This window comes from Cornus florida, unplaced genomic scaffold (assembly GCF_030987335.1).
Source record: "Cornus florida cultivar Cherokee Brave unplaced genomic scaffold, ASM3098733v1 CherokeeBrave_3.0.0_Hap2_Chr08, whole genome shotgun sequence".
NCBI classification, from domain to species: Eukaryota; Viridiplantae; Streptophyta; class Magnoliopsida; order Cornales; family Cornaceae; genus Cornus; species Cornus florida.
The window spans coordinates 45,186,246-45,330,424 of record NW_026775578.1 but is presented as its reverse complement, the minus strand read 5'-3'; the positions used below and the strand labels follow the sequence as shown (position 1 = coordinate 45,330,424).

Genomic DNA, 144,179 nt, shown 5'->3' with positions numbered 1-144,179 from the left:
AAGAGGTGTACTAGAACAGATGGGGAGAAATGGAGATGCTCAAGAGATGTGGCTCCACATCAGCAGTACTGTGAGCATCATATGTCCCTATGCGGTCGACATTCAGAAAAGCCTGTGGAAGTTCATGCCCCTTTCACCACCAATAACAATGTCACCACCACCACCACCACCAACAACAACAACAACAAGAAGGCCCGCATTGATCACCACCCTTTTCTTGCCACAACTCCGGTGCCTTTTTCTAAGCAGCACCCCTCTTTTGATACCAACATTTCTTCACCTCAACTTCTTGGACCCACCATACAACCAAACGAGACCCCTGTTTTAGCACTTGATAGCAATACTGAAGAACGTGTCTCTGATTCCTCTTACAAGAAACATAGCAGCAGGTGGGCCACTTGTTTTTTTCTTTTACTTCTACCAATAGAGTTCTGTTTGATTGATTTACTGATTTGGGTAGTTTTGTTTGCTCGATTACTGATTCGGGTATTTTTGTTTGCTTGATTTACTGATTTGTATTCGGATATTGAAGGGATACATCTGAGCAACAATGGCAGCATTTCATGTCGATCAATACACCATTGACAAGGGTAGCCTTGATTGATAACATTTTCCAGCAACTCTATAGGAATGAGCCTCTGAATTTGGCGTCTTATAAATCTCATCACCAAAATATTGATAGCCCTTTGTTTCTCAACCCTGAACCTGTGGCCTCAGAGGAGGCGGCCCAAATGGAGGCCCTAAAACGCATCATTGATGATTGGTCATATGATGACGCTAGCATTTACAACAACGGCAACAAAAACATGCTCTCTGTTAGCTCAAACAGTGATATCTTACTTTCTTCTCTCACTGTGTCAATGGCTATGGCTGCTGGCAACGCCCTCGATGAGAGGATGGTCTTAGGCCTTGAAGATTCAGATGACAACCACGGAATTGGATGTAGTGACATATCCCATGTCTTAAGCTGGCTTAGTCCTGTTTCTTATGCATCACTAGCAGAAGTCTTGCGACACAATGGGCACACTGGAGAGAACAATGCTATCATTTTCTGATAGCAGTGGTTACAACAGCTCAACTCTTGCAGCTTCAACGGCAACGCCAAAATATTATGCCTTTTCATAGGCCGTACCAGAGCAATTTGGCAAAAACTTCTCAAGGTTTTGAAGTTGATTTTGGTTGAAGTTTTGGTTGGTTCATTTTTGTCCCCTTCATATGATGTTTGTTGCTTGCTTATTCCTTATGTGGATCGATCCAAACTAATATACATGATTCTATAAGATATATACATTTCTCTTGAAAATGAAACACACTATTAATTAGCATTTTGTAACCGCTTATGTTCTTTGTGCCCCTAATGCCTGGGGTGGCTAATGTCTTGCAAATGACCCTCTCTTGCCCCGGAAAGAGGGCATTCATTATTCAGTGTGTCCCTGTTATAGTTGACAGTCTGACTAATTCAATTGTTTTATGTGAGCGATGGATGATATCATTACAATGGTTGACCTCACAACTTGATTCCCTCCTCTCACATAAATGGTGTATCACAGCTCTTCTATGATATATGTATAGATTTCTAGTACAAAGTGAAATATAGCGGGAATTAGAGATAACTTAAAGACCTCATTAGTTTGTCATGATCTCTGAAATTGATTTGCACCAACATGATTTGAGCAGGCGGTTTCTTTTGTGTCTTGTGTACCGGGGAGGAGGGCCCTTTTAGCTGGTGTAGAAAGTGACGGATTGATGCATGGTTGAGGAACTACATGAATCATACAACACTTGTTAGGTTATGTGCATGTATATAGATTATTCTTGAATACATCTCTATCAGCTGATGGAGTTTTGCTTGCTTGTTACTACTCCCGTAAAATTGAAACTTTAGTTGCATTGTGTTTTTTGCTGTAGCCTTAAGATTTTTAATTAATTAATTTATTTCTTTTTTGTTGGGAGCAGTGAAACACATTTCAAATTATAATTCAAAATGTGTATCTCGAACGGAGAAAGGTATTAATGCGCTGTTCGTTTTGAAAATATTTTTTTTGGAATTTTTTTTTTTTTCAGGTAAAATATTCTTTTATTTTTACTTTAATAGTGTTTGGCAAAGGTCAATCCATTGGGCGAGGCATGTAAAATAACTTGTCGAAAATTAATGAATAATATATTTTTGTTAAATTTTAATATTTTTTTCTTTAGTAAAATATTTACGACAATCAAACACCAAAAAATAAAAAAATATTTTTTAAAAAATATTTTACGTCTAAACAAATAGAACCTAAAATTTAAAATGTTTAACTCGAATGGAGAAAGGTCACGGTTTCTCCGGTCGGCTTTACATTGGCACCATTATACCGCGAAGGGGTATCAAAATTTCCCGAATCGGACTTGAAAAAATGAGTACGGACTAAAAATGGGTTGCGGTGGCCAGTAGGGCATGGGCCTCACAAGAGAATCTTTTCCCTATTATATTCATTATTCCTCCACAAACTTCCCTCCTTTGCCTATATATATATATATACCATTACATCCTTATTATTCAAATTGTCCTCAGCCAAAGCAATACCTTTTATACACCATTTGTGGTCTTCGAATGTCTTACCTCTTTAAAAACTTTTTCTTCACTCTGCTTTATAACGAAACATGTAATGAGATTCTTTTAGAAAATTTTGAATAAATGTAAATGGTCGTGGCAGTACACGTGACCATAACAATAGTAGGAAGTCTTTGGCAACCGTGCAAAACGAAATAATAATAAAAAAGTAAAGTACACTCACACTCCATGAGGTTTGACATAAACATACACAGATGAAAGTTATCTATTTTTTAGACAAAGATATCCCTTCAAGTTTGAAAAATGGACAAAGAGACCCCTTAAAATGGTGAATTGACTTTATTACCCTTTGATATAAAATTGATATTTTAATTACTTTAAATGCCCTTGGATTAAACCCAAACCCAAACCCAAGCCCAAACCTTTATTCTTTTCTCTTTGTATATATATATATACACACACACGCACACATACACTACATAATCGCTTCCGTCGCGGCCAAAACCCGCCTAATCCCAGCCCATCACCAATTGCTGCCGTCACCATCACCCGTACAATCCCAATCATCAATTGCCGCCGCCACCCACACAATCATCCCCTCTCAAACCCACCACCAATCCACGGCCTCTCCCTTAAACCCAATTTTTTTTTTTCTTTTTTCTTCCTCCAATTCTCCTCTCTCTCATCTGTCCTTTCTTCGTTCTCTCTCTTTCAATAAATTGCTATCAGAAAAGTTTTTTTTTCAAACTGACTAATCCATGTAGTTATATCTATTCAATGGATCGAGTATAGAAGCCATTTAACTAATAAATATCACTATTAAGAAAAATTGAGATTTGATCATGCAGAGTAAAATAAACCAGCATAAAACAATAAATTATTTTATTGAAATTCAAAAAAAAAAAAAAAACACTATAAGCATATGAATATCATTTCTAAATTGACAAAACAATAGAATGCTTAAATTTTTATACCATATTTTCATTTATAAGTACAGAAATACAGAGAACAATTTTGTAGTACATAATTCTATCAAACAGGCAAATTTAAAAAAGAACTCTAGGTAAGATTGTAAGAGTAAAGCATGGGTATTTAAAAAATGGACATAATTATATCAAACTGGTAAAAAATTAAAAAGATTGAGAATGGGGTTTCAATTATACCAAGATATCAAGTTTTCCAAACTGGTTCTTGGCAAATTCAGCAAGGGAATGAATACTAGAAGGGTCTACCACATCAAGCTGATGAAAAACCACATGATCAAAGAGATCAAACCCTTTGAAATTCTCAAGAGCTTCAAGACCCTTCTTCTCGTCTCTTGCTGTGAGCACCACCAATATTCCATTAGAAGCCAACTGTCTACATATCTCCAGTCCAATCCCTTTATTCGCCCCACTAACAACTGCATACCAACAAAATAGTGAAAAAAAAAAAACAAAGAAAGAAAGAAAGAAAGAGTTCCAGAAACTGGAGAGAGAGTATAATGGCCTAATGGTGGAAAAAGAAGAGAGAGAAAGAAGGATTGAATCGATGACAAGGGAGATATGTCTGTGTATATTTATATATATATGTTAGCAGATATAGAGAGAGAGGGGCGTAGATTGTGTGATGGGAAGAGAGAGAAGAGAAAAAATTGAATAAAGGGCTCTTGTATCATTTTGCATGGTCTGATATTTTGTAATATATCTGAATTTAATATGGAGGGGTAATTTTATCTTTTCATATGACTTAAGGCTTTGTTTGGATGAAATTTTAGAAGAGGGGATGTCATTGTTCAAAAAATGAATAACTTTGATCTGTCTGTCCTTTTGCCAAACTTCAGGGGGTGTCAGTGTACTTTATCCTAAAAAAAAGTAAGAATATCCATAACTGCGGCCCTATAATTTTATCCCATACCTATAATCATAATCTTTCCAATAATATCTTAAGGGTATAAATGGACACTTTACTCATATACCTATAATTTAGAATCTTAACCTTTTGTTTTGTTTCAATAATATCTTCCAAAATATATATATGAGTAAAAAATTAAATTTACAATTTTCTAGTTTGACCATTGCAATGGATTAACTACAATTAAATTTACAATTATCTGGTTTGACCATTGCAATGGGATTAACTAAATTTGTAGGGGGTTTATTTATAAATTAATAAGCACGGGTTGGAGTATTAAAACAAAAAAATCGAATAAAAGGACGAAATTGAGAGGATTAAAACAAAAAAATAAAAAAGAATAAAAGGCGAAAATTGAGAGGATTAAAACAAAAAAATCAAACAAAAGGAGGAAATTGAGAGGAGAAGAAAGCCAAGAATCAACTTTAGATCGATTTGAATAGACGATGTAACGACCCGAAATTAGGGGCAATCACAAAACATGATTCAGAAAAAACCATTCAAATAAATTATCAACAATCATCCAATATAAAAACCTATAGTCCATTCACTATCCCAAATATACTTAAATAACCTCAAACACACTTCCGTTGCTGAGGATACCAAAGAAGCCTGGGCCGGGCACGATCCAAATTGCTAGAAGCGGGTCGGGTGAGAGACATTGATCCGAATTGAACCTTCACTGTCAAGCTCAAGATCATGAGATCAGTTTGAAGGCCCGATTGAATGGAGGAGGGGAATGGGCCCAAAATTAGGATAAGCCCAAAAGGTCAGCCCAGCGTAAAGAGTTAGGTAGGAAGCTTCTAGAAAATTGATAGCAGTATATAAATAGACTGGAAAGAGAGGAAAAAAGGGGGAAAAATTCTGGAAGTGTAAAGATATTCTGTCAAAACATAGAGAGAAATTTCTTGCATCTTTAGTGGCGCCGTCCGTGGGAAATCAATGAAAATTAATTTGTGTTCAATCAAGATTGATTAAATTAAGACTGATTCATGATGAAGAAGCTCGATCTTTGAAAGTTGGATTCAGATTGGCAAGATCATGATCTATCTTGTAGAGTCTTGGTTCTAATTGACCTTTGGAGATTGGAGTTAGATCTGTATAATCGAGATCTATTTAGCAAAGATAGATTTGACGAGTTCACAGTAGAAAATCTTTAGATCTAGCTGAAGGAGATCAGAATTCAGCCGGTTCGAGGCCAGATCTAGTGCGTTTGCATTAGCAGAGTTCAGATCCGATCAGGAATTCACGGTTGATGACTCAACTCCGATCAGGAACGATGATAGGAGGTGAGAGTTCTAATCCACATGAGAATGGCCAGCAGACGAAGCTTGATGAGTTGATGAGTATGGTTGAAGCTCTGAGAAGAGAGAATGCAGAATTACGAGCTGGAATGGAGCGTCGAGAAGCTCTAGCGATTCCACGACCACCTCTAGTAGGAGAGAGAGTTGTGCAACCCGATGTTGTTCACCAAAGCGAGCAAGAAGGGAACAATCACGTGGATCTTCACCGCGAAGAGATCAGGCCAGGCGATTTACCGTCAAATGCTCGCCACATGGAGGATCGGGAAGGATCTATTCATTTGGATCCACATCGTGAGCAAATCAGGTGAAAGGAAGCCATGGCATTCGATCCATATCAAGAGAGGTTGAGGAGAGATGTAGCCATGGAGTTTGGTCACCATAAGGCTACGTCACCATGGCAGAAGGAGTTCACAGAGGAAAGATTGTTTGATTCGCCTTACCGTCCTTCAATGACAACGTACGATTACAGAGGTTTGGATAGAGATCCGTCGATCAGAGGATTTTCCCAAGGATGCCGAGGGAGAATGAAGCCCTCTGTTCGGCAGCACGAACAGTTTGATTCACCGTCGCAGACGAGATCTTGAACGCTCCGAATCCAAGGAAGTTTTCTATACCAGTTTTCATTTTGTTCGACAGAACGATCGATTTGATTGATCACATTTACCATATTCAATTAAAAATGGCTCTGAACACGGAGAATGATCCTTTGACGTGCAAGTGCTTTCCTACAAGCCTGACCGGACCAGCACTCAATTGGTTTAAGAACCTGGCAAGAGGCTCAGTGGATAGCTTCCGGGCATTGTGCGACAGGTTCATAAGCCAGTACTATGGGAACAAGCATCCAGCCAAAGATATTTTAAGTCTATTTACGATGAAACAGCACGAAGATGAGCGTCTCCAAGCTTTCCTCACCCGATTCAACCTTGTCAAGAACATAGTGATAGAATGCCATCCATCCATGGCAGTTCAAACGCTCAAACTAGCAATGAACCGAGGGACACCGTTCCACATAAGCTTGGTAGTGAATACGCCAAAAACTATGGACGAACTGAATGAAAGAGCTGATGGTTTTGTGCGCTTGGAAGAAGAAGAAGCTGCTAATGCCAGGACGACATCCATGATATCGACAGAAGAGAAGTCCAAAGCAAAAATCTGGTAAAAATAAGTTCCACTACAGCACTAAACTTCTTGGAAAGCAGAAAAGAGGCCGAGGGAGGAGGAATTGATCACTCCACTTAAAGTCACTCTGGCAAGACTGTATCAAGAGAACAAAGATAAGTTTCACTCTCCCCTACCAATTAGACTGCCTCTCAAACAGAGAGATCAATCCAAACATTGTGCTTTCCATAGTGACTTTGGTCATCAGACTAATGGATGCAGGAACCTAAGGAGGCAGGTGGAAATGCTGATAGCAAAGGGAGAATTCGCAAGATATGTTCAAGGGTCAGTACAGGAGCAGAATCGACTGGTTGAGCAAGTTAAGAGAAATCAGAAGCTAAACTACCATAACGCTTAGCTTGTCCAGATAATAAATACAATTCATGGTTGACTTGAGCAGACCGAAGAGTCAGAAGAATTGCTCCGAACGCACCTTTGTCAAGCACAAATAAAGAGGAGGATAAGTAGTGTGAATGCGCTGCACCAACAGAGCGCATCAGCTTAGATAAAGTTTGACGGGAACAGACTTGCTGCGAGTTCAGATCCCTCATGAAAATCCGCTGGTCGTCAGCTTGACAGTGGCAGAGTGTTTAATTCGAAGAGTTCTACTTGATATAGGGAGCAGTGCAAATGTCATGCCAAGGTTAACGTTCGATTGAATCGAGATCAAGCCAGAAAAGCTCAAACCAATTGGAAATCCCTTGTTGGGATTCGATGGGAAACGAGTGGAACCAATGGGTATGGTAGAATTGCCTATTCGGGCTGTTGAGAGAGAATTGATTGAAATTTTTATGGTAGTTGAGATCCATCCATCTTACAACCTTTTGATGGGAAGATGGTGGATACACAGGTCTAGCGTGTCCCATCAACTTTGCACCAAGTGATAAGATGTTTGGGCCCAGATGGGAACAAGATGATTGATATTCACGAAGACCAGGTTGCAGCTAAGGAATGTTATTCTGTAACTCTGAAAGCTGCTGGGAAGGGAAAAGCTCCTATCCATTCTGCTAGCCCAAGATAGCAATTAAAGAATCCTCCACCGAACAAGAATGGGGAGGAGGAGCCTTCGATCCTGACCGAAGAGCCTCGCGTTGATGTATAAATTGATCATCTAAAATCAAATCAAACAACAAGGGTATGATCAGGGCTTGTAGAAGAAGAAAATCGCTAATTGATTAATTTCCTGTCTCAGAACGCAGATGTGTTCGCTTGGAGCCATTTGGACATGCCAGGGATCAATCCCTAGGTACCTTGTTAGTCCCTCAACATGACCCGAAAATCAAGCCTGCAAGACAGAAGTAGAGGAGATTCGTCCCGGAGCGTAACTAGATCATAGCTGATGAGATTGATAGGTTATTGGAAACAGGGTTCATTAGAGAAGTTCAATATCCGTCTTGGCTCTTGAATGTGGCTGTAGTATAAAAGAAGAATGGGGTATTGACTTTACCAACCTGAACAAAGCCTGCCCGAAAGATAGTTTTCCATTGCCAAAGATTGATCAAATGGTGGATGCTACTACTGGGTACGAGCGATTAACCTTTTTGGACGCTTATTCAAGCTACAATCAAATCCTTATGGATCTAGACGATGAGGAAAAGACTTCTTTTGTTACTGAACGAGGGACCTACTGTTACAAGGTCATGCTGTTCGGATTGAAGAATGCCGGGGCCACTTACCAAAGGCTGGTCAGCAAGATTTTCAATAGTCAGATAGGTAAAATCGTAGAGGCTTATATCGATGACATGGTGATAAAGAGTAGAAAGAAGGACCATCATTTGCAGCACTTGCAAGATGTGTTCGGAGTGTTGAGAAGGTACAGTATGAAGCTGAACCCGACCAAGTGCTCGTTCGGTGTGGGCTCTGGGTAATTCCTGGGGCACGTGGTCAACAAAATAGGGATTGAAGTTAGCCCAGCCTAAGCGGAAGCTCTAATTAAAAATGCAGAACCGAGTACCGTTAAAGAGGTATAAGCTCTCACCGGACGAATAGCAGCATTGTGCCGATTCATTTCAAAGCTATCAGATCGCTGCAAACCATTCTTTGATACAATAAGAAGCCATGGGTGGTAGTCTTGGGGGGATGAACAACAGCAGGCACTGACCAAGTTGAAAGAGTATATGCAGAACTTTCCAATCCTGACTGTACCAAAACTAGGTGAAAAACTTTTTATGTATCTTGGTATGTCCAGCGTACTAACAAGTGCCGTTCTGATGCGGAGTGAGGAAGGTAAGCAGTTCCCAGTGTTCTACGTTAGCAAAACAATGGTCGAGGCAGAAATAAGGTATTCGAAAACTGAAAAGTGATCCTATCATTGGTGAATGCAAAGAGGAAACTCAGGCACTACTTTGAATCGCATCCAATCGTCGTTCTGACCACTTTTCCTATAAGGGTGATCTTACATAAACCAGATCTGTCGAGAAGAATAACATAGTGGGCCATAGAGTTGAACTCATTTGACATAACGTATGAACCTAGAATGGCTATCAAAGGACAAGTGGTGGTAGACTTTCTACTGGAATGAGATGTAGGAGACATGGAAGAAGATTCTGGAGAATCTTTATGGAAATTTTTCGTTGATGGCTCTTCAAATCAAATGGGGGCAGGAATTGGGATCAAACTACAGACACCAGAAGGCACCACTCTAAGTCAAACAATCAGACTTGAGTTTAGAGCAACCAATAATAAGGCAGAATATGAAGCATTGCTGGCTGGATTGAAGCTGGCTAAGGAACTGAAGGTTAAAAATTTAGTTGCTTTTAGTGATTCCCAGCTGATCATTCGGTAGGTGACTGGGGAATACGGAACCAAAGATGAGACAATGGAGGCATACCGTTCTGCCGTTATGCGTGAAACAAAGAGCTTTGATCAAATCAAGTTTATCTAGTTGCCAAGAGAGCATAACGAGGACATCGATCTGTTAGCCTGTAGTGCGTCGAACTTTAGAGACACACTGGCAAGGGTGATTCTAGTTGATGTGTTGTGTCAGCTATCTATATTTGAAGAACCATCAAGCTCGGATTTTTGGCAAGTGAATGTTATACCTTATGAGCCGAGTTGGATTGATCCAATCATGACTTTCATACAAGATGGAGTTCTACCAGAACGTAGAGATGAGGTAAGGAAAATCAGGTCAAATACTACAAAGTATGCCATTGTATACCATCAGTAGTATAAAAGGTTTTTCTTGGGTTTATACTTGAAATGTGTTACCCCCACAGAGGCAAGGCAGATCCTACGAACAATCTATGAGGGTGTGTGTGGCAACCATTCAGGATGGAGATCTCTAGCACATAAACTGATGACGCAAGGATATTTTTGGCCAAACATGTCGCTAGATGCAGAAGAATTTTCAAGAAGATGCGATAAGTGCCAAAGATTCGGACCAATGATCCGCCAACTACTTGAGGACTTGCATGTAATGGCCCAACGGTGGCCTTTCGCGCAATGGAGGATGGATGTGGTTGGCCCTTTTTTGACCACGAGATCACAAAACAAGTATGTTATGCTTGCAACGAATTATTTTACCAAGTGGGTGGAGGCAGAGCCATATCCAAATGTAACCCAGACTCAAATAAGATGTTTCATATAGAGTAATATCATTTGTCATTTTGGCGTGCCAAGATCTATCGTTATGGACAATGGGACTAATCTCAACAGTAAGCAAGTGAGGGAATTGTTAAAGGAGTATAGGATCAATCAAAAGTTGGCAGCGGTTAGCCATCCGCAGGCAAACGGTCAAGCTGAAATCACATACAGAAAAATCTTTGCTTGTATTAAGAAGAAGCTTGAGGATGCAAATGGCAAGTGATTGGATGAGCTTTTGAACGTCTTGTGGGCTTATAGAACAACCTCAAGGTGACTGACTGGAGAAAGCCCATTTACTATGGCGTACGGCACCGAGGTGGTAATACCGGTTGAGCACTTGGTTCCGACCGTTCGGAGTTTGGCATGGAATCAAGAGCAGAATGATAACATGCTAAGATTTAACCTTGATTTGCTAGAAGATAAAAGAGATGCGGCAGCAATAAGGCTCGTGTCGTATCAGCGGACTCTTATGAATAGTCACAACAAGAAGGTGAAGCATAAAGACTTTGCACCTGGTGACTTAGTCTTAAAAAAGAAGGTAAGAAGGTCCATACAGAGTTGCAGAAGCTATAGGAAAGGGAGCATACAATTTGGAAACCATGGCTGGAAGGTTGGTCAACAAACCATGGAATGCCACGTCTTTGAAAAGGTACTACCAGTAGAATTGAATTATAGTCTGAGCAATGTCCTTTTAGAATTGTGTTTTTACAAATGTATAGACTCTTCAAAGATTTATAAAAGAATTCATTCGGTTTCAAAAGTTGATTAAGCAACAAACACTTAGTCAAGTAAGTGGCAAATGGCACTACGAGCTGAACGCCAAAAACTTGCACAAAAATAAAAGATGAAATGGTAAGTGGCATTCTAGCCAAGCGCCAAACACTTAGCCAAGTAAGTGGCAAATGGCACTACCAGCCAAATGTCAGAAACTTGCACAAAAATAAAAGCTAAAGTGGCAAATGACATTCTAATCGAGCGCCAAGCACTTAGCCAAGTAAATGGCAAATGACACTATGAGCCGAACGCCAAAAACTTACACCAAAATAAAAGCTAAGGTGGTAAGTGGCATTCTAGCCAAGCGCTAAGCACTTAGCCAAGTAAGTGGCAAATGGCACTACGAGCTAAACGCCAAAAACTTGCACCAAAATAAAAGCTAAAGTGGCAAGTGGCATTCTAGCCGAGCACCAAAAACTTAGCCAAGTAAGTGGCAAATGGCACTACGAGCCGAACGCTAAAAACTTGTACCAAAATAAAAGATAACTGGTGAAATATTATCATAAATGAGCACCGGATGCGTGCTTAAAAACAAAAAGCATAAGATGATATTAAAAGGTGGAACAACAGTCGGCCAAAAAACTATTCATTTCATTGAAATCATTCATAATAAGTTACAAGGATGAAGGGTCCAGATGAAGTGAATACAAAAAGCTGGCATATCTGAAAAGTCCTAACTAGCCCTATCTGCTCCCTCGGTCTCTTGGTCTCGCTCGGTGTTTTCCCCACTACTAGTAGCTATCCCATCTCCTCGGGAAGAAGAGTCAAGCTGGATAATCTCCCCATCCAGTTGAGTTCCGCCTTCAGCAGCAGTTGCAGGAGGAATCATAGTAGATAGAGGGGGAACGTCCAGAGGTTGATTAGATAAGGAGATAGGAATTACCCCAGAAGAAGCAATCTCCTTGCATTCCTCAAAGATACGTTCGGCGGGATTGGGGGCTGGGTCAGAATAGATGCCAGGTGGATCGATCTTCAAGTTGGTATTAACATTATCTGGGCTGGCATAAGAACTAGTTTGACCTTCAGGAGGAGAACGGTCAATGTATCCGTCCCTGTATCCCTCCGCGTATCTAAGGGCCCCAATCCAAGAGAAACAAGCATAGAAGGCCCTTATTCTACCTTCAACACTACCGATGACGCAGAGTAGGGTAAAACGTTCATTCGAAGCTCTCTTCTCGAAAGCTAATCGCATTACCTATTCTTCGTTCAGCATACGCTGAAGATTTTCTCTTTCAGCCCTCAACACTTCCCGCTCGATATGCATGACGTTCTTCTCTATTTGAAAAGTGATTTTCTTATCTTGAAGGGAGTCTGACTCTTTTCTCAGAACATCCCTCTCCTTCTCAACATTGTTCAGCTGTACCATTAGCTCGGCATTCCTGGTGCTGGAAATCTTATTTTCTTTGTTGGCCTCATCAAGTGCACTGGCAAGCCTGCGTGCCTTAGCATTGGATGACTCGTGTTTTTGCATCGTCATCATATCGAATAGAGTCTACAAATAGATGCACAAATTCTAATTATGCCAAACGTATACCCGAAGAAGTCAGAGTATAAAGGTTGCTTTGATCTTATTAAATGAGGGATGAAAATTACCTCCATAGCGGCTATGGGAAAACAAGTAAACATTTCCTTTTAGGTCACCGTCTTTTGCGTCTCAATGTCTTTAGGAGACCACATATGTTTATAGTAGGCCAGAGCAGTTTGACCATCTTTGAACATGGTGTCGTTCGAAGTAACAACCGACCCATTCGCTCAGACGAATTGAGGAGTCCATGGAGCTGCTTCAGAAGGAGGAGCAGAAGTTTCACTAGTTTCAAGGGTGGTAGTTGTTCTACCCTGTTCAGCTGTGGGGGCAGTCACCCCAGAGGCTCGGACCCTTCTTAACAAAGGAATGTCATCAGGGTCGGTTTCACTGTCAAACTGAGGTCTTTTCCCTCGATTTTTACTCGGGACAGACAAAGGGGCGCTGGAAGGATTGCCGGCCCTCGGAGCATTGTTCGGATTGGCAGGTGGAGCATCGACGTTAGGGTTGATGGCAAGTACAACATTTGGAGTGGTATTGGAGGTGGTGGCAGAAGTAGATACTGAAGCTGGAGATGCAGTCGAAGCAGGAACAATGATGTTCCTGGGAGGGTTTTTTCTTCTACTGAAGGAGGGGATCTAGATCTGATCCATGATTGCACCCAGAAGTGATATGTTGCTAAGATTCTCAGATACAAGGAGTTCTGAATAAGAGGGAATGTTATTCAGAATGTTCTCCTTCAGGTATTTGATCCTATCCCTGCAAATGCTGTTACTTAGTTCATTATGAGAAATACCCAGAGAATCAAGAAGAAAAGTGCAGAAGCGGGGAATGAAAATTTCACAAGGACATTCACTCTTGTGGGTTTTGTATTTTTTGTATGAAGAAATAGAGCATTCATCAAAGGTGCTCGGGATAGGGTAATCCCTAGCAGCCGGAGTGAACCAAGCCCCTTTGACCCCAACTATGTTTTTCTTCCACCCTTTCTCAGAGTCTAGTTTATCCGTATAGATGGATCATTTTTCAATGGGGAATAAATGGTAGTACATGTCATCCAACCTGATCTTACTGACCCTGTAGCAAAGGAGAAGATCTACAATATCGAGATTTAAACCCCTGTCACGGTTCAGAATCAAGAGAATGGATAGAACTCTAAGAAAATTGGGGTTTACCTAAAGAGGGGAATGTTTCAATCTATTAAAGATATAAAAAAAAAAGGGATGCAAAGGAAATCTGACAACATTCAGATGAAGGAGGAAGAACAGGATTTCGCCAGGGAGAAGACCTGCACCAATTCTAATATCACATTCTTGGAGCACTCCTAATAAGTACACTGCTAGGAAGTTGAAGTTTCATGCGAAGAATGTCTAAGTCGATGGTCATGGTAAGGACGAACGAAACCCTTAAAGAAATGTGAAAAGCTTTCAGAAGACAAAAAAAAGGGAAACTAACCTTAAGAGGACTGAAGATTACAAAAGATGCTGTGAGAGAGCTAGGAAGGGAGAACCTTTCATAAGAATTCACCGAGGAGGATTTGATTTTTCTAAGAGAAGTGAGCAATGAATTGATTGACAGGAGATGCGATAGTGACGGTAGAAAAGACTTTGAATAAAGGTTGAGGGGTTTTTAAAGGGAAGGTGGACCCAATAACCGAGATGTCAAAAAAGTGAAGAGATTTCAAATTTCAAAATATCGACTTCTGAACTGACCATCCACTCCCCCATGTCATCATCTCGAGCCGCCAAGTCATGATTAGATCCCTTCGATAATCTCTCCCTAATTAATTAGGGAGTGATTATGGGGGCAGTTGAGGATACCAAAGATGGCCTGGGCCGGGCATGATCCAAATTGCTAGAAGCGGGTCAGGTGAGAGACATTGATCCGAACCGAACCTTCACTGTCAAGCTCAAGATCATGAGATCAGTTAGAAGGCCCGAATGAATGGAGGAGGGGAATGGGCCCAAAATCAGGATAAGCCCAAAAGGTCAGCTTAGCATAAAGAGTTAGGTAGGAAGCTTCTAAAAAATTGATAGCAGTCTATAAATAGACTGGAAAGAGAGAAAAAAAGGGGGAAAAAATTCTGGAAGTGTAAAGATATTCTGTCAAAACACAGAGAGAAATTTCTTGCATCTTCAGTTGCGCCATTCTAATATTCACCAAGCAAAACAGATCATAGCTACCTCAAAATCTACATAGTGGGTATTCAAAATTTCGTAGAAAAAATTCATCAGGACAGGAGTGCTGAGTTAGGAGTAAAAATCTACGCAACAACTACTTAAAAATTCGTAGAAAATTCATTTTAAATCAAAACGGAGCAAACGAAAATGATTTAAAAACTAGATTCAAAGTGAAACATAGTTGAGCAATTCACGGAGGCTGAAGATTTTCCAATTAAATCACATTTTAGAAGTAAATCAGCAGTACTTGGTTTAAAGAAAATCTGGGTAGCGGATACTTCAAAAATATAGAAAATTCATTTGACCTATGAATTGGGCAAAGTAAATTTATTTTGATAGTAGACTTATGAAAAAATAAATCTAGAAGTTTTGAGAAAGATTCGGTGCCAAGAAGTTGGTCAAATAATTCATGTAAAATCTGTTTTCCAACAGCAATTTAAAGATGGACAATAGGTAATCTCGAATTTTTAGAAAAATATATGCTGGTCCAAAAATTACAAAATTAATTAGAGAGGTTCTAGACATGTAGGGAAATCTGTGATAAAATCTTTGTATCATTTGGATCACTACAGTTCCTTGGAGAAAATATTGATTTCGAGTCAAATTAAAAGAAAGAAAAATTCCTGCCCAAAACAGTCCCTTGTCTTTCCTAATCATCAAACTAACCAGTCAAACTCACCGAGAACATTAAGAACAAGTCTTTGAATTTCCATAGTTCCTTTATATACTATCATAATCACTTGTTTACATCATTTTCTCAAATTACGGTTGAATCAAGCATTTTATTAAACACATTATACACAAAACTAAATGGTCTCCAATGCTATAATTTTTCAACAACTCCCAATTGTTCTCCAATGATTATAGAAACATGCAATGATGGTAGGGTGAGATTAGAAGTCCAAGTAGGAGAAATCTAATATGTGTAGCTATGAAATTTCATACACAAGAGGGAAATGCTTCACATAATTAAATCATATGGATGTCTATGTAAGAGAGAATAATTCAAATAAATAGATCACAGAGCTTTGAACAATCCTGTGTGAATGTGATAATTCAAACTGTTGGACTTGTGGCTAAGAATTATTTAATTGCTGCATTTGGTTATATGAAGACACATTGAGCTTGTGAGATATTAATTTATTTTTGGCAATTATCATAGACATAACAAGTCCAAGTTGAGTTGTAATTCAAATTACTTGTTCTACAAGTTATTTAGTTTGATAGGGACTACAGAACTAGGAAGGCGTTCAAACTTACCATACTTGAAGATTTTTGAAGAAAAAGGTAAGAACACCACTTTAGGAAGGATTCTAAACTGGTGAGGACACATTCTATACTTTTCATATTTTTCAGACTTGCCCTAGAATGTGTTTAGGTTGAAAACTTGCCAAAATCAAGTTCTGGACACCTTGAACCGGTTTAACTTCTCTGAACTAGTTTAACAGCTCATGTTTGGCTTCAAAATCCTTTCTGCCAAACTTGAACCAGTTCAGCCCCTCTAAACCGGTTTAAGATGTCCTGTTTGCTATACAACTTCAGTTTCCTTATTCTGAATTGTTTCCCAGTTGGCATAGAATTGTACCAAATCCTATGCATGAATTTTATCTTATTTTCAGAGGGATTAGGTCATTCTTAACTCTATATAAACCATGTCATATACATTGGTTTATATACGACTTTTATATTATTATTTAGATATTATTCAAAGCTTTAGGAAGATTATCTTTGCAAAAAATTAGAGTTGATTTTTCTGATATCTTTCTAGAACACATACACAGAAACACATAGTGAGTTTAGAGTTGTGGTGTTCGAATCCTGATCGTGATTATACAGTCGCATTAACATCGATCAGACGAAGCAGATATTCTTCTACATCATTCAGACGGTTGAAGAACAGAAGTAAACACAATCACACTTTGAAAGGGTTGGAGCATTCGTGGAGTGTTGTCTGATCTACTTGCTACTCTTCTTCAAATATCGAGTGTAAGCTTGAGGTCAAGTTGCTGTTGGACGGGGAGTCACAAAGCTAGAAGATTGTCAGTAGTTGGCCGGTGTTTGGTAGAACGATAGGGTGTGAGTCGGAGTCAAAGTTCAATATACTTTGTTTCAAACATAGTGGATTGGTTTACTTTGGACTGCACAGTCCACGAGGTTTTCCCATAACAGTTGACGTATTTTATCAACTGGGGTTTCCTCGCTAAAATCTTGGTGTCATCTCTAACTTTATACTTTGCTTTATTTTATTTGCATGTGATTGATTGTTTAATTGATAAAATAAGTATAGTTTGAAAAGACACAGATCTGTTTTACAAAATCTAAAACTTTCCTTAATACATTCCGCTGCGTACGACTCACAGAGCTGTCATTGTAGACCAAGGAAGAGTAAAGGTGCTTTTAGAAATAGTTGGAAAGTAATAGAAGAATGGTACAAGATGTGGAAATGTGATTAAAAGGAATACAAGCAAAGTTTGACTTTGTACTTTAGTCACATGCTAGAAAACTCTAGAAACTTAGAGAAGGAGGTACAAAGGAGGTGCAAAATCCTATAAATATACAGTTGATCACAGTATGGATTAACAACATAAGATATGCAATAACTCTTTGTGAAGAGGTTACTCTCATTGTATTTGAGAGGTCACTGTGTGTGGTGTGAGAGAATTCTTGTTTAGAAATTAGTATTTTCCTTGTGAGTGATGGGTACAAAAGGGTTGAAGGTTTGTGAGTGATATCTCTTTGTAATCCTCTATGTTATACAATTTACAATCTTTAGTTGAAAGCTTGCTCTCATTACTCGCATATCTTGTTTGTTACTTGTCATCAATATTTTATATTTGTGTGTCGTGATTGGGGTAATTTCACAACAATTGGTATCAGAGCCATAGGCTTACATAAGTTGTTTGATAAAAAATTATTGATCTAGATTTTTTGTCATAACAATGATGGTGTTTGTCTTGGGCACTTGTGACGATCATGGCTGGTAATATTGCTTCACAATATAAGGTGAAGAGGTTTGATGGCAAGGGTAGCTTCACTCTTTGACAAAGTAGAGTGAAGGACATCTTTACCGGGAAAGGATGAAAAACCAAAAAAGATGGCAAATCACCGTGGATCTAACAACAGCATTTAGATCGTTGGGACGAAATGGCAAACAGTGCCATAGATGCCATGAATGGGGCCACATCAGAAATGACTATCCACTTGAAAAGGGAAATGGAGATGGTGGCAATAATGATGCATCTATCGCATGTGCTTCAGAAGAAGACTTTGGAGATGTTCTCACAATTTCCAAAGGTAACACTTTGACTCGACATGATTGGATATTAGATTCAGGTTCTATAAATCATATTTGCTCCATGAAAGAATATTTTGATTCATTTTAAGGACTTGAGAATAGTTCTTTGACTATGCCCAATGGTGATACTTGTATTATAAAGGGTGTGGGAACAGTGAAAATCAAGATGTTTGATGGAGTGGAAAACACCTTGGGAGACGTTGCCTACGTACCATAGCTGCGGTGTAATTTAATATCCTTGAGCCGGTTGAATTTTAAAGACTGTAAGTTCTCCATTGCAGGGGGAGTTATGAAAGTTATGAAGGGCTGCACAGTGTTGATGCGAGGAGAACAGAGTGGAGGATTATATCATTTGGTGAGGGGTACCAATAGTACTCAAACTTTGATTGTTAATTGGACACGGGCACGTGAAAGTAAGATCTTGCGGCAGGTCTCATTGGTGAACACAATAGAGACGGAGGCTAGGAGACGTGTTTCCAAACAAATGAGGGTGAGAATGAAATTCCTGCTTGTGAAGGGGTCTTATCAAGGTTCCCTTTCAGAGTCACTTGATCATGTTGACTTGGTACAGCTGTATGTATGCATTGGTCATCGAATCAAGGTGGAGTTTATTATTACTTGGTTTGGGTTATGTGTAGCTAGTATACAGAAGGCCAATTGACTACTTGTGGATTTACAAGTAGGAGTCTCGTGCATTTGAAGACTTATGAAATTCTAACTAAGGGGGAGATTTGTTGGACTTGTGGCTAAAAATTATTTAATTACTGCATTTGGTTATGTGAAGACACATTGAGCCATCATTGTGGACTAAGGAAGAGTAAAGGTGCTTCTAGAAATAGCTGGAAGGTAATAGAAGAATGGTGCAAGATGTGGAAATGTGATTAAAAGGAATACAAGCAAAGTTTGACTTTGCACTTTAGTCGCATGCTAGAAAACTCTAGAAGCTTGGAGAAGGAGGTACAAAAGAGGTGCAAAATCCTATAAATATACGGTTGATCAAAGCATGGATTAACAACACAAGATATTCAACAACTTTTTGTGAAGAGGTTACTCTCATTGTATTTGAGAGGTCACTTTGTGTGGTATGAGAGAATTCTTGTTTAGAATTTAGTATTTTCCTTGTGAGTGATTGGGTACAAAAGGGTTGAGGGTTTGTGAGTGACATCTCTTTGTAATCCTCTATATTGTATAATTTACAATCTCTAGTGGAAAACATGCTCTCATTACTCGCATATCTTGTTTTTTTACTTGTCATCATTATTTTATATTTGTGTGTCGTGATTGGGGTAATTTCACAACAGAAACAAAGAACAACCCATGACTTTCAACAATGAATCCAAATCTCAGCACATAACAACAAGAGAACCAATTTCAATTTATGGAAAATCTGGTAGAGGACTTGAAAGAGTAAAGCATAGAGAGTATGAAATAAAATAACACATAACAACATAAATTCGAGGAACCCTACCTTAGACAAATATAAAGATGATGAGAAGATGATGTTGATACTGAATTTTCTGCCTTGAATTTCTCCTTCTATGGCTAGACCAAACTTTATCTTACTACACTCTCGGCTATCCCTTTCTTGCTCCCCCTTTCTTTTTTCTTTTTCCTTTGATTATGGTTTTGCATGTAAAAATTGAGAAGGCAGAGGTACAAGGCTTGGACACAAAACATGTCCTATGGAAGATAGGTGGTTGCTTGGCTGGATAGGTATCACATAGGTTCATTTGGTGCTTACATTTGGATTTCACTAACTCACACTAGATCCCTCAGTACTCAAATAATAACACCAATGCCTCCACTTTAAATCTCAAATCAAAAATTAAATCACAAAAGGATCTAAATAAAACTCCTAAATGATATAAAAAAAGTCTCCAAAATTAAGATCAATTGAAATCAAGCCACTAATTATGGTAGAAGCCTAATTGAAAATCTGAGGTGTCATAGATGAAAAAGCAAATAATGAATAGAAGAGGAGGTTGGAAACGAGAAGAGCCTTCTGGGCTACAACTCTTGCAGAGAAGAAAGTAGGAAAAGAAAAATTAAAAATAAAATAATATAAAAGAATCACGGGCTATTTTTTTTTTTCAAAACTCAATCAAGATGAAACAAATAATTAAAAAAAAATAAAAAAAGGGAGTGATAGAAAGTTTGGGTGGGATCCAAAAATTTTTGTTCTAGATCTTTTTCTCTAAATTCTTAATCTTAATCCAAAAATATCCATTTGACGACTGTAGATTTATGTATATTTGTCGTTGTTCTTGTGATACCCCTGATTCTAGAGTCACAAGTTCATCAAGTCCATGTCCAAAATCAGGAGATATAAAACAATTAGGTAATAAAAGAACACAAAATACAAAAAGATAATAAAGAATAAATAAATAAAGTTGAAAAGAAAACTAAATAATAATTAATTAAATCATCCAAGAATAAAATCTAATAAATAATAATTATCTCTAATACCAATAACCCTTTACAATAGAACTTGGTAATCCATACCATTTGGACCCCTAATAAATCCCAAATGAAAATAAATAACATGAATAACTGTCTGAACCAAATACTAAACATAAAATAGAATCCTACGTAGATAATCAGAAGATTGATAAAGACTAGTCTGTGCTCTGTACGAACAATCTCTAAGTCTGATACTGACAAACACTTGAAAAATAATAGTGGGTTAGGCCCTCAAATAAGTCTTTTCCACTACATCCCGAACAGAGACCCGATACATAAGTACATCATAGTCAACTCATACAATAGTTACGTAGTTCGTATATACATATAGATACATACTAAAGGACTCTCACTATACTATAGGACACACAAGGTAGGCATAAGTACCATTATCTACCAGGGCAAACAACAATCCACTATATCCAGCTATGCATCCCCAAGACAATATATGCTCCCTAAACATTGATCCTGAGACCTCAAGCTCACATCGTGGCACATATGCATATGTATAAAATATCCTATCGAAATTATAAAATAAATTATCCGCCATAGTCTTTCAATGGCATGTTATCTACATATGAATCATGACCTGACACGAAGTATGAGACTAAATTTATTAGCCAACTCATCTATAGTATGCCCCCATATCCTGACAATGGTGCATAAATCTAAAACTATATCCTAACAATGGTTCCCAATCTAATAAATGATGCAAGCATGTATGTACACCAATTAATCCAGAAATAAATATGATAATAATCATACAAATATCCATTACATTTAATTAAGTAATATACGGCAATTCTAAGTAGCATGTAATTAACTTACAAAATAAGTAATTAACTTACATTTCAATTAAATTACATAAACCTCTATGTCATGTCATATTATTGTATATTATGCATTCTAGGAATTAATTAGGTCCATTTAAATCATTTAAATCATGCAATACGATCTAAATAGCCTTGGAAACCCCCGAAAACAAAATTGAACACAAAAATCACACCCTGCCAGTTTTCCCAGCAAAGGAGCCGGTTCTCTTTATATATGTTTCCTTAGTTTTTTTTTTTTTTTTTTGCTAAATTGTTTCCTTATATTTAATATATATATATATAATTTATTAATTTATCTCATTCCAAAAATATCAATATATATATATATATATATAGACATCGATATCTATATATATTATTTTGTAAATATATATTATAATATACAATTTTCTCCCCAGGGAAAAATTTCTGGCTTCGTCCCAAAATAGATGATGACCTCTATACCTATACCTTCTCGTCTCCTCTTATCAGATACTGATACTGCTTAAATACTCATGGATATATGTGTCCGATATTTCTTAAACATATCAATAATTTTAAAATATATTTTTAAATTTTTAACACACATCCGATACTTCTCAGATACTTTGAATGCGTATCTGATATTTTTCAGATGTTTTATAACACATTTTTAACTAGTTGAACATTAAAATGTAACTTTTCCAACAATATTAACATACTATAATTGTTATAAAAAGTTCAAATTTTATTAGGTGATGAATAAGAATGCTTGTTTTATGTGTTGGGAAACGAAATCATATGTTATATTAATGATTATATTTAGATTCATAAATAATGTTTCTTTTTTTTTTCTTTTTCTTTTTTTTTTTTTTTTTTTTTTTTACGTCATAATCGTATTCATTTTTTTCAATTTTTTTATTTTATTTTATTTATTATTATTTAGATTTTCCTTGTCACTGTGTCCGTATCATATCATATCTGCACTTTGTATCCGTATCCATGCTTTCTAGTCCATAACCTAGAATCTCTTTGCAGTGTCCCACTCTCTTTGCAAGGACCCACATTTTTATTATTATTATTATTATTTTTTTGCCATTGTTTTTGTTGAAACAATCCTTACTCTTTATTAATGATTGTTTTTAGTTAATTTTTGATCCGTGATTTTTTTTTTTTTATAATATTTTGTTTGAAAGTTTAAGAAAAACCCCACGTATTTATAGTATTGCGGCTTTAAGCATGGCTCAAAATGTAGAGATCAATACCATTTGGCTAATATGCTTTGGTAATTTTTATCATGTGATTTGATGTTTTTATTTTGTCTGTGGTTAATTTATATATTCAAATATGCACACTTTTCCCCCTTTTTGTTACAAATTGACAAATAAAGCTGAATCATAGAAGGAAAATAAATAATGTGGGAGAATTAATAAGAAAATAGATCAAAACAATCATCCATGCGTAAGATATTGCAATAATCACAAAAACATGATGATATATAGTAGCAATGGAACCAAAGACAAGTATCCAAGATAACACATGTTCCATCTACAAGATATATAGAACCAATCATACTCAAAATCACACACATGATATCTCTATCCAATCCAAAACAAAAATTCCTAATAAAAACTAAAAGAAAAATCTTTTTGGATTTTTTTTTTCATTTTCAATTTTTTTTTTTTTTTTTTTCATTTTTCTGATATTTGAACAAAAAATATGAGATAACAATTACCATGAATTTCAAGCATATATGAGATCCAAAAATTTCTGAAGAAATCAAGAGAATTTTAAAACATAATTTTTACACCCCACAAATTATTCAATCAGATCAATTCTTAAGCATGCAATCACAACATGAAATTCAACTTGCAATTTTTATAAAAATTTAGAAATTTGTCTAGCAAGTTCACAAGTGTGTGTGTGCAATCCAATCTCATCAAATTTCAATCAAATCACATTGACCAACTGTCTAAATCATACTGATCAAAAAGTATCAAGATAAGATTGTTTTGAGCAAACTTTTCTAAGCAAGGCGACTTTCACTCTAAAGAGTAGACATCAATTCACTATTTCGACTTGTCTCCTCTTTTCTTTTTATTCAGTTAGCTCTTCTTCAAAGTTTAGTAGGAGCTTTCAAACTAGTCTTAATAGGTAGCTTTTTCTATAACAAAGATTTTCAGCATTCTTTGATTTTTCTTTTCTTTTCATGCTGAAATTTCATCATTTTTTTTTTTAAACAATAACTTTTATAACTTTTATCAGCAATATGACCTAGTCAACCTCACAATGATTTCCAAATAAATTTCTTAGAGTTGGACTAATGCACATGAAAAATATGAACTTAAAAGACTCAATTAGGGAAAAAAAAAAAAAGAACTTAAAAGACTCATCTCTAAAAAGAAATAAATAAATCAAATTGTCTTTCAACATATAGATTACACATCAAAAATCTTTTCATCAAATAATCATGTGTCCCTAATTTGCATTCAAAAATAATTAATTCAAGAGAAATAATTATCACTCATGCATTAACAAGAAAAACATGATCACTACTTTTTCATGAAAGAAAAACAACATAAATCCTAAACTACAAGATATGGTCCAATAGAAACAAGGTATTCATCAAAGCATAATCCATGACCATAAAATCTTTTTAGGAATTAGTCAAGGGGGTTTGCATCCACAGATATAATAGGAATAAGTCCCATAGCATTAACAGGCACATACTTAACCAAGTCTTCCTTTTTGATCCAAACAGTCTTTACATTTAACTTTTGAAAAGATTTTTCAATTTCAACTTTTTTCTTGTTTGAGTAATTCTTAGCATGAGAATTTTTGGATTGAATCACAAAATTTTGTTTTTTAACATTAACCCAATTCTTAGCATAAGAACTAAAAGCATGAAATTCATAAAAGGATTCTCTCCTCTTCCTAAAGTAAGTATATTGGTTATGTCCATTCTTACCACAATAAGTGCAATGCAAAATAGTAGGCACACAAAACATATTAGCATGTGATAAATCAATAACCTCAGATTTATTTTTAGGCACATTTAAGTTATTGGGTTTCACAGAAACAGTTTTACCCTCTTTACTACATGAAGACTCATTAAAACCTAAGCTAGTTTTGTCATTCACATTTTTACCAACATTAATCATCTTATCAAGTTTAATCTGCCCAAAAGTAAATCCAATCAACTTCTCTTGTCAATTTTTCAATTCAATTTCAAGAAATTCTAATTTAGAAACAAGAGATTCTTTTGCAGAATTAACTTGACTTAATTTACCTTCTTGGAATCTTACCTTTTCATGACGATCTTCATTCTCATTCCTTTTCTGTTCACTATCCCTTTTCAGAGCATCTCTTTGCTTCTCAACTTCTTTCAATTCTTTACCTTGCTTATTGAAGCCTTTCTTCGTTTAAACATATGTAACATACAATTCATTGAAGGCTTTATCATAATTCTCCTTTGTTGCTTCCTTGTAACAATCTTCATCATTAGGTTTTGCTATATCCTCAAGATCCGAGTCATCTGTGTCAGACAAAGAAAATCTTTTAGAAACATCATTGTTCACAAAAGCAATAAAAGCAAGAGAATTATCATTATCATTATCACAAGAAGAATCATCATCAGAAAAAAAAACATCATTATCCTTAGAAACTGAAACTTTCATTGCTTTACCCTTCTTTTTTATCTTTGGACTCTTTCCTAGCAACAAAGCTATTTTTAGGACTTGGACAAACTGTTAATGTACGACCTATACCACCACATGTCCAACATTTAATCTTAGTTCCTTTAGACTCATCTTCTCTCCTTTTATCTTGTCTCTCACTTCCCCTAGATAAAACTCTCTATTCCTAAACCTTGACTCTCCCCCTTTCTTAAATGCATTCATCTTTTCAGACTTGAACAAATTTCTAAACTTCCTTGTAACAACCCACTCTACCACATGGTATGATATTGTTCGCTTTGAGCCTGAGCCCGCACGGTTTTGCTCTTGGGCTTCGCCCCAAAAGGTCTCATACCAATTGGAGATGACACACTTACATATAAGCACTTCACCTTTCCTCTACCCAGGCGATGTGGGACTGTGCACCCGTAGTTCGCTAGTGTGGTAGCCTGACAGTGTCTCTCGCACCCGCCCATGACACACCCACCCACAAGGTCATCACAATCCACCCCCCTTGGAGGCCCGATGTAATACCTCTAATTTTAAAAAGGATATTCCTGGTATTTAATGGTATTTAATTTATTATTTAAGTGCATTTTATTTGATTATGTGTCATTATTTTTTTTATTAGGTACTTAATTGTTTTCTTTTGTAGTGATTTAATTTATTTAAATGATATCTATTTTTAGTTATTTGATTGGAATTACTTGTTAGTGTTTTAATTATTTAAGTGGCATTAATGGTTTAAGTGTAATTGGTTTAGTTATTTGATTGGAATTACTTGTTAGTGTTTTAATTATTTAATTGGCATTAATGGTTTAAGTGTAATTGGTTTAATTATTCTATGTGTGTCTTATTTTATGTGTGTCTTATTTGGTTTAATTGGGTTTACTAATTATTATTTTGTTCAATTAGATTATTTGTTAAGTATTTAATGGTGAATAGGGTAATTAGGTAAATACATCTAACTAGGGTTTTAATTACAGTATAAATTAGGGTTTTATATTATAGCCGTCGTAGGTTTCTACGTTAATTGGATGGGCCGGTTAGGATTGTGAGTTGGACTTAAATGAACCTAGGGTTTAGGAAAATTCTATAAGTATAAGGTAGATGTCTGTGTAGGGTTTTTTTTTAAACAAAGCACACGTTTTGTGGAAGTGGAGAAGGAAAAACGCAGTTTTTCACATTCTGCCAAGGTTTGATCAAAGCTCCGATCCCGCTTCGTCCGTTGTTTGATCGAGCTGAATTTTAGAGGAGAGGTTCACGACTCAGTGACGCACAATCTGAACGGTGGAGATCAGAGTTTGACCTCGGGAACAGTGATTTGTACTCGTGAATAGTAACTGGGTTGCACAGGTTTTTTTTCCATTCTGCCCAGATTTCATCAAACATCCGATCCTGCTTCGTCCGTGGTCCGATCAAGCTGAAATTTGGAGGATAGGTTCATGACTCAGTGTCGCACAATCTGAATGGTGGAGATCAGATTTTGAGTTCGGGAATAGTGTTTCGTACCCGTGAACAGTAACCAGGTTTTGGAACTCGCTGGGATTTTTTAAGAAGACGACGTTGAAACTTTGAACAAAAGTTTCTGAGGCAAGATTCTATCCTTACTCTTTCCCTTAGGCTTCATACTCTTTGCACTCTTAAATGATTTTAGGATTAATGAAGATTAAACCAAACTAAAATGATATCTGTTTTGCTATGAAACTGGTAGTTATAGTAGTGTTGTATGCTTGTTCAACCTAGACTAAGCATGTTTGTGGATGCATTGTGGTTCTGTGGTTCACGTTTTTCCTTACCACTGCTAGTATAAATTATTGGAAGGATGGGTCTAGATGATAGCTATCTTAACTTCTGTAATAGCAACTGTTGGAACTTAAATACTAGGAGGATTTGAGTTTAACACTAGATCGGTTTTGTGGAACACTATAATTTGAGCATGTCTACATACATACTGTGAATATTGTTTTGATGCTTACATTATCACAGTTAGTATCAACTGTGGAGGTTAGGATTTTGTGATACATACCCTACATATCTGTATGTCATTTGTAAGGTGTTGAATGGAAGTTTTAATTAATTCTGTCTTTATATCAGACTAAAGGGAACAACTTAAATTGGGCATGTATATGTTGTTGTTGTGACCCTATTTATCAATGCTTATTTTATCACTGCTAACATTGAATGTTGGATATTGGAATTTAGTTGATATATACTTGATTTATTGGTATTATTGACTACTGGAGGATTGGAAAGTAGGCACCGATATGGGACAGTGGCATACTAAGGATGGGTTTGGTTTTTAAAACAATACCATTACTCACCTACTTGGAATAAGGATGGGATTAACTAAAAGTTAAGTCTCGTGGATTTGTATTGTCATGGCAACTACTTGTTGAGCGGCAATACCAGGGATTTTGGATGGATTTTATATATGTACTGTTATGGTGCCTCGGTATGAGCTTGAGCCTCAGGACCGATGGCTAGGGAGCGTATATGCATCGGGATGTGTAGCTGGCTACGATGGTTGGAGGTGTACCCTGTTTAGGTATAGGTACATATGCCCACTTTGTGTGCGTTTTAGCATGTTACCTCTATTTAGGTTGAGACCGACCTGTAGTCCAGTGAGAGTCCTTTAGTGTGACTATATATATATATTTACGGACTATTAGCTATTGTTGAATTGTTTAGGACATACATGCGTATTGGGCCTCTGTTTGGATTGTAGTAGTATAGAACTTGCGCGTGGGCCTGACCCATTTCTATTTTTCAGGTGCACGACAGTTCTAGGCTTAGACGTGTTCGTGCTGAGCAGAGGTCTCTATGCACTCTTCCGACGATGTAGGGCTCTCTCTATAGTTTTATTTCTGGACGTTTATTACAGTTGTTCTATCTTCCGTTTGGATGTTTAATAGGGGTCCACTAGAGATGGATTCCCAAGTTGTAAACTGATGGAGTTTTGGAGTTTGGGTTTGATGGATTTTAATAATTATAATATTTTGCAGATTCTATTTTTAGTTCCTTCCAGCTTTAATTTCATTTCTTAATTTATTTTGTATTCCGTGTTCATTATAAAATATTAATTGTTTGATATTCCCTCGGGTTTGGGCCTGGGCCTGATCAACGAGTGTCTCGGATCCGAGGGGTATCTCACCCGACGTCCTCGTCGGCATACTTTCGGCTGGGTCAGACTCTAATATCATTTGTAATGATTTACTCCACCACATGGTATGATATTGTCCGCTTTGAACCTAAGCCCGCATGGTTTTACTTTTGGGCTTCACCCCAAAAGGCCTCATACCAATTGGAGATGACACACTTACATATAAGCACTTCACCTTTCCTCTACCCAGGAGATGTGGGACTGTGCACCCGTAGCTCACCAGTGTGGTAGCCTGACAGTGTCTCTCGCACCCGCCCACGACACACCCGCCCACAAGGTCATCACATTCTTAGTGATGAAAGCAATTTCTTCATCAGACTCACTATCATACCTAACCTCAGACTTGGAAGACTCAGACTTTGAAGCTTTTAGGGCTAAGTCTTTAGGTTTTAGGGAATTTCCATAGTACTTCATCTCATAATTCTTAATATGACCTACAACACCATCAACTTGCATGGTAGTGATGTTTTGAGTTAGTTGCAGTGTTTCAACTTTTATTCTGAACCTTTTAGGGAAAGACCTAAGGATTTTCTTGTTAATTTTCTTATTTGCCACTTTCTTTCCTAGGTTTCTAAGGCTAGACATAATTTGGTTGAGTTTTATGTAAAACTCAGAAAAGGTTTCATTTTCTTCCATCTTAAGATTTTCAAATTGAAATACAAGCATCTCAATCTTTGAAGATTTTACTTCATCTGTACACTCGTGGGTAAGTTGAAGTATATTCTATGCCTCCTTTGCAATTTTACAATGAGCAATTCGAGCTAACTCAGATTGGACAACAGATTTGAATAAAGAAAACAAGGCTTTGGTGTTTCATTCTTGAGCATTATTCTCAGCTTGAGTCCATTCAGATTCTTCCTTTTCAATGGTAACACCATCCTTTTTGACTGTAGGTTTTTTTTATAACTTTATTCAATTACAGCTCAAACATATTTACCTGGAGTCATAAGAAAAACTGTCATGTTAGGTTTCCAAAAAGCATAGTTATCACCATCAAACAAAGAAGTACGTTGAATAGATCCACCTTCCTTAAGAACACTATCCATATCAAATTTTCAAAACAAAAACAGATTTTTTTTATTTTTTGTATAAAAAAAATTTCACAAGGAACAACTCAATGTATAGAGGATGGCTCTGATACCACTTGTTGAGAGTTTGTGCGCAGCGGAATGATTGTGGAATATAATATGGATAGATGACCTAGAGGAGTGGTTACTAGATTCATCTTACTCTTTTATCCAATTTTAACTTATTTTAATTTTACCAAAATAAAACTAAAATCAAACCATAAAGTAAAAATTAAGTGCAAGTAAAGTAAATAGAGTTTAAGAGATGACACCAGGATTTTAGCGATGAAACCCTAATTGGTAGAATAGACCAATTGTAACAGGAAAAACCTCATTGGACTTTACAGTCCTAAGATAAACGATCCACTATGTTTGAAGCAAAGTATACCAAACTTTGACTCAGTCTCACACCCTATCATTCTACCAAAAACCAATTGCTTACAATCCCTGGCTTTGCGACTCCCCTGTCCAACAGCTTTCAACCTTAGGCTTACTCTTGATCTCTGTAGAAGAGTTGCAGGTAGATCAGACAACACTCTACGAATGCTCTGACCCCTTCAAAGTGTGATCGTTTCACCTCTTTTTTTCTAGATCTGAATTTGATGAAGAATGAATGAATTCGGCTTTTCCAGAATTTCTGAATCTTCGATTATGCTTAAATTCTGATAAGATAGAGAACAACACTACTTAATTACTCGTATGTTATGTGTGTGCTCTCAAAAATAAAATCAAAAAATCAGATTGATTTTCTGAATAAAAATATCTCTCAAAGATGGCTCTCTAATAGATTTGAATTTTATATGCAAAAACTGTGAATAAACCTATGCATATGACAAGGTTTATATAGAATTTAGAATGACCTAATCCCTCTAAAAATATGGAAAAATTCGTGCATAGAATTTGGTACAATTTTAGAACAACTTGGAAACAAATCAAGAAAGAAAACTGAAACTGTACTGTGAACTTGACTCCTTGAACCGGTTCAGAGGGGCCGAACCAGTTCAAGTATGGCAGAAGATTATTTCAAGGCCAATTGAAGAACTTGAACCGGTTCAAAGGGCTGAACCGGTTCAAGTATGCCAGACTTGAATTTCCTAGTTTACTAAGGCTGAAAACACTGTATGGTAAGATTTTGAAATAAATACCAAGTGTAGAATGTGTCCTAACCTTTTAAAATTCATTCCTAATGTGTTGTTCTTACCTTTCTTGAATAATCTTGGTTATGGTAACTTTGAACAACCCTCTAATTCCGCAATCGCTGTCGATCCTAATACAATAACTTGAAATTACAACTCGACTAGGACTTGTTTTGACATTGAAAGTTGCCAATTACAGAATATATATATTTTTACAATCTTCCCAATATATATATATATATCTCACAATTTAGTGTAATTTGGTGTAACATTTTGGAGGCATTTGTAAGGCTAGATGCCTCAATATTTGTGTAGACGAGTTTTAAAAATCTTGAATACAAAAAATGTTCCAAGTGGACAAGATTGTGTAGAAAGTGAGGAACATGCATGGTTGAAGAACATGTATTGTACGCACTTGGGTTGTATGAATATGTAGATTATTTTTTACACGATGAATTGAATCGAATATATCTCTTATCAGTCGTTGGTGGTGTTTGTTTCTTCATTACTTATTCTGGGTGAATTGTTTTATACTGTTATCATTTAGGCGTTTTGTCAAAGTGAGTGATTTATGATTGAGTATGAGTTTATTATTTAATGAGCTAAAACATCAAACTCAAACTCAACTATTTTAGTTAATGAATGAGTTTAGTGTAAGCAAATAACAGTCAAACAATAATTAAATAATATTTATCATATATGTAAAAAATGTTATACCTTATTTAATTGGGGTTTAAATGTGTGAATACTTTCATACATGAAGAGTTGTGTTGGTTGATGGAACCAATACACCTCTTAATGTTTACGTGGAACGGTCACAACCTTATGAAATTCTGGAATTCATTATTCAGTTTCACAAACAAGGTAGAGGGTTGAAGATTGTTTCCACTGTAGTTCTCTTAAAATAACTTTGGGTATGTTTCCTATTTCAATTTATGCATTGGAATTGCAATGACCCGGTTATTTGCCTTCCTTTCCTTTTTCCTAAAATTTTACGAATGAATTTTTTTCGTTTAATTTTCCTTTCTGAGCTCTGTTTTGTGTCGCTTAGTGTCATCTCGAGTGCTTGGAATTGGTTTATGAGACTCTTTCATGTGAATTGACAACTTCCTTTGAGGACCGAGTCATTTTCGCATTTTTCATTTTTGGACACTATGCGCTATTTTGTCTTTTCCCTTTTCTGTCATTTTCCCTATTTCGTCTTATCTCTGTTTGTCAGTTTTTGGCACAACCTCACTTTTCATGCTCGGAGTTGGTTTTTGACTTCACGTGCCTTCATCTTGAGTGGTTTTCTCGAAATACGTATCCTTACTTTTGCAAGAAAGTACTCTGGTTCCTCCCAGTGCCCACAGGGGCATGGATGCACAATTCTTTAGAATTTTTTTCATTTCTTGGGGTTTTTTTCGTAAATATCTTTTGAAGATATTTTATTTCAGGGGCATCTAAGAAAATATCTTTTGGAAGATATTTTCATTCTGGGGCAGTTTCGCAGTTATCCCTTTTTGTAGGGGCCATTGTGCAATTAACGAAAGTTATTGCAAAATGTCTCGTCTGGGGGCTGGATCCTCGTACGAGATTCATTTTCACATTTCGTCGAGTTGTGGACTCTTAGAATTTCCTTCTGGTCATTTTTCTCCAGTTTCAGAGTTTCTGGACCCGATTGCCGCCGAACTTGTTCGGGGCATAACTTTCTGCTCGGGACTCAGTTTTTGATGCTGTTTCTTCCGTTATTCATATTTTCTCATTTTGAATCTTTTTTGTTCATGGAGTTTTGCCGTTTGAGTGTGTCTGCTCAAAATCCACTTTTCCGGACCCGGCGGGGCCGTTTCGGGGCAGTTTTTGAGACTTACTATAAATAGAATGCCCTAAAGTGAAAAATCAGATTTTGGTCATCTTCCCCACCTCTCTTGGCCGGATTTCCTAGTAGCCATGGCTGCCACTTTCTCTCTCCACCTTTGGTCCACTTTTCCTTGGTAGAAATCCTTCGGCCTTAGCATTTATTGATTCCCTCGACGTGCTCTACCTTTTGTCCTTATTAGAATCCATTTCTGACGATTTTTCGAGTTCGGGTTCGGAGTCAAGTTGAGATTTTCATGGGGCTTCTTGCGGATTCTTGTTCACGGTGTTGTCCCCGACAAAACCTCTTGGTATCGTCAAATTCGGAGCACTTTTATTTTGGTGGCCCTTTGGGATTTTCATCTCAAATTGAGGTAGGAGATGTTCTAGGTTTAAATTCTTGCTATATAGCATGCTTGTGATGCTTATACTACTTGTTTGCATGATTAAATATAAAATCTAGAGATTTTATTATTTAATTTTCTTGTACGGGATCTAATTTTTTCGGTTGCTCATGACTTTGTTTAAACATGTAGCTTGATTTTATATTGCCCCTTGATATGCTCATTGTCGTGTATTAAAATTGAAACATTTGAATAAGTATTAAAGATTTTATTTAATATTTATCTTAGGTGAAAGATTAATTCACATGGCCTTAACTAGCTTGAAATTAATATGTGTTAGCATATTATATTAGGCCTTAGTATGCTCTTCAACATAGTTGAATTTGAAAGTAATTGGGGGTGTTTTGAAAATTAGTAATTATTAATTAATTTGATTAATTAATTTGCCCCGAGTGCACTATTCACTCCATTTGAATTCTGACTTGATATTCTTGATCTACGTGCCATATAGCTTCACATATATTTGATTTAGAATATTTGGTTAGGTTTTGAAACCTTTCATTTAATTAATTTCCTTATTTAAGATTTAATCCTCATGGTGATATACAACTTGGAATTGAATTGTGGCATGCTAGAAAATTAAGCTTTGGTGTGGTTGTTCACATATATTAAATTGGGATTAATTGCATGAGAATTGCAACCTTTATTTTATATTTAACTTTAGTGAAAGTTTAATTTACATAGGTGTAACTTGCATGAAATAAGCTTGTAATGTGATATTACATTAGTCCTTAGCATGTTCTCTAAGATATGTTAAATTGAGAGCATTTGGTTAAGTTTGAAAATCTAGAGATTTTAATTAAAAAAATTAATTAAAATCTATTTTGTGGTCCTATTAGCTTAATTAAGATTTTAACTTGATATTTGTATTGGCCATGACTTGTTTACTAGTCTATATTAATTGTGGACCATTTGAAGTTGCTTTAGAACCTTGGTAATTAAATTAGCATTATTTAATTAGAGTTCTACCTTATTGTTCCAATAACCTAATTGAGTTTTAGAATGGATATAGGTGATGACCATGCCATGTTCTTTAATATGTATTAATTTGAGGTTATTTGGAATTGAATTAGAATCTAGGAAATTTAATTATTTTTATTTAATTAAATTCTATCGAATTGAGCCATAGATTTAATTGTGTTTGAAAGTCGTTTCTATATCAAAATCCTGAACATGGACTTGTTGTATATTCATTTGGTTATGTTTTGAGCATTGGATAACATAGTTGCTATGTTTATACTCATGAGAATATGTTTTCCTTATTGAATATATTGTTGCATTGTGTAATGATTTGTACATTTCATATTTAACATCATTCATGCATAGCGTGTAACGAATCGCGCACTGAAGATTCGACATTCATCACATCATATTAGTTGTAGACTAAGAGCATGTATTGTATAGGTTTCCAAATTTGGTTGTGCTTGGTAGATAGTTGATTATCTTGCATATTGCTGTTGATATATGCGTTGTTGCACAACTTGTTGATTTTGGAAACTTGGAGATGTCGTTGTTTGGCTATGGCTAGGGCGTGGTTTTAGTACGGGGGATAGTCCCTCTATATAGTCTAGTGCGCACATAAGGAGGTTACCCATGGGCTAGTAACCCTAAGGTAACTATGTTGTCGGTCTGATCCGGCGTGACGTTCGAGTATCCACTTTGTTTGACTTCGCATTTCATTTTCAAGTTGATAACTAGATGATGTTGTAACTTGTTGTTCCTTATTTGTCGTTCCATTTAAAGTTACATGATGTTAACTTTGCGAAATAGTGCTTTATGTGTTGTATTGGAAGTCCCAATGTTGGTTAAATTACATCGATATTGAAAATTGTGTTTTGATGTTCTAACATAGCTTATGATTGATCCTATTGATTCATTTAGAACTTAGACGTTAGGTGGCATGAACCACCACTGTTATTTTGTGCTTTAGATTCTAAGTTGATGGCTTTGAAAACTTATACCTTATTGCATTGTATAACATGCTCTTTTGTTGTTGAATTGCATGGATAATGTGATTCTTGTTAATTTGTATTCAAATATGCTTTTGTCATCTTATATGGATTACTCTAGACCTAGTTCAATTGTATTGAAAATGCAATTCATGTTAATCTATGCTCAAGCATTCTTCTTGTCGTGTTCTTAGATTATCCCAACGATGATTCGTTTCATACACGTATGTATATCATGATTCTTGTTGCTTAGACTCTAAGGTAGCTTAGGATGCTCCCCAAGTCTCATTTGGACGTAAACGTTAGGTGGCATGAGCCCCTTTAACATGTGTCACCTTAAGGTGATAAATTTGTAAAATGCTAGGCCGATGCATGCTCATCTTCTACGAGTAGCTTTATGTTACTCACCCCTACGATACTGGGGCATATTTCAGGTATGAAGACTTGGTTCGTGACGCCTAGCATTCCTTGGATGTCATGTAGCTTTCAAGTTTCCATTTCATGCAAATGTTAGCATGAAATGTCATTTTGTAGACTTATATGTCAAAATATGTATATTTGATTCCATGTATGTAATGTGTACTTAAGTACACTCCTTTCAATGTATTTGATATGTATGAGATGAGGCCGAAGGCCAATGACCATTATATTGTATTCTATGTACTTTTTAACTTCATGAAATGTTGTGAAAATCTTGAAAAATCGCAAGTCATTGCTTCACCATGGTTGCATCGGGTGTGGGAATTCCATTTTCATTCTTTAATAGGGTCTTATAAATCATGTTTGAAGTGTGGCCAAGGGCCAAACAGTCATTTGATCCCGTTTTGTATTTTTGGATTTCGAGTTTTCATTCCAAGTTCCATTTTGCTTTTTTGCCCGTTGGGGTGTCGGATTTTGTATCAGTGGTAGTTTTAAGTTGTGGACCATTATAGCACGTCTAAATAGTTAAGTTACGTTTACGTGCATGGTCATTTCCGGGCAAAACCTTATCGTTTGTGTTTTGAGTCTCTTGTGAATTCATTTCGCACTTTTTTTGTATATTCTGATCTAGGGGCATTGTAGACTTTTCACTGTTGTTTTATCTTCTTCTTTCAACATGGTTGAATAGAAAACATGATTTTAGGGGGGTTTCTTTTCCGTGTTTTTCCAGAAAATGTCGTCTTGATATCGGAAATCGCTTATGAAATTCAGCTCTCAGTTTTTCAATTTAGCAGCTTTTTGGACCTCCATGACCAGATTTCATGGAGGGGCATTTTGGGTATTCTACATTGCGTTTTTTTTTTTAATTCTCTCACGAGTCACGTAGAAAACTCAATTTTGAGGGGGGTTTTTTCTCTGTGTTTTTGCAAAAAAATTCATGTAGGCCTCCAAATTCTGACTCTGTTCTGGATTTTTCTGAAAAATAACCCCACAGCAACTTTATGGGCTGCTGCTGCCAGCCATGGTGCACTCAGCGTGCCCGCGGCGTGCATGGGCGTGCGCATGGGGCTGTCATGGCCCCTCGTCGGGCCGCCGCGACGTCAACTCTTCTTTTGGGCTTTTCTCCTTCGTCCGTACTCCGATTCAAGTGAATTTTTTTTTTAACTTGACTAATTTTTCGCTGTCTTTCTAACGGTGTGCTCTGTTGCATCCAGTTCTTCCTAGATAATTACCAGTTTACCCTTTTTGCCTTAAGTGCTCGTTTTTCTTCGTCATGCCGTTTCTCCTTCGTCCGAACTCCGAATCATGCGATTCTTGAGTCCATCTTGATTAGTTTTTCATTGTCCTTCCAGCGGTGTGTTCAGTGGCACCCGAATCTACAGTTTTTAGAAATGACTATTTTGCCCCTGGGGGCTTATTTGTCATATTTTCGATCTTCTGCTTCCGCATCAATTCTTGTTAAGTTCCACGACCTCATAGAAGGTCAATTTGACTTCTTAGAGTCTTGTTTTCTGTTTTCGCTTCCGTATTTGGATCCGTTATCGGATCATCCTTATGGTTCATCACAGAACACGCTGGCCTAAAAACCAGGGTCGCCACAGGTGGTATCAGAGCGTCCGGGTTCGAATACCTTGGACGACGAGTTTTGGGTGCATATCATGCTCACGTTGTTTTGCTTTGATGTGTCATTTATATGTTGATAATATGTCTTCTTTGATAATATGTCTTGTATGATAACATGTTCACATGCTTATGTGTTTTGAGACATCTATTATTTGTTAAGCATACTTTATGTGTATATATGCTCTTGATAACATGTTTTGATTTAATAACATGTCTGTTTGCTTATGTGGCACCTTGAGTAGATAGTCCATTGCTATGTTGCATGCTAGCTACTTCCTTTATGTCAGGTTTTGACATTGTCTCATAGGATTTGTCATATTCCTTGGATGCATTCTTTTTTTCATGAGTTTCTTCCTTGGATAGGAGAAATTCATTCTGTAAGGACCCATGTCGGGAACCTTCTTGTCTATTTTGTTGATGTGAGTAAGGCTCATGTGTGTGTAGAATCGCAGTTCTTGTCTGGTGGACTGAGACGTGGGACAGGGAAGCACCTTTTCATTTCCTTTTCCTTCGTGGCTTCTAGATCTAAGGCCTTAAGCATAATGGTGCCAGTGTCATTGTTGTCAGAGTTTTGGGATTAGCTACCTCAACTCTCGCAGATGCCTGGTTTCCGTAGTGCCTTTGGTAATGATCATTTTCGACATTGATGTCATTGGTATCGAAAAGTTCCCTTCTAGGGCATGTTACGAACTAGTGCCTTATACTGTTATGCTACCTTGCTGACGAGTAAGTGTGGGCGGGTTCTGGTCACTGTTCGTACTGCCTTGCCACTCTCTTCTTCTATCATGTTTCAACGTTTCGTTGTCTTGGGATTCTCTCGGTAGTTAACGTTGAGTTAACGTGCCGATTCGTATGAGGTGTTGCCTCAGTTCTTGGTTTCGCGTTCATTCAGTTTATCTTTAGACTTCAGGATTTGTCCTTCAGTGCGTTGTGAGCTGTCCTTTGAACTGACCTTTGTTTGGTCATTATTTTGTTCTCTCTGGTGTGTTCCTAATTTCGTGGACGAAATTCCTTTAAGGAGGGTAGGTTGTAATGACCCGGTCATTTGCCTTCCTTTCCTTTTTCCTGAAATTTTACGAATGAATTTTTTTCGTTTAATTTTCCTTTTTGAGCTCTGTTTCGTGTCGCTTAGTGTTATCTCGAGTGCTCGGAATTGGTTTCTGAGACTCTTTCATGTAAATAGACAACTTCCTTTGAGGACCGAGTCATTTTCGCATTTATCATTTTTGGATACTATGCGCTATTTCGTCTTTTCCCTATTATGTCATTTTCCCTATTTCGTCTTATCTCCGTTTGTCAGTTTTTGGCACAACCTCACTTTTCATGCTCGGAGTTGGTTTTTGACTTCACGTGCCTTCATCTTGAGTGGTTTCCTCGAAATACGTATCCTTACTTTTGCAAGAAAGTACTCTAGTTGCTCCCGGTGCCCACAGGGGCATGGATGCACAATTCTTTAGAATCTTTTTCATTTCTTGGGGTGTTTTTCATAAATATCTTTTGAAGATATTTTATTTCAGGGGCATCTAAGAAAATATCTTTTGGAAGATATTTTCATTCTGGGGCAGTTTCGCAATTAACCCTTTTTGTAGGGGCCATTGTGCAATTAATGAAAGTTATTACAAAATGTCTCGTCTGGGGCCTGGATCCTCTTAGAATTTCCTTTTGGTCATTTTTCTCCAGTTTCAGAGTTTCTGGACCCGGTTGCCGCCGAACTTGTTCAGGGCATAACTTTCTGCTCGGGACTCAGTTTTTGACGCTGTTTCTTCCGTTGTTCATATTTTCTCATTTTGAATCTTTTTCATTCATTGAGTTTTGCTATTTGAGCGCGTCTGCTCAAAATCCACTTTTCCAGACCCGGCGGGTCCCTTTTGGGGCAGTTTTTGAGACTTACTATAAATAGGATGCCCTAAAATGAAAAATCAGATTTTGGTCATCTTCCCCACCTCTCTTGGCTAGATTTCCTAGCAGCCATGGTGCCACTTTCTCTCTCCTCCTTTGGTCCACTTTTCCTTGGTAGAAATCTTTCGGCCTTAGCATTTATTGCTTCCCTCGACGTGCTCTACCTTTTGCCCTTATTAGAATCCATTTCCGACGATTTTTCGAGTTCGGGTTTGGAGTCAAGTTGAGATTTTCATGGGGCTTCTTGCGGATTCTTGTTCACGGTGTTGTCCCCGACAAAACCTCTCGGTATCGTCGAATTCGGAGCACTTTTATTTTGGTGGGCCTTTGGGATTTTCATCTCAAATTGAGGTAGGAGATGTCTAGGCTTAAATTCTTGCTATATAGCATGCTTGTAATGCTTATACTACTTATTTGCATGATTAAAAATAAAATCTAGAGATTTTATTATTTATTTTTCTTGTACTGGATCTAATTTTTCTGGTTGCTCATGACTTGCTTTAAACATGTAGTATGATTTTATATTGCCCCTTGATATGCTCATTGTCATGTATTAAAATTGGAACATTTGAATAGGTATTAAAGATTTTATTAAATATTTATCTTAGGTGAAAGATTAATTCACATGGCCTTAACTAGCTTGAAATTAATATGTGTTAGCATATTATATTAGGCCTTAGTATGCTCTTCAACATAGTTGAATTTGAAAGTAATTGGGGGTGTTTTGAAAATTAGTAATTATTAATTAATTTGATTAATTAATTTGCCCCGAGTGCACTATTCACTCCATTTGAATTCTGACTTGATATTCTTGATCTACATGCCATATAGCTTCACATATATTTGATTTAGAATATTCGGTGAGGTTTTGAAACCTTTCATTTAATTAATTTCCTTATTTAAGATTTAATCCTCATGGTGATATACAACTTGGAATTGAATTGTGGCATGCTAGAAAATTAAGCTTTGGTGTGGTTGTTCACATATATTAAATTGGGATTAATTGCATGAGAATTGCAACCTTTATTTTATATTTAACTTTAGTGAAAGTTTAATTTACATAGGTATAACTTGCATGAAATAAGCTTATAATGTGATATTACATTAGTCCTTGGCATGTTCTATAAGATATGTTAAATTGAGAGCATTTGGTTAAGTTTTAAAATTTAGAGATTTTAATTAAAATATTTTGTGGTCCCATTAGCTTAATTAAGATTTTAACTTGATATTTGTATTGGCCATGACTTGTTTACTAGTATATATTAATTGTGGACCATTTGAAGTTGCTTTAGAACCTTGGTAATTAAATTAGCATGATTTAATTAGAGTTCTACCTTGTTGTTCCAATAACCTAATTGAGTTTTAGAATGGATATAGGTGATGACCATGCCATGTTCTTTAATATGTATTAATTTGAGGTTATTTGGAATTGAATTAGAATCTAAGGAATTTAATTATTTTTATTTAATTAAATTCTATCGAATTGAGCCATGAATTTAATTGTGTTTGAAAGTCGTTTCCATATCAAAATCCTGCACATGGACTTGTTGTATATTCATTTGGTTATGTTCTGAGCATTAGATAACATAGTTGTTATGTTTATACTCATGAGAATATGTTTTCCTTATTGAATATATTGTTGCCTTGTGTAATGATTTGCACATTTCATATTTAACATCATTTATGCATAGCGTGTAACGAATCGCACACTGAAGATTCGACATTCATCACGTCATATTAGTTTTGGACTTAGAGCATGTATTGTATAGGTTTTCAAATTTGGTTGTGCTTGGTAGATAGTTGATTATCTTGCATATTGCTGTTGATATATACGTTGTTGCACAACTTGTTGATTTTGGAAACTTAGGGATGTCGTTGTTTGGCTATGGCTAGGACGTGGTTCAAGTACGGAGGATAGTCCCTCTATATAGTCTAGTGCGCACATAGGAAGGTTACCCATAGGCTAGTAACCCTAAAGTAACTATGTTATCGGTCTCATCCGGCGTGACGTCCGAGTATCCACTTTGTTTGACTTCGCATTTCATTTTCAAGTTGATAACTTGATGATGTTGTAACTTGTTGTTCCTTATTTGTCGTTCCATTTTAAGTTACATGATGCTAACTTTGCGAAATTGTGCTTTATGCGTTGTATTGGAAGTCCCAATGTTGGTTAAATTACATTGATATTGAAAATTGTGTTCTGACGTTCTAACATAGCTTAGGATTGATCCTATTGATTCATTTAGAATTTAGACGTTAGGTGGCATGAACCACCACTGTTATTTTGTGCTTTAAATTCTAAGTTGGTGGCTTTGAGAACTTATACCTTATTGCATTGTATAACATGCTCTTTTGTTGTTGAATTGCATGGATAATGTGATTCTTGTTAATTTGTATTCAAATATGCTTTTGTCGTGTTATATGGATTACTTTAGACCTAGTTCAATTGTATTGAAAATGCAATTCATGTTAATCTATGCTCAAGTATTCGTCTTGTCGTGTTCTTAGATTATCCCAACCATGATTCGTTTCATACACGTATGTATATCATGATTCTTGTTGCTTAGACTTTAAGGTAGCTTAGGATGCTCCCCGAGTCTCATTTGAACATAGACGTTAGGTGGCATGAGCCCCTTAACATGTTTCACCTTAAGGTGATAAATTTGTAAAATGCTAGGTCGATGCATGCTCATCTCGTACGAGTAGCTTTATGTTACTCACCCTTACGATACTGGGGCATATTTCAGGTACGAAGACTTGGTTTGTGACGCCTAGCATTCCTTGGATATCGTGTAGCTTTCAAGTTTCCATTTCATGCAAATGTTAGCATGAAATGTCATTTTGTAGACTTATATGTCAAAATATGTATATTTGATTCCATGTATGTAATGTGTACTTAAGTACACTATTTTCAATGTATTTGATATGTATGAGATGAGGCCGGAGGCCAATGACCATTATATTGTGTTATATGTACTTTTTAACTTCATGAAATATTGTGAAAATCTTGAAAAATCTCAAGTCATTGCTTCACCATGGTCGCATTGGGTGTGGGAATTCCGTTTTCATTATTTCATAGGGTCTTATAAATCATGTTTGAAGTGTGGCCAAGGGCCAAACGGTCATTTGATCTCGTTTTGTATTTTTGGATTTCGAGTTTTCATTCCAAGTTCCATTTTTGCCTTTTTGCCCATTGGGGGGTCGGATTTTGTATCGGTGGTATTTTTAAGTCGTGGACCATTGTAACACGTCCAAATAGGTAATTTACGTTTGCGTGCGTGGTCGTTTCCGGGCAAAACCTTATCGTTTGTGTTTTGCGCCTCTTGTGATTTCATTTCGCACTTTTTTTTGCATATTCTGATCTAGGGGTATTATAGACTTTTTACTATGGTTTTATCTTCTTCTTTCAATATAGTTGAATAGAAAACATGATTTTAGGGGGGGTTTCTTTTCCGTATTTTTCCAGAAAATGTCGTCTTGATATTGGAAATCGCTTACGAAGTTCAGCTCTCAGTTTTTCAATTTAGCAGCTTTTTGGACCTCCATGACCAGATTTCATGGAGGGGCATTTTGGGTATTCTAAATTGCTTTTTTTTTTTTTTTTTTTAATTCTCTAGCAAGTCATGTAGAAAACTCAATTTTAAGGGGGGTTTCTTCTCTGTGTTTTTGCAAAAAAATTTATCTAGGCCTCCAAATTCAGCCTCTGTTCTGGATTTTTTTGAAAAATAACCCCACAGCAGCTTTATGGGCTGCTGCTGCCAGCCATGGTGCACTCAACGTGCGCGCGGCGTGCATGGGCGCGCACATGGGTGTGCGCAAGGGGCTGTTATGGCCCCTCGTCGGGTCGCCGCGACGTCAATTCTTCTTTTGGGCTTTTCTCCTTCGTCCGAACTTCGATTCAAGTGAATTTTTTTTTTAACTTGACTAATTTTTCGCTGTCTTTCCAATGGTGTGCTCAGTTGCACCCGGTTCTTTCTAGATAATTACCAGTTTACCCTTTTTGCCTTAAGTGCTCATTTTTCTTCGTCATGCCGTTTCTCCTTTGTCCGGACTCCAAATCATGTAATTCTTGAGTCCATCTTGATTAATTTTTCGTTGTCCTTCCAGCGGTGTGCTCGGTGGCACACGAATTTATAGTTTTCAGAAATGACTATTTTGCCCCTGTTTGTCATATTTTTGATTTTCTGCTTCCGCATCAATTCTTGTTGAGTTCCACGACCTCATGGAAGGTCACTTTGACTTCTTAGAGTCTTGTTTTCTGTTTTCGCTTCCGCATTCAGATCCATTATCGGATCATCCTTACGGTTCATCACAGGACACGTTGGCCTAAAAACCAGGGTCGCCACAGGATTCATGAGTTTTGTATTTTTGATAATTTTTACATGTGGTATCAGAGCCAACGTGAATTCTAATGTATAAATTTAATGTTTTTTGTCAAGCAAAAAGCAAATTAATTTAATATGTTATATGCGATCTATATATATATATATATATATATATATATATTTGTATATATATATTGGAAAGATTGTGAAAAATCTATATTTTGTATTGGCTAATTTTGTTGTCAAAACAAATCCGATCAAATTGTAATTTTTTGATTTAAAATTTCAAGATTAAAGATCAGATGCGGATTTGAATAAGTTCAAGTGTTCAAACTTTAATACACTCCGAGATGATGAGAATAATGATTTAGAAAGGCATGTGAGTGTATGGGAACACTTAGGAAGTTTTAGAAGTTTAAAGTTTTTAGAAAGTTTATATTCTGCCTATTTCGAACTGGTAACCAAATCAAGGAACAGGTAGCTAAATAGCAGGTTTCACTTTTGTTTATTGGGAACCGGTAGCCACATTGGGAACCAGTAGCCAACTATTGTTCATGAAAGATTCTTTACTGTCCTTTGGGAACTGGTAGCCAATCCCTCTACCGGTTCAAGAATGGCTACCGGTTCAAGAATCACGTCGAATTCTTCTTTGCCCATCCTAAACCAGTAACCAAATCCAGTACTAGTTTAAGGCTTCAGATCTGCTTAGGTAACTTCAATTTCCTGATATGTTTTTATTCCTTTTTGGTCCAGATTTCTTTCTAAAATCTTATATACGAATTTCACTTATTTTATAAGCATTCTTAGGTCTTCCAAACTTCTATATAATGCCTCTTGAATTCAACATTGAGGTATGACTTTAAAGAAGGAAAATTCATTATTTTGAGAAAATCTTTTAAGAGAGATTTATTTTATTTTTGAGAGCACACACATAAATTCATAAGTAATTTAGTAGTGTTGTTCTCTATCTCATCAGAATTGGAGCTTAATTGAAGATTTAGAGATTCCGAAAGACCGAATCTACATCTTCTACATTAAATTCAGATTTTGAAGAAAGTGGGTAAAACGATCATACTTTGGAAGGTCAAAGCATTCAAGAAATGTTGTTTGATCTACTAGCAATCCTTCTACAGAGATCAAGAGTAAGCCTGAAGTCAAGAGCTATTGGATGGGACGTCGCAAAGTCAGAGGATTGTCAGCGATTGGTGTTTGGTAGAACGATAGGATGTTAGCCTGAGTTAAAGTCCATTGTACTTTGTTTCAAACATAGTGGATTGGTTAACTTTGGATTGCACAGTACACGAGGTTTTTCCCACAATAATTGGTCTATTCTACTAATTGGGTTTCCTCGCTAAAAATCCTGGTGTCATCTTTCTAACTCTACTTGTTTTACTTTTCAATATTTATCTTTGCAATTGTGGATGTTTAATTGATCATATTGCTTTAGGAAATTTAATCAATTATGAAAATTGAACAAGTTGACCTATTAATCTCATCTAGGTAATTAAAGGAATTAGTCACTATTAAATCAACTAACAGCTTCTGCATCATGTAACTAACATTATAGAATTTAAACACCACATAACTAACATTATAGAATTTAAAATAAATCAATTACAGAGATACTTAACAAAGTATGTACTTATGCTACATGCAGTGATTGAATTCAATATCAATTCTCTGTAATTAGTGTATATAGTTGCACATTTGCCCTGATCCTTCTTATAGTATCATACACACATACACACACGCACACTTACATACAAATGTGCAAACATGTGTAAGGGCGGAACCTGGATTGTATCTTAGGGGGGCATAATGTATTTGATAGGGAAAAAAAAAAAACCCAACAAACATAGCATATATAATTTTTTTCACATCAAAAGGCCGGCAAACAATAAAAACAAAAAATTATAGTACAATCACAAAATATTTAAGGAGGAGTTTAATATTCTTGATCTAATTCATGTAATAGATTCGTATGAAGTTGTGAACAGAACAAAACTAAATTGAAATTACTAAAATAGATGATAGATTCCTGTGAACAAAACAAAACTTGGGTTTCCATACTCTATATAAAAAAATAAATAAAAAATGAGTGTGTTTTACCTGCAAATTGAGAGAGAAAAAACCTGCAAATTAAGGGGTGAGTCGGTGATAGATTGACAGCAAAATACAAGATTCATTTTGATTTCTATTCCAATTTTGATTTTGATGTTAAACTATGTAAATAAAATGAACTTGAAAAATGGAGCAAGGACAAGGGCGGAGAGAGCATGAATATTTTATACAAAGACCTTACTATTTTTGTTCAGAATTTGATCAACACATGACATACTAACTACAAATTATACTTCACTATTCTTTTCTTCACCACTCAAACACACCACTTATAATTATCTTTCACTTTAGACTCTAGCCCTACACATAACACATTACTAAACATTATCTTCCCCTTTAGCCCTTGCAAATTCTAGCATGTTTTCACTTTAACTTTTCTTTTTAGTTAGTTTTATTATTTTTGAGGGGGGTGTATTTTTGAACTTTCAAAACAAAATGCATATAATAATAGGGGGGGAATTTTAGGAGGGGCATGTGCCCCTCCGAGCACATGCTCCCTCCACCCCTGAACATATGGAATGTAGATTTCATCATGTTTATGTATTTATGTGTGTGTTTGTCTATAATTCATCTGTTTATGTGAAAACTTTCTTTGTAATATATGTTTTGGATATGAAAGACCGTGATACTTGGTCATTAGGACACTAATATATATCTACTTATATATATATGCATGAAAGGGGACATATATTACTCTTGGTTTCTCATTGATATACATAATTATATACATAATTACGCATGTGCCTCATTTTATAAATTGTTGCAAATTGTTATCAGGAGCATCTCAATATAATTTGAGGCCTTAGACAAAAAAATAAAAATAAAGTGTTCTTTTAATAAAATCTATCCATATGTTCCTGTAAATAAATATACTTATTAGTTGTTTCGCAGTTTTTAACTTAACACTAAGATCTTTCGAATCTCTAGTTCCATTATTAGTTAATTGATTTGTACTTTCTAGTAGACACATTTAATAACATAAATAAAAATGTTGACAACTCACAAGTAAAATATATAATTTTATGATAACAAAACTTAATAAAACTATAAAATAATTTAAGTAATAGAACAATAAAAACTAATTTCGAAGATGTAACGACCCATTCATTTGCCTTCCTTTCCTTTTTTCTGAAATTTTACGAATGAATTTTTTTTTTTTTTCGTTTAATTTTCTTTTCTGAGCTCTGTTTCGTGTCGCTTAGTGTCATCTCGAGTGCTCGGAATTGGTTCTTGAGACTCTTTTCCGTGGATTGACAACTTCCTTTGAGGATCGAGTCATTTTCACATTTTTCGTTTTTCGACACTATGGACTATTTCGTCCTTTTCCTTATTCTGTCTTATCTCCGTTTGTCAGTTTTTGGCACAACCTCACTTCTCATGGTCGGAGTTGGTTTTTGACTTCACGTGCCTTCATCTTGAGTGGTTTTCTCGAACTACGTATCTTTACCTTTGTAAGAAAGTACTCTGGTTGCTCCCGGTGCTCACAAGGGCATGGATGCACAATTCTTTATAATCTTTTTCATTTCTTGGGGTGTTTTTCGTAAATATCTTTTGAAGATATTTTATTTCAAGGTTATTTAAGAAAATATCTTTTGGAAGATATTTTCATTCTGGGGCAGTTTCGCAGTTAACCCTTTTTATAGGGGTCATTGTGCAATTGACGAAAGTTATTACAAAATGTCTCGTCTGAAGCCTGGATCCTTGTACGGGATTCATTTTCACATTTTGTCGAGTCGTGGACTCTTAGAATTCTGTTCTGGTCATTTTTCTCTAGTTTCAGAGTTTTTGGACCCGGTTGTTGCCGAACTTGTTCGGGGCATAACTTTCTGTTCGGGACTCAGTTTTCGACGCCGTTTCTTCCGTTGTTCATATTTTCTTACTTTGAATCTTTTTTGTTCATGAAGTTTTTCCGTTTGAGTGTGTTTGCTCAAAATCCACTTTTCCAGACCCAGCGGGGCCCTTTCGGGGCAGTTTTTGAGACTTACTATAAATAGGATGGCCTAAAGTGAAAAATCAGATTTTCACTCTTCTTTTCCACCTCTTGGCCGGCAGCCATGGTAGCTCCTTGGCTGCCACCCTTTGACCTTCTCCTCCACTTGATTTCCTAAGTGAAATCTCTTCGGCCTTTACGTTTATTGCTCCCCTCGACATGCTTTACCATTCCCCCTTATTAGAATTCATTTCCTACCATTTCTTGAGTTTGGGTTAAGAGTCAAGTTTGGATTTTCATAGGGATTCTTGGAGATTCATATAGATCGTGTTGCCCCCGACAAAACCTAGGAGTTTCGTCGGATTCGGAGCCGTTTCAATTCGGTGGGGATTTGGGATTTTCATCCCAAATTGAGGTAGGAGGTGTTATAGGTTTAATTCTTGTTATATAACATGCTATTAATGCTTATACAACTTGATTGCATGCTTAAATATGAAATCTAGAGATTTTATTATTTAATTTTCTTGTATTGGATTTGATTTTCCCGGTTAGTTATGACTTGTTTTAAACATGTAGCATGGTAATATAATACTCTATAATATGGTCATTGACATATATTAAATTGAGGGAATTTGAACAAGTAATAAAGATTTTATTTAATATTTATCTTGAATAAAATATTAAATCATGTGGCCTTAACTAGCTCAAAATCAATATGTGTTAGCATATTAAATTAGGCCTTAACATGCTCTCCAACATAGTTGAATTTGAAAGTAATTGGAGGTGTTTTGAAAATTAGTACTTATTAATTAATTTAATTAATTAATTTGCCCCGAGTGCACTATTCACTCTATTTAAATTCCGATTTGATATTCTTGATTTACATGCCATATACCTTCACATATATTTGATTTGGAATATTCGGTTAGGTTTTGAAATCTTTTATTTAATTAAATTCCATATTTAAGATTAATCCTCATGGTGATATACAACTTGGAATTGAAGTGTGGCATGCTAGAAAATTAAGCTTAGGTATAGTTGTTCACATATATTAAATTGTGATTAATTGCATGAGAATTGCAACTTTTAATTTTTATTTAACTTTAGTGAAAGGTTAAGTCACATGGTCTTAAATTGAATGAAATAAACTTGTAATGTGATATTACATTAGTCCTTGGTATGTTCTCTAAAAAATGTTAAATTGAGAGTATTTGGTTAAGTTTAAAAATTTAGAGATTTTAATTAAAAGAATTAATTAAAATCTATTTTGTGGTCAATTAAGGTTTTAACTTAATATTTGTATTGGCCATGACTTGTTTACAAGTATTTATTAATTTGGGATTATTTGAAGTTGTTTTAGAACCTTGGGATTTAAATTAGCATGATTTAATTAAAAGTTCTACTTTGTAGTTGTATTTAAACTCATGAGCTTATGTTTTCAATATTGAATATATTATTGTCTTGCGTAATGATTTGCACACTTCATATTTAACATCTTTCATGCATAGCGTGTAACGAATCGCACACTAAAGATTCGACATTCATCATATCATATTAGCTGTGGACTTAGAGCATGTATTGTATAGGTTTCCAAATTTGGTTGTGCATGGTAGATAGTTGAATATCTTGTATATACATGCTGATATATACGTTGTTGTATAATTTGTTGATTTTAGAAACTTGGGAATGTTGTTGTTTGGCTATGGCTAGGACGTGGTTCTAGTACGAGGGATAGTCCCTCTATATAGTCTAGTGCGCACATAAAGTAACTATGTTGTCGGTCTGATCCGGCGTAACGTCCGAGTATCCACTTTGTTTGATTTCGCATTTCATTTTCTAGTTGATAGCTAGAAGATGTTGTAACTTGTTGTTTCTTATTTGTCGTTCCATTTTAAGTTACAGGATGTCAACTTTGCGAAATTGTGCTTTATGCGTTGTATTGGAAGTTCCAATGTTGGTTAAATTGTATCGATATTGAAAATCGTGTTTTGATGTTCTAATAAAGCTTAGGATTGATCCTATTGATTCATTTATAACATAGACGTTAGGTGGCATGACCCACTTCTGTTGTTTTCGAGCTTTAGATTCTAAGCTAATAGCTTTAAGAAATTGTATTTTGTTGCCTTGTATAATATGCTTTTATGTGGTTAGACTGCATTGAAGTTGTAATTTGCATTTTGATTGTTCAGCATGGCCTAGGATGATTCCTTAGACTTATTTAGAACATAGACGTTAGGTGACATGATCACTTTAGTTGTTTCTGTATTCAAGATTGCAAGTTAATACCTTTGAGAACCTATATCTTGTTGCTTTGTATAACGTGCTTCCATATTGTTTAAATGGCATAGATGATGTGATATATGCTAGAAACACTCTAAGGTAGCTTAGGATGCTCCCTGAGTCTCATTTCGATAGAGACGTTAGGTGGCAACCCCTTTAACATGTTTCACTTTAAGGTGATAAATTTGTAAAATGCTAGGTCGATGTATGCTTATCTCCTACGAGTAGCTTTATGTTATTCACCCCTACGATACTGGGGCATATTTCAGGTATGAAGACTTGGTTCGTGAAGCCTAGAATTCCTTTGATGTCGAGTAGCTTTCAAGTTTCCATTTCATACAAATGTTAGCATGAAATGTCATTTTGTAGACTTATATGTCAAAATATGTCTATTTGATTCCATGTATGTAATGTGTACTGAAGTACACTCATTTCCATGTAATTGATATGTATGAGATGAGGCCGGAGGCCAATGACATGTATATGGTGTTCTTTGCAACTTTTTAACTTCATGAAATGTTATGAAAACCTTGAAAAATCGCAAGTCATTGCTTCACCATGGTTGCATCGGGTGTGGGAATTCTATTCTCATTCTTTCATAGGGTCTTATTAATCTTGTATAAAGTGTCGCCAAGGGCTAAACAGTCATTTGATCCAGTTTTGTATTTTTGGATTCCATGTTTTCCATTCCACATCCATTTTTGCCCTTTTGCCCGTTGGGGGTTCGGATTTTGCATCGGCTATATTTTTAAGCCATGGACCATTGTAGCACGTCTAAATAGGTAAGTTACGTTTGCGTGCATAGTCGTTTCCAGGCAAAACCTCATCGTTTGTGTTTCGAGCCTCCTACGGATTCATTTCACCTATTTGTTGAAAATTCTAGCTTAAGGGCATTTTGGGTATTTTCTTTGGGAAATAAATTCCGTTCTTGACTTTTTCACATAGAAAATGTGATTTTAGGGGGAGTTTCTTCTTCGTGTTTTTTCGAAAAATGTCATCTTGGCCTCGAAAACCGCGTCACAAACTCAAATTTCTGCTAAAACACTGTTCCTGCTGTCTTGGGTTGCTTCTGCCCATTTGGGTGGGCACCGGTGGGTCTTGGGCGGGCCCCCGCCAAGTTTTAGGGAAGCCCCGCACCTCTTCCCGTGGTTCTGCCCATTTGGGCGGGCGCCCGCGGATACTGTTCCTGCACTGGATACTCTTCTTCAACGGGCCATATCTCACTCGTTTTAACTTCGAATTGGTCCGTTCTTGAGTCTAAACTGACCTTGTCGAAATGAGATTTCCAATGGTACCAATTAGAGCTTTAAATTATATTTTTAACTCAAGTTATTCATGTTTTAGTAAGGTAGTGTCAGAATTTGGTTCGAACCGGGATTGGGTTTCCCTTCCTTCGACTTCAGGACTTGATATCTTTTCCGCCCGGACTTTGAATCAGGTGATTCTTGAGTCTTACTTCATTAATTTTTTGTTTTCTTTCCAATGGTACTAGTTTCAGTTTCAGAATTTTCTCATAGCTCAAGATATCCTTGTTTTAGTGAGAGGGTGTCGGATTTGGTTTGAACCAGGATAGGGTTCATCTGGGATTTCTCTTCCTTTGGCCTTGGGACTTCATGTGAAGTTACCAAAGGGTGTTTTAGGATGTTTTAGATCTAATTTGACTTGTTGAAAGTTAAATTCCTTCCTCTTGGGGTAAAATGACCATTTAACCCCTGGCTCTTCTCTTGTAGGGTTTTGATGCCCTTCTCATCATTTTGTTTCCATTGAGTCTTGAAACTCTTTGAGAGTCCATTCTTGTGCCCTAGGGATGACGTACATCTCTAAGGACTTGTCTTTGTCTTGCTTCTGCACTTTATTCATTTGAATTCCGTGACTTCATTGGGAGTCATCGTGGTGCCTAGAGATGGCGTACATCTCTTGAGGCCTTTTTGCTTCTTTTGCTTCCTCATCTTGGATCCGGTTCGGGTCATCACAGGACACACTGGGTTGAAAAATCCAGGGTCGTCACAGAAGAATTTGGACCAATGCTCCAACAAATTCTTTAATACAATAAAAATGGATTCAAAATTTTCTGACGAAGTGAGATAGTGAAATTGTAAATTGTTACGAGTACCAAGTAAAAAATATTAAAAATAATAATAATAATAAAATGAGAAATGATGAAAAATATGTGAGGAATTAGGGAAAAAATATTAGAAGAAAAAAGTTAAAGAAGTCTTAGAAAAATATAGAAAGTTTCACCAATTCCCCCTGGAGAAATATATATATGCACTTGATGTAATGAGGATGAGAGAGAGAGAGAGAAAAAAAATGTATTATTTTATCTTAAATTTTATACGAGTACTTATTTAAGGGGAAAAAAAAAATTAATACAAGAATAAAAATATTTTGGGCTCACTATTACATTTTTTTGCTGGTTATGGTTTAATAATAAAAGAAAATAAAAATTTTAGGTAGGTTATAATATATACATAATTTTTTTTGGGGCCTTCAAGAAAAAGAAGTAAAAAAGGATATAAATCTTTTAGGCCAAAAGAAAGGGAAAAATGACAAAAATATTTTAGGCCTCCTATCAAATCTTTTTATTTGTTGAGAAATAATAATTGAAGGAAATAATTTTTTTTAGGAAAGTTGTAAAATATAAAGAAATAAAAAATTTGGGGCCTTCTTATTGGTCGGCCTTCGGCGATCGCCTAACTCGCCTAGGGCTCCAACCGACCTTGATTGTTGCATAATATGTATATGTATATGTAAATGTTTTGATTTATTTCTGAAAATTGAATCATATTTTACAATCCTAAGTACAAGTGTCATTAAGTTTGATTGAGTGTTTAGTCACTTAAGTGGCACACTCGTGAAAATTTTAATGATATTTATAACTAGTGACAAAATTATTATTTTCTAAAGTTAAATGATTGTGTTGGTGTTTAGTAGAGACGTGCAATGATCAAGCCCAAGGGTAAGTCATTGAATTTATCCAACTAAGTGAATTGAGATAATTAATGTAAAAGACATAATTGATGACTTACTACGCCTAAAGGAGCATAAATTGTTATTGTGTTTCCTATAATTAATTAGCCGTAAAGGGGAAAAAAATTTCACCAATGGGAGACTAGCGTATGATAATTTTGGCCGAAAGGAACGATTATTATATGTGATGTTGATTTCATTCAGAGTTAATTGTTGAGGCGTTATTTTATTAACTCTGAAAAGTTTAATTGACTTTCCCATCAATTAAACTATATATGTGGCCTTAATTATTTTCAAAGTCAGTTGGAGTAAGTTTATCTTAGTGTTACATGTGGATGACAAATGTGAAATTAGCGTACGTGAGATTAAATAATTTAACTTCTCAAATATTTGAGATAAAGGTATTGATGAAGCCTCTTTATTGGCATTAAGTTTCACCAAAATAAATCTTGTGAAATTTTTAGATTGTCACAAAGAACCTATTAAGATAGAGTTCTAAAAGTATTTTACATATAACACTATAGATGGAATTGCACCCATTGTAACAGTTGAGAACCAAGAAAATACCTAGAGCATGATTAGATAAAGATAAAAGGCATGCTTTTGGAAACCTAATATATGCTTAGGTTTTGTATATGGCTTACCTATAATATAGCATTTACTGTCGTAATGCTTAGCAGATATCATAGTGATCCTGGTTTGGATTTATAGTGAGCGGCAAAGAAATTTATAATATATCTGCAAAGAATTAAGAACCATATGCATATATAAGTGAAAATTGACTTTGGTGGTTGTCAGGACAATACAAAATCCACTTCAAGCTTTATTTTACTTTTATGATAATTGATGGAAGAGGAGTTTATTTGCATGTTATAAGGTCACGTTTCAGCATTACAAAACATTAGTTATGGACTTTAGGTTAATTCTTCCGCTACAGTTTTGTATTATAGAAATGATAAAAGTTCAGGTTAGTTTAAAACTATGACCATTGTGACCTTGTTATGAAATAGAGGATTCAGAACCAAACTATTGTCTGTTGAGCACATTGATACACAACAAAAATTGTTGATCTCATGACCCAGGGTTTGCCGCTAATATTGTATTCTATTTGACAACATTAATTTATTTGGTTAGTGGGAGGTTCTATTTGGCTAAGGTAAAGACAATTTTTATTTTGTGATCATATTAATTATTCTCGTTTCTTATAAATATATGGATTAAGTTCTGGAATGCACTCGATGATCATTTTGATCTTTGAAGTGATTATAATTAATTATTGTTAGACTAAGTGAGAGAATGTAAGAAAATAATATTGAAATAATAAATAAATAATATTGATCATATATGTAAGAAATGTTGCACCTTATTTAATTAAGGTGCCGTATCACTTCCTAATGGTGTCTTAAACAAATAGTTGCATATATAAAGAGTTTTGTTAGTTGATGGAACTAACACCTCTTAACGTTTACGTGAAACGGTCCCAGTCCTCCATAAATACGTAAAAAAAATTCCAAAATTCGTAAAAGAAATTCAAAATTTTGGAATCCATCATCTAGTTTCACAGGCAAGATAGAGGGTCAATTATCATTTCCAATGTAGTTCTCTTCAAATAACTTTGGGTATGTCTCCTATTTCAGCATTGTAACCATGAGTTTTATATTATTGATAATTCTTACATTTAGGTTATTTACTATTCTATTCAATGACATGCTTTTAATAGATAAGCACGTAGGTCAATATATATCTAAACATATATCAAGCTTTGATCCAATAGTTTTTCGAAAAAACTTATTTACGAAAGTGAATCAAAGTAAAATAATTGACAAATAAGGTTAACTATTTAGTCTGAATATCATGACTCGAATTAATATTTTATATAACTCAAAGGTGAGAAGTAACAAAAATACTAAGTCAAACTTCAACTCGACTCATTTATTTAGTGGCTGAGGGAAGTTTATTTGCCGTGTTCCATGCACCAAGGTAGCTGGTTTTGAGAGATCAATAGATCAATTCGTGGAAATACCTTTTCATTTTGAACTAAAAAGTCTAAACATATATGAAGATGCAAGAAAAATCCTCTCTCAATTTGGATAGAATAGTTTTACACTTCAAGAAAATTTTCAACCCCTTTTCCCTCTCTTTTCAGTCTACTTTTAGACTTCTACAAACATTCTAGAAGCTTCTTAACTAACTCTTCATGCTAAGCTGATCCTTTAGGCTCATTATGGATATAGGCCCATTCTCTTTGCTCTGAGATCGGGCTTCCGGACTAATCCTCCGATCTTTGGCCCAATAGGTGAGGATTCGATTGACCAGAGTGTTCCCTTCAAACCCGTTTCCAATTGTCTGGGTCGTACCCGACCCATGCCATTTTTGGTATCCTCATCTGTCCCCATAATCTCTCCCTAATTAATTAAGGTGAGATTATCGAAGGGACCTAATCATGATGAGACTGCTCGAGGTGACTTCATAGGGAAGTGAGTGGTTGGTTTAGAGACCCACGTTTTTGGGATTCGAAGCACCATCATTGCCATAGTTATTTGGGTATCGAGTCATTTTCTCTTTAAAATACCAAACTTCAAGCTCTTACCTTCACTCTGCCTTTGTCATCTTCGCTTTCAAGCATCGTCTCTCTTAAATCATCTCCACCAATAACCAGTCTTCACCGGTGAGTTCTCCTTAACCTCTCCGGTGAATTCTTCCTTTGCAATTCTCTGTCTCTCATTTTGCTGTGGTGTACTCTGCAACTCCCTTTTCTAAGGTTAGTTTTGATTCCTTGTTCTTTTTTGAAAGCTTTATTCTTTATTTATTTTCCTTGAAAGAAAGAAAATCTAAAATTAAAAATCTCCTCCGCCATTATTATGGCTCCTGACTTAGAAGCTCTTTGCTTAAGGAACGAAATCCCTAACGATGTCTCCCTTAGGGTTTATCCCAAGCACTTAGATGAGATATCTGGTGAAGGTCTTCTCCCAGGGGAGGTCCTCTTCTCTGTTCTTCAACTGAACGTGATTAGATTTCCTTTACACCCGTTCTTCTGTTATATCTTCAGCAAATTAGGGCTTTCCCCTCTTCAGGTTAACCCTAGCTTCCTTAAGGTATTATCAGTTCTATTGATTTTGAACCACGATAGGGGTTTGAAATTAGATATTATAGATCTTCTTCTCTGCTACCGAGTTACCAAGATCATAACCAATGATATATATTTTCACTTCTTTCCCATCGAGAGACGATTTATCTGTACGGATAAACTCTCATCTGAAAAGGGTTGGAGGAAAAATTTAATTGGGGTCAGTGAAAATTGGTGAAATCCATTCGCTCGGACTTTCCTTATCTTGACCACTTTCGGAGAGTGTTCCGTTCCTCTGTATAAGAAATATAAAAAACATCTGACCGATTGCCCCAGTGAAATTTACCTTCCTCGTTTCTACACTTTTCTTTGTGATTGCCTGAGCATTCCTCATGACAAATTGGTTTACAGCATTTGCAGGGCTAGAATTGATCTTCTGGAGGAGAAAGTTCTAAACGACATCCTTTCTGCCATTGGCCTACTCACACCGGACAAACTTTTTGACATATCCTTTCTTGGTGCCACTATGGAGCACATCCAAATCCCTTCGTTCAACAGAAGAAGAAGAGCTTCCTCTGCAAATGCTCCTGTAATTACCTCGGCCGCCTCTGTAGCCATTCTGGACGTCCCAGCTATGGTTCAGAACGCTGAGCATCCTATCATTGAACCCCCTGCATCCATTTTAATGGAAGTTCAACCCATCATTCCAAACGACGAACCTTCTGATACTCCAAGCGAAACAACTCCACCTGTTGCTTAGAACGCCGAGGGGTTTTCTCCTGTTCGACCTAATGTCTCGGAGAAGAGCGTGGGTAAAAGACCTTAGCTCGAGGGTGGTTCTAACCAAAATGACCTTCCTCCAGCCAGAACGGTTCGAACTTATAGGGTCATCACCACTCTTCCTTCTCCTCAGGTGACCATTCTAACAGGTGAATCAGCAAAAACTATTATCTTTTCCCCACCAGTGGTCCCAAGGAGCCCTTGCTCAAACGGGAGGATGGGTCAGTCGTGGCCTCTACTGACTCTATTTTCAAGGACCCTGTCACCTCTTTTGCTTTTTATAGGGACATTTGGACCCCTTAGGATCTACAAACCCAAGAAAAAATTATTTGTAATGAAATGTTCCATCGCTTCCCTGCAGCCATTGTTGAGGTAGCTCTTTTTTCTTTTATACCATCTTTCATTCATTCATCAATTTTTTTTAAATCACTTCGCTCTTGTGCTTACAAGAATATATGTGTCTTTGTGCAGACTCTGTTTGGGATGATCACTTTTCAGAGAAATCTAGAAATGGTGAACAAAAGGTCAAAGCCTTCTATCTTGGCCTTAACAGATCTGTCCAGGCAGAAAGGACAACTGAAGCCAAATACTCAGAGCTGCTGGCTAAGTTAAATGACTCTGAAAAAGAGATTGACACTCTAAAGGCTAAGAGGGATGCTCTGAAGAGTGAGCGAGATTTTCTTCATGACTAGCTAGATGTCTTGAAGATTGAGAAGAATGTCATGCAGACCGAGAGAGAAGCTCTGAAAGTTGAGAAAGGGGACCTGCAGCGCACTCTAGTTGCTGAACGACAGACACATTCCATTTTAGAAGAGAAATTCTCGAATGAATACACCGCTCTGCTTAATGTCACAGGTAGAGTCGATGGTGGCATGAAGGCTCTTCACGTCTGCTCCTCCCGGATCGGGGCCTTCAGGTATGCAGAGGGATACAGAGATGGTTTTATTCACCGTTCTCCCCCTGAAGGTGAATCAAGCTCCAGTGTGGGTCTGGATGAGCTAGATGCCTCCCTGGACATTGACCCGCTGAATGCTTACAAGGATCCAATCCCTGCTTCTGCTGAAAACATATTCATTGAGTGCAATGAAATTGTAGCTTTAGAGGTCATCTCACCTATTCGTCCTCTGAATGTACCTTTCATCACCACCGTTGTTCCTCGTACGTTTGTTGCCACTAACAGAACTCAACCAACTAAGGAGATCATCCATCTCGACTCTCTTTCCAGGGGCGATGAAGCAGCCAATGATGGAAAGGGAAACCGTGAACCGATCGGTGATGATGAGGCATCCAGGGATTATGAAATGGGCAACGGATTAGGCACGGGAGAAGATGTAACAGAATAGTGTTCTGCTATCTTTTGTACTTGTTTCCTTTCATTTCAGTATCACTTTTTGTACCTCAAGAACTATTTCGTGGTAATGAATGAAACGATAACTTTGTTTTGCAAAGCTCCAATACTCTAACTTGTGCTTGAATGAACCGGTAATTCAATATTTTTTATTTGTTTTTCATTTTGTGCCACTATTTGGCGTTCGGCTCATAGTGCCATTTGCCATTTACTTGACTAAGTGCTTTGCGCTTGGCTAGAATGCCATTTGCCATTTGATTGATTTTTTTTATTTTTTATTTTTATTTTTATTTTTTATAAGTGTTTGGCGTTCGGCTCGTAATGCCATTTGCCACTCACCTGGCTAAGTGCTTGGCGCTCGGCTAGAATGCCATTTGCCACTTGATTGATTATTTTTTTTTATTTTTTTATTTTTACAAGTGTTTGGTGTTCGGCTCGTAGTGTCATTTGCCACTTACTTGGCTAAGTGCTTGGCGCTCGGCTAGAATACCACTTGACTTTTTTACAAGTGTTTGACGTCCGGCTCGTAGTGCCAGTTGCCACTTACTTGGCTAAGTACTTGGCGCTCGGCTAAAATGCCACTTGCCAGTTGATTTTTTTACAAGTGTTTAGCGTTCAGCTCGTAGTGCCAGTTTTTACTTACTTAGTGCTCAATCAACTTTTGAAACAAAATGAGCTCTTTTTTATAAATCTTGAAGAGTATATACATTTGTAAGAACGTAGTTCTAAATGAACATTGTTCAGGATGGAATTTAATCTTTACTGGTAGTACTTTTTAGAGACGTGGCATTCCATGGTTTATGACCAATCTCTCAGCCACGGTCTTTAAATTGTATACCCCATTTCTTATGGTTTCTGCAACTCTGTACGGTCCTTCCCAAAGTGACATCATCTTTTTGACAATTCCCACCTTCTTTTTCAGAACTAAATCACCAGGTGCAAAGTCTTTAAGCTTCACCTTTTTGTTATGGTTATTCACAAGTGTTTATTGATAAGACGCGAGTCTTATTGCTGCTGCATCTCTTTTCTCTTCTAGCAAATCAAAGTTAAAATTCAATATATTATCGTTCTGCCCTTGATTCCATGCCAAACTTCAAACAGTTGGAACTAAGTGTTCAATTGGTATTACTGCTTCAGTGTCGTATGCCATAGCGAACGGGCTTTCTGCAATTGGCCGTCTAGGTGTTATTCTGTAAGCCCACAAGACGTTCGGAAGTTTATCCAACCATTTACCCTTCTTGTCCTCAAGCTTCTTTTTGATGCAGGTGAAGATTATTCTGTTAGTAATTTCAGCTTGACCGTTCACCTGGGATGGCTAACCGCTGCCAACTTTTGGTTGATTCCATATTCCTCTAGCAACTCTCTCACTTTCTTACTGTCAAGATTTCGTCCCATTATCTATAACGATCGACCTCAGCACGCCAAAGCGATAAATGATATTACTCTAAATAAAACGTTTTACTTGAGTTTGGGTTACACTGGGATACTGTTCTGCCTTTACCCATTTAGTGAAATAATCTGTTGCAAGCAGAATGTATTTGTTCTGTGATCTCACGGTCAGTAGAGGGCCAACCACATCCATCCCCCATTGTATGAAAGGCCATGGTTGGGCCACTACGTGCAAGTCTTCAGGTGGTTGGTGGATCAGTGGTCCGAACCTTTGGCACCTATCGCATCTTCTAGAAAACTTTTCTATATCTCGTGACATATTTGGCCAAAAATATCCTTGCATCATTGCTTTATGCACTAGAGATCTCCCTCCTGAATGATTGCCACACACACCCTCATGGATTGTTCGCAAGATCTGGCCAGCCTCCGTGGGGGTAACACATTTCAAGTATGGACCCGAGAAAGACCTTCTATACAACTGATTTTGTACAATAGCATACTTTGTAGAATTTGATCTGATTTTCCTTTCCTCATCTCTCCGTTTGGGCAATACACCATCTTGTATGAAAGTTATGATTGGATAAATCCAGCTCAGCTCATATGATATGACATTCACTTGCTGAGGATCTGAACTAGATGGTTCTTTAAAGATAGTGTTTCACCAAAACTCGACGCACTACAAGCCAACCGATCTGCACCCTCATTATATTCCTTTGGCAATTGGATAAACTTAATTTGATCAAAGTCTTTTGCTTCACGCATAACGGCGGAATGCTACGCCTCTATTATCTCATCTTTGGTACCATATTCCCCTGTCACCTGCCGAATGATCAGTTGTGAACCACTAAAAGCAACCAGACTTTTGATATTCAGTTCTTTGGTCAGTTTCAATCCTATCAGCAATGCTTCATACTCTGTTTCATTATTGGTTGCTCGAAACTTGAGTCTAATCGTTTGACTCAGGGTGGTGCCTTCTGGTGTCTGCAATTTGATCCCAATTCCTGCCCCTATTTGATTTGAAGAACCATCAATGAAAAGCTTCCATGAAGAGCTTCTGATGTTTTCTTCTGTGTCCTTTATATCATATTCGAGCAGGAAATCAGCCACTGCTTGTCCTTTTATTGCCCTTCTGGGTTCATATGTTATATTGAATGAACTTAACTCTATGGCCCACTTTGTCATTCTTTCGGACCGATCTGGCTTATGCAGGATCATCCTTATAGGAAAGGTGGTCAGAACAACGATAGGATGGGACTCAAAATAGTGCCTGAGTTTCCTTTTCACATTCACCAACAATAAGATTACTCATTCGGCTTTTAAATACATTCTTTTTGGCTTGGCCATCATTTTACTAATATAGAACACTGGGAACTGCTTAGCCTCTTCACACCACACCAGAACAGCACTTGTTGCAATGCTGGACACACCAAGGTACATGAAAAGTTTTTCACCTGGTTCTGGGGCAGACAAGACTAGAGGGTTCCACATATATTCTTTCAAATTGGTCAGTGCTTGTTGTTGCTCATCCTTCAAGCCTGCCTTTTATAGCCTCTTATTATATCGAAGAACGGTTTACAGAGATCTGATAGCTTAGAAATGAATCGACTCAGTGCGGCTATTCGTCCGGTGAGTACTTGCACCTCCTTAACTGTTCTTGGTTCTGCATTTTTGATCAGAGCTTCTGCTTGGGCTGGGCTAGCTTTAATTCCTCTGTTATTGACCACATGTACCAAGAACTGCCCAGAACCCACACCAAATGAGCACTTGGTTGGATTAAGCTTCATACCGTACTTCCTCAATACCCCGAACACATCTTGCAAGTGTTCTAGATGATGGTCCTTCCTCTTACTCTTTACCACCATGTCATCAATATAGGCTTCTACAGTCTTCCCCAATTGACTTTTGAAAATCTTGCTAACTAACCTTTGGTAAGTAGCTCCAGTGTTCTTTAGTTCGAACGGCATGACTTTGTAGCAGTAGATCCCTCGTTCAGTGACAAAAAAAGTTTTCTCCTCATCGTTCGGATCCACAGGGATTTGATTGTAGCTTGAGTAAACGTCCAGAAAGGTTAACCGCTCATACGGGGTAGTGGCATCCACCATTTGATCAATCTTTGGCAACGAAAAATTATCCTTCGAACATATTTTGTTCAAATTGGTGAAGTCAATACAGACTCTCCATTTCCCATTCTTTTTCTGCACAATAACCACATTCGAGAGCCACACCGGGTACTGAACTTCTCTAATGAATCCTGCATCCAGCAATCAGTCAATTTCATCGGTTAAAATTTGATTACGTTCTGGGGCCGAGACACGGGTTGATCAGGCCCAGGCCCGAACCTGAGCGAATATCAAACAATTAATATTTTATAATGAATACGGAATACAAAATGAATAAAGAAATGAAACTAAAGCTGAAAGGAACTAAAAATAGAATCCGCAAAATATTATAATTATTAAAATCCATCAAACCCAAACTCCAAAACTCCATCAGTTTACAACTCGGGAATCCATCTCTAGTGGACCCCTATTATACTTCCAAACGGAAGATAAAACAACTGTAATAAACATCCAAAAATAAAACTATGGAGAGAATCCTACATCGTCGGAAGAGTGAATAGAGACCTCTGCTCAGCACGAACACGTCTAAGCCTGGAACTGTCGTGTACCTGAAAAATAGAAGTGGGTCAGGCCCACGCGCAAGTTCTATACTACTATAATCCAAACAGAGGCCCGATATGCATGTAGATCCTAAACAATTCAACAATAGCTAATAGTCCGTAAATAGATATATAGTCACACTAAAGGACTCTCACTGGACTACAGGCCGGTCTCAACCTGAATAGAGGTAATATGCTAAAACGCACACGAAGTGGGCATGTGTACCTAAACCTAAACAGGGTACACCTCTAACCATCGTATCCAGCTATGCATCCCAATGCATATACACTCCCTAACCGTCGATCCTGAGACTCAAGCTCATATTGAGGTACCATAACAATATATTTAAAATCCATCCTGAATCCTAGTAGTGCCGCTCAACTAGTTGTTGCCATGACACTATAATCAATAGGACTTAACTTTTAGTTAATCCAATTCTTAATCCAGAGTAGGTAGGTTTTGGCATTTTGGAACCAAACCGTCCCTAGTATACCACCGTCCCATACCGGTGTATACCATCCCATCATCCAGCAGTTGATAATACCAATAATTAAAGTAGACCTCAACTGAATCCATATCTCCATCACAGATACTAAAATCATAGTATAAGCATCTAGGAACACAGTCAACTATATATATATATAATCATGTTCAGCTTTATCCATTACTGATACTAACAATGCTAATGTAAGCATCAATTCCCATAGTCACAGTATGTACATAAACCTACACAGTTTAGGTTGTTCCATAAAAACTGATATAGTGATAAGATTAATTCAAAATAGCATTCAATATACTCAGCAGTTGATGTTACAGACATTTAGAGTAAACATCAATGAAGTCCATACCTCTAACAGTTGATAGTACAGATATTAAAGTAATTATCAACTAAGTTCATAACTCCAACAACTGATACTAATAGTAATCATGAAAACATCAAAACACGAATTACAGTAGGTATATATACGTGCTTAACTTATAATGTTCCTAGAATCCAGTAGTGCTAAGTTTGTTTAAAACCCAAATCACTCGATACCAACTCATCTAAAGCAAATGTTGGCAAAGAAACGATTCTTTTCGTTCTTCGACCAAGAAGTTAGTAGCTTGCCTACTGCCAAATAATTCACAATGTCGGCAAACCAAGGCATTTTTCCATTAGAAATTTGAAAGAGTTGTTCATCCGAAAAAGAGTCACAGATTGGTAGACTAGGGAAAGGCTCTATCGATAACTTAGAAAGATGATCGGCAACCACATTTTCGGTGCCTTTCTTGTTCTTGATTTCAAAATCGAATTCCTGAAGAAGCAAAATCCATCTAATTAGCCTAGGTTTTGTTTCCCTTTTTGTTAATAGATGTCTCAAGGCGGCATGATCAGAATAAATAACAACCTTGGACCCTAAGAGATAGGAACGAAATTTATCAAGAGCATACACTACGGCAAGTAATTCTTTTTCGGTAGTGGAGTAATTCAATTGAGCTCCCGAGAAAGTTTTACTTGCATAGTAGATGGAATAAGGAAGCTTACCCACTCTTTGTCCTAAAACTGCCCCTATGGCATAATCAGAAGCATCGCACATGATTTCAAATGGCAATGACCAATTGGGAGGTTGCATGATTGGAGCAGATGATAATAATTCACGCAATTTATGAAAAGCGTTTAGGCATGCTTGGTCAAAGACAAAAGGAGTTTCCTTGGCAAGAAGGTTGCATAAGGGTCGAGCAATTTTGCTAACCTCTCTCACCGTTGAAGGTGGAGGCAATTCAGAAATAAGCTTGACCTTCGCTTTATCTACCTCTATTCCTCTCCTTGAGATAACGTGACCCAAAATAATATCCTCGTGAACCATGAAATGGCTCTTTTCCCAGCTAAGTACAAGGTTGGTTTCACGACATCTCTTAAGCACTAGATCTAAATTATTGAGGCATGCATTAAATGAAGACCCAAAAATAGAAAAATCATCCATGAAAACCTCTAGATACTTTTCCACCATATCCGAGAAAATTGACATTATACATCTTTGGAATGTGGTGGGTGCATTGCACAAACCAAAAGGCATCCGTCTATAAGCAAATGTGCTGAAGGGACATGTAAAGGTGGTTTTCTCTTGGTCTAGTGGGTCGAGGGCTACTTGATTGTACCTCAAATAGCCATCAAGGAAGCAATAATATTGTTGCACGGCCAATCTCTCTAGAATTTGATCAATGAATGGCAAGGGAAAGTGATCCTTTCTAGTGGCGGCATTCAATTTGCGGTAATCAATGCATACAGGTCATGAATTGGTGGTACGCTTAGAGATTTCCTTACCCTTTGCATTCTCAACCACCGTAATCCCTGATTTTTTGGGAACTACTTGAGTTGGACTCACCCATTTGCTGTCGGAGATTGGGTAAATGATTCCGGTATCTAAGAGTTTGACAACTTCCTTCTTAACTACCTCCTTTATGTTTGGATTAAGTCTCCTTTGGGCATCCCTAAAGGGTTTTGGATCATCTTCCATAAGTATGCGATGCATACAAATAGAAGGGTCAATTCCCTTAAGATCCACCACACTCCATCCTATGGCTTCCTTATTTTCTTTAAGCACACTTAAGAGAGCATCTTCTTGGTCTTTTTCAAGACTTGAAGAAATGATAACCGGAAGAGTCTCTTTTGGTCCTAAGAATGCATACTTGAGATTGGAAGGTAGAGTTTTAAGCTCAAGAATTGGTGGAGAGACTAAAGATGAGATCGGTGGAGTGCTAGAGAGTGGAGGAAGAGGTTCTATTGGAGTTTTCTAAGATGGAAAATCTAAGCTTGCAACAAATTCCATGAGATTGCTTACTTCATTCATTAATTTTTCATCATTATATCCACAACTTCCATACATTTCAAGAAGACAAGAAGTAAGAGGATCATCGGATAAAAGAGATGAAAGACTATCCTCAATTGGTTGTTTCATTACCATCGTTGGAATCAATTCCTCAACAACCTCATCTAACACATCAATAAGGCAACACTCATCTTCATCTATGGGATGTTGACTTGCATGGAAAATATTAAGTTTGATTATCATGTTGCCAAAAGAAAGGTCCATAATCCCGGATCTACAATTAATTGTTACATTTGCGGTGGGAAGAAATGGTCTTCCCAAGATGATTGGGATGTGGTTAGAGGGATTAACAACCAGTTCGGTATCAAGAACTACAAAATCAACCAGAAAGTAGAATTTATCCACTTTGACAAGGATGTCCTTAACCATGCCCCTAGGTGTTTTGACGGATCTATCGGCCATTTCATAGGTCCCGATTACACAAGAAATAGTCGGAGCACCAGGATCTTTGAACTTAAGTGGTGTGTTTTGTTGAAGAATAGAGCTCACTTGCTTCGTGAGGAACATGTTTTTAGGGCTTGGTCCCTTGCTCTTCCTCTTTTGTGTGCAAAGATCTTTCAAGAATTTTGCATAAGGTGGAATTTGCTTAATGGCATCCAAAAGAGGAAGATTGATGTTGACTTGCTTAAAAACTTCCATCATGTCATGCGTTTTCCCTTCTTGCCTCCCATAAGGCAAAGTTTCTTTTAAAGCATAAGGGAATAGAGCTTTTGGCTCACAAGACTTTGTAATTTGAGAGGTTAATGGAGAAGATTGAGAATTCTGGTTAGGAATATTTTCATTTAAAGAAGTAGGAATGGAATTGGGAATTGGATGGGTGACAACTTTAGGTTGCTTCGATTCACTATCTTCTTTTGGTAGTTCAACCTTATTATCTACTTGCTTACCATTCCTCAAGGTGGTGATGGCTTGCGCTTGAGCTTGGGAAGAACACCCCGATATAGGGTTTGCTTCCACACAAAATTGGGCTTTTGGATTCCTCTTGGGTTGACTAAGCAATTTCCCAATTTCTCTTGCATTCAATGCATTAGCTATAGTCCCAATTTGGGATTCAAGCTTTGATATGGAGCGAGAGTGGGAATGCAACAAGTTGGTATCCTTCTCTAAGCTACCCAAGGTCATCAAAACCTTATCTTCAAATGTAGAATTACTAGAAAGTGCTTGAGGATAATGAAAGCTAACTTGGGAATCATACATTTGAAGATATGAAAGGTCATTCATTCTTTGATGATGGAAAGAAGAAGAAGAAACAAACCCTTGAGAACCTCCATTTTTTTTTATGAGGTGGAATGTATTTTCTTTGGAAATTTTTAGCTTGATAAGGGTTTGAGCTTTCATTCCACAATGGAACATATGCATTTGAATAGGGGTGAGAAAATGTAGCATTAACTTGTTCAAAGTGTTCATTAACAACATGTCCATGGGGACAAAACATATCATGCAAGACTCACAAAGATGAGTTGTATAATGAAAAGGAGATACATTGATAGCCGGTTTTTGATTCAACAAGAATTGTTCAAGTTTTTGAGAAAGAGTTTTAACCTCGGCTACAATTTCCCTTGAACTTTTAATTTGACACACTGTTACACTTTTCTCCTTTTTATTAAAACCATGATCAAGCCGAGAAGTGTAATATTTGTGCAAAGAGTTTTCACTCATTTTTTCAAAGAGGCGCCAAATGTCATCTTCATGTTTTCTAAAATACGAACCTCTATATGAGGTATCAACTATGTCCTTTTGCATGTCGGATAGGCTTTCACAGAAGTATTGGATAACTTGCCATTTTGGAATACCATGATGTGGACATTTTCTTAGCAAGTCATTCAATCTCTCCTAAGCCTCATGCAACAACTCTCCTTCCCTTTGAAAAAATTCTCTAATTGAAGCGCACATCACATTGGTCAAACTTACGAGGTAAATTTTTTTTAAAAAAAACTCATTTTGCATTTGTGCCCAAGATGTTATTGAATTTACCCCTAAAATATTGAACCAATGCTTTGCTTTATTTTTAAGCCTGAAGGGGAAGAGAAGTAATTTAAGAACTTCCTCCGGGACATCCATGTACCTCATGGTGGAACATAGTTCAAGAAATTCATTAAGATGCCTATATAGTTCCTCTTCATCCAAGCCATAAAAGAGTGGACACATTTGAATGGTCTCGGGCTTGATTTCATATTGATTAGCCTCAAAATTAGTCAACATAATGCAAGTAGGTGCATGGTATGCATGAAGATTATAATGATCATGAAGGACCATTGGAGGAATTAGAGCTTGAACTCCGGGGCCATGTTGATTAAGAGGTAGGCTTTGCATGAAACGTGGGTCTAAGTAGCCAAGATTGCCCTCTAGATTTTCCATGTGAATGCCTAGAATGTATGACATGACAAGGTCTATTCCCGACTACAAGCGACACACAAATCACAACAAAACAAACAAGCACTCCTCCTTCGCAACAAATCAACAATCAACAACCTTCCTCCACATACAATAATCCGATACTCCCATACTCAAACAATATGCAAAGAACAATTAAGAAAGCCTCCAAGCGGGCTCTTGATTTATCTAAGAAATTAAAAACAAGCCTCCACGCGGGCCGACGATTTAACTAAGGGATTGTGTAAGAAAAAGTTCACAAAGGTCTTTTAGCACTTCAACTCCAAATTTATAGCTTAGCTTAGCAAATTTTTTAAAATTTTTTTTAGCATTTTTCCTTCCTTGCTTAGCTCCTTTGCTTAGATGCTCCTTTTCTTGCCTACTAGCTCAATACTCATTGTCAAAGATGAACAAACACAATAAGTAATCTAAAGAAAAATAAAAACAAAGTAAAGACATGATCAAAAGAGTACTAATTCCTAATGAATTCCACAAATATGACGTTGCCTAATCCCTAGCAACGGCGCCAAAAACTGTTGGTGTGTAGCCGCACCACAAGCTTAAGAGTGTGCAATTAAGGCGAGGGTCAAGTTTTACATTTATAAAAGCCATTACTACCTTCACTAAAAATATAGTTAGGGTGAGTAGGGATCGTCCCAAGGGATTGGAGTAGTACATGGTTGTGGAATCGCTATTAGGGTTAGTAGGTCGAGTGATCAAACAAATAGTTGGTTGGTTGATTAAACTAGAGAGCAAATTAAACTAAATAATTGAATGCAAATAAGAGTAAGTAAGAGAGAGAGAGATCTTGGGGTTTAGAGGTCACCACCAAGCAATGCTTTTCTACACCCTTGACTAGTGACTAATGAGGGAAATATGTGTTGTAATATTCATGTGTGTGTGTGTGTGTGTTTGGTTGATTCAATTAGCAAGGGTGATCAATTAAACATACATTGTCTAATCAATATGTGAAAAACATAATATATCTAGCAATTAAGTATATATTGTCTAAATAGCATGTGAAAAGCACAACATATCTAGCAAGTCATTAATCCTTTCATTAAGCTCACAAGCCAAATACACTACAAGGTTAGGGACATATGCTACTTGCATTCAAAAGTATGGAACATCAAAGAACAAGCATGGATTGTCCTCTCATCTAACAACTATACTGCTACTACACTACAATTAAGTTAATGACATGAAATTAAACTAATTAAGCTAAGAAAGAGGCACAATCCATCAAGAAATGAGCATGGACCATCTAGAAAATGACAAGAGCATTTTTTTAAGCTCAATGTTTTGACAATCTCTAGATCTATGGCATTAATACACATACACATGCATCAATAACACAAGAAATAGAGACAAACACATGAACATCTATTCTAGCATACATAGACATATGGATAGAATGAAATGATCAATTGGAAGCATTAAACCACATAAATCATTGAATAAACAAGATCTATATATATAAAAGTGCAAAAACATGTATCACAATACTAATCCTTCAATAATACACAAAATCAAGATGTAGAAAACATGTTTGGGGCTAACTCTAGCCCCAAGAGGATGTCTAGCCACTCATGGTAGTGCTTCTCCAACCCTCAAGGGCTAACTCCATGGTAGAGATTTGATCCTTGGATGATGAAGAGTCTCCAATGGTGTCTCTAGCCTCCTCTTCCTCTAAGCTTGCTCTCCAAGAGATGATATGTTAAGGTATATGGTGTCTTAGCTCCCCTTTGTAAAAAACAATCCTTATCCTTATATAGGTAGGTCAAATGACACCCAAAATGAGCTGGGGTCATGCACACAATATTTCCCAATGATTGGATAAAGGACAACTTTCAATAAGCTGGAAATTGAACTTTTTCACACTGGAGGAAGTTCGATCGATCGAACCTTGGACTTGGATCGATCGAACATGGCTGAGATCCATCGAACTTAAGCTGGATCGATCTTCATTGGTGGCGCTTTTTTGATAAAGACAAATTTAAGATATTTTGAAGATATTTTTGGGAAAAGGACAAAAGTGGTTGGTAGGGTGGTACAACTAGATAAGATCAATCATTTGGATAAGGACAAAACAGTTCGATCAATCGAAGAATGATATAGGATTGATCGAACTTTTGAAATCTCTGAAAATATGATCATGGCTCTGATCCATCTTGAAGTGCTGAGATTGATCATGTTGGATCGATTGAACTTTGACCTGAGATTAATCGAAGATGTTGATTTCCACATTTTTCTTTCTTTTGCTTCCACTTGGCTCCTTTCTTTGATTTATCCCATAATTGCTTCATTTCTGCTCTTATTTGGCTGAGTTAGCTTATTTTCGGGATAAGTGCCTGAAAATGGAAATAATACGAAATAATTCTAAAACGGTAAAGTAAGATAGATAAAGGTACTAGAATGCTTAAGTTTAAAGGGTTTAAATACGCACTTTTCAGCGCTCATCAATTAGTGTCAACAATTAATTTTTAAATATAAAATGACCTAAATTCCCTTTGACTCATTAATCTACCCTCTCCTTTATCCTCAATTATGAAATTAGCACAACCACCAGATCACCATCACCCCCAAGCACAACGGCAACACAAAGTTAATCCGTGGACTCCCCACCGCGTGGTGGTGGCACGAGATTGAACCTCCATGGATTGTTGTCGACGTCATCATCCGTTCGATTCTCGATCAACAGATCCAAATCTCCTAGCCGTTCACTGACCATCACGCCACGGATCAAATCGACCGTAAACAGAACAACAGTCATTGGCGATGAAGAACTCTTTGGCCACCATCTTCGACCATGCATGCCTGTATATATATACACACATGTATACAAGGGCGGATACAGAAATGCATAATGGGGTGGGCTAGTACTACTAAAACATTTTTTTTTTTGGTTGGACTAAAATTACCTCTAGTAAATTTTTTCTTTTTTTTTTTTTCGGACGGACGCAAGCCCACCACTAAATCCGCCTTGCATGTATATAACCCAAACCGACAAAGCCCATCATTGTTTTTTTGTTTTTTTTCCTTTTTTCCTCTCTCTCTCTCTCTCTCCTCGCCACCAACACCACTGCTAGACCCACGTTACGTTATTCTGCCACCATTACAGGCCACCACCCCGATCACCACTACACCGGCAGTCATCGAATTGGGTCGTAAAAAGGGAGTAGAGGGAAAATTTGGGTTACTAAATTTGGTGTCTGTTAGCACCTGTGATGGATCTCACTTGCCTCACCGTTGACTCCGGTAACGATCTAACCGCAATTTAGCGTGCCCTAGATCCAACAATCATTACATTGAGTTCATATACACACACACACACACACATATATATATATGTATATATATACAATAAACAATGTTCAGATCTGAAAATTTCCCAAGCCATATGGGAAAAGATCTGAAAGTGGCGAAACAATGAAACAATTGATCGGTGATGGTTGCTATAGAGCGAGAATGGGTTTGTCTTGGTTAGAAAGTTATATCATTGAATTTCAAAGAATCAAAATTTTGAACCAGGAGCATGTTTGGTTGTATGCGCATATTTTTTGACCCAAAGGCGTGTTTGGTGTGGCGGTATATGGGTGTGGTTTCGGTTGTGGTGTGTGTGGGGTGATGGTTGTGCTGGTGTGTGGGTGTGGCATTGGTGGTTGAGAAGGATTAGATGAGGGTTATTTTTGCCAATTTACAGGATTGAGGGTTAATTTTGTCAATTTACAAGATTAAGGGGAAATATAATAACAGTCTCGAGGGCTATTCCTATACGCCAAACCAATGTAGTGAATGTAGGTTCAAGAAAAGCCTTTTTGGGTCAAGTTTAATTTTTAAAAACAACAACTACTACTACTAACGTAGCAAGAGTGAGTAGGGATCGTCCCAAGGGATTAGAGGGCTACTAATAATGGAAATAATGCTTAGGGTTAGTAGGTCGAGTGATCAAAGGTAGATTGTTTGGTTGATTAAACTACAATTAAGATTAAGCAAGCTCAATATAAAACTAGTAATTAAAGGACAGAGAAAACAAGAGAGAGAGGTCTTGGGACTTAGACATCACCATTAAGCATTACCTTTCTATTCATAATTAATAAGGGGGAAAACATATGTTGCAACAATAGTGAGTGTGTGTGGTTGTTTTAACAAGCATGGATGACCAATTAAGTATGTATTGTCTAAACAACACAATGAATAGCACAATACATCAAAATAAGTCATTAATCCTTCTTTAAACTCATAATCCAAACACCTCACATAATTAGAGAAATATATTACTTGCATTCATAAGTAAGGAACATCAAACAACAAGCATGGATTGTCCTCCCATTTAACAACCAAGGTAACTACACTACATCTAAGCTAATGACATGGAAATTAAACTAACTAAACTAAAGGAGAGGCACAATCCATCAAGAAATGAGTATGAACCATCATATAAACCACAAGAGCATTCTATTAAGCACTATGTTTTGACAATCTCTAGATCTATAGCATCAACACACATAGACATGCATCAATAACACAAGAGATAGAGATAAACACATGAACATCTATTCTAGCATACATAGACATATGGATATAATGAAATGATTAATTGGAAGAATTAAACCACATAAATCATTGAATAAACAAGATCTATATATATAAATATGTCAAAACATTATTACAACACAAATCCCCTAAAAAAAACATAGATCAAGGTAAAGAAAGCATGCTTAGGGCTAACTCTAGCCCCAAGAGGATGTCTAGCCACTCATGAATGGTGTCCTCCAACCCTCAAGGGCTATCTCCATAGTAGAAGTGCTCTTCTTCTTGAGGAATATGGAAAACATCCTAGGAATGTGTCTCTAGCCTCATCTTCTCTTTTCTTCCTCTCTAAGAATTGTATCTCTTTACTCTAAAAGCATATCCAAGACTATCTAAGACTATATGTAAAAGTGGCTCATATTCCTTATATAGGTAGCTCAAATGTCACACCCAATGGTCTAGTTTCGTACACAAGGGCTCCTCCAATGATTGCATAATGAGACAACCTTTAATGAGTTGGAAATATATTTTTTTCGGATTTGAAAGGGTTCGATCGATCGAACTTGTGCTGTGATCGATCGAACATGGCTGAGATCTATTAAACTTTGGTTGGATCGATCCTCCCATGGCGGCGCATTTTTGGATAAAGATATATCTGAGATATTTTAGGGAAAGAGACAAAAGTGGTAGGTAGGGTGGTACAACAGGATAAAATGGAATCTTTTCGATCTATCTGAGAATTGTTGGATCGATCGAACTTTGTGGGATGTTTGGATAAGGACAACAGGGCTTGGATCCATCTTAGAGAGTCTAGATCGGTTAACTTTCGATCGATCGAAGTATTCTTGAGATCGATCGAACATGTTGATTTCCACACTTTGTTTCAATCTGCTTCCACTTTGCTCATTTCTTCCATCCAGCTTGAGTTAGCTTCTTTTAAGCTCTTATTTGGCTGAATTAGCTTATTTTGGGGATAAGCACCTAAAAAAGGCAATAACACGAAATTAGTCTAAAACGGGAAAGTAAGATAGATAAAGGCCTTAGAATACCTAAGCTTAAGGGGTTTAAATGCACACTTTTCAGCGTTCATCATATAACTTTTGAAACTTTAGAAATGTTAATGTAAACTCGTGCACTGAGTGACGTCGACTTAAAGCTCAAGAGGGTGAGTGTAATTTACCCCAGATTATTTAAAACAAATTCTTAGATACAAATACATTATGTGCATGTGAATATTCCTTCAAAAAGAGGCCATTTTTAGAAGATATATGTATAGAGGGGAGAGAGATATGTATATGCGGGATAGGAGGGAATTTTCCATCGTGATTTGCAGATTGGGGCATTATATCCAAGAGCTAAAACAAAATCGGTAACAATCCTCTGCAAAAGCTGCCTTTACGATTACAAATCTTATTTTTCTCAATAATTTTGTGTCTATTTGTTTAAAGGTTTTAGAGAAGAGAGAAATAGGTGGAGACCTTTAATCTCTTGCATGATAGTCGACGATGGTTTTGAATTTAGGTCCCTTTTTTTTTTTTTTTTTTTTTTTTTTTTTTCAACAATGCACTAATCATTGAGTATTATCACATATTCCTTATATATGTTAGATCTGTGTATTCTAAATTCCTAATTCTTACTTGGCTAAGATATATAATTTTTAGGGTAAATCAAACTCACACCCTTTAAGTTTGGGTTAAAGACACCCATCTATAACTTTGAGAGAGTGTGATCCAATTGCCCCCCAGGTTTGCAATTTTGAACTCTAACACCCCGAACCGGCAAAAGCCACCTTTGAAATAAGGTAAAAATATCTTATTACCCATTGATTCCTGAGTTGACCAATGTGAATAAAGTATATCTTATTATAGACCAAAATAGCCCCAGTTAGTTAATTCGATTTGTCATCCAAAATAGCAATTAGTTGAAGCCAAAATGGCTACTCTGCACCAAAAAAAAATAGCCCTTGGACTATATGTTATATATAGCTGTCCACCACAAGTTACAGCCTCTCCAACATAAACCTATGCAATGCAATACAAAATGCAATATCTAAAACAAAACAAAAAAATGGCATAACCAACACCATCAAATTCTAACACAAACCTATTACAGTACAAAATGCAAAAAAAGCAATCTCTTACGAAAGGAAAAAATAAAAAATAAAATACCCAACAAGAACAACACCATTAGGTATAATTACATAGCCATCAAATTCTAACAAACATGTTGCAGTGTAATACAAAATGCTTGACTTATAGGTCCTAGTACCAGGGTAGACCATTTGCTGATGATCTACTATATTGAGTTGTTTGTGGAGTTGTTGCTGTTACTGCTGCTCTGCTGGATTGAGTGCCTTGTGCATAATTTGAGACCCGCAAATATGCATGCACAATTAAAACTTTTCTAAGTGAATAAGTGGAAAATAGTAATAAGTTTGGTTTTGTTAGTTACATTGGACTAGCAAAATTACATTATTTTCTTAACTATGCTGTGATGTGCTTAAGTATTTTGTAAAAACAAAAATTAAAATAAAAGTAATGTTTACATTGGATTGATAGGCTTATGACGGTCCTATTATTCCAGCAGCTCTACGTAACTGTGCTACTGCTGTTGTTCTACTCCTTGTCCTTGCTCCTAGACCTTTCTTTCTTTTTTTGTTGTGCTTTTGTTGGTGCTGTAATTGATGGTGTTGCTGTAGAAGTTGATGGTGTTGTTGATGTTCTTGACCCTTTCTTCTTTTTGTTCTGAATTGGAGCCCTTTGATACCCTCTTTTGTTATGTCCACTTTCTTTGCATATGCTGTACCTCAGAATAGTTGACCTCTTAGTAGCTTGTGGTTCATCATATTCCCTCTTTCTTGCAACTCTAGGTCTGACTATAGGCATTTTTAAATCTGAAGGGAGTAAATCTACCTTATTTACTTCATCCCATTTACTCTCATAGTGTATGGGATGTATCAGATTTTTATAAGCTTTTAAATAACTATGGCTACTGAAGAAATCATCACAACACTCCTCAATATGCTCTCTTTTCCATGTAATACATGTTGCTGCATGCTTACATGTCACACTAATGAGCTGCCATTCCCCACAATCGCAAAACCAACTATGAAGATTCACAATATACTTTATCTCTAACTCCTCGGTTACCTCGTAGAACTCACCACCAGGCCAGATCAATTCACATGTCCCAGCCTTTTCAATAACAATGTTTAATTTGTTTATGATTTTTGGACTATCAAAATAACCGAACTAGCACATTTCTGAAACCTTTTATGATATTTGGTCATAAGTTTGGTCCATATACCCTCCAACATTGTGATACCCCTGGATTTCCGGACGCGGGTTGGCCAGGCCCACGCCCGAATACCCGAGGATGTTAAAAAAAATGGCAATAAATGAACACAGAGTACAAAATAGATAATAGGAATAAATGAACAACTGAAAGAAAGTAAAATGATAATCCATTAATAAAACCTCAGAACAAAATTTTCATTAATAAATTCTTCTGATATAAATAATCCTCCAACTTACACAACTTGGGAATCCATACTATGTGGACCCCTGGAAAACCGAACTAACCAAAAGATAGTAAAAACTGTCTACATCAGAAAACTGAAACATACAGAAACTCCTAAATAACATAGTCCGGAAGAATGAAGTAGACGATCCCTGCTCAGCACGAACAATCCCTACTCTTGACGAATACCTGAAAAATAATGGTGGGTCAGGCCCACAAACAAGTTCTACTCTACTACGGTCCAAGCAGAGACCCGATACGCAGATACATCCTAGATAACTTAACAATAGATAAAAAGTCCATATATGTATAAATATACACACTGTAGGACGCTCGCTAGCGCAATAGTTCTGTCTCAGCCTAAATAGAAGGTAGCATGCAAATCGCACATCACATGGGCATGTATAGCTAGACCAACTAGGGAACATCAACTATGTCCAGTTATCCATCATAGGCGATATACGCACCCTAACCATGATCGTGAGACTCAAACTCATATCACGGTACCATAATCATATATATATAATATCCTTCCTAATACAGAACATGAAAACAAACAGCCATTATGTCATTCAACTGTTTTAGTTGACCTGACATGAATATATATAAGTATGACTTAACTTTTATAGTTAATCCATTTCTTATTTTAGAATAGGTAGGACTTAGTGTTTTGAACTAATCCATCCCTAATATGCCACTGTCCTATTCCGGTGCATATAATTCCCAAATCAAATAATTGATGCAATAAATGATAAATTTAATCATCAATTAAAATCCAGAGCCTGATGTAATAATAATCAGAAATATAAATTGGGTACATTATACTGAAATACTCAAAAGTAATTTCATAACAATCCACAAATCCATTAATTGACGAAGTATATAACAGATAAAACATCAATTAATCCCATACAAGCATACTACATTTTCAGATAGTCAATTATGCTTATTACAGTGCTTAAACATGATTAATATTGTTTAACCATACATAGAAAAATTGCTAGAATACTAGTAAGCAATTAAATCATTTATTCCATACTCAACATGCAAGTTTATTGTTGAAATTCATGTTGTTCCATTCTTTAGCATATTGTTATAAATCATGCTTCCGAGTATTTTGACATATCCATTACAGTTATTTAAATCATTCACAGCATCTTAAACAACTTAGAAATACTCCAAACGGCTAAACAGAACTAAAAAAAAAAAAAATTAATTTCTGCAAGTTCCGGCGCTAGAGCAAGCTCCCACACTTCGAGAGCAAGCTCTGCCCTCTTGGGAGCCGGCTCCACCTAAGTGGAAGCTAGCTCTGTAGTGCTGGGAGCCTGCCCCCTCCATGTCGGAGCTGGCTCTGTCCATGAGGGAGCCGGCTCCCTTCATTAGAGAGCCGGCTCTCTCTCCCTGAGAGTCGTATCCTTAAACCCGTTCATCTTCTTCGCCTCCAGCAATGTTTAGAACCCTCTGTATTGTTTTATTACGATTCCTATGATTCAATCTATGTCCCAAAGGTTCCAGAAAATCATAGAAATCCAGTACGCATTGCTAACAAGAATTTAAAACTTAATCTGAACCAATTTATGCAATAAAACAATTTTAATTAATCAATACAAGAAATAGTTTACAGTCAGAATTAACGTGCATAAAACATCCGTTTTAAAGTCTGATTAAGTCCTGGAGACTATATAGGCATGCACAGAACATAGGTCTAAGGGAAGGAGTTAGAATAGAACTCTCTAGGTTTCGAATTGAAACCCTTACTTCTTCTTCCTAGTTTTTTTACGGTGATCCTTGGCCACCGTCCAAGCCTCCTACTGCTCTGGTTCTAACCCTCAAACAGCCCCCGACCTTCCTCCTTGGTCTGGCCTAATTCTTTGGCCTAAACCCTCACTTTTGTCTCTAGGTATCTCTTCCATCCTCTCTATTCTCTCTCTTAATTCTCTGCTACCACTCTCATCTATAAGGTGGCATGAATAACATTTTATAAACCCTAAGACAGACAACACTATATAAATATATAGGTTTATACCAACCCTAATCTGAAACTGATACTAAGTCGGCTAAAAAGAAAAGAAAAGAAAAGTAAAATATAATTACACAGACATATAAAGTCCTATACGTGAACACCAAATATATATATATATATATATATATATATATATATATATATATATAATCTCTTAACATAATATTACTAGTATTAACATTAAATTAAACAATTAATAATAATAATTCTCAAATAATCAAACAATCAAACAATTAACAATTAACAATTAAACAATTAATATTAAACAATTAAACAATTAATATTAAACAATTAACAATTAAACAATTAATATTAAACAAATAACAATTAGCAAAATAATAAAACAATTAATTCAATTAAACACATACCATCAAGCCACATAATCACATAACCACATAAGCACCTAATATACAATAAAATAAATAATATAAATCCCTTTTATATCCTTTTGAAAACTAGGAGTATTACATTCTTTCCCCCTAACAAAAGGAATTCCATTCTCGGAATTCACGAAACTCTGAATTATTTTCTTTTAAAATTCATTTCCGTTCTCGTGTGGGTACAACCTCTTTGTATGGGCTCCACCAAATTCCAACGCATCCAACAATATACAAGGCTCCTATATTAAGAAACACCATAAATGTATAACTCCTAGGTTGTATCTAACAACGACCCAATCTTACCCAAAATTTAGTGAAGGGTAACGATCCCTATTCCTCCAAGTTTCGTAGGATATACGCACAAAATTCTTATGCATCCAGTGCGAACAAGTTGGTAACGCTAATCGATAGGGTACTGCCGTAATTTATAAACACAATCCGTGAAAAAGTCAATTTAATATGGAAAACTAACCTTCCTCAAAAAAACACATTGCAAACAATCGTTTCCTGATAGGAAAACTCTAGTGTACAAGTTCAATTATTTACAACATCCTACTGCCACCTCCACCGCGCAATCCATTACAAAGGAGAGTATATCTTGCCAATGTATCCTTTAATGAAGTCAAGGTCAAATTGTATAACCCTTGCCTTCATTTTAAACCAACAGGTGAAAGGTCTGCACTAAATAATATACAAAACCACAAACGTTGTCACACTAACCTCCTTGTACCAACAATATGTAATACCGTTAATTTTAAAAGGATAGTCTCGGTATTTTAAGTAATCATTTTATTGCATTTTTATTTGTTGATTTGATTATTTGCCAAATTGGTTAATTGTTTAATTGCATTATTTGTTTTAATGGTTAATTATTTAATTGCATTATTTGTTTTAATTTAATTATATGCTTATTTTCATTTAAGTTTATGCTTTTATGGAATTGCATTATATGTTTGACTTGATTTATTTGTTAATTGAACCTATATGCTTATGCTTATGTGGACTTTTTGTATTTTACGGAGTTGGGCTTTGATAGAAGGTTAATGGGTACAGTTAATACCCATGGATGGTTATACTTATATGGATGGATATATATGTATATAAGGTTTTTTTAATTACTCGTTTCTATTAATAATTAAGTTAGAATTATTATTCATTATTATGTCGTACAGTTTTAGGGTTTTATATGTATGTAGGAGGTCACTTTGTCCCGATTGATAGATATATGTTTATTTTAATTTTATTTTTCCTTTTCCTTTTCTAGTATAATTTGAATTAGGTTTTAGTATTGCCTATTTATATGTCATTATAAGTCTGCCTAGGGTTAAGAAAACCCTATTCAGTTTCATGAACAGAAAGAGTTTTGAGAGGAAAACAGAGAGAGGAAAATTAGGGTTTGGCTAGGGACATGGGCTGAACCAAGGAGAGGTGATTGAAGCTTGCTCATGGGTTGAACCAAAAGCAACATAGGTCGGTGAAAGCAACTAAGGTCATCGGATGTAATACCCCTAGTTTTCAAAAGGATATAATAAGAATTTAATTTTTATTTCTTGTGCATTGTAATGGATTAAGTGGCTATGTTGTTATGTGACTTGATAGTATGTGTTTAATTATTTAGTTGAATTATTTGTTTTAAGTTAGTTATGCTTATGTGGAATTGTATTATATGTTTAAAATGTTTTATTTGTTATTTGAACTTATATGCTTATGTGGATTGTTTTTTAATTTAATTGTTTGCATTAGACGTTTATTTTATATTAGGGAGCTGGGCTTGGTTAGTGTGGATTAATTGGTTAGGATCAATGAACCATGGATGGATATGCATGTATATATGGGTATATATGTATCTTGGATTAGGCTAATTATTAATAATTGTTAATAATTCAATTAGCCTCATTTTTTTTTTTATGTAATATAAAGTTTTAGGATTTTATTTATATTCATTAAAATTTGTCGACTTAGTTAGTTTTATTTTATTTTATTTTTCTTTCTCTAAGTATAATTGAAATTAGGTTAATTAGCGTTGCCTATATATATAAATTTATGCATCTGCCAAGGGTTTAGAACCCTATTCATGTAGTAGTGGAGGCAGAGAGAAAGAATAGAGAGGTCTGAGAGAAAACAGAGAGAGGGAAACTTAGGGTTTGGCTTACGCTAAGGCTAAGCCAAAGAGAAAATGAAGTGGTGTTGCTCGTGGGTTGAACCAAGGGGCAACAGAGGAGTTAGAGCAGTGAAGGATTGCCGGAAAAGTTAGAGAAGATGGTTTAAGGTTTCAAAACTGAAACCAAAGGCAAGTTCTATTTCTTGCTCTCTCTCTCTTTGACCTGTGTTCTGTGCATGCCTAGGTAGTCTCCAGGAACTTAACGGATATTAAAATTGGTTCTATATGCATGTTAATTCAATTTTTAAATTGTATTATATGTGTTGATTAATTGAAATTTAATTATTGATCAAATCGTTGCATATTATGTTTTACATCTTGTAATGATGCATACTGAGTTTATATGTTTTTCTGGATGATTTGGAAAATAGTTGGACATCTAGGGACTGTAACTAAGACTTACAGAGGGATTTTAACATCATCGGAGATGAAGACGATGATGGGAAGCAGGGACAGAGTTGGCTCTGAAAGGGAAAGAGCAGGCTTCTTAAGTTTTTTTTAGGCCACGGCTCTCTGTAAGAGAGAGAGCTAGCTCCATGGAATTAGGGAGCTGGCTCCCTAAGCACAGAGCCAGCTCCCAAGGTTAGGGAGCTGGCTCCCTTGTGTGGGAGCTTGCTCTCTCATTGTTTAGCGCAAGCTCTCTTGCCAAATAACTTACTGGAACATAAATTTTGGCACGGTTTTGAAAATTTTGAGATTTCAGGACTGTTCTGGGTTAGTAAATGGGATTCTAAATAATTTTCATGACATGTTAGGATTTCATGATGCATAATCTTTATCTATATGTTATTGGTATGCACAGTATGAAAGTTTAAATAAGTTTTCATGTTGATAGTGGACATGGAGGATTAAATTGCTTAATGTTATTTTAGTGATTTAATCAACTAGGATATGATTTTAAATCTGTATTGGATGCATAATAGGGTCATATACTTATTACATTTTATTATGCTTACCCTGGATTTTAATTGATGAACCATTAAATTATGTTCTATCAATTACATGGATGTTACCCTGGATTTTAATTGATGAACCATTTAAATTCTGTTTTATCAATTACATGAGTGTTATTTTGGATTTTAATTGATGAACCTTTAAATTCTATTTTGTCAATTACATGGAGGGTATTCTGGATTTTAATTGATGAACTGCTTTATCTGTTTATCAATTATTGGACGTGTGGATTATATGTACCGGTATGGGACGGTGGCATATTAAATATGGATTACATTACAACGCTAACTCCTACCTATTCTGGAATAAGGGAATGGATTATAAAATTAAATCCTACTTATATTTAAGTCAGATCAGCAGAACAAGTTGAATGACTAACTGGATTATTTGCTTTTTATATTTAAGTCAGATTAACTGAACAAGTTAAATGACTAATTGGATTTCTTGCTACTTATATTTTAGTCAGATTAACTGAACAAGTTGAATGACTAACTGGATTTCTTATGGATGGATATGATAGGATTTTATATATATATGATTATGGTACCACGATATAAGCTTGAGTCTTAAGATCGATGGTTAGGGAGCATATATGCATTAGGATGCATAACTGGCTATGATGGTAGAGGTGTACCTTGCTAGGTTTAGGTACTTATGCCCACCTCAGGTGCGTTTTGCATGTTGCCTTCTATTCAGGTTGAGACCCCCTTTGTAGTATAGTGAGAGTTCTTTAGTGTGGATATATATGTATGGACTAGATAGATATTGTTGAGTTATCTAGGATGTATCTGTGTATCGGGTCTTTGTTTGGATTGTAGTTAGAATATAACTTGTTTGTGGGCCTGACCCACTATCATTTTTCAGGTATTCGTCAGGAGTAGGGATTGTTCGTGTTGAGCAGGGATCATCTTCTTCACTCTTCCGGATTGTGTTACTCAGAAGTTTATTTATGTTTTAGTTTTCTGATGTAGAAAGTTATAGCTGTCATTTATTTAGTTTTGGTTTTCCAGGGGTCCATAGAGTATGGATTCCCGAGTTGTATAAATTAAAGGATTACTTGTATCAGAGGAATTTGTTAATGGAAAATTTATTCTGAGGTTTTATTAAAGGATTGTCATTTTAGTTTATTTCAGTCATTTATTTATTCCTGTTATCTATTTTGTACTCTATGTTCGATTATTGCCAATTCGTTTTGATATCCTCCAGTATTCGAGCGTTGGCCTGGCCAACCCGCATCCGGAAATCTAGGGGTATCACACCGGAATTACTAGAGAAGATGGTTTAAGGTTTCAAAACTGAAACCGAAGGCAAGTTCTATTTCTTGCTCTTTTCCTTTGACCTGTGTTCTATGCATGCCTAGATAGTCTCCAGGAACTAAACGGACATTAAAATTGATTTAGTATGCATGAAATTCAGAGTTTAAACCATTGTTACATGTTGATAATTGTGATTGAACTATTGTATCAATTCTTTCGTATTATATACTTTGTTGTTGTTTATGATGCATGCTATGTTTTAAATGTTTCTAGGATAATTTTGGGACATAGACGGACCTCTGGGAACCTAAACAAAATATTACAGAGGATTTTTACATCGCCGGAGGCAAAGAGGAGGAACGGGATCAATAGACGGCTTTTACGGAGAGAGAGCAGTCTCTCTAATGGAGGGAGCCGACTCCCTCATGGACAGAGCCGGCTCCCACTTTAAGGGAGACGGATCCCAATACTTCAGAGCCAACTCCCACTTGTGGGGAGCCGGCGCCTAACAAGGTAGAGCCTGCTCCATTGATTTGGGAGCTTGCTCTCAAACTGGGACTTCTATGGGAGGGCTATTTTTTATGGTTTTTGGAACTTCGGGGCTTCAGGGTGATTCTGGATTATTGTGGGGTGTTTTAAATAAGTTAAAAAAATAGGTTAAATCCCAGGATATGTTAGACTATGCTATTAGGCTAATGTCTTGAACAATATGAAAGTTTAACAAGTTTGCATGCTGTTAACGGATAGAAAGGATTTAATTGCTTAATCTTAGTTTAACAATTTAAAGTACTGTGACTTGATTTTTAAATCTTGTAATGGATGCATAATATTATCATATACATATCAGATTTTTATTATGCTTGCTCTGGACTGTGAATGATGAAATGTTTATTTCTGTTTCTATCAATTGGATGAATTTTTATGGATATGTGCACCGGTATGGGATAGTGGCATATTAGGTACAGATTAAATCAAAACGCTAATTCTTACCTATTCTGGAATTTAATCGATGAACTGCTTATTCTGTTTTGTCAATTATTGGATTTGTTTTGTAGATTATATGCACTGGTATGACATATTAGGTACGGATTAGATCAAAACGCTAACTCTTACCTATTCTAGAATAAGGTTAAATCCTATTTATATTTTCTGTCAAGGCAACGAACAGTTGAGCGGCACTACTTTGGTTTTAGATGGATTTTAAATATATATTTATGGTACCGCGATATGAGCTTGAGTCTCAGAGTCGACGGTAAGGGAGAATATATGCAGTGGGATGCATAGCTGACTATAATGGTGAGGTATACCCTGTTAGGCTTAGGTACTCATGCCCACTTCAGGTGCGTTTTGCATATTGCCTTCTATTCAGGTTGAGGCCCCCTTTGTAGTCCAGTGAGAGTCCCTTAGTGTGGATATATATATTTATGAACTAGATAGATATTGTTAAGTTATATAGGATGTATCTGTGTATCGGGTTTCTGTTTGGATTGTAATTAGAGTAGAACTTATTCATGGGCCTAACCCACTATTATTTTTCAGGTATCGGACGGTTCCAGTCTTAGAGCTTGTTCGTGCTGAGCAGAACGGTCACTCACTCTTCCGACAATGTTTGACTGTTATTTATAATTAGTTTTGGATTTTCTTTTTAGTTCAGTTTATCTTCAGTTAGGATGTTTACTAGGGGTCCACTAGATGAATTCCTGAGTTGTATTAAATATTGGATTTTAAATTTTAAGGAGTTTTATTAGAATTCTTTTCAGCTTATTTAATTATCTAGTTTTAAATCCTTTTTGTATTCTGTGTTCATTTACATACTTAATTATTTGGTATCTCTCGGATCTTTGCTTAGACTTGATCACCCGTGGCTCTAGAATCGAGGGGTATCACAATTAGTATCAGAACACTCCAGGTTCAGTGTCTGTAGGGTATTTCGTTTTAAGACTTCCGCGTAGCGTATTATCTTGTTTAGAGCTTAAGTTTAGGATTCGTTGTATTCCTATACAGTTCGTTTAAATCATGCTGATGTTTGTCTTTCTGTGTTAACAGAATGGTTAACACTAGAACCAGACGGAATAACAGGCGACGAATCGGAGCGACACGTAGGCAACAGGATTTCTTACGGCATCCGTAAATTGAGGAAGAGCAGCAACTACCGAGGTTTCAGGAGGAGGAACAGGAGAAAGGTGGTCAGTTGCGTATCGAGCAGGAGGATGTACAGCAGACTTAGGAGTCTCAGGATCGGGGCTACAATCAGGGAAGGAATCCAGAGTATTCTCCTCAGTTAGTTTACATCATTGCTCAAGCTGTAGCAACTGCACTTCAGAGTCAGCCACACGTTTAGTAGACACTAGAAATAGTACCAGGGGTGCAGAATGTGTTTAAAGGTCATTGTTTTGCCTGCGGAGATTATGGGTATACATCCAAACAATGTCCTAGGTTATCTCAGAGACAGCAGAATGGGGGACCATAGGCAGGACGGGATCAGCCACAGGTTAACTAGCAAAGGAGGTCGTTTGGTACTTTTAGGGGTACTTGCTATACTTGTGGAGAGTTTGGTCACACTTCCAGGCAGTGTCCTAAACAAGGAGATACTGGGCCGTCCAAGCAAGAGGGTACTGAATCACAAGGAGGATGGCTCTTTTAAGAGTGATTTTTATTACTAGTAGTAATGGAGATATTGTTAGAAGTATAGTACTGGTTAAATCATGTACACTATTATTTTAAAGAATATATGACGATTATTCTTTTGGAAGTATATGGTTTAAAGAAGTTCTTAATTAAGTGAACTGGTGGTTTTGGCATCTCGATTGTGTTTCATAAGAGTATTTTGAGTTTTTTCTTCCATAAATGGTTTTATTAAACTATATTGGAATATGTATGATGCAATGATAAAGGAATATCACAGTGGTCAGGCAAACAAATTTTTGCTTATAACTATGCTATGCGGGTACGAGATGATTACCAATGAGTTTATAAAAGAACTTGTGTAAATCAATTCGGTAAGTTTGATTTCAAAGGAAGAATGCCCAAAATAAAACAATATTCTAAATGTGAGTAGATTTTAGAGTATTTTATATACCTTATGTGTTTTGCTCTACGGAGTATTCAGAAATTTTGGGTTTTTATAGTTTAGTTGGTGACACAAGTGTGTGATCGACCATAGGGTATTTCTATACTGATCGGCGATACTGCCATTTTACATGAGAATGATGGGCTTATGACACCAGATATTGGTAGACTCAGATTTCTAACCAATATATCGGTCCTGGATATGCACACTTATGTTGTGATACTTGGGATGGATTGGTTGTCTCACTACCATGCCCAAGTTAATTGTTATAATAGGTCTATTGTTTTCACAACACCTAGTCAGGATATGTACGTCATCGCTATGCCACGTTCTAACGGGGTCACTAGCACTTATTTGTTCTATATGGAGGAAGAAACGGAGGCGGAGATTACTGTGTCATTGGATAGTATACCAATTGTACAGGAATTTTCGGATGTTTTTCAAGAGATTCCAAGATTGCAACCTAGTCAAGAAATAGATTTTGTGATTGACTTAGCTCCAGGCACTACGCCTATTGCTAGAGTACCGTATAGGATGGCACCAGTGGAGATGCGAGAGCTGAGGGATCAGATTCAGCAATTACTCAGCCAGGGTTTTATTCGCGGGAGTACTTCACCTTGGGGAGCACTAGTTTTGTTTGTGAAGAAGAAGAATGGTTCACTTTGCCTGTGTATAGATTACAGGGAGTTGAACAAGGTTACTATACGTAATAAGTACCCTTTGCCTAGGATTGATGATCTTTTTGATCAGTTAAAAGGAGATACATACTTCTCTAAAATTGATCTTTGTTCTGGATATCATCAACTTTGGGTTAGGGAGCAAGATGTTTCTAGGACAGCGTTTCTCACCAGATATGGTTCATATCAGTTTCGTGTCATGCCTTTCGGATTGACTAACGCACCAACAGTCTTCATGGATTTAATTAACAGAGTTTTCAAGGCTTACTTAGATCAATTTGTCCTCGTCTTCATTGATGATATTTTGATTTATTCTAAGTCAGAGGACGATTATGTCAAACATCTTCATATAGTGTTGTAGACGCTTCGTGAACACAAGTTGTATGCCAAATTTGAGAAATGTGAATTTTGGGCAGCGAGAAGTGAAGTTTCTAGGTCATATAGTGTCAGAAAGGGGAATAACGGTAGATCCAGCCAAGGTTTTAGCAGTGGCAGAGTGGGGACAACCTACTTTACCTACCAGGATTTAGAAATTCCTCGGATTGGCAGAATATTTTCAAGGTTCATTCAGGGGTTCTCGAAGATAGTGGGACCACTCACTCACTTAACTAAGAAGAGTGTATGGTTCGTGTGGTATGAACATTGTCAGAAAGCTTTTGATGAGCTCAAAAGTAAGTTGACTTCTGCACCGGTTCTGTCTACTTCACAGAGCGGAATAGAGTATCTTGTTTACACAGATGCTTTTTTGCAAAGTCTTGGGTGTGTATTGATGCAGGAGGAGTGATTGATTTCGTATGGATCTCGTAAGCTTAAGCCTCATAAGCTTAATTATCCAACATATGATTCGGAGTTGGCAATTGTGGTCTTTGTCTTACGTATTTGGAGGCATTATCTGTTGGGAGAGTCCTTCAGATTATCAGTGATCATAAGAGTCTGCAGTATTTGTGGCTTGCATGGTAGTTACACCTTTTATCATTCATAAGGTTTAAACTGCATAACTCACGGATCAGCAGCGCATTGACAAAGTTGCAGAGATAGCTTCTGGGGAGGTTCCATTTTAATATATTGGGACTGATGGAGGTTTAAGGTACAAAAGGCATTTCGTAGTCCCTTCTGCTGATGATTTGAGGAAGCATGTGATGATTGAGACTCATTATTCTGATTTTTCAGTTCATCAAAATGTATCAAGATATGAAACGACAGTTTTGGTAGGTAGGTATAAAGAAGGGCATTACGATATTTGTCTCTAAGTGTAATATATGTTAGATGGTTAAGATCGATCATCAGAGGCCGCTAGGAGCTCTACAACCACTACCTATACTGGAGTGGAAATGGGAGAGCATTTCTGTGGATTTTGTGAAGGGATTGCCTAATTCATTTAAAGATCAAAATTCCATTTAGGTCATCATTGATAAGTTGACTAAATCATCTCATTTCTTGCCTATTCGCACTGATTTCACTTCGAAACAGTTGGCGAGACTTTACATTACAGAGATTGTAAAGTTACATGGCATTCCGTTATATATTATTTCGGACAAGGATTTGAGCTTTGTGTCAGGATTTTGGAAGAGTTTGCAGCAGGCTTTGGGTATAGAATTACATCTTAGTACTGCTTATCATCCTCAGACTGATGGATGACCAAGAGAGTTAATCAGATCATGGAGGATATGCTTTGTTGTTATGTTCCAGACTTCAAGGGCCATTGGAAGAACTATTTACCACTTGTGGAATTTGTATATAACAATAGTTTCCAGAAGACTATTAGGATGGCACTGTTTGAGGCATTGTACGGCCGACCATGTCGATCTCCTATTTGTTGGATGGAGGTTGGAGAGAGAATATTTTTGGGTCTTGAGTTTATTAAGGATACTTCTGAGAAGATCGCTCTTACTCGGGATCGCATGCGTACTGCCCAGAGTAGTCAGATGAGTAATGCCGATCGTCGTACTCGGGCATTGGAGTTTCAAGTTGGAGATTAGGTTCTACTCAAAGTGTCTCCTATGCAAGGAGTTGGAGAGATTGAGTTGCAGCCGAATGTAACATATTTGGAGCCAGCACGTCGTATTATGGATCGTCGGGATCAGATTCTTCTCAATAAGGTTATACCTTTAGTGCGTGTCCAGTGGAGTCACCATAATGAGGCTGAGTCTACTTGGGAACAGGAGGATGTCATTGCTCGCAGTTTCCTGCAATATTGGAAAAAGGTAAGAGCGAATTCCGACGACAGAATTCCTTTTGTTAGGGAGAAAGAATGTAATACCCCTAATTTTAAAAGGATAGTCTTGAAATTTTAAGTAATCATTTTATTGCATTTTTATTTGTTGATTTGATTATTTGCCTAATTGGTTAATTGTTTAATTGCATTAATTGTTTTAATTTAATTATATGCTTGTTTTCATTTAATTTTATGCTTTTGTGAAATTGCATTATATGTTTAACCTAATTTATTTGTTAATTGAACCTATATGCTTATGTGGACTTTTTAATTAAATTAAATAAACGAACACAGAATACAATAAACGAACACAGAATACAATTTAGATAAATAGAAATAAATAAAACTGCTGAAAGAAACTAGAATGATAAACCAAAACTGAAACCTCAGAATAAATTTTATAAATAAAGAAATATTCTAATACATCCAACTTCTCCATGAATACAAATCGTTCTCCAAATTATACAACTCGGGAATCCATCTAGTGGACCCCTAAAATAACCCACCGAACTCAAATGACTGGAAATACAACCAAAGCCCAAAACATGAAACAAAGTCTTACAGCATCGGTGGAGTGAATGATTGTATTTGCTCAGCATGATCCAGCTCTAAGACTGGAACTAACGAACACCTGTAAAAATAAGAGTGGGTCAGGCCCACATGCAAATTCTTCTCTAACTATAACCCAAACAGTGACCCGATACGCAGATACACCCTAGATATCTCAACAATAGCTATCTAATCCATACATATATATATATCCACACTAAGGGACATTCACTGGACTACAGTAAGGGTCTCAACCTGAATAGAAGGTAACATGCGAAAACGCACCCAAAGGTAGGCATGAGTATCTAGACCTAACAGGGTACACCTCAACTTACTATAGCCACCTACACATCCACTGCATATACGCACCCTAACCAACGAGTCTGAGACTCAAGCTCATCACGTGGTACCATAACCATATATTTAAAGTCCATTTATATCCATCCATAAGAACTCCAATAAATCATTCAGCTTATTTAACTGCACAGACTTATATAAGAGATCCAGTAAGTCGTTCAGCTAATTCAGCTGCACAGACTTAAATATAAGAAGAATTATGTTTTTTTTTTTTTTTTTTATAATTCGCCTTATTCCAAAATAGGTAGGACTGAGTATTTTGAATCAGTCTGTCCCTAGTATGCCACTGTCCCATACCGGTGCATACAATCCACAAAATCCATATAATTGATCAAACAGGTAAAACTGTTCACCAATTAAAATCCATAAGGTAGGAATTAGCGTTTTGAGCTAACCATACCTAGTATGTCACCGTCCCATACTGGTGCATACAATCCTCCATATCCATGTAAATTACAATATATAAATAATAATTCAGTAATTTACAGTCCAAACCATTATCCAAATAATTGCAGAAAACATTTCATTATTCTAGCAATTGCAATCCAACAGTAATCCAAATAATTGCAGAAAAAGTTTAATATTTCGACAATTAGCATCCCAAAGCATGTATAGATCAAAACAAATACATAGATGACCCTATCATGCATTTAAAAATAAGTTTTATAACATCCTAAATCCCATTAAATTGCTACAATTTAGTTAAGCAATTAATCCCCCTTTCATCCGTTAACAGTATAGAAAATTTACTATTTTAATACTGTTTGTCCCACTGACTCAGAGGCTAACTTTGATCAATCTAAGGATTTAATAACACCCAAAATAAACCATTAAATCCCTTTGTGAAGTCCCAAAATTTCAGAACAGTTCAATTCCTTCCACCCGTTACCAGTATGTTAAATTGTATAGTTTTATACTGTCCATCCTTTAGTGTAGAGACATAAACTATGCAACAAGAGGCTTTAACCACACTTGAAATTAGTATTAAGAACCCCAGTATGCTCATCCCATAGTCCAGACTAAATTAAAAACATCCAAACATCACCTAAAACTTCAAAAAATCAATCCTCGTGAGAGACTGGTTTAAAACCAAAAGGAGAAGGCTCCAAAAACAAAAGGATAAGGCTCTAAAAAAAGGGAGCAGGCTTTAAAATAGAAGGAGAAGGCTCTAAAGCAAAAAGGAGAAGGCTCCAAAAAAAAAGGAGAAGGCTCTAAAAAAAAGAGCAGGCTTTAAAATAGAAGAGAATGCATTAAAAAAAAAGAGCAGGCTCTAAAATAGAAGAGAAGGCTCTAAACGAAGGAGAAGGCTCCAAAAAAAAAAAAGAGAAGGCTTCAAGAATTCCTGGAGCCATCTCCAAGAGGGTAGAGCTGGCTCTACCTCTCCAAGAACTGGCTCTATAATGGGGGGGAGCCGGCTTCCTCCTTCTGGAGCCGGCTCTCTCCCTCTATGAGAGCCATCCGCGATTTTGTGAATTCTACGACATTCGTCCTTGACTCCGACTGCTTCCAACCCTCTTTGTTTATTTTAATCCTGAACTTAGATGTCCCAAGTATGTCCAATATCATCCAGATTCATTATTCATACCGAATTGCATTACTAAAATCCTTTAACACTTACCGATTATAACATGCTTATGAAAACTACTACTGTAACCAAACCTTCAGAAATCATCACAGAACTAATTCAAGACAAAGATATGATTAATTTGACATATTAAAACATGCACAATTCAGTTATTGATCCATTAAAACCCTAGAGCGTACCTAGATGCACAGAACACGAGCCAAAGGGAAGGAGGAAGAAAAGAACTTGCCTATGATTTCAGTTGAAATCCCGGCGTCGTGTCCACAGTTCCGACAACACCGAGTTACTGTCTAGCCTCCTTCTACTTCTGCTCTTCCCTTCTCCTAGGTCTGACTTTGAAGCCTCAGTTAGAAACCTCACAGACTTGCTCTGTTTCTCTCAAACCCTCACTCTGTATCTCTCTATGTTTTGATACGTGAATAGGGTTTTCCAACCCTTCCTTCAGACTATAACCATATATATACAGGTACAGATACAACCTAATTCTAATGGTAATCTGAGATAGAAACCCTAATCTAAATTAACCCCTAGTCGGCCCATAAGATAAAACTCTTGTTAGAAACTTTGTCTGCTTCCACCTACAAAACTTCTAATAGTTTCAGTTATAAAATCCCTAAAGACTTTATTAACGAAATTAAATAATTAAACCTCTATATTAATAAATCAAGGACACACAAATAATAAAAATAATTCAGATAATTTAATTAAATCCAGTAATACAAATAAAGCTGAAGATGCAAGAAATTCATTCCCTCTTTCTCTCTCTAGAATTCTTACACTTCAACCCAAAAAGATCTTCCTATCTTTGTTATTCCTTCCCTTATTTATAGATATTTACAAGATATTTACAAGATATTTACTGATTGCTGGATCTGGGCCTGTTCCTCCATAAGTCCTGGTCACCTTTGATGGGCTTACTCGCGTTCGGCCCATATGGCAGTGTCTTTATATGGGCTGACCCAGCTGTACGGACCGGATGTAGTGCTTGCAAGTCAGATCTGGCCCATGTCGTCCTGGGCCTCCTCAACTGCCCCCATAATTGCTCCTTATTTAATAAGGGGTAATTATTGATGGCGTCTTATCATGACGTTGACGGCTCGAGAAAACCACGTGGGGGAACGGACGGTCAGATCCAGAATCAATGTTCCGGGGCTCGAGGAATTTCTCGCATTCCCAACGCTTCGGCCCTCGGGCCCCCCTCGCCTTTATAAGGCTCTAGAATACCACTTCACGTCCTTTTACCGTCTCCATCATCAGTTAAATCTCTCTCTTTCTAGAACAGTGCTAAGCTTTTTCTGGTGAAATCCTTCAAGAGTCATTCTTCCAGCGATCTTGCAGTCCTCTGAGGTTAGTTTTGTTCCTTTTTACTTTCGGCAGGCTTCTATTTACCCCCTTTTAGATCCTTCAAGCACTTCCACCATGGTTGTAGATCTGGATGTTCTTCGTATGAGACTTAGACTTCCTGACAACATCGAGGTTAGGGTTTGCCCTCAGGACGTTAACATTATAACTGGTGCCGGCCTCCTGCCCGGCGAAGTCTTATTCACGAACCTTCAATTGAATGTTGTTAGGTTCCCTCTGCACCCTTTCTTTAGTTATGTCTTCAATAGATTGGGGATATCCCCCCTGCAGGTCAACCCCAACTTCTTTAGAATCATATCCGTTATGCTCCTGTTGATGCGTGACAGAAATCTGGACCTTGACCTCATAGACCTTCTTCTGTGCTATAAGGTCAGTAAGATCCGTACTAACGAACCCTTCTACCACCTCTACCCGTTCGAGAAGATGTCCATATGTACGGACACAATAAAATCTAAAAAGGGTTGGAGGGATAGCATCGTGGGCATTAGTGGGGCTTGGTCTTCGCCGGCTGCAGAGGGTTACCCAATCCCGAGCACCTTTGGTGTCTGTTCTGTCTCCTCCTATAAGAAATTCAAATCCCATAAACATGATTGCCCCTGCGAAACATGCGTTCCCCGTTTTTGTACTTTCTTATGCCGTTCCTTAGGAATACCTTGTGATGACTTAAGCTACAGTGTTTGCAGGGATAGGAGTAATTACTTGAAGAAATACGTTCTGAACGATATTCCTTCCTGCTCAGATCTCCTCACTTCAGACAACCTCTTAGCGCTCTCATCACTCGGCTACAACATGAGCAGGCTTCAGATTCCTTCTTTTGGCAGGAAGAAAAATACTCCCCCAGCCACACCTGCTGCTGGGGCGACCTCCTCTCCAGCGTCAGCCTCTTCCTCAGCCACCATCTCTGACACTGTCCCGAGCACAGTGGCTATTAACTCTGTTGTCAGCACCCCTGCTGCCAACCAGAGCGCGTCTCCCCAAACTACCACAGCTCCTGCTGCTGCGGGGGGCGTTCGGGACAAAGAACGAGGCAAAAGGCCTCATCCTGATAGTGAAGTCGATCCTGAGGAGGAGCCTCTCATAAGAAGGACCCGGGTCTCCGGGCCGGGTGCTCTCTTGCACCGTGCGATCAGAGCTCCTGCTCCCTCTGGGCCTACTGCAACTGGTGGCTCCGCTTCTGCTTCTGGCCCCCCTTCTATCCCCACCTTACTGCCATGGGCCCCTCGGTACACCCGAACGGATGGGACGTTCGTGAAACCGAACGAGACCATGCTGAAGGATGGCCAGACCGCCATGGCGTACTATAGGAGCATGTGGACTCCGAAAGACCTTGAGGCGGCAAAGGGCCTATCCCAGAAGGATGTGTTCAGCCGCTTTCCCCAATCTGCTATGGAGGTGACTTTCATTTTCCAACTCATGAATTCTCTCATATTATTTGGTCTTACCTTCGCCCGACCTGACTATTGGCTTAACCGTTTTTAATGTGCACCTATACAGACATTGTTCGGAATGATGGCTATGCAGAAGCAGGTGGAGATGGGGAACGCCAGGGCTCGTAAGTTTTCTGATAGCCTGGAGGTGGCTAATAAAGAAAACGACCTTCTCGCCATGAAGAATACCGAGGTGCTGGCTCGGCTTGAGAAAACTGAACAAGAGAGAGATGTCCTGAAGAAGGAGAATGACTCTCTTCAGGATGAGAAGGACGCCCTCCAGCTTGAAAAGAGCGTCTGGCAGACTGAGCGTGACTCAATTAGAGATGAAAAGGCAGAACTCCAGCGCCTTCTGGCTGATGAACAGTCTGCTCGGATGGCTTTTGAGAAAAGAGCTCTGGACGAGCGTACCGCTCTGATCGATGCGATCAGCAGAGTGAGCGGTGGGATGCTGGCTCTTCACGCTCGGTTCTCAAGGGTCGGTGCTCTTAGGTATACTCAAGGATTCCGGGAAGGTTTTGCCGACCGAGTTCCGGATGAGGGACAGACCAGCTCCACTCCGGATGAGGTCGACAAGGATCTGGGGATCGAACCTCTGGGGGTCTATGTCGACCCAGAACCCACCGAAGCGGAGCGCATATTTGATGAGTGCCAGGACATTGCTTCCTCAAGGATCATCACAGCTCCTCCTGCCGCTCTGCCTCTGACCGCTCCTCAATCGTCAACTGTGGTACCTTCCATAGCCACTGCTGACGCTGAGCCCCAGCCGAACGATTCAGTCATTCATCTTGATTCTCCGCCTCGTGAAGGTGAAACGGCTGATGGGGCCGAGGAGGCGGGTCGGCATAACCAGGATGCTGTTGGTACTGAGGCGTCTAGCTAGGGCTCCTTCGGACTCTTCGATTCCATATCTTTTTGTAACGATGGACATCTCACTTTTGTAAACTCAATGTTTAATATCAATGGAATGACAGAACTCTTTTTCCCTTTGTGTTGTGCTCTGTTCAACCTATTTTCAATACATATATATCTTTTCTCTCTTTTCTTTTATATTAGCTTTGCCGTGTGTTTGTTTATGGCGAGTGCCTGGCGCTCGGCTAGAATGCCACTTGCCACTTGGCTTTAAATTTTTAAGCAAGTGTCTGGCGTTCGGCTTATGGTGCCAGCTGCCACTTATCTTGCTTAAGTGCCTGGCGCTCGGCTAGAATGCCACTTGCCACTTGGCTTTAAATTTTTAAGCAAGTGTCTGGCGTTCGGCTTATGATGCCAGCTGCCACTTATCTTGCTTAAGTGCCTGGCGCTCGGCTAGAATGCCACTTGCCACTTGGCTTTAAATTTTTAAGCAAGTGTCTGGCATTCGGCTTATGGTGCCAGCTGCCACTTATCTAGCTTAAGTGCCTGGCGCTCGGCTAGAATGCCACTTGCCACTTGGCTTTAAATTTTTAAGCAAGTGTGTGGCGTTCGGCTTATGGTGCCAGCTGCCACTTATCTTGCTTAAGTGCCTGGCGCTCGGCTAGAATGCCACTTGCCACTTGGCTTTAAATTTTTAAGCAAGTGTCTGGCGTTCGGCTTATGGTGCCAGCTGCCACTTATCTTGCTTAAGTGCCTGGCGCTCGGCTAGAATGCCACTTGCCACTTGGCTTTAAATTTTTAGCAGGCCGTTGGAAAAGAAAGTTATTTATTTATTTATTCTTTTTTGTAAATTTCAGTAACTTGCACATTCATACGTATTTGATTGACAACAAACAACATCCAATTAAAGCTGAAACTTAGCTTTTATTGGTAGTACCTCTTCAGAGACGTGGCGTTCCAGGGCTTGCTGACCAACCTTCCCGCCATGGTTTCCAACGTATATACCCCCTTGCCTATGACTTCTGCAATTCTGTATGGGCCTTCCCAGGGTGGCATCATTTTTTTGACCATCCCCACCTTTCTTTTCAAAACCAGATCGCCAGGGGCAAAATCCCTGCGTTTTACTCTTTTGTTGTGACTATTCGCCAATACTTGCTGATACGATGCTAACCTTATAGCCGCTGTGTCCCTCCTTTCGTCTATCATATCAAGGTTCAATCTTAACATCTTGTCGTTCTGATCTCGACTCCATGCTAAGCTTCTGATAGTGGGGACCAAATGCTCAACCGGTATAACTGCCTCGGTACCATATGCCATTGCAAACGGGCTCTCCCCAGTCGGCCGCCTTGGGGTGGTTCTGTAAGCCCATAGAACGTTCGGGAGTTCATCCAACCACTTCCCTTTATGGTCTTCCAGCTTCTTCTTAATGCAGGCGAAAATGGTTCTATTTGTGATTTCTGCTTGTCCGTTGGCCTGAGGATGACTTACTGCAGCCAACTTCTGGTTGATTCCATACTCCTCCAGCAGCTCTCTTACTTGCCTGCTGTCGAGGTTTGTGCCATTGTCCATGACTATTGATCTGGGAACGCCGAAACGGCAGATAATATTGTTCCAAATAAATCGTCTCACATGAGTCTGAGTCACGCTAGGATATGGTTCTGCTTCCACCCATTTAGTGAAATAATCCGTGGCCAGTAACACATACTTATTCTGAATAGCTCGCAATACCTGCTGCGACTCCGCGGGGGTGACACACTTCAAGTATGGGCCAGAGTAGGACCTTCTGTACAACTGGTTACGCACGATGGCGTACTTTGCAGCATTCTTTTTTAGTCTCCTAGCTTTATCCCTCTGCATAGGCAGAACACCATCTCGAATATAGGTAATGATGGGGTCAATCCAACTCAGTTCATACGGTATGACGCTGACTTGCCAAGGGTCAGAGTCCAAGGGTTCTTCGAGAATAGATGGCTGGGTCAGTATTCCTACTGGAATCACCCTCGCCAATGTTTCACCGGAACTCAAAGCACTACATGCTAACCGGTCCGCATCTGCATTCTGTTCCCTCGGTAACTGTATGAATTCAATCTTGGCAAAGTCCTTGGCTTTATGCAGAACGGCAGAACGATATGCCCCCATCGTGTCATCCTTGGTCGCGTACTCACCATTTATCTGCCGAACAATCAACTGCGAGTCACTATACACAGTCAAACTTTTGATCTGCAGCTCTCTGGCCAACTTTAATCCATTTAGCAACGCCTCGTATTCCGCTTCATTATTGGTGGCTCGGAACTCAAGTCTGAGTGCTTGACTCAAGGAAGTACCCTCTGGGGTTTGCAGTTTGATCCCAATTCCAAACCCCATCTGGTTGGAGGAGCCATCCACAAAAAGTTTCCAAGAGCCGCATCTAAGGTCTTCTTCCGTATCCTCGGCATCACATTCTAGCAGGAAATCGGCCACCGCTTGCCCTTTAACAGCTGTTCTCGGCTCATACGTTATGTCAAATGAACTCAACTCTATGGCCCACTTTGTCATTCTGCCCGAGAGCTCTGGCTTGTGCATAAGCGTTCTGATTGGAAAAGTTGTTAGAACAACTATGGGGTGGGATTCGAAATAATGCCTCAACTTTCTTTTTGCATTTACAAGTGCAAGTACCACTCGTTCGGCCTTTGAGTATCTTTGTTCTGCCTCTGTCATTGTTTTGCTTACATAAAATACCGGGTATTGCACCCCCTCCTTGCAACGAATCAGAACGGCACTTGTCGCGACACCAGATACTCCAAGATATAGAAATAACTTTTCTTCCGGATCTGGGGCTGACAGGACTGGTGGATTCTGCATATATTCCTTCAAATGAGTCAATGCTTGTCGTTGCTCATCCCCCCAGACCTGCCTTCCATGGCGCCGAATCGTGTCAAAGAACGGCTTGCAATGATCTGACAATTTCGAAATAAATCGACTTAATGCAGCTATTCGTCCTGTGAGGGCTTGCACCTCTCTGATCGTCTTTGGCTCGGCATTCTTAATCAAAGCCTCTGCTTGAGCGGGGCTAACTTCGATGCCTCTGCGGTTGACCACGTGTCCCAGAAATTGTCCGGAACTCACACCGAATGAGCACTTGGTTGGATTGAGCCTCATCCCATATCGCTTCAGTACATCAAATACATCTTGCAGATGCTTCAGATGATCATCCTTCTACCTACTCTTTACCACCATATCATCAATATAGGCTTCCACAATCTTTCCCATTTGATTCTTAAAAATTTTGCTAACAAGTCTTTGGTAAGTTGCTCCCGCATTCTTTAGTCCGAAAGGCATAACTTTGTAGCAGTATGTTCCTCGCTCGGTGACAAAAGAAGTTTTTTCTTCATCTGCGGGGTCCATAGGGATCTGATTATAACCTGAATAAGCGTCCGAAAAGGTTAAACGCTCATACCCGGTGGTGGCATCCACCATTTAATCAATCTTAGGCAGCGGGAAGCTGTCCTTCGGACAGGCTTTGTTCAAATTGGTGAAATCAATGCATACTCGCCATTTCCCATTCTTCTTCTGCACGACAACGACGTTGGACAACCAATCAGGGTAGTGCACTTCTCTGATAAATCCCGCATCAAGCAGCCTATCGACTTCTTCCGCTATGATCTGATTACGTTCTGGAGCAAATCTTCGCTGCTTTTGTTTCACTGGTTTGAAATTGGGATTGACATTCAGGGAATGATAGGATACAGAGGGACTAATTCCAGGCATGTCTAGGTGACTCCATGCAAATACGTCGGCATTGTGGGACAAGAAATCCACTAGCTCTTGCTGCTCTTCTCTGGTCAGTCTTATACCTACTCTGGTAGTTCGTTCTGGCCTGGACTGATCGATCTGCACATCCAGAAGGGGCTCCTCGGTCAAGTCGACTGACTCCTCCACCCTGTTCTGCTCGGGCGGAGGTTCCTGTAATTGCTATCTGGGGCTTGCCGAACGGACGGGCGCCTTTCCTTTCCCAGCATGCTTTAGTGTGACGGAATAACACTCTTTGGCTGCAACCTGATCCCCCCGAATGTCTATCACTTTATCTCCATCGGGTCCGAGGCACCTCATGACCTGATGCAGAGTTGAGGGTACACCTTGGACTCTGTGAATCCATCCTCTTCCCATCAGGAGATTATACGAGGGGTGAATTTCCACAACCACAAAAGTTTCCATAAGAGCTCGTTCTGCAGCTTGAACTTCCACTTCCACCATCCCGACGGGCTCCACCCTCTTCCCATCGAACCCTAACAAGGGATTTCCAGTGGGCTTGAGCCTCTCTGGTTTAATCTCGAGCCTGTCAAATGTGTCCCTCGGCATGACATTCGCACTGCTCCCAGGATCGATCAGAACTCTGCGCACCAAGTAGTCTCCCACTGTCAAACTGACTACCAACGGGTCTTCATGGGGCAGTTGAACACGCTGCAAGTCTGTCCAGTCGAACTTTATCTGCATCGACGGGCTCTGCTGGTGTAGAGTATTCACACTGCCGACCCTTTTCTTCATCTGCGCCTGCCGCAGGCGCGCCCGGAGTAGCTCATCTAACTCTTCACTAGGCTCGGGTCGACCATGGATAGCATTGATTATACGAACTGGTTGTGAATTGTGGGAGCTTTGTTTATGACTCCTTTTTATTTGTTCCACCGGTCGATTCTGCTCTATCGCCGAACCTTGAACATAACTCGCGAACTCCCCTCTAGCTATCAACATCTCCACTTGCCTCCTCAGGTTCCTGCATTTGTTAGTCTGATGACCGAAGTCAGAATGGAAAGCACAATGTTTAGTTTGATCCCTCTGTTCGAGGGGTTGCCTAATTGGCAGTGGTGGATGAAACTTATCTTTGTTCTCCTGATACAGCCTCGCCAGAGTGACCTTCAGCGGAGTAATCAGCTCTTCCTCCCTGGACCTTTTTTCTGCCTTCCAAGAGGTCTGACGTTGCGGCTGAGCCTGCTTCTGCCTGATCTTTGCCTTGGACTTTTCCTCGGTCGACACGAGCGACGTTGTCCGAGCATTAGCTGCCTCCTCTTCTTCTAGGCGCACAAAGCCATCGGCTCTTTCATTGAGTTCATCCATAGTAGTCGGCGTGTTCACTACCAGACTGGTGTGAAACGGAGTTCCACGTGTCATGGCTAACTTGAAGGCTTGAACTGCTGTAGAAGGGTGGCATTCGATCACCATACTCTTAGTGAGATCAAACCTGGTAAGAAAAGCCTGGAGACGTTCATCCTTGTGCTGCCTCATCGTGAATAGGCTCGAGATGTCCTTCGGCGGGCGCTTGTTCCCATAGTACTGGCTTATGAACCGATCGCACAGGTTTCTGAAGCTACCAATGGAGCTCCTAGGCAAGTTTTTGAACCAGCTGAGCGCCGGTCCGGCTAGGCTTGTAGGGAAACATTTGCACATTAAAGAGTCGTTTTCCGTATTCAGGGCCATTTTCAACTGGATATGGTACACATGATCGATCGGATCGGTTGTTCCGTCAAACAGAATAAAGACTGGCATAGCAAACTTCCTTGGATGCGGGGCATTCAAGATCTCGTCGGTGAATGGTGAATCAACCGTCCGAGCTGCGGATCGGAGAGCTTCATTCTCTCTCTGGAGTTCAGCGGTAGCTCTGTGAGTTACGGTTCTGCCCTCCGAACCGCGATGAGTGATAGTAGCCATGGAGGGCCGGTAAGACGGATCGAACGACCGTTCCTCTATGACCTCTCTTTGCCAAGGCGACGCTACTCGACGGCGATCAACCTCTATCACTTCCTCTCGGTCGAACCTTTCCCGATGCGGATCGAAGGTTATGGCTTCATTCCGTCTAATCTGCTCATGTCGCGGATCAACGTGAGTCGATCCTTCGTGATCCTTAATTCGACGAACATTTGGCGGCAAATTGTCCATCATCATTTCATCACGATGGTGAGCTGACTGATTGTTCTCGTCGTGCTCGCCTTGACGCGCGATATTAGATTGAACACCTCCTTCACCGACCGGAAGTGGATGCGAAACCGCAGGTATTTGCCGATGTTGCATTCCAGCTTTCAATTCTGCATTCTCTTTTTTGAGAGCTTCAATCAAGTTCATCAACTCCTCAAGCTTTGTTTGCTGGACAGCCTCCATCGGATTGGAGCTTTCACCTATCATTATTCCTGAACGGAGTAAAGGCATTAATCTCAAGTTCGCGAGTAGATCCGAGCTTCGTGAGTGGGAATTTTTCAGATCTGGCTTCGAATTCTCCGAATTATGCTCACTGTTTACGAGATCTAAATTGTCTGAACTCTAAATCTGTCAGATCCTGCCACAATCGAACAACTCGTTGTTGCGTAGATCTGAAGCCACTTCTGCCAAAGCTTCAAGAATTGTAATTCCTCCAGAGTAGGTCACAATCGCTCAGATCTGGATCCAAATCCCAAAGATCGAGTCTCGATCAACCGAATTGGTCTGAATCCACTCGATATTCCTCATTGATCATCCAAACCTCCATACGATTCCCACAGACGGCGCCAATTGAAGATGCAAGAAATTCATTCCCTCTTTCTCTCTCTAGAATTCTTACACTTCAACCCAAAAAGATCTTCCTATCTTTGTTATTCCTTCCCTTATTTATAGATATTTACAACATATTTACAAGATATTTACTGATCGCTGGATCTGGGCCTGCTCCTTCATAAGTCCTGGTCACCTTTGATGGGCTTACTCGCGTTCGGCCCATATGGCAGTGTCTTTATATGGGCTGACCCAGCTGTACGGACCGGATGTAGTGTTTGCAAGTCAGATCCGGCCCATGTCGTCCTGGGCCTCCTCAAAAGCAAATAATGCCATTAAATAATTAATCCCAATTAAATAGAATAATTAATCACGTAAGGCAAATTCAAATACACAATTAACAATTAAATCAAATAGAAATAAAACAATTAAACACATAAGCAAATAAACACAAAAATCAATTAAAAATGCACAAAAATAAACGTTAAATTCCAATTTTATCCTTTTGGAAAACAAGGGTATTACATTCTCCCCCCCCCCCCCTAACAAAAGGAATTCCGTTCTCGGAATTCACGAAACTCTGAATTATTTTCATTAAAATTCATTTCCGTTCTTGTGTGGACTTAGATTTATCAGTACGAATAGATTGAGTCAGAACTTGGCAATTAACCCATGCCTTCCTAAGTGTAGTTATTTATACTTAGGTAAATAAACCATGCCCCCTTGTTGTATAATGTGATAACCGTTGCAAATCAAACATGCCGACAATTCAACCATGTCTGTGGCAAATCACCCATGCCACCTTAAGTATATTTAGTTATACTTGACAAATCAACCATGCCGACCATTCAACATTGTCTTTGGCAAATAAACCATGCCACCTTAAGTCTATTTAGTTAGGCTTTGGTAAATCAACCATGCCTTAATGGAACCATATACCGATTTTAAACTTAACAAAGAACTAAATCTCACATAATCCGAGCATGCATATCAAATACATTAATTTAAAACAACTATTCCAGATAGACAAATGAACATGTCTTACATCATCCGATTCACGTGACCCGACAGTCGAAGTCCTGTTGTACTTTATAATTATCCGAGTACATTAAGAAGAAGTGTTGATTTTAAATCGCAATTCATTCTGACAACCCTAACAGAAACCAATAAACCTCCGTCAGTACCTTAAGCTCTAGTTGAGTAACGTAACACCTCCACGAAGATCAACCTTAATATTTGCAGTTGTCTTCCTTAATTTCTATGATAATAACCAGTGTCAATATTATACAGGCGAAATTGCAACTACGAACTCAACAATGAGTCGCAAGATATGAATATAAGATCGCTTGTTGAGAGTGTCCACCTCCCTATTCCTTTCCCCTGAACAGAACTTAATGCAAAGTGTGAATCATCACCTTGATGCATCTAAGTCGTCTTATATTCTTCTCTATTCAGATGAACTGATGACCCACCAATTCGAAATAAACCAGAATTTAGTTGATTTAATAAAGAAACTAACCAACATCCCAACCAAAATCCTGACCCTTTGTAAAAATTAGTGACCCCTCATCCAAATCCGTGAAAAGGTTCTATCATTTCCTCCTGAACATAGAAAATGTCGACAAGGATCTAGGAATCTCGAATGGCCCATCTCAATCATATTAAAAATGATGTCAAAATCACTACATCCCTCTGCTTGCCGATTCCCCAAACCTTGGCTTCACATCGTGAAGCGTTTTATTTTCACCAGGATAAATAAAGAACTAAGAGGTGTGAACCTCAGTCCTTACATCATTCTTCCCATTTGTCTACAGGAAATACCAACTGGTCTGGTACCACTAGCTTTTGTTTACACCCATTGCTTACATCAGAGCATCCTCAAAAGCTAACCCTGCCACTGTAGTTATACATCACCAGTTAGTTATAAGCATACCAATATTAAAATCAACCGGTAATTCCATTCAGCGAAAGTCAATTCACTATGACTTTCCACACACACCGTACACTGCTTCCTTATATAAGCGTTCGGTTTCTCCTTCTAGTCTTTGACACACCTTATTTCTTTAATATACATAAGTGTCAACTTGACTCCTTGTCTCGCTTCAGATGAATATGAAACTTTTTCATCCTCTATTTAGTCATCAATGTCGTAGCAACAGTTAATTGTTGTGAATGATGACCCTAAAAAAAAATTTCACATTTTATACAGTGTAGAACCTGTGGTTTCTCCTCCAAGTGCAACTCCAGTAACCCCTCCAAATGACACTCTCGAGAATAATGTCTTGTTTACGAATAGACTAAGGAAGCTTTCCTCTCCTGGCGTCATTATAATAAGTACTTACCAGCACAAAATCCTTCGTCGGAACCATAGTGGCATTGCGGTGATCTTTACCTACCACAACCTCCATGAATCCCCAAAACATTAACAACCACCATTCTTATAGCGTTGTAAAAACGAATCCCTACTTAGCATTGAGCATATCAAACTAATTATTGTAGATTATTTGACTCGTATTGGTAGTTTAACTATCCCTTCCCTAGTAGCATACCATATTGATGCATATCCAGGTCCAATAGATTGGCTAGAAGCTTGTCTCTCTACCCAATCCTATGACCATATATCCACAAATCCTAGCGCATATAACGCTATTACTCCATGCCAATAAAATCATAGTCGGCTGATCACATATTTGTGCCCCCAACTAAACCACATTCCAAATCCTGAACCAAGTAACAAAAATGAAATACGTAATAACAAAATGCAACACATAACAACAAAATAAAACACGTAGATACACACAATACAACAAAACAACCAAAATATAATTCTACTTAAGACATCCTCCATTCCAGAGAAAAAAACCTCCTTTAAACTCAAGTTGCCAAATTTTCTCACCTAAGTTCATTTTATAGTTTCATTAGTAAGCATCCAACCTTGAAACCTTTCCGCTAAACATAGCTTAATTGCACAATCATTTGCCTAAGCAAATACCCATCCTCCTTATACGTGAAATGCAAACCGTCCAGCACGGCTTTATAAAGCAACCTAGAACATCACAACCTAATCCCCATACACTCTGGAATATGATATAAAATCCCGTCTTCGTTTTGATAAGAACTCCACCATATTTCGACTCTCCAAAAGAGTACTTCTCAAATAGCTCCCGGAAAGATGATACACAAATTTAACTATATGCAGATTGGTTCACACCAACTCTACTAGTATCATTCACTATACTGCTGGTGAATGAGAGCACCCTCGTGCGATCCTTCATCTTCAAGATTCAGTATCCTCTTTCTTGGATACGCTGAAATCTCTTCCCTTCGGATCCTCTTCGGTCTCTTACTCCTTTCTTGTGTCCTTTTTTGAGAACAACTGAAGTTGTGTTGGTCCCGGTATGCGGTGACCTAACACCTATACCTTAATTCTTTCTTGGCTTATACTATCTAAGTAACGCCAATCCCATAACTAAACCTTTGATTCCCAGTTCTGTTTCTGGCAAAGAACTCGTCTACGCACTCCTTTACTCCTTAGGGTTTTTATTACTTTCGCCTTGGACCCCATCCTCCTCCTAGTGTCAACCATTCTGTATCTACAGAATTCAATTAACATCAACTCCTCCTAACGAACTGTAAAAAAAGTACAACGAATCCTAATATGGCTCTAAGTTTTAAAAGACGCAATGCGGATGTCCTATAACGAAAACACTCTTAAGGACACTAGAACCTGGAGTGCTCTGATACCAACTATGATACCCCCGGATTTTCGGATGCGGGTTGGCCAGGCTCACGCCCGATTACCCAAGGATATCAAAATAATTAGATAATAAATGAACACATAATACAATTAAGATAAATAGAAATAAATAAAACTGCTGAAAAGAAACTAGAATGATAAACCAAAACTGAAACCTCATAATAAATTTTATAAATAAAGAATTATTCTGATACATCCAACTTCTCCACGAATACAAATCATTCTCCAAATTATATAACTCGGGAATCAATCTAGTGGACCCCTAACATAACCCACTGAACTCAAATGACTGGAAATAAAACCAAAGCCCAAAACATGAAACAATGTCCTACAGCATCAGTGGAGTGAATGACTGTATCTGCTCAGCATTATCCAGCTCTAAGACTGGAACTAATGAACACCTGTAAAAATAAAAGTGGGTCAGGCCCACATGCAAATTCTTCTCTAACTACAATCCAAACAGTGACCCGATACGCAGATACACCCTAGATATCTCAACAATAGCTATCAAATCCATACATATATATATATATATATATCCACACTAAGGGACATTCACTGGACTACAGTAGGGGTCTCAACCTGAATAGAAGGTAACATGCGAAAACGCACCCAAAGGTGGGCATGAGTACCTAGACCTAACAGGGTACACCTTAACCTACTGTAGCCAGCTACGCATCCACTGCGTATACGCACCCTAACCAACGAGTCTGAGACTCAAGTTCATCTCGTGGTACCATAACCATATATTGAAAGTCCATTCATATCCATCCATAGGAACTCCAATAAATCGTTCAGCTTATTCAACTGCACAGACTTATATAAGAGATCTAGTAAGTTATTCAGCTTATTCAACTGCACAGACTTAAATATAAGGAGAATTATGTTTTTTTTATAATTCGTACCCCTATTCCAAAATAGGTAGGACAGAGTATTTTGAATCAGTTTATTCCTAGTATGCCACCGTCTCATACTGGTGCATACAATCCACAAAATCCATATAATTGATTGAAAAGGTAAAACTGTTCACCAATTAAAATCCATAAGGTAGGAATTAGCGTTTTGAGCTAACCATACCTAGCATGTCACGGTCCCATACCGGTGCATACAATCCTCCATATCCATGTAAATTACAATATATAAATCATAATTCAGTAATTTACAGTCCAAACCATTATCCAAATAATTGCAGAAAACATTTCATTATTCTAGCAATTGCAATCCAACAGTAATCCAAATAATTGCAGAAAAAGTTTAATATTTCGACAATTAGCATCCCAAAGCATGTATAGATCAAAACAAATACATAGATGACCCTATCATGCATTTAAAAATAAGTTTTATAACATCCTAAATCCCATTAAATTGTTACAATTTAGTTAAGCAATTAATCCCCCTTTCATCCGTTAACAGTATAGAAAATTTACTATTTTAATACTGTTTGTCCCACTGACTCAGAGGCAAACTTTGATCAATCTAAGGATTTAATAACACCCAAAATAAACCATTAAATCCCTCTGTGAAGTCCCAAAATTTCAGAACAGTTCAATTCCTTCCATCCGTTACCAGTATGTTAAATTGTATAGTTTTATATTGTCCATCCTTTAGTGCAGAGACATAAACTATGCAACAAGAGGCTTTAACCACACTTGAAATTAGTATTAAAGACCCCAATATGCTCATCCCACAATCCAGACCAAATTAAAAACATCCAAACATCACCTAAAACTTCAGAAAATTAATGCTCGTGAGAGACTGCTCTAAAACTAAAAAGAGAAGGCTCCAAAAACAAAAAGGAGAAGGCTCTAAGAAAAGCGAGCAGGCTCTAAAATAGAAGGAGAATGCTCTAAAGCAAAAAGGAGAAGGCTCCAAAAAAAAAAAGGAGAAGGCTCTAAGAAAAAAAAAAACTGGCTCTAAAATAGAAGAGAAGGCTCTAAACGAAAGAGAAGGCTCCAAAAAAAAAAAAAAGAGAAGGCTCCAAGAATTTCTGGAGTAGTCTCCAGGGTAGAGCCGACTCTATAATGGGGGGGAGCCGGCTCCCTCCTTCTAGAGCCGGCTCTCTCCCTCTCTGAGAGCCGTCCGCGATTCTGTGAATTCTACGACCTTCATCCCCGACTCCAGCTGCTTCTAACCCTCCCTGTTTATTTTAAACCTGAACCTAGATGTCCCAAGTATGTCCAGTATCATCCAGATTCATTATTCATACCGAATTGCATTACTAAAATTCTTTAACACTTACCAATTATAACATGCTTATGAAAACTACTACTGTAACCAAACCTTCAGAAATCATCACAGAACTAATTCAAGATAAAGATATGATTAATTTGACATATAAAAACATGAACAATTCAGTTATTGATCCATTAAAACCCTAGAGCATACCCTAGGTGCATAGAACACGAGCCAAAGGGAAGGAGGAAGAAAAGAAATTGCCTATGATTTCAATTGAAATCCTGGCGTTATGTCCACTGTTCCGGCAGCACCGAGTTACGGTCCAGCCTCCTTCTAGTTTTGCTCTTCCCTTCTCCTAGGTCTGACTTTGAAGCCTCAGTCAGAAATCTCACAGACTTGCTCTATTTCTCTCAAACCCTCACTCTGTATCTCTCTGTGTTTTGATACGTGAATAGGGTTTTCCAACCCTTCCTTCAGACTATAACCATATATATATATGCACAGATAAAACCTAAATCTAATGGTAATCTGAGACAGAAACCTTAATCTAAATTAACCCCTAGTCGGCCCATAGGATAAAACCCTCGTTAGAAACTTTGTCTGCTTCCACCTACAAAACTTCTAATAGTTTCAGTTATAAAATCCCTAAAGACTTTATTAACGTAATTAAATAATTAAACCTCTATATTAATAAATCAAGGACACACAAATAATAAAAACAATTCAGATAATTTAATTAAATCTAGTAATACAAATAAAGCAAATAATGCCATTAAATAATTAATTCCAATTAAATAGAATAATTAATCACGTAAGGCAAATTCAAATACACAATTAACAATTAAATCAAATAGAAATAAAACAATTAAACACATAAGCAAATAGACACAAAAATTAATTAAAAATGCACAAGAATAAACGTTAAATTCCAATTTTATCCTTTTGGAAAATATGGGTATTACAGTATACCCTGTTAGGCTTAGGTATTCATGCCCACTTCAGGTGCGTTTTGTATATTGCCTTCTATTCAGGTTGAGACCTCCTTTGTAGTCTAATGAGAGTCTCTTAGTGTGGATATATATATTTATAGACTAGATAGATATTGTTGAGTTATCTAGGATATATCTGCGTATCAGGTCTCTATTTAGATTATAGTTAGAGTAGAACTTGTTCGTGGGCTTGACCCGCTATTATTTTTTAGGTATCGGACGGTTCCAGTCTTAGAGCTTGTTCATGCTGAGCAGAGACGGTCACTCACTCTTTCGAGTACGTATGACTAATATTTATAATTAGTTTTGGATTTTCTTTTTAGTTCAGTTTATCTTCAGTTGGGATGTTTATTAGGGGACCACCAGATGGATTCCCGAGTTATATTAAATATTGGATTTTAACTTTTAAGGAGTTTTATTAGAATTCTTTTCAGTTTATTTAATTATCTATTTTTAAATTCTTTTTGTATTATGTGTTCATTTACATACTTAATTGTTTGGTATCCCTCGGATCTGTGCGCGGACTTGGTCACCCGTGGCTCTAGAATCAAGGGGTATCACACAATATGACAGACAAAAATTTGAAACGCTAAGTAACCACTTCCAGTTATCCATGAAACCTAAGATATATGTCCCAAGCATATCCTCTATGATCAAATTTATGTTCTCGATCACGTTCTCCATGAAGCAAAACTGCTGCTCCAAAATCCTCATAAAACTCATTCTAAATAGCATTTTTCATCCATTTTAATGGACATCCACATGCTATAACACTACTATCAATGCGATGTAGAACTGATATGAAGCCCCAAAGTGAACACTACTCGAACAATGTCTATAAGAGAACCTATTCAATCTAGCATTCCTTAACCTATATGGAAATACAATTCCAAATCAATATCGATAATTCCTACCAACCATCCAGTCCTAATTAGTCTGACCATCCAGTCCAAATTAGACACTAATCCTCTCTCAGTACCTTAAGCTCTATTTAGGTAAGGTAACACCTCCACTAAGGTCAGCTCCAATTTGTGAAATTGACCTCCTTAATTTCCTTGGTAATAGTAGGTGGCTTTATCATACATGCTATAAATTCAACTGATTTCTCAACAACTACCCAAAGGTTTAATTACCATATTGGTTGTTAAGAATATCCACTTTTTATTACTTCCCCCTGACGAAACTTAATGCAAAGTGTGAATCACCACTTCTCTCTATCTAAGCCGTTTCGTGATTCGTTCTATGCATATGAAATGATATCTTACCTGTTCAAAATAGACAAAATGAAACTAATTTAATTTATCAGTCAACCAATGTCCCAACCAGAATCCTGACCCTTGTGTAAAATCTATAATCTCTCAACTAAATTCATGGAAAATGCTCTGTCATTTCCACTTCAGTATAGGAAATGACTTGAAGGATCTAGTGATCTCTAATGGTCCATCTTGATTATCTAATAGATATTAGACTTTGAGACAAAATCACTGTGTCCCTCCTCTTGCCTATCCTCCAAATATCTGCTTCATTCGGTGAAGCATCATGTTTCCACCTGGATAAATAAAGAACTAAGAGTTGTAAACCTCAGTCCTTACATCCTCCTTCCAATTTGTCTACAGAAAGTACCATTAATCTGGTACCACCAGCTTCCATCTACACCCATTGTTTAATTTAAAGCATCATCAAAAGCTAACTCTTCAACTGAATCCATACATACTGATTCATGATAAACTTACCGATATAGAAAGTCAATAGGTAATTTCATTTATCAAAAGTCAACTAACTATATCTTTTCCACATACACCATGCACCTCTTCTTTATTTAGGTGTTCGGTATCACCTTCATGTCTTTGACAAATCCTACTTCTCTAACACAAGTAAGTGTCAATCCGATGTCTTATCTAACTTCAAATGAATATAGAACTTTTCCATCCTCCAAACAAGTCATCAATTTCTTAGCAACAACTAATTGTCATGAAACATGACCTTAAAAAAAAATTCCATATTTTACAGTATAGAGACTTTGGTTCCTCCTCCAAGTGTAACACTGGCAACTCCTCCAAATGACACACTCGTGAATAGTGTCTTGGTTAAGAATAGACTGATGAATAGTTAGTCCGTCTACTATCCTAAGTCGATGTCATTCCAATAAGTACCTAAACTAGTACTAAATCCTCCTTCAGACTTGGTGACAACTTCTGCAATTCCCAAGAAAATGTTCTACAACTCCGGTACCTCTGACAAACCATTGTGGCGTTACAGTGGTCTTTATTTTCCACAACCTCACGGATACTGAAATATAAATAACCACCATTATCATGGCGTTGTAATATTATACGAATCCTGTAATGACCCGGTCATTTTCCTTCCTTTTCTTTTTCTCAAATTTTACGAATAAATTTTTTCCGTTTAATTTTCTTTTTCGAGTTCTGTTTCCTGTCACTGGGTGTCATGTCGAGTGATTGGAAATGGTTTCCGAAACTCTTTCGTTCGGATTGACAACTTCCTTTAAGGACTAAGTCATTTCTGTATTTTCACTTTTTTGACACTTTCATTTTTCGTCTTTTTCCCTATTTTGTCTTTTCCCTGTTGGTCACTTTTTGGCACAACCCCCCTTTTCGTGCTTGGAGTTGATTTCTAAATTCACGTACCTTCATCCTAAGTGGTCTCCACAAAATACGTATCTTTACTTTTGTAGAATAGTACTCTGGTTGCTCCCGGTGTCCATAGGGGCATGGATGCATAGTTCTTCAAAATCTATTTATTTTCTTGGGGTATTATTGTAAATATCATTTGAAGATATTTTATTTTAGGGGTTTTTAAGAAAATATTTTTAGAAGAAATTATCTTTCTGGGCCAGTTTTGTAGTTAACCCTTTTTGGAGTGGCCATTGTGTAATTAACGAAAGTTATTGCAAAAATACCTCATTTTGAGCCTGGATCTTCGTACGAGATTCATTTTCACATTTTATCGAGTCGTGTACTCTTAGAATTTCCTCCCGGACGTTTTCCCCAGTTTTAGGGATTTTTGACCTAGTTGCCGCCCAACTTGTTCGGAGCATATCTCTCTGCTCAGGACTCAGTTTTTGACACTGTTTCTTTCGTTGTTCATATTTTCTCATTTTGGTTCTTTCCTATTCATGGAGTTTTGTCATTTGAGCGCGTCTGCTTGAATTTCACTTTTCCGGATTTGACGGGACCCTTTCGGGGCACTTTTAGGATTTTACGATAAATAGGGGGTTATAAAATTAAAAAGTCATCTTCCCCTCCCTTTATGGACGTCCAGCAGCATCCATGGCAGCACAAATGGGGCTACAACCCTTCTTCTCTCAATTAAACCTTTTTCCCTCATGTAAAAAGTCGTAGTGCCTTTGTGTTTAATGCTTGTCTTGATGACGCGTATCTTTCCCCTTATTAGAATCCATTTCCGACCATTTTTGAGTTCGGGTTTCAGGTTTGGGTTTGGATTTTCATGGTACCTCAAAGGTTAAAGTTGTTCCTCTTGTTGTCCCCGACATAACCCCGCTGTATCGTTGAATTCGGAGCACTTTTCTTTCGATGGGGAATTGAGATTTTCATATCAAATTGAGGTAGGGGGTGTTTAAGTTTATATTCGTGATGTTCTGTATGCTAATGTTGCTTACACAACTAATTTACATGTCTTTGAATTTAATATAGAGATTTTATTATTTATATTTCTTGTGTGAGATTTGATTTTCCCAGTTGGTTATAGGTTGGTTTAAACATATGGCATGACATTATATTACCCCTTGATATGGTCATTGACATATATTAAATTGATAGAATTTGGACAAGTATTGAAGTTTTTATTTAATATTTTTCTTGAATGAAAATTTAATTCATATGACTTTAACTAGGATGAAATCAAAATGTGATGTCATATTATATTAGGCCCTGGCATACTCTTCAACATAGGTGAATTTGAGAGTAATCGGAGGTGTTTTAAAATCTAGAGATAATTAATTAATTTGATTAATTAATTTATTTCAAGGGCACTATTCACTCCATTGGATTTCCGACATGGTATTATTGATGTGCATGCCATATACTTTCACATATATTAAATCGGGAATATTTGATTAGGTTTTGAAACATTTTATTTATTATTTTTCTTGTATGAAGGTTTAATTATCATGGTTGTACCTTGTATGGAAATCACTTATATTAGGCTATTAAATCAAGTCTTCGCATGTTTTATAACATACTTTAATTTGAAAGCATTTGGACGAGTTTTAAAATCTAGAGATTTTAATTAAAAGAATTAATTAAAATCTATTTAATGGTTCCATTGGCTTGATTAAGTTTTAAACGTGATATTTGTAATGAGTATGACTTGTTTACTAGCATGTCTAAATTTTGGACCATTTGGAGTTGCTTTAGAATCTAGAGATTAAATTATCATGATTTAATTGAATTCTACTTTATTGTTCCAATAACCTAATTAAGTTTTTGAATAGATATAGGTGATGACCATTCTATGTCCTTTAACTTGTATTGATTTTAGGTTATTTGGAATCTAGAGAATTTAATTAAATTCTATCTAATTGCTCTATGGATTTAATTGTGTTTTGGAAGTTGTTTCTATGTTTAACTTATGGACTTGGACTTGTTGTACATTCACTTGGTTACATTTTGAGCATTGGATAACATTGTTGTTATATTTAGATTCATGAGTTTATACTTTCAATATTGAATAACATTGTTAAAGCATGTAATGAATGACACACTGAAGATTCGACATTTGTCATGCCATAGTAGTTGTGGACTTAGAGCATGTATTGTATGTGTTTTTGAATTTGGTTGTGCGTGGTAGATAGTTGATTATCTTGTATATACATGTTGATATATACGTTGTTGCACAACTTGTTGATTTTGGAAACATGGGGATGTCATTGTTTGACAACGGCTAGGACATGGTTCTAATACGAGGGTTTGTCCCTCTATAGTCTAGTGCGCACATAGGGAGGTTACCCGTGGGCTAGTAACCCTAAAGTAACTATAGAGTCGGTCTGATCCGGCGTGATGTCCGAATATCCACCTTGTTTGATTTCGCATTTCATTTCAAGTTGATAACTAGATAATATCGTAACTTGTTGTTCCTTATTTGATTTCCCATTTTAAGTTTCAAGATGTTTACTTTCAAAAATCATGCTTTATGCATTGTATTGGAAGTTCCAATGTTGGTTAAATGGCATCGATATTGTGATTTGTGTTTTGATGTTCAAATGTAGCTTAGGAATGATCCTATAGATTCATTTGGAACATAGGCGTTAGGTAACATGAACCATTTTAGTTGATTTTGCATTTCAGATTTCAAGTTGATAACTTTGAGAATCTATGTCTTGTTGCATTGTATAGTATGCTTCTATATCGTTTAATTGCATAAATATTGTAGTTTATGGCAAAAATGCTTTAAAGTAACTTAAGATGCTCCCTGAGTCTCATTTTGACATAGACGTTAGGTGCCATGAGCCCTCTTGAATTGTTTCACCTTAAGGTGATAAATTTATAAAATACTACGACTATGCATTCTCATCTCCTACGAGTAACTTTATGTTACTCACCGTAAAGTTACCAAGGTATTTTTCAGGTACGAAAACTTAGTTCGTGATGCTCATCATTCCTTGGATGGCTTGTAGTTTTTAAGTTTACATTTCATGCAAATGTTAGCATGAAATGTCATTTTGTAGCCTCATATGTCAAAACATATATCCTTGATTCTATATATGTAATGTGTACATAAGTACACCTTTTGTAATGTAGTTGACATGTATAAGATGAGGCCGGAGGCCAATAACATGTATCTTGTATCCTATGTAACTTTTAACTTCATGAAATATTATGAAAATATTGAAAAATCACAAGTCATTGTCTCACCATGGTTGCATCGGGTGTGGAAATTCCATTTTTATTCTTTCATAGACTCTCATTAATCTTGTATGAATTGTGACCAAGGGCCAAACAGTAATTTGACTCCATTTCATATTTTTGGATTTCAAAATTCCAATTCCAAGTTCATTTTTATCATTTTTGGCCGTCGGGTGGTCGGATTTTGAGTCGGGGCTTCTTGGGAGCCGCGGACCATTCCCGCACACTTAGAATCATTTATTACACTTGCGTGCACATTTGTTTCAACCTAGAAATGCATTTAGGGTCAAATGCATACTTGGTGCAAATTGCATTTTTTTGAGTTTTAAGCCTTAACTGATCTAGGGGCATTTTAGCCATTTCACAGTGCATTTTTTTCATTTTCTCCCACGCTACCGGGTAGTAAATTTGATTTCGGGAGGGTGTTCGGGTTTTTCTAGAAAAATTTATTTGATAGCCCATTTTTTATCTCAGATGTGGACAGTTACTGTAGCATCTTTTTGCCCCTCTTGACCTCTTCTGATCTAGGGGCAGTTTGGGGATTTTGCATGTGTTTTTTTCGTTTCCTTCTATGTGGTCGGGTAAAAAACTCGATTTTAGGGGGGGTTTCTTCTTCGTGTTTTTCTGGAAAAATTCGTTTTGAACTTCGTTTTGACTCTCAGTTCTAGCTGAATCCTTTTTTTTTTTGTTTCCTAGCATGTCATAGTGCTTGTTAGGATGCTCGTGGGATGCTCATGGGGTGCTCGTGGTGCCCCGTCTCAACGTCGTGACGTCGATTTTTGTTTTCGCTCGTTCTTCTTCGTCCAAACTCTAAATCGAGTGAATTTTTTTTTAAACTTGACTAATTTTTAACTGTCTTTCCAACAGTGTGCTCGGTTGCACCCAAATCTTCCTAGATAATTACTAGTTTACCTTTTTTAGCCTTAAGTGCTCATTTTTCTTCGTCATGCCGTTTCTCCTTCGTCCAGACTCCGAATTATGCGATTCTTGAGTCCATATTGATTGGTTTTTCATTGTCTTTCTAGTGGTGTACTTGGTGGCACCCAAATTTATATTTTTAGAAATGACTATTTTGCCCTTAGGGTTATTTTTATCCGATTTTTCTTGTTTTCCATTTTCGCTAATTTCTTTTGAGTTCCGTGACTTCATGGGAAGTCACGGATGTGTCTCGAGAATGATATACATTATAGGGACGTCATTTCCTTGTAAAATGACTTTTTTGCCCTCGGGCTTTAATTGTTATTTTTTCGATCTTTTGCTTCCGCGTCAGTTCTTATTGAGTTCCATGACCTCATGAAAGGTTATTAAAGTGTCTTAGAGGTGTGTTCTACCTTGGGAGATCGTTGTCTTGTTTCTTGCTTGTGCATCTGGATCAGTTATTGGATCTACGTTTGGTTCATCACAAGACGCGCTAACCTAAAAACCAGGGCTGTCACAGGTGGTATCAGAGCATCCGGGTTCAAATACCTTGGACGATAGGTTTTGGGTGCATATCATGCTCACGTTGTTTTACTTTGATATGTCATTTGTACCTTAACAACATGTCTTGTTTGATAACATGTCTTCTATAATAACATGTTCACATGCTCAAGTGTTTTGAGACATCTATTATTTGTTAAGTATGCTTTATGTGTATATATACTTCCTGATAGCATGGTCTGGGTTGCTATCATGTCTTCGTGTGATATCATGTTTGCGTGCTTATGTTAGCATGATCGTATGCGACGTATGCCGGCATACCTTACGTTTTTCATTGACGTGTATTGTCGTACCATGTACTTACGTGCTTCTTGATAACGTATTTTGATTTGATAACACGTTTGTTTACTTATGTGGCAACCTATTTAGAAGCTTACCTTGATTGTCTTAGTGTATGATATATGCTTGTTTACCTTAGCACATGGTACCTGCTTGTTATGTTAGCATGTGGTATATGTTCGTCTGTCTGAGTACCTTGTATACGCTTGTTCATCTTGACATGATTATGTGCAATATATTGTTATGCTTTATGTTTTTCTCCTGTATACACTGACATGTTTTATGTGATCTTACTACTTGTGTGAGTAGATAGTCCGTTGCTATGTTGCATGCTAGTTGTTTACTTTTATGTCTGGTCTTGAGATTGTCTCTTTGGGTCTGTCATATCCTTTGGATGCATTTTGTTTTACGAAGTTCTTCCTTGGATATAAGAAATTCATTCTATAAGGACCCATGTTGGGAACTTTCTTATCTATTTTGTTGGTTGGATGTTTCGAGACGTTTGTCTGACGGTTGATGCGAGTAAGGTTCACGTGAGCGTAGAATCGCAGTTCTAATCTGGTGGAGTGAGACGCGGACTAGGGAGGCACCATTTCATTTCCTTTTCCTTCGTGGCATTACGACGTGGTCGAGGAGTGTCAAGGGTGTTTTGCAATGTAGGAGCTGCTGGTTCTAGTTGTATTGAGGATTTAAGGCCTTAAGCGTAGCGGTGCCTATGACATTATTGTCAAAGTTTTAAGATTGGCCAAGATAGTCTGGCCAGATATCATTAGACCATATCCCACTCTCACAAAATGCCTAGTTCCCGTAGTGCTTTTGGTAATGATCGTTTCCGATATTGATGTCAACCGTATCGATAGGTTTTTCAGAGTTGACTTTGTTCAGGGCAAGTTCTGAACTAGTACCTTATACTGTCTTCCTACCGTACCAAGTTGTGTGTTGTGGGTGGGTGCTAGTCGCCGTCAATCCTACCTTATTGAGGAGTAAGTGTGGGCGGGCACTTGGCACTATCATTACTACCACACATTTGAGTATGTTGTGGGCAAGTTCTGGTCGTTATTCGCACTGCCTTGTCGCTCTTTCCTTTTGTCATGTTTCAACGTTTTGTTGTCTTAGGATTCTCTCGATAGTCGACATTGAGTTGCAAGCCAATTCGTATGGGGTGTTGTCTTCGGATCGTGGTTTCACATTCCTTCAGTTGATCTTGAGACTTCTGGAGTTGTCCTTTAGTGCTTTATGACCTGTCATTTGGTTTGACCTCGTGTTTAGTCTTACTTCGGTTCTCCTCGGGATGTTCTTAATTATGGGGACGAAATTCCTTTAAGGAGGGTAGGTTGTAATGACCAGGTCATTTTCCTTCCTTTCATTTTCCGAGTTCTGTTTCTTGTCACTGGGTGTCGTCTCGAGTACTTGGAAATGTTTTTCGAGACTCTTTCGTTCGGATTGACAACTTTCTTTAAGGACCGAGTCATTTCTGTATTTTCACTTTCTGGACACTATTCACTTTTCATCCTTTTCCCTATTTTATCTTTTCCCCGGTTGTCACTTTTTGGAACAACCTCATTTTTCATCCTCGGAGTTGATTTCCGACTTCACATACCTTCATCCTAAGTGGTTTTCATGAAATACGTATCTTTACTTTTATAGAAAAGTACTCTGGTTGTTCCCGGTGTCCATAGGGGCATGGATGCATAGTTCTTTAGAATCTATTTCTTTTCTTGGGTGTTTTCATAAATATCTTTTAAAGATATTTTATTTCAGTAGTTTTTAAGAAAATATTTTCGGAAGATATTTTCTTTCTAGGCCAGTTTTGCAGTTAACCCTTTTTGAAGGGGTCATTGTGTAATTAACAAAATTTATTGCAAAAATACCTTGTTTTGGGCCTAGATCCTCGTACGGGATTCATTTTTACATTTCATCGAGTCGTGTACTCTTAGAATTTCCTCCTGGATGCTTTCCCAATTTTAGGGATTTCTGACCCCGGTTGCCGCTGAACTTGTTTGGGGCATATCTCTTTGCTCGGGACCCAGTTTTTGACGCCGTTTCTTCCATTGTTTATATTTTCTCATTTTGGTTCTTTTTTGTTCATAGATTTTTGTCATTTGAGCGCGTCTACTCAAATTCCACTTTTCCGGACCTAGCGGGACCATTTCGGGGCACTTTTAGGGTTTTACTATAAATAAGGGGTTATAAAATTAAAAAGTCATCTTGCCCTCTCTTCATGGACGTCCAGCAGCATCCATGGCAGCCCAAAGAGGGCTGCCACCCTTCTTTTCTCAATTAAACCATCTTCCCTCGTGTAAAAAGTCGTAGATTCTTAGGGATTCGCAAGATATAGGCCAGAGATTTGTGGATTATTATCAGAATTTGTTCTCCAAACAGGTGGATAGTCCGGTTGGTGATTTTGTTCCTAGACATACTCTATCACCAGATGATAATTTCAGGTTAGATGCTCCTATTCAATATCAAGAAGTCAGGGTGGTGATGGGGTTTCATCCGGATAAATCTCCTGGTCTTGATGGTTTCCCTGCAAGGTTTTATCAAACATTTTGGCAAATGATTGACAAGGATGTAGTGGCTGCAGTTCAATACTTTTTTAACTTCAGCATTATGCCTTTGGAGGTTAGTAGCTCATTTCTTATGTTATTACCAAAGATTGGGAATACCTCTAAGGTTGGAGATTTTAGGCCAATTGTTTTATGCAATTTGGTATACAAGATCATCACTAAAATCATGGCTAATAGGTTAGCTTTGAGTCTTCCTAAGTTGGTAGGGGTGGAGCAGTGTGCTTTTGTCAAAGGAACCAGGATTCAAGATGCTCTAATTATGGCTCACGAGATGGTTAGGGATTTTAATAATCCAAAGCATGGCTCTGAAAGTTGATATTATGAAGGCCTATGATTCAGTTTCTTGGGAATTTTTGTTGAAGGCTTTGGGGTTCTATGGTTTCAGTAATAAGTGGATCAATTGGGTGGCTGCTATTTTTCAATCTACTAGATATTCCATTATGCTTAATGAATCTCCTAAAGGATTTATCAAGCCTGGAAGAGGTCTTAGACAAGGGTGTCCATTATCCCCCTTGTTGTTTACTTTAGTCACAGAGTGTCTTTCTACCTTCAATATTAAAGCTGCTTAGAAAGAAGACCTTACAGTTATCAATTCTGTCAAAACTTTCAAGCCTTATTTATGTCATATATTTTTTGCTGATGATCTTATGGTGGCATGTAAGGCTACAATTCATAATGCCCAAGTGTTAGCTAGTATTTTCAGGAAATTTAAGGCTGCTACTAGTTTGCAAGTGAGTCCGTTAAAGAGCAGTGTGATTTTTTCCAGAACAGTCAGAAGAAAGTCTGGTCTGTTGGAGGTTCTGCAATGCAAGGAAGAATCATTCCCTATTAAATATTTAGGACTTCCTCTCTGCTCAACTAGTTTAAAAAAGTCTCACTGCAAGGATCTAATTGACAAGATTGCTAACAAAATTTTCTGTTGGAATTCCAATTTGTTTTCTGTAGCAGGGAAGCTGGAACTCATTAAAGTTGTAATCATTCCTATTTTTCAGTATTGGTGCTTTATTTTTTATAACCCTATGGCTGTGATTAACCAAATACAGAAGATGTGTAGGGATTATTTGTGGGGTAGTAAAGAGCATGCAAAGAAGTTACATCTTTTGAAGTGAGCTATGATTACTAGAACTAAGGAAGAATGAGGTTTGGGTATTCGAAAATTGATTGACATTCAGGTTCGCTGGTTGGGACTTCTTAACTAGCAAAGATAGATTATAGATCTCTTGGTTCAAACATAAATATACTCTTAATTGTAATTACTGGGCTGTAGTTCCAAGAATGTCTAACTCAGTTATATGGAAAGCAATGGTGGCAGTCAGAAAGATGATGTTGTAACATTATGGTTTTCAAATAAGTAATAGCCAGTCTATTCTATTGTTTAAAGACCCTCGGTGTGCAGGGCTGACTGTTACAGCTATATTTGGGCAAAGGATGGTACGAAATTTGAATTTTCCTAGGGATGCTTCATTGAGTGCAATAATTCAGCATTTAGTTTGGAATTGGCAAATGCTTCAGGGACCTGATTTGTTGCCGTTTAGACAGTTTCTTCACTCTTTGACTCTTACTCACAATGAAAAATATTTATGGGCAGGAGGATCCTTTTCTTTTAAGAACGCTTAGGACAGGTGCAGGTATGGGGTTGAGGAAGTGCAGTGGTTCAGGCTGTGTTGGAATAAGGCTAGGCCAAGGTGGTCTGTTACGGCTATTTTTGTTATGTTGGATAGGTTGCCTTCTATGTGCAATCTTCAAAAGTGAAAGTTTATTTGGCTTCGAGATGTTCTAATTGTCAACAGGGAATAGATTATAGGGACCATCTCTTTCTTTCTTGTTCATATGCTCAATCATTTTGGGCTTGGATGGGGGAAGTACTCAGGTGGGATATGGAACGATTTGGTGTAATGTTGACTGTTTGAGAGCGATTCTAATGGATGAAACAGTTATATGGATCTTCTAGGATTCTGAATTCTTTGTTTGTTGCTGCTTTATGGCATCTTTGGAGGGAGCAAAATGCTAGACTTCATGATAACTATGCAAGCCCTTCAGATGTAGCTGCTAGATATACATTTATGGAATGTCTGGATGTTCAAAACACATGTCTTCAGGATTTAATTTCAATTTTCTAAATTTATTTCCTTATTCTAGATTGGAGCTTTATTTTTTCTATTAGTAGCTCTAGTTTTGTTTTTCTTTTCTGAGGGTATGCCCTCTGTGCACCTATAATTTCATTCTTATTTTTTGTATATATTTACCACGAATTACGAAGAAAAAAAAAGTCGTAATGCCTTTGTGTTTAATGCTTGTCTTGACGACGCGAATCTTTCCCCCTTATTAGAATCCATTTCCGGCAACTTTTGAGTTTGGGTTTCAGGTTCGGGTTTGGATTTTCAAGGTACCTCAAAGGTTAAAGTTATTCCTCTCGTTGTCCCCGACATAACCCCATGGTATCGTTGGATTCGAAGCACATTTCTTTTTGTGGGGAAGTGAGATTTTCATCTCAAATTGAGGTAGGGGGTGTTATAGTTTATATTCTTGATGTGTTGCATACTATTGATGCTTACACAACTCATTTACATGTCTTTGAATTAAATCTAGAGATTTTATTATTTATTTTTCTTGTGTGAGATTTGATTTTCCCGGTTGGTTATAGCTTGGTTTAAACATGTGGCATGACATTATATTACCCTTTGGTATAGTCATTGACATATATTAAATTGAAAGCATTTGGATAAGTATTGAAGTTTTTATTTAATATTTTTCTTGAATGAAAATTTAATTCATGTGGCCTTAACTAGGTTGAAATCAAAATGTGATGTCATATTATATTAGGCCCTAGCATACTCTTCAACATAGGTGAATTTGAGAGTAAGTGGAAGTTTTTAAAATCTAGAAATAATTAATTAATTTGATTAATTAATTTATTCCAAGTGCACTATTTACTCCATTGGATTTTCGACTTGATATTATTGATGTGCATGCCATATACTTTCACATATATTAAATCGGGAATATTTGATTAGGTTTGGAAACCTTACATTTATTATTTTTCTTGTATGAAGGTTTAATTATCATGGTTGTACCTTGGATGGAAATCACTTGTATTAGGCTATTAAATCAAGTCTTTGCATGTTTTATAACATACTTAAATTTAAGAGCATTTGGATGAGTTTTAAAATCTAGAGATTTTAATTAAAAGAATTAATTAAAATCTATTTAATGGTTTCATTGGCTTGATTAAGTTTTAAACTTGATATTTGTAATGACTAGGACTTGTTTACTAGCATGTCTTAATTTTGGACCTTTTGGAGTTGCTTTAGAATCTAGAGATTAAATTATCATGATTTAATTAAATTCTACTTTATTGTTCCAATAACCTAATTAAGTTTTTGAATAGATATAGGTAATGACCATGCTATGTCCTTTAACATGTATTGATTTGAGGTTATTTGAAATTAATTTGGAATCTAGAAAATTTAACTATTTTTATTTAATTAAATTCTATCTAATTGTTCCTTGGATTTAATTGTGTTTTGGAAGTTGTTTCTATGTTTAAATCATGGACTTGTACTTATTATACATTCACTTGGTTACATTTTGAGCATTGGATAACATTGTTGTTATATTTAGATTCATAAGTTTATGTTTTCAATATTAAGTAACGTTGTTATAGCGTGTAACAAATCGCACACTGAAGATTCGAGATTTGTCACGCTATAGTAGTTGTGGACTTAGAGTATGTATTGTATGTGTTTCGAATTTGGTTGTGCATGGTAGATAGTTGATTATCTTGTATACACATGTTGATATATACGTTGTTGCACAACTTGTTGATTTTGAAAACTTAGGGATGTCGTTGTTTGACTACGGCTAGGACATGGTCTAGTACGGGGTTTGTCCCTCTATAGTCTAGTGCGCACATAGGGAGATTGTCTATGGGCTAATAACCCTAAAGTAACTATGGTGTTGGTCTGATCTGGTGTGATATCCGAGTATCTACCTTGTTCGATTTCGCATTTCATTTCAAGTAGATACTTAGATGATATCGAAACTTGTTGTTCCTTATTTGATTTCTCATTTTAAGTTTCAAGATGTTTACTTTGAGAAATCATATTTTATGCATTGTATTGGAAGTTCCAATGTTGGTTAAATGGCATCGATATTGTGATTTGTGTTTTGATGTTCAAATGTAGCTTAGGAATGATCCTTTAGATTCATTTGGAACATAGGCGTTAGGTAGCATGACCCATTTTAGTTGATTTCGCATTTCAGATTTCAAGTTGATAATTTTGAGAATCTATATCTTGTTACGTTGTATAGTATGCTTCTATATCGTTTAATTGCATAAATATTGTAATTTATCGTAAAAATGCTTTAAGGTAGCTTAGGATGTTCCCTGAGTCTCACTTTGACATAGACGTTAGGTGGCATGAGCCCTCTTGAATTATTTCACCTTAAGGTGATAAATTTGTAAAATGCTAGGTCTATCATGCTCATCTCCTATGAGTAACTTTATGTTACTCACCCCAAAGTTACCGGGGCATTTTTCAGGTATGAAGACTTGGTTCGTGATGCTCATCATTCCTTAGATGACTTGTAGTTTTTAAGTTTACATTTCATGCAAATGTTAGTATGAAATGTCATTTTGTAGCCTTATATGTCAAAACTCGTATCATTGATTCCATATATGTAATGTGTACATAAATACACCTTTTGTAATGTATTTGACATGTATAAGATGAGGCCGGAGGCCAATGACATGTATCTTGTATCCTATGTAACTTTTAACTTCATGAAATATTATGAAAATATTGAAAAATCACAAGTTATTGTCTCACTATGGTTACATCGGGTGTGGGAATTCCATTTTTATTCTTTCATAGAGTCTCATTAATCTTGTATGAAGTGTGACCAATGATCAAACGGTAATTTGACTCCATTTCATATTTTTGGATTTCAAAATTCCAATTCCAAGTTCATTTTTATCATTTTTGGCCGTCGGGGGGTCGAATTTTGAGTCGGGCTTCTCGGGAGCTGCGGATCATTCGCGCGCGCTTAGAATCATTTATTACACTTGTGTGCATATTCGTTTCAACCTAGAAATGCATTTAGGGTCAAATGCATATTTGGTGTAAAGTTGCATTTTTTTGAGTTTTAAGCCTTAACTGATCTAGGGATATTTTGGCCATTTCACAGTGTGTTTTTTTCATTTTCTCCCATCTTGCCGAGTAGAAAATTTGATTTTGGGAGGGGTTTCTTCTGTGATTTTTTGCAGAAAAATTCGTTTAATAGCCCGTTTTTGATCTCAGATGTGGACAGTTACTATAACATCTTTTTGGACCCTCTTGACCTCTTCTGATCTAGGGGCATTTTGGGGATTTTGCTGTATGTTTTTTTCATTTCCTCTTACGCAATCGGGTAGAAAACTCGATTTTAAGGAGGGTTTCTTCTTCAAGTTTTTCCAAAAAAATTTGTTTTGGACCTCGTTTTAGCACTCTGTTCTGGCTGAATCCTTTTCTTTCTTTCTTTTTTTTTTTTCTTTTTTTTTTTTTTTCCCTAGCATGTCATGGTGCTTATCAGGATGCTCGTGGGGTGCTCGTGGTGCCCCGTCTCGACGTCGTAGCGTCGATTTTTATTTTCGCTCATTTTCCTTCGTCCACACTCCAAATTGAGTGAAAATTTTTTTTTAACTTGACTAATTTTTTGCTGTCTTTCCAACAGTGTGCTCGGTTGCACACAGATCTTCCTGGATAATTACCAGTTTACCTTTTTAGCCTTAAGTGCTCGTTTTTCTTCGTCATGCCGTTTCTCCTTCGTCCGAACTCCGAATCATGCGATTCTTGAATCCATCTTGATTAGTTTTTCATTTTCTTTCTAGCGGTAGCACCCAAATCCATATTTTCAGAAATGACTATTTTGTCCTTGGGGCTATTTTTATACGATTTTTCTTACTTTCCGCTTCCACTGATTTCTTTTAAGTCCCGTGATAAAGTCACGGATGTGTCTCAAGAATGATATACATTCTAGGGACGTCATTTTTATGTAAAATGACTATTTTGCCCCTGGGGGCTTAATTGTTATTTTTTCGATCTTTTATTTCCGCGTCAGTTCTCATTGAGTTCTATAACGTCATGGAAGGTCATCAAAGTGTCTTAGAGGTGTGTTGTGCCTTGGGAGACCATTGTCTTGTTTCTTGTTTCCGTATCTGGATCCGCTATCGAATATACGTTTGGTTTATCATAGGACGCGCTAGCCTAAAAACTAGGGCCGTCACAAATCCATACCTAGTGTAAAGTATGTCAAATTAATCGTTCTAGATTATTTGACTCGTACTGATGGTCTAATTATTCCATCCTGAAAACATACTATAATGACACATGTCCAGATCCAATTAATTGGCTAGATTTATGTATATCTACCCAAATCCCATTACCACATGCTCACAATCTTAGCGTAATATAGCGCTTTTACTCCATCTTATTAAAAAGAATAGTAGTTGACTGATCACATACTTGTGTCCCCAACTAAACCACATTCCAAATCCTAAATAATTAACAAAAATAAAATACGTAAGATACACACAATAAAAAAAAAATATAATCCTCCTTAAAACATCGTTCTTTCAAGAAAAGAAAACCTCCTCTGAAATCAACTTGCATAAAAAAAAAAAAAAAAAAAAAAAAAAAAAAAAAAAAATTGTTGCACAAAATTTCCTTTTATAGTAAATTTCCTTTTATAGTTTCTTAGGTACTCATCCAACCTCGAAACAGCCTACTTTAAACATAGCTGAAAAATAACATTCGTTTGCCTAAGGATATACCAAGGGCTTAATCCCTCAACCTCCTTATACACGGAATGCAAACCGTCTAACGTGGCTTTATAAAGTAACTTAGACAGTCACAACATAATCCCCAAACTTCTGAAGAGTACTTCTTGTATATCTCTTTTTAGAGAGGATAAGAAAGTTTAACTATATGTAGATTGATCCACACCAACTCTACTAGTATTATTCATTATACTACCAGCAAATAAGATCACCCTCGAGCGATCAATTATCTTCACGATTTGGTACCCTCTTTACTGAATACGTTGAAATCTACTCTATTAGGATCCTCTTCGGACTCTTACTCCTTGCTTGTCTCCTTTTTTAGATTAACTGAAGTCGTGTTGGTCTCGATATGTGGCGACCTAACACGTACACCTTAATACTTCCTTGGCTTATACTTTCTAAGTAATGCCAACCCCGAAAATAAACCTTCGATCCCAAGTTCTACTTCTGGCAAAGAACTCGATAGCGTACTTCTTTACTCCTTTGGGTCTTTATTACTTTCGCCTTGGACCCCATCCTCCTTCTAATGTCAACCAATCCATAACTATGGAATATAATTGACATTAGCTCCTTCTAAAGAATCGTAAATAGAGTATAACGAATCCTAATACGGGCTCTAAGTTTTAAGAGAAGCAACGCGGAAGCCCTATAACGAAAGACACTTCTAAGGAAATTTGAATCTGGAGTGCTCTGATACCAACTGTGATACCTACGGATTTCTGGATACAAGTTGGTTAGGCCCACGCCCAAATACCCGAGGATATCAAAACAAATGACAATAAACGAACACAGAGTACAAAATAGATAACAGGAATAAATAAACGACTGAAAGAAACTAAAACGATAATCCATTAATAAAACCTCAGAATAAAATTTTCATTAATAAACTGTTCTGATACAAATAATCTTCCAACTTACACAACTCGGGAATCCATACTATGTGGACCCCTGGAAAACCAAACTAACCAAAAGACAGCAAAAACTGTCGACATTAGAAAACTGAAAGATACAGAAACTCCTAAATAACATAGTCCGGAAGAATGAAGTAGACGATCCCTGCTGAACACGAACAATCCATACGCCTGACGAATACCAGAAAAATGATGGTGGGTCAGGCCCACAAACAAGTTCTACTCTACTAGAGTCTAAGTAGAGACCCAATACGCAGATACATCCTAGATAACTCAACAATAGCTAAATAGTCCATATATGTATATATATATACACACTATAGAACGCTCGCTAGCCCAATAGTTCTGTCTCAGCCTGAATAGAAGGTAAAATGCAAATCGTACATCACATGGGCATGTATACCTAGACCTACCAGGGAACATCAACTATGTCCAGTTATCCTCCTAGGCGATATACGCACCCTAACCATGATCCTGAGACTCAAGCTCATATCACAATACCATAATCATATATATATGATATCTTTCTTAATACAGGACATGAAAACAAACATCCAATATGTTATTCAACTGTTTTAGTTAACATGACATGAATATATATAAGTAGGACTTAACTTTTATAGTTAATCCATTTCTTATTTTAGAATAGGTAGGACTTAGTATTTTGAACTAATCCATCCCTAATATGCCACCGTCTCATACCGGTGCATATAATTCCCAAATCAAATAATTGATGCAATAAATGATAAATTTAATCATCAATTAGAATCCAGAGCCTGATGTAATGATAATCAAAAATATAAACTGAGCACATTATACTGAAATACTCAAAAGTAATTTCATAACAATCCATAAATCCATTAATTGATGAAGTATAGAACAGATAAAACATCAATTAATCCCATATAAGCATACTACATTTTCAGATGTCAATTATGCTTATTACAATGCTTAAACATGATTAATATTGTTTAACCATACATAGAAATATTACTAGAATACTAGTAAGCAATTAAATCCTTTATTTCATACTCAACATGCAAGTTTACTGTTGAAACTCATGTTATTTCATTCTTTAGCATATTGTTATAAAACATGCTTCCGAGTATTTTTACATGTCCATTACAGTTATTTAAATCATTCACAGCATCTTAAACAACTTAGAAATACTCTAAACAGCCAAACAGAACTTTAAAAAAATCAATTTTTGCAAGTTCCAGCGCGAGAGCAAGCTCCCAAACTTCAAGAGCAAGCTCTGCCCTCTTGGGAGCCGACTCCCCCCAAGTGGGAGCCGGCTCTGTAGTGTTGGGATCCGGCTCCCTCCAAGTGGGAGCCGGCTCTGTCCATGAGGGAGCCGGCTCCCTCCATTAGAGAGCCTGCTTTCTCTCCTTGAGAGCCGTATCCTTAAACCCGTTCATCTTCTTCACCTTCGGCGATCTTTAGAACCCTCTGTATTATTTTATTATGATTCCTAGGGTTCAATCTATGTCCCAAAGGTTCCAGAAACTCATAGAAAACCAGTACGCATTGCTAATAAGAATTTAAAACTTAATCTGAACCAATTTATCCAATAAAACAATTTCAATTAATCAATACATGAAATAGTTTACAGTCAGAATTAACATGCATAAAACATCCGTTTTAACGTCTGATTAAGTCCTGGAGACTACATAGGCATGCACAGAACACAGGTCTAAGGGAAGGAGTTAGAATAAAACCTATCCCTCTCGTCTATAAGGTGGCGTGAATAGGGTTTTATGAACCCTAAGGCAGACAACACTATATAAATATATTGCTTTATACCAACCCTAATCCCAACCCGATACTAAGTCGGCTAAACCTAAAAGAAAAGAAAAGAAAAGCAAAGTAAAATATAATTACACACACATATAAAGTCCTATACGTGATCACCAAATATATATATATATATATATATATATATATATATATATAACGTAATATTACTAATATTAACATTAAAATAAATAATTAATAATAATAATACTCAAATAATCAAACAATTAAACAATTAACAATTAAACAATTAAACAATTAACAATTAACCAAATAATCAAACAATTAAACACATACCATCAAGCCACGTAACCACATAGCCACATAAGCACCTAAAATACAATAAAATAAATAATTTAAATCCCTTTTATATCCCTTTGAAAACTAGGGGTATTACAAACATTACAGTTACAGGTTTGCCCCTAACCTTCTTAAGCCATAAGTTGAATGACTCAACTGCATTATATTATTTGTGGCAAAATCACATTTGGTCCTCGTATCAAGCTTGTGCCTTGCCCATGTTTCAAGTGGCTGATCCATCAACCACTGCCATACTCCTTCAGAACTTGTTTGTAGCTATCTCATGGTTTTCTTAAAGTCTAACTCATTGTAAGCCCTTGCTACTGCCCAAAATAGTTTTCTATACCTAACCCCATAATATATTGCCCTAAAATTGGCATAAATATACCTGCAACACCTTCTTTTGGAAGCATGAGGATAGACTTCATCCACAGCTGGTAATATACCCTTTTGGCCATGAGTTATAATAACCCAAGACAAATCCCCAGCTGTGTCACCTATGATTTTGTGTAGGTGTTCCAAAAACCATTTCCAACTTTTTTCTCTTTCAGAATCTACCACTGCAACTGCAAATGGGTATAACCCATTATTTCCATCAAGCCCCACTGCACAAATTAAGATACTACCAAAGGGACCTTTCAGAAAATAACCATCCAGACCAATAAATGGCCTGCATTCATCTATAAACCCATTGTACACAGCCACAAATGATAAAAATAACCTCTTAAACCTTGTTAACCTTGTTAAGTCATCTTCTAAATGTTATATAAACATTAAACTCCCTGAGTTTTTTGAACCTCAGTTGCATATTGCCACAACTTCTTGTATGAAGCTATGTGGGTTCCTTCACTCTGTTCTAAGGCTTTCTTTCTAGCTCTCCTCAAACATACCTTAGTCACTTCCACCTTAAATGTGTCTCTAACATCTCTTTCCAAAATCTCTAAATCAATGTTAGGTTGATTCCTGAATTTATTGGCAAGTTTGTCTACAATGAAAGTGGATGTCACTATTGGGTTCTTGGTGGTTATAATGCAAGTGTGTTCTGATCCTACACGCTTTACTTTAAATGTTACCTTATCTGGCAGTAGGCTTGCACGAATTCCCCATTGACACCCTGGATTCCCACAATGACTAGTGACTATTTTCCTCTCATTTTTCCCCATCACCTGCTTAAAACCCTTTTGAACACAATGCTTCTTCAACATGGTCCTAAAATGTTTGATATCATCAAACAAATGATCCTTCACAATTTTTATTTCACCCATGTCACCATACTTGAACACTTTACCCTAAATGTGTCTGTGAACACTATTCCTTGGTAACTTAATCTCATCACCACTTCCTGGACTAAAGGCAACACTGTCACTGTAGTCAGATAATTACCCACAATTGTAATAAGGATTTTCCATTTCTAATTGGAGATTATCCCCATCATCAATTGCATGTCCCTGAAGCTGACCAAACAACTGTTCATCATCACTATCTGAAAAACTGAAATCAGTTTTCACTTCATCATCACTGACCATATCACCTCCCTCATCATCTTCATACTCTTCACCATTGTCTAAGTGAACTGGACCACTATCATGTCCCTCATCAAAACAAGAAGCTAAAGAAAAACTTTTAACATTAAACCTATTTGTTTTTAATTTTTATAAAACATTTAGAAGTAAAACATTTAGGAGTAATAAGGTAAGTGAGGGTAGGTGGCGCCAAAATGGGTGGTGTATAATCACTGAGGGTATTTAGGTCATTTTAAGTGAGGTGATATTTTGGAATAAAAAATAGGGTAAAGTGCAAATAACCCCCCTGAACTTTCAGCCAATTGCACAAAACCCCCCTGAATTAACAATTGTCCCCCTGAACTATGATAAAGTTGTAGTTAAGGACATCAGGTGAGGTTCCGGCACCGGAAAAAGAAGATTACAATATTACCCTTAAGTGAAACTACGTCGTATTGGTATGGTCTTAACTCAAATCTTAATCATCCAATAGAATTGTGACAACACATCATTGCCTTATCACCTCATCCTTGTCACCGCCAAACACGGCCTTATATGCAAGGCTTTCTCTCTCTACGCTCTATTTTTCCCATCGTTGATGACGTTTGTTGACCAAAAAGGTTTTGCCTGGTCTATATGGTGAGAAATGTGGCGGTGCCGGCTCAGTGCTCCGTCATCAAAGTGGTGCCGGCTCGATGACTCAGCCGCGATGGAGTGGTCGGCTGTGAAGAGGTCGGCCGGTGAAGGTTCGGCTGACTGAGCAGAGAGTTGAAGCAGAAGGACGGCGGTGGGGAAAGGACGGCAGTGAAGCGGTGGTAGGCACGGTCGGCAGAGAGGGTCAAATTGCGAAATCTGGATAGAGAAAGTTGGGATTTTCTCGAGAAAATTTTGGATATATTTTCCTTTTTTGCGGGTCGGTTTGTTGGTAAACAAGGATTTGGGGTATCGGAACGAAGACATGGGAACTCCGTACATCTGAGTTTGGAAACTCCAATTTCGCAGGGCGATTCAATTCATTGGAGTTTGCTACGTCGTCAGCGAAACAACTTGTGGGTTTGGTTTGGTATGGTTTTGTTCGCCGGAAGTTGCAGAGGTGAAACTTCATTGCTATTTGTTGTTGGCTAAAAATTGCAAAGTTCAATCTGGCAAGAGTACAATTTCAACGAAACCCAGAACAATGAGACTGAGACCCAGTCACGGTGACCATCCAGTAAGCTCCAAGACATACGTGCGACTCTGGTGAACAAACGACGAGCTCTGTTCATCTTTTTCCGGTAAGCTTGGTTTGACCTAGCAGTGAGTTCTGGTCCGGCAGTCGAACACTTTGTTCGCCGTCCTACTCCTTTCTCTCTCGAGTCTTTACCCCTTTCTCTATATTACTATATACATACAGCGACCTACCCACCACCGCCGCCGTCTATTCACTTTGGATGTGCTCGAGATGGTGACACTATACTGCAGCGACCCACCCACCACCGCCGTCAATTTGGGAATGGAGAGAGAAGCCAAGGGTATTGTTCTGACCGATGAGTAGATATATGAATGTGCTTGGGAAGACTACGCTGTACAGCAGCGACTGCCAGCGGCTATGCAAGGGTTGTTTTGTCATTTTTTATTTTCTGTAATCGCGCGTGAATAACACACCCCCATTTAACGGTGAGAAATAGCCGAAACTTCGCCGGTGGGCATTTTTTGCAAAAAAATTGATAGTTCAGGAGGTTAATTGTAAAAAAAATAGTTCAGGGGGGGTTTTTAAGGAGAGAGAGTAAAGTTCAGGGGAGTTATTTGCACTTTACCCTAAAATATAATATTTTGTTTAGGGGTAACCTAGACATTTTCTATCACTTAAGGCCATGTTTGGATACTATTTAGTAAATGGAGTGTTATTGTCCAAAAAAATAATCAAATTAAGAGAGGGAAAGGCCCTAATGTTTTTACTGATTTGAGTCCCGGACTTTCAGAGAGTAATTTTAAAAAGAGAGACAACAATATAAAGATTTAGGGAATTTTGGTCAATACATAAATTGTATTTTGTCATTTTAGTCAAAGTCTAAGGTTATTACTGTCTTTTCACAAATGACGAGGGTTACTTAATCATTTTCACAAAGAATCTTAATAATGATTTAGGAAAGGTCCATTATAACAAATCTTAAATGCTCCAGTCAGATTTGGACAAATCGCAATAGATATCAGAATATCAGTGTAATTTACCTAATTAAAAATTTAAATTAAATTACAAAAATACCCTAATTTGTCATACTAGCTCCAGATAAGATGATGATGCATCGAGATTTCCCGAATGCACGAGACACCTGGAATGAGAGTACCAATTGAAATATGTTTAGGTGGCCAATTGAACATGGGCCCCACTCGAGACTCTTCCTCAAACATTCACGACTCCTCTACACACTTCCATCCTCTGTCTATATATACACACGCACACACACACACACACACATCCATACCTCTTCAAAACCATCTTAAAGTCCTCAGCCAAAGCATTATATCTACACTACACAACTTGTAATCTTTGAAAGTCTCTCTGGTTTCTCATTTTTATCAGAAATGGCTTCAAAAACATTAGCATGTACTTCTTCACCCCTGCTTTTTAACAAGAAAACCAGCAGTAACTCCATTGAAGGAGTTGGGCCGTGCTCTGTCTTCTTTCCTTCGGCATGCAATGTGAGAAGGCCTTCGAAGCTGTCCGTTGTGAGAGCTCAGGCCACCGGAGATAACAAAGATACTTCGGCGGTGGACGTTCCCGTCAAACAGGGCAGCCACCAAGGGACTGATGTCGAGAGAAGGCTCCCGCGACTAGCTGCAGATGGTTCACCTTTTGGTAAGTGCTCTACCTTTTCTTACTGCTTTGATGAATTTATTTTACTGTTGCAGACTCAGTATGGCTAGAGAATACAAATTCTGACTTTGTGTGAAATGTTTGTCAGTTATAAAGTTATTTTCATTTGGGTTGGGCTTGGGCAGCAGAGTATTGAGCTGGCCAAGTCCAATTTGAACCAATCTATAAGTCGAGATAGCAGGTTCAATTGGGCCTGGTTGAGGGCTTTTTTTTTTTTTTTTTTCACTTGTGGTACTCAAGTTTACTTTTTCAACCCCTCGTGTTCTTATCAAGAATTTCAACAATATCATACTTGGGGTACCCTTCGCCCAGTCATTGAATCGTTCATGAGGTGAATTTTACTACTACATGGTATCATATTCAACAACTGAGAGATGAGTATTCTAGGTACCCTTCCTCGAAGGTCTCTCAGTCGTTGGATTAGGTACCCTGAGAGATCCGGAGTACAATACCCGGAGTATTCTCGAATTTAATGTTCATTATGAGCTGTAGGGATGCAATTTGGCCAAGTTGGACAAGGTAATAGATCAAGTCAAGTCCAACTGCAACTCAAATCTTAATTTGTCTGATGAGAACCCAAATTGAGTTTATTTTCTATTTCAAGGCAAGTGTAGAAGCAATTCAAGTCTAATTTGTTTGATGAGCCCAAATTGAGTCTCTTTTCTGATTCAAGCTTTCTACGGAATTTGAAGATGTGTTGAAAATTTTTAGTTTTAATTTCATTGTGAAATTAGAACTAAAAACTCTCAAGTCTTACCTTGATCAATGAAACATGAGGTTCTGATTACAGGTTTAATGGACCCATTCTCCCCAATGAGAACAATGCGTCAGATGCTGGATACAATGGACAGAATATTTGAGGATGTGGTGACATTCAAGTCAGTAGGGGAGGTGCGTGCCCCTTGGGACATTGAACAGGAGGAAAACGAAATCAAGATGCGGTTCGACATGCCGGGACTCTCCAAAGAAGATGTTAATGTCTATGTGGAAGATGATGAGCTCGTTATAAAGGGAGAGCACAAAAAGGAGGAAGGTGGAGATAATTCATGGTCGAGCAGGAATTTCACTTCCTACTACACTCGTCTTGAGCTTCCTAAAAATGCAGACAGGGATAAGATCAAAGCGGAGTTGAAGAATGGAGTGCTTTTCATCTCCATTCCTAAGACTCAAGTGGAGCGCAAGGTGGTTGATGTTGAGATTAAGTAGTTCATACCATGTCTCTTCTGGTTTTTCAAGTTTGTGTAGTAACTTTTGGAGTGTTTTTTACTAGACTTGTTGTTAAGTTGTGAGTTGGTTAAATCTTGTATCTCTATATATAGACATAATGCTTTTTAGTTTGGTTGCACCAGTGGACTGATTGGTACAAAAATCAGTATTAAGGGTTGAATGAAATAGTAAAACTGGACTTCACACCAGAAGGTTTAGTTTGAAGATAACTGAAATGAGGAAAGTGGATGCAAAGTATTTTCCTGGCTAGTCTAAAAACATCATAAATCATAGACATCTGCAATCATTTTTCCAAATTGTCCTTGGTGTTAGAAGGGTCTTGTCTTCATGGGGTCTTGTCTTCATGTCAAAAAAGAATTCATTTTCATACTAGTAATATTTACTAGATTTTTTAGTAGAAGGGTTGCTATATATATATTTTTTTAATTTATTTGAGGAGCTGAAACTTGAAAGCTATTTTACAATGAGTATTTCAGACAAATCTTTTTTATTATTATTATTTATTTGAGGAACTGAAACTTGAAAGCTATTTTACAATGAGTATTTCAGACAAATCTTGATTTACCATCTGAAACTGAGAGTGTAGAGGACTCATAGATATGGTACTTACTTTGATGGTTGAAGGCAAAAAGGTTTGGTCTATGACTCTGTTTGCTCATATTTGTTACCGTAGGCATTGTATATCTACAAAGAAACCTGTTGTTTTGCGGTTTGTCCCTACAAATAAAGCTTGGTGGAAACCTGTTGTTTTGCGGTTTGCCCCTTTATTAACTTAATGATACTTCTTTACTTTTTTAATGTAAAAAGTTAATGGCTCAAATTTTTATTAAAGTAAAAATAAAAAGTTAAAGGTTCAAATTTTCATACAAATGGGTAAAGTGAAAAGTTAAAGTTCCAAATTTCTATACAAGTAATAATAGTTAATGCTTTAAATTTTCATTAAAGTAAAAGTAAAAAGTTAAGGATTAAGTTTCCATAGAAATGGATAAAGTGAAAAGTTAAAAGTTTCAAGTTTCTATACAAATAAGAATGGGCGTGTGTGCGCGTGTCTTGTCAATGAAAAAAAATAAAATAAAAAATAAGTAGCTAAACCTGAAGAAGGGAAACAGAGCATAATTGTGATACAAAATCCATCAACTATAACTTTCATATGACTGCCTGCACCTATAAACAGCAGAAAGTTCAGAAAATCATCTCCCCTAAAGCTGTATAGTCCTACACAAAACAATGTGTGCCGGTCCCAAGTGCGTGTTTCACAAACTTCATGGTTACCTAAATATAAAAAAAACGGACATTATTCAGTAGCTAAGTTGGTAGAGCCAAAGCCGGTGTGGAAAATCACTGGCTTCCTTCATGAATGGATTCAAGCTTTGGTTTCCAGCATGACGAAGAATAATTTGGACATGTTTCTTTCTCAAACGCTGAGAGAACATCCCGGGCTGATATTTGCTTCTACAACAACTCCTCAAGCTGTTTCTATGGGTGAGACACTAACAGGACTAGAATTAGAAACAGAACTTGTTATAGGAAGAAGATAGTAACTTCTCCCCAGCTTCAATTCATAGTTAGGAGGACGATGGTGAGAAGCTTCCTTGGACACACCAACACCTGAGCCTGAATTAAGGATGGCAAATGGGTAAGTTGAGCGGGATTGAAAATGGGCAGGTCAAATATGCGTCATGACCCATATTCAATATGTTCAGAATGGGTTGAAAATGAACGGGTTAAAAATTATATAGGGTCAACCCGTTATAACAAGTGGACTCATTAATTAAATTTTTTTATTTTTAATTATTTTTTAAAAATCATATTTAAAAAATATATAGAGTCAACCTGTCAAGACCCATATTGATGTTTAAAAAATAAAATTTTGTTAAAAATTTTGATGTTTATAAACGTGAAAAAAGAAAATATAATTTGCATATTTGTTAAAAAAAAAAAAAAAATGACCTTTGAAACCCGTCCAAAATATTGATGCTTAAAAAATAAAATTTTCTTGGAAAAGGAAAATGTAATTTGAAAAAAAAAAAACTTTTAGAGAGAGAGAGAAATGAGTTGAGTGCAATATAGAATAGATGTGTGTTGTGTGTCTATTATGTTATGGATAAAATATATGATCTTGACCCTCAAATTAAGTGGTTAAAAATTACCCAACTCATTTTTGATCCATCTTAAATATGATTCACCCAAAACTATTAAAAAATGAGCAGATACAGGTGAGTTGATGGATTGTGACCCATTTTGCGACCCTGATAATCTACCAAGAGATTCTTAACAAGAACAGGTGCTGTGAACTCTAGCATCTTCCCATCAAACTTCACAACCCTCAACACTTTCTGGTGCTTGGCTGTTTTGATTTTGATGCAAGATTGTTTACTGGATTTGTAAAGAGCATGGCAATTACCCATTTGATTCTAACAATCACAATTGATATGGAGTTATTAGATGTGAAAATAGAGGAGTGATGAAACCTTTAGATTAAAATATACATACATATATATATATAGAGAGAGAGAGAGAGAGAAAGAGAGCGAGAGTGAGTTGTACTCGAGATTTTGGGTATTAAGGATATATATACACACACAACAGTTCTAACAAATGAAGTTTTTTTATTTTTCTCCTTTTTTATGTATTTTTGTTTTTTTGAAAGGTTAACAAATGATGAGTTGTTATGTTTGTTGAGCGGAGAGCGTAGAAATATGTGTATGTTCATTTTGTTAAAAGGCATAGATTCTTTGGAGCTAAAAAGAGAGACCAAGTGAGATTTAAATATAGTTAAAGGAAGGAAGTAAAATTTAAATGTAGTTAGAGAAAGTAAAAAAGGTTGTACTGTTTGTCAACACGCGTGCACTGATGCAATAGATGTCGGTTAGTGGAAGGTGTCACATTGGCATTGCTCAAAATTGAGAGTTAAAGCTTAATTGCCCCTCTCCCAGGAATTCCTTCATCCTCATTTGACCCCGTCTCTAAACAAGGATGATCGTTTTTTGTTTTTGTTTTTTTTATTTTAATTTTTGGCTCCTTTTATTTTGACGTTAAATATTTTTTTTCTTCTTTTCACTCCAAAAGTTGAGGTCGAGTTTATCATATATAAAAGTGAGCAATTTGTACCCTCACATTTCACCTTTGCCTACTTTTAATCCATTTTGTTATACTAAGAAAATTAATATCGGTATTAATGAGTTTCTCAACAAGCTCTACAAGGTGCCTGATGTAATTGATTGTGTTATTATTTAAGGACATTATGCAGTGAAGGGAATGCACAATCAGATCGTGAGAGATCTAGGACGCTAGCTTCATTTATAGGCTAATTAATTAGTTAATTACAATTAAACCCCACACCACGTATGTATTCGATCATAATATCATATATATATATATACACACACACACCTTAAAAACAAAGAATTCGGACATAAAACAAAGAATTTTCACAATTTATCATCTAAAGGTGGAAGAATTTACGGCACTAACCATCACACGGAACTTGTTTTGCAACAATAGTAGATCCATACACTAGGTAATCTACCTCCATTGGCAAAGCCTCAGTCATTAAATCATCTTCTATATGAAATTGAGCTTGCACGGCAAGACCGTTGTGAAAGGTTGCTAAAAAATTTAGGTTTGTTGTCAAGCGTGAATGACAGACAAAAGTTGAACAGGAGTTGTTAAAAGCTTTCAAATTGTTCAGACAAACAGTATATTACCTTTACAATATTTTTGTTCTTATAAAAGTACAATAGTTATAATAGTAATTTAAACACCTTTCAGTCAAAGCAAACACCGACATGAATTTCAAATCATATAAGATATCTCTGTTATTTAAGTAAGGAGGTAAGTATAATTATCCTAAAATTATATCTTCAATATTTCAACTTTGATTTCCTCAGTTATTGAAATTTTCCTAACATACAAACATGAATCAATTAGATATAAGATATTCTTGAAATGATCTAGAGGTCTCAAGTTTGATTCATGCCTATTCTCTTATTCTATATGCATCATTGGTGGTAGGTAGAGAATAACACTTAAGAAGTTGGGACTCGGGAGACAATAATATGTTTTTGAGTTATGTAATAACACATTTGGTGGGATGAAATTATGCTGAGGTCGGTTGATTTAATGTGGTTTAGGTTACCTTAGAGCATGTAGGATCTGGTAGAAACAAACTAGTTTATTTATTAAAGTTTTCAAGTACAGATAACAAATCTAGTTTATTATTAATGTGAAATTTACTAGTGATAGCTTACTAAATTACTACTCAATAATAGATTAAAAACAAAATATGATTGCTTAGGCGTTGTTGGGACCTCCACTAAGAATGTCATTATCACTTTTAGGAAGGTACATGAAAGGTGTCACCAAGACCTTGCAAATCAGTACTTTCCGAAAAAAATATATATATATTGCAATTCAAGAAAAGTGCACCCAAGTTACAGGTCCATAAAAACATTGACTATATCATACAGTATCGGACCCAACCTCCAACGTCGTCCTATTCTGGACTTGTATTTCAAAAATTGATGCATAGTGGGGCCCTCGAGCTGGACCACCTATTATCTATATTTTGGCGGACGGGACGTTTGGCCATGCTACAATTTCGCACTAAAATTAATATATATATATTTTTTTGGGTATGTTGCATTGATATTTTTTTGAAGTTTTGATCAATGTCACTAAAATTGTGGATTAACTATTTCTTTAACAAACGCATCCCTTCTTCTTTTAAATATCATATTTGTTCTTAATTATTTAATTTAATTAATTTATTTAAAAATTTTTTTAATTAATTTATAAAATATCAATCATGTTAATTGATAAAACTATTTTTATCATTAAGTCTCTTTCTCTATTTATTTATTATTATTATTACTTTTCTTTTTCCTGTTATGGTGGGTCTAGGCTGACCATCGTTGTTTTTAAATTTTTTTTTTTTTTCTACTCTAGTGGTGTTTGTTGTGGTGTGGTTTGGGTGTTATTGTGGTGTGGTTGTGGGGGTTATAATGGCATTTAAGTTGTCAGGTGCTTCAATTTTTTATTTTATTTTTTTATTTTTTTTTTCGGTGGTGGTGGTGGTGGTGGTTTCTGGTTATGTTGGTAGTGTTGTCTTAGTGTGGTGATGGTGATTATGGTGGTATACAGTTATCTGAATATTTTTTTAAAAAATTAATTTAATTTTTTATTTTTATGTTGTGGTGGTGGCTGTTGTAGTTTAAATATTATTATATATAAACTATATCTATATGTGCAGAAGAGATGAAGAAGTTAGTTTGATCCATTAAATTTAGTTAGAATGTTAATAATTTCATAATTTAAATGAGTTGTTGACAAGTCAAATGTTAAAAATATAATTTCATATGGTTTCAGAGTTCTGTAAGGGTGTCAATGCATATCTTTAAAACTCTTTAAAACTTTAAGGGGTATTAATGTAAAAAAAGTCAATAACCATCTGCTAAGTGGCACTGCACAAAACTTTATAAAGTGTCAATGCAATTTACTCTCTTTTTTTATATTTTATTTTATTTAACCCTACCAAAGAATTATGTGGGAGTAATATTATGCTTAAATGTTTATTCAGGATCTTATAATTAAACAATAACTAAAGAACCTGTAGATCAAGATTGGAATTTAGATAATAAATTAAGTAAACGTATTAAATGGTCTGACGTTTGTGTTCCAGAATATATCGATCTTCCTTCTAATAGTAATAACACTTCACATCAAAGGAATCAGCAAAATAAATTTGGTAAGGTACTTTTCTCTCAGACCCTTAGACTCAAGACGCTTAGACTACGACTCATATCAAACTCACGACTTATGGAGAGAGAAAAAATTAAATTCTAAAGTGCATCTTGCAAATGAGACCAAAAGGATATTTCAAATGGTGTTAATTTGAAACGGGCATGGTATCTGTTCCGGCCAACGGGTGCATATATTCCTCCTTAACAGTCATTGGCTGTAAATCACCAATCCGAAACGTCTTTGCTTGATCAATACTAATTTTTAATTTTAAGTTGATAATAGTACTCATGCACACATCTCAAACCCTCTTATCACTTTTTGAAAACGTACTAAGAATCTAATATTCCTAAGCTACTACCCTATTAGTTATTTTCAACATTGTACATCCAAATATTCATAAAAATTATATATTTTTAAAAATTAGAGTTTTGAAGTTACAGAGGATGAAAATTTGATAGAATAAAATATGTTCAGAGTTCTTTTGCCTTTTTTAAAAAATATGTTGAGAGTTCGAATCCCGATGCTCACGTGGAGCTGATTAGAATCTGTGAAAGATTACTCTTTGATGGAATTTAAACATTGAGGTAAGTGCAACAAAAGCTGATGAAGATCTACATGGAAAATGCTAATGTATAGATGCCAAGAAAATAAATTAAAAATCACGGTGTGTTGGGTGGGAAGGTCAAAGGGGTGTCCTATTATTAGTCTTTCAATTTACAAAAGAAGATGGTGAGGGGACCCAACTGTAAGTACACATCTCCTAATGGTGTAACACCGGCTATGTGAAATTACACCCGGAGGTGTCCTTAGGCAGGACTTCACCCCCCAAGTTTGTATCCCATAGTAGGTCCCTAAGGGGTCCTGTGTGGGGGAGTTCCTGAGTCATCAAAAAAAAAAAAAAAAAAAAACCTCCATATATTCCCTGTAGTATATTGTCCATCCACTGGGTCAAATGACTTGTAGAAGCATATTTTAAGTTCAATGGATTTATAGACACAACTATCCAAATTGATTCTAGATTTCTCATTTTCACACTCCCATACCTTCAAAAGCAGCACACCATGTCTTCTTCACTCCTCCTCCCTTTTCCCACCTATATTTAGGACTTAATTGCATAGGTTAGTGAAACTGGTTGTCCTATAAGGCGTCATGGGGTTGAGGGGTGGGGTGTCCTTGATGAAAATTTGGGTGTGTACCAATTATTCAGAAACCCTTGTAACGTGATGAAGTTGATTGTGACATGAAGGTGGGGTTGTTACTGTTAATGTTGGAACAAGTTTAAACTGCCTCACAAGAGTAGTTTGACTTAATTGAGGACCAAACTATGAATTTTAATGGAAAGCAACATGTTATTTGTCTTTTTTTATACAAAAAAAAAAAAAATGTTATTTGTCCTTACTGCTTTATATTATATACATGGCTTATGGAAAAAGTTGGCAGTACCTTCCAATTAGGAAAAAAGTAGAAATATAAAAAGGGAAAAAAAAAATGAGAGAATTATGTAAAAGTTTGAAATAAATGAATTATTCATTCACAATTTTAATATTTATAGATAAAAAAAGCACATGCTCATATTACAAAAAAGAAAATTAAATCAAATCAGGACATATTCTAAAACATATTCTATAGTATAGTCATTCTATAAATCGTGGCTATCATATATGCTAATATATGCATAGTCAAATCTCTGCTATTATGGTAAATCATTCCATAAATCGTGGTATCATATATGCTAACATTCCCCTTCAAGTTGGTGTGTGAATATCTGAAACGCCCAACTTGGACAATGCATTCTCAAACACATTCTTACTAACACCTTTTGTAAGAATATCTATAAGCTGCTGAGAGCTTGTGATCAATGGAGTGCAAATTTGACCAGAATGATCTTCTCTCGAATAAAGTAACGGTCCACCTCTATATACTTAGTCCTGTCATGCTGAACGAGATTTGCTACTATGCTAATGGCAAACTTGTTGTCGCAGTAGAGTGAGAATAGAAGCGAAACTGGAAGACACAAGTTTGTCATTAAGGTTTTTAGCCATAACAACTCACATACCCCAAGAGCCATAGCTCTATACTCTGCCTCTGCACTAGATCGAGCGACAACATCCTACTTCTTACTGCGCCAAGTAACCAAGTTATCACCAATAGTGGTACAATAACCCGAAGTTGACCTTTTATCTAAATTGATCCTGTATAATCAGTATCTGTCCAAGCCTCAACATGTAAGTAACCATAATTGGCAAACAAAATACCACGGCCTGGACACCCTTTTAAGTACTAAAGGATCCGAATAGCTGAATCAAGGTGAGGGGCACGAGGAAAGTGCTTGAATTGACTCATGACACTCACAATATAAGCAATTTCAGGTCGAGTTATGGATAAATAAATGAGCTTCCCCATAAGTCGTTGATACTGACCAACATCTGACAACAACTCCCCCTCAGAATCAGCCAATCGATGATTCTGCTCAATCAAAGTATCAGCAGGACGAACGCTAAGCTGACCAGAAGGAAAAAACAAATCAAGAACATACTTGCGTTAAGAGATGAAAATGCTAGCCTTGGAGCGAGCCACCTCAATGCCCAAGAAGTACCATTAGGGACCAAGATCCTTAATCTCAAACTGAAAGCCAAGATAGCTCTTAACCTCAACAGTTTCGATAATATCATCGCTGATAAGAACGATATCATCAACATACACAATGAGAGCAACTGTCTTACCGCCTGAATGACGTAAAAATAAGGTATGATTAGTTGCACTTTGATGGAAACCAAACTTGAGCATGGTAGTGCCAAAGTGATTAGACCAAGCTCGAGGATATCGATTGCTTAAGGCTATATAGAAAACGACAAAGACGACATACCATACTAGAATGAACAAGAGAACGAAAGCCCGGAGGAGAAACCATGTACACCTCCTCCTGCAAATCACCATTGAGAAAGGCATTCTTGACATCTAACTGAAATAGAGGCCAAGATCAAATCACAGCAATGAAAAATAATACACGGATAGTATTCATCTTGGCAACAGGGGCAAAAGCCTCTTGATAATCTATGCCATAAGTCTAAGTATAACCCTTGGTAACCAACCAAGCCTTGTAATGAGTAACTGACCCATTTGGATTATGTTTAGCTGTAAACACCCAATGACAACCAACAGCTTTTCTTCCAATAGGAAACGGAACCATTTCCCAAGTCTAATTTTTCTTAAGTGCATGTAATTCTTCTATTATAGCATCACGCCATTGAAGTTGTGTTAGTGCATTTGCAACACTAGAAGGAAGAGGAACCGAGGCAACAGAAACAAGAAAACTCCAATAGGAGGGTGAGAAAGCATAATTAGAAACAAAATTAGAAATAGGGTATGTACAAGAACGTTTACCCTTTCAAAGAGCAATGGGGCGATCATCAAGCGAAACAATGGCTTGAAAAGGCGGAGCTGGTGCAAAAGGAACAAGGTAGTCGATTGTGGGAGTAGAAACTTGTACATGTTGTCTCGGACTATAAACCTGTGAAAAGGGAATAATTCCCCCTGCTGGAGGGGTATCACGAGGAGGAATCATAGAAAACGAAACAGGTAACGGTAGAGGAGTTGAAGACGGAAGAAGATGATCATCCATTATATTTAATGGGAACCATTCACTTTGAGAACGTACTGAACCACTATAGTATGGTGTATGCTCAAAGAAAGAATCATCCATGGATATAAACCGCTAACAACTGGGAGGATGGTAACACCTATAACCTTTTTGAGAGTGAGAATAACCCAAAAACACATACTTCAAAGCCTTAGGATTAAGCTTTGTATGAGTCTGCCCCAACTACTAAACAAAGCACACACACTCGAAGACTAGCGGAGGAATAAAAAAAAAAAAGATGAATTGGGATGTAAGATTGAGAGTGAGGCTGCAGGAGTCCTATTACTGATGTAAACAGCTGTATGAACTGCATCTCAAGGAACATTTATGCCAATGCAGATTGCACTGGCTAAGTCAAGGATGTGGCGATTCTTTCTCTCAAAATGACCATTCTGTAAGCTGGGCTTTATTAGATGAAATAATATTAGAAAATGAAGCTAAATGTGCTTGAGGTGACAAAGGAGCATCCAACAAGTATAGACCATCCACTTCACGCCCACTGCCAATCGTCCGTTTCAACACCAGATCTTGAAAAATACAATGAAAGGGAAAGAACGTTACACTACAATTTAATTATTTCGTAACGTACGCTACTAACGAAAATAAGATTTGTAGTCAACAATGGAACATGAAGTGTATCTAACAAAGTTAATGAATGAGTAATTGATATGTGACCTTTCCTAGCAATGGAAGATGGAGAACCATCCGCAAGGCGTACCTTGCGATGGCCAGAGCAAATACTATAAGATTGGAAGAGTGAGGACATACAAGTCATATTATCTAAAGCACCAGAATCAATAATCCATGGTGTCAAAGATGTAGATACGCTATTTGCTGATGCAATAGTACCTGAGTGGGCATAAGTGGAGGTTGGCTGAGATGATGCCTCCATTTGGTTGAAGAATTGCTTGAACTTGTCCAAATCAGCTTAAGTCAAGGTAACTGTGGCAGAAGATGTAGATGCAAAGTTATCAAGAGTTGACAACGAGACTGGTTGTGTAACAGAATAAGCAGAGGAGCGAGGCTGTTGTTTCTGTTGCATAACAACGAGATTTGATGTGACTAATTTTTCCACAATGGTCACACTGTCCGTGTTGTCGTCCCAGAGGAGGACTGGTGGTAGAGCTCTGAATTGACTAGGATGGTGCAAATCCTGAAAGGTTGGGAACCCGGACTGCCATAGTAGAACAATCAATAGAAGCAACGCTTAATGGATGATTCCGACGACTCTCATTTAACAACACATAGGAGTATGCGTCCTCAAGAGTAGGGAATGAAAATAAGCCCAATAAATGAACACGAGCATACTCAAACTCATCGTTCAACCCGATAAGAAACTGAAATACTTGACTCTTCTCCACAATCCATGCATATAAAACTACATCATCTGAATCCTTCCAAGAGTGGAAAGAATCATAATATGACATCTCCTCCCAATAGCACGAAGCTTGGCGATGTAACCTGAAACTGTCAAGTCACCTTGAGAAATTTTGATGATATCTCGCCCCAGCTGAAAAATTCGTGCATTTTTTTACCTCTGAGAATTAGTGGGTTGAACTGAATCCCAAATCTGCTTAGCAGTCTTAATAAATATATAGCCAACAACTATATTTGGTTATATCGAATTGACTAGCCAAGACATAACCATAGCGTTATCTACAAACCACCGTGGATATGCCTTCTCTGACTCAGCTGGTTTCGTTCTCACAACCAGTAATATAACCAATCTTGCATTTGCCACCAATGAACATCTTAGCAGATTGTGCCCAAATCAAATAATTGGAACCATCCAACTTCACTGTGGTGATTTGAACTCCTGGATTTTCTGATGAGTTTGTGGGAAAAATGGCACCACAACTCACAGAACTTGAGCCAAGAGAATTAACAGTTGAGGATCATAAATTTGCCATAATATGTCACGCGATAATAAAAAAAACTCCTAAAACACCATAAATTCTATTAATAAATCAAAGGGTCTCCTCAGACTATAAACAATAACAATGTCTACTCAGACCATTCCCGAAAAATCCAAATACATACCTTTAT

General features: G+C 37.2%; 3 protein-coding genes across 3 annotated transcripts in view; 2 read left to right on the top strand and 1 right to left on the bottom strand.

Annotated features, from left to right (window-relative positions):
• LOC132268625 (growth-regulating factor 4-like) overlaps positions 1 to 1,303 on the top strand; it is a 2,069-nt gene extending 766 nt beyond the window's left edge. Inside the window, exons 2-3 of the mRNA XM_059769451.1 lie at positions 1 to 389; positions 533 to 1,303. The exon at positions 1 to 389 is cut by the window's left edge and continues 53 nt beyond it. Of these exons, the coding sequence (XP_059625434.1) occupies positions 1 to 389; positions 533 to 1,055 (912 nt within the window). The 3' untranslated portion in view covers positions 1,056 to 1,303. The remainder of the gene's footprint in view (positions 390 to 532) is intronic.
• A 72,639-nt stretch (positions 1,304 to 73,942) lies between these two features.
• On the bottom strand, positions 73,943 to 128,430 carry LOC132270162 (uncharacterized). The gene is made up of 4 exons (XM_059771363.1): positions 127,979 to 128,430; positions 127,554 to 127,835; positions 83,741 to 83,864; positions 73,943 to 74,521 (listed from the first exon to the last, which is right to left on the bottom strand). Exons 1-4 carry the CDS (start codon positions 128,428 to 128,430, stop codon positions 73,943 to 73,945), a joined length of 1,437 nt encoding a protein of 478 aa, XP_059627346.1.
• Positions 128,431 to 131,114: 2,684 nt separating this feature from the next.
• On the top strand, positions 131,115 to 133,145 carry LOC132268624 (small heat shock protein, chloroplastic-like). Its single transcript, XM_059769450.1, has 2 exons — positions 131,115 to 131,506; positions 132,315 to 133,145. Exons 1-2 carry the CDS (start codon positions 131,233 to 131,235, stop codon positions 132,728 to 132,730), a joined length of 690 nt encoding a protein of 229 aa, XP_059625433.1. The 5' UTR covers positions 131,115 to 131,232; the 3' UTR covers positions 132,731 to 133,145.
• The last annotated feature ends 11,034 nt before the right edge of the window (positions 133,146 to 144,179 follow it).

Excerpts from the sequence above, each read along its gene's own strand:
- LOC132270162 (XM_059771363.1), bottom strand. The coding sequence starts at position 128,430 with ATGGGTGAAATAAAAATTGTGAAGGATCATTTGTTTGATGATATCAAA. Across the intron at positions 127,836-127,978 it reads GCTTCATACAAGAAGTTGTG|GCCATTTATTGGTCTGGATG; the intron begins GCAATATGCAAC and ends AGATGAATGCAG. Across the intron at positions 83,865-127,553 it reads TCCAAAAGAAGGTGTTGCAG|CCCCGATCCTGAGACTCCTA; the intron begins GTATATTTATGC and ends CCCTGATTGTAG.
- LOC132268624 (XM_059769450.1), top strand. The coding sequence starts at position 131,233 with ATGGCTTCAAAAACATTAGCATGTACTTCTTCACCCCTGCTTTTTAAC. Across the intron at positions 131,507-132,314 it reads TGCAGATGGTTCACCTTTTG|GTTTAATGGACCCATTCTCC; the intron begins GTAAGTGCTCTA and ends TTCTGATTACAG.